The sequence below is a fragment of the Dysidea avara genome, chromosome 2 (assembly GCF_963678975.1).
Source record: "Dysidea avara chromosome 2, odDysAvar1.4, whole genome shotgun sequence".
NCBI lineage: Eukaryota > Metazoa > Porifera > Demospongiae > Dictyoceratida > Dysideidae > Dysidea > Dysidea avara.
In genome coordinates this window covers 40765850-40889517 of record NC_089273.1, presented here as the reverse complement: position 1 = coordinate 40889517, position 123668 = coordinate 40765850, and the positions used below count along the sequence as shown (strand labels likewise).

The window sequence follows — 123668 nt, the reverse complement described above, 5'->3', positions numbered from 1 at the left end:
AATATCTTTACTCAAGAGTTCAGTCTCCTGCACCATTGATGATGTCATCACCACATGTGCTGCCTTGACAAATTTAAGTGACTCGGTAGTACCATTCGATTAGGTACATTCAACCTTTTGACTAGTTATTATTATGTATAGTACAATTCATGCACATGATTTATTTCACATTTTGATTAAATTTAACTCATAAAGGTATACTTATCATGTAACGTTTTATTAAAGTTTAAACATACACTAATCAGTCAGTATTATTTCTTTTTGGTGCAACGAAATTTCCTTTTGGTTCTACTTACTAATATCACAACAAAGATTGATTCTAATTGGGTGTGTTTCAGGTTTAGGTGAGAACACTGCATGGTTGATAAGCCCTAATGAAGTTTTGTATCATCAGACATGCAAGGAATCACTCAAAGACACTATGCTCACATCAAGATGTGCACTCTATCGAATTAACTATTATAGATATTGATAAAGTTGTAATATTTTTGTTATTTCTTTAAGTATACATATACAACTATAGACAAAGAGATAAATACTGTGGTATACAGTGATAATGATAGATACAATGACAATATAGATGTTTGATTACAAGATAGGATAATGGCATGAAATGATGATACAGTGATAATGATATATATAATGACAATGATAGATGGTAAACGATAGATAACTAACAGATAAATAACAACAGCATATAGAGTTTAGTTTTCAGATGAACTACTCTGGTTGTCGATGGGAATGTACCTTCTGGCTGCCGATATAAGTCCATCCATGCCATTCAATCTTATGGCTTCGAAATCTCTATCTCTGCACAGAGGGCAGCTTGCTCCTTGAGTAGATGTCAATTGCTGGACACATGGTTGGCATCCTATAATCGAATGGCAACAAGTCGACATGAAAACAGGTGGCTGTATGGGTACAGCCTGACAAATACAGCATCGTAGTAAACCCCTCAACTCATCCCTTACAGGACTGGGGACAGTATTCTCAATAAGCTGCTTTATATCTCTTTTCATTTCTGACATTTTTGTTTTGAACTCATTTTGAAAGAGCTTCATCCTTTTAGCTGGAGCTCGAGGGGCTACGTCCCTTTCATCACCATCGCTGTCGTTATCCGTGTTTGCCAGGCTCTGAAAATCTTCCTCCTTTACAGCATACACTTTACGCTTTGGAGCTCTCCAAAAAGGCAATCCTGTAATGGCATAAATTTCATTATAGCTAACGATGAAAGAATGGAACAATAAATAATACCTTGGGTCCCAGGGCAATTTTCAACTTTTAACCCATCTGGGGTCACGAGCAGAAAATCTTCTGTCCATATTTGTCTGGCTATAGACCTGATAAAATCAGGGTTGGCTGTCGAGTCCACCAATTCTATGAAAGTCTGTGCCATATCCTGGAACTTCACCTTCCTGCCCCTCCTTGTCATCTTGGCCTGTACTAGCTTCAAAGTAAATGAAGCAGGAGCAGATACACGCCTTGCCAAAGGCCTATTTGTACTAAACAAATTAGTACTGTGACTAGGCGTGGAGGCTGGAGTATAGTGGTATGAGGTGGATTGACTGGTACCCGCAGCAACATTCAATCCTGAAGGAGCCGAGGTGCCTGTGTTCTGCAGCTGTCTGTTCCCATGCCCCACATTCCTGCCTTCCACCACTAATGTGGAAAAGGGCAACACTTGCTCTTCGATTAAATTGAAAGTCCCGTTATCACGGGGGAAATACATTGTCTGATCGACGCTGTCTTTCAAATACACCGATGCAGGATCGACCTGTGAAAGAAAGAATAGATTTCATAGCAACTTCAACAACACAAAACTAGCTAGTAATTAAATATATTAACTATAGCTATATATAAATTTAAAAAAACAAAAAAAAACTATAACTATTAAAGCAGTTGCTAAGCAGTTGTTACCTACGTAGCTAGCTAGTTTTGCACCTGGAATAAGCGACGAAGGTTCTCGACTGTGATCTGACGTAGAGCGACATCTGCATGCTGGTCTCCCCTCTCCAGTGTCACCTTGTCAGAGTGTTCCGCACGTATTGCCATCGTAGACAGGATTTGAAGACTTGACTGATACTCTGTTCACAGCTCGAGTCCTCTCTATTTATACCATGGAAGGCAGCCACTTTAGAAACCAAAACCAGACTTCGACTACAATAGACATTGCTATCACCTTTGTTGTTATCTGACAACAGCCTTTATGCAGGCTTTATAGCTATCCACCAGTAATTTTATATATTTTTTCAATTGGGAATAGCATGCCCGTGCGCATGCTCGGTAAAAAAATAATATATTACGTGATAACCCACGTGATAACCCACGTGATGACAGCCAGAAGCATATAAGAGCAGGAGGTGGGCGCTTATATCCTCTTGTAATGATTCATAACAGCGCTATACTTCCAATTACGTTAGAATCCGAAGTACGGTGAACAAATCAAGCCAGTACAATTGCAAGTGATACAGAATTTTGAAAAATAGCGGCAAAATTTCTTTGTAACCTGGAAAGAAAACTATGGAACTTGAGACAGTATAGCTAAAGGAAGCTACATTAGCTGGACTAAAGGATAGTTATATGTAAAAGAAACTAATCAGGTACTATTTGCATTATATCTACCATGGGTTATGTTTGAATCATATTACAGTTGTCTAGTATACAAGTTAAGTGTTTGGTACACATTATAGGATTATGATTAGCCAAAGTATAGTGGACACAAAGACAAAATACTAGAAACATGAAAAAAAACTTACATATAAATTAGAAATAAAATGATTGGATTTATCAAACCAATAAGTGTAGATAAGTTGTGTTCAGCTGGGGGACATTAATGTTACGCAATAGGATATACAGTGAAACCTCTCCAAGAAGGGAATTTATTTTTATGTCCTTTGTAACAAGGTGTGTACAAAGTTCTGTTTTGCCAGATCAGTGGAAGCGTTATCAGATCTCGAGTGGACCAATACAGCACATGCATCCAGCTTATCATGTTAGCTGGCATGGTATGCCCATGGCTACAGAAAAATTAACAGTAAAAGTGATAATCCTTGGGTAGCATTGAGCTGGTATCCAGGATGCCTCATAAATCCCAACCTCTGTTTTTTTGTTTTGTGTTATAAAAGACAATCAGACAATGGGCACACAATTGCAATGGATACTTTTTAAATTTAAAAAATCGACAATACAGGCATATACAAGATTGTTCCCACCACCTGATTGGGTACATCCTGGTGCTCAAATTGTTCAATCTTTATTCCAGTGTCTATACTTGTTATATAGTAATAACAGTACATTTTCCACATAATATAGCTACAAGCTCTAATTGTTAGGATACTTTCACATGCCAACAGTCACACACACACACAAGTGACTTGCACACACATCATTTGGTACGGGTCCAACAAACTATCATGTAGCCACATTGTGCAGTGTCCTGATGCAGTTGCAAACACATAATATTGTATATATTTTCCATATGATATCTGTAATCAGAAGACCTTTGTACACCCATAGACCAGAGTTTGTGATTTATGAGACCTTTCTCAGCCCATGTGCCATAAAACCTGAAACAACTGCTAGCTGGAAACCAAAAGTTTACTAGTTTAACATTTGGGCAATTCAATGCTACATAGCTAGCACATTCAAGATCATCACTTGCCATATGAGCGCTCGTAGCATTAAACTAATATTAAATATATAAATTGTACATGAAACACCTGCCTTTTTTATTATTGAATATATGAATACCTGTATACGACCTAATGATGATAATTGACCCTGTTTGTGCACATTTACATTACCATTTAGGAATCATGCCAGGAGTCACAGCTCACATGAAGGAGATGTTTGTCGCAAATCAGACTTATACAGTAGGCCCAAATTGGATTCAGTGGTCAAGACACATGTGGAATTAAAGGCTCTGTGGTACATGACAGATCGTAAATATATGTAACAATTAAATAGCTATAACTATACATACCAGAGATTATACTATATATTATAGCTATTAGCCAGTTATTTATTTGTTTAATATTTTTTGCATAATGCATGTATTCAATGTGTGTTATGTATCGTTTGGTTTTGACACCAGAGTGTTTTAAACTGGATGGCATTGGCTATACAGTTACAGATAGTACGCTTAACAATAATATGCGATGTGCAATGCATGTGTCTACAGTATACAAATCTCAAGTAGTAACTGGAGTATAGTAGCTATATGTTATAAGGCAGTTACCAGTACAATATGACAATGGGAGATACAGAATTTAAAAAAAAAAGGATTCCACTCTGATGCTAGTGAACAGAGACCAAAATATTTCAATATTTAGTGTGCTATTGACGATTACATAAAGAAATTTGCAGCTATTGGGTTGCATTCAGTGATACAGTTGACTGACTGCAGTGAATGGTGAATGCTCTATTAGGATTACATATATAGAGCTAAGCAGATATACGGGGATATACGTAGATATACAAATACGTAGATATACATATAACTTAACTCATGTACAGAGCTTTTATAGTAATACCCCTCTGATTAAGGATGTCAGGGAAGGATTTATTGTATGAGCATGAAGAATTCATCAGGGAGAAGATCGAAAAAGAACGATGGACGCACAAAAGACTTAGTCTGCACTTGCAGTACAAGTTTCCTGGCAAGAGAGGGCTGACCGTGGCCTCTTTGGACAGGTATGTAGCTACTTAGCCACTGCATGTAACTATGGCGAGCACTGGTACAGGCATGATCTGAGGTACAATTAAACCAGTACATACTGGCACGTAGCTATTGATGACACACCTAGCTAGGGGTAGTCACTATGACTCGCGTGTGGCCGCGGCAGCACACTGGATAGCAACCAGTACTGAAATAGCCATTACAAGGAATTTATTTTTATTACTCATTTTAAGTGGTAGCTAGTCTAATGAAGATCAGATGATGAAAGTCCCACTATTAAGACAGAAATAAATACAACTAGGTCAACAGGGGCATAAACACAAGACCGAGTAGCTAACTGCTATCTTTCGTACATAGTTACAAAATGGTCAGCACAAACAACTTTGCACAGACTTCATACATGTTTTCTTTTGTTTGTAATTACCTGGGTCAATTATCAGCTATGCTGTCTCGGCCCAGTATATAGTCATAAATCATTCATACACAAACAATTTTGTCAGATTGGGAAATAAGCTAAGTATAAAATCACAACAGATATAGCTAGATCAGCTAAACATGAAAACAGCAAGGGCCGAGTGACCTCAAGCAATACAACTGGTGCATACGTACTAAGAGAGAGGGTGGGAGGGTTTTGGAATTGGGGGTCAGACTCAGAAACTACTACTAATTTACCCACGGAGCTACATTCCGTTGTTTTGAATATAACATGAAATTCTTTAATTATTTATTTATTGTTACTGAACAGTCAGCCGCCCTACTGATGGGATGTGCTGGGTTTAAGGCTTTTCGTGGCTCTAGAAAAGGTAGCTATACCAAAATATATCATTTCAACTCATTGTACATAAATTCATGAATTAATGGTTACTTAGAAAGAAATGACCTGTACTTGTCACGGACAGCCGAAGCTTATCTGGTAGTGACCTATAGAGCTATGTGGCTTACCACATTATATACCTAAACATAATGTATTACGTGTAATGCAAAAAAATAAAAAAACAAACCTGTTATTTTTATTATTATTATTATTACCACGTCACATAAACCAAGTACATGTACCAAAGGGATAACCCATGTAATTGCAGCTGGAGCAAAAGTATTAGAGTAATTCACTGACTACTCTATTACAGTATATCGATTTTTTACTGACAGGTTTGTACTTGCACTATCCCAAGAAAGTAGAAGCCAATTTCCACCATTCTTAGATTCTACTTATTGAAAACAAGACCACACCAACAGTGTAGCTAACCTTAAACTGGCCTTCCTTAATTAAACGAGCGTGGTCCATAATGGGCGTTACATAGAATGTCGTATGGTCACCTTACCAGCACGAAATGGCGTAATTATTATACAGCTGAGTTGCCGTTCAACATGGATTATATTCCTGGTTAGTGCAAAGCGCTAGGCTTTGTAGTTTCCTCAAACATTATTTAATTATTTCATTATTTATTTATGACGTAATTTTAACCGCATTTTTCTATTATCTTTAGTACTTGGTTTATAATTACAGCTTATAACACTGTAAAGTTGGTTATTTGTTCTGCAGATTTTGTCGTGAAAGAAACATACATAAAACCAGCAGGCTCACTTCAACTGAACTGGATGAAGTTGTGACTACAACTGTCAGCGAGGTCATGATCAGCGGTAACATGTGACCCTATCTGACAATACCAGTCATATAAATCAAGAATTCACATGCTGGCGTACATCTTAATGATATAGGATAATTAATGATATAGGATAATTACAAGAAATTATTGTTTTATTAATCATTTTGAGTAGCACACTGTAGTTCAATCACACAAAAAAAGTCCATCAAAAACAATTTTACTGGCCATAACACTGATTTTGTCAGATAGGGTAATGTGTATGTTGGATATTTCTATCATGCCCATTTTGACATCCAGTGTCCAACCTTGGCAGAAGAAAACATTAAATAGAATCAAATAAAAATCATAACTCTTTACTATGACTAGACTAGGTACTGGGCTATTAGCTAATACACAAAGTGTAGGGTGTACAGATAACTAATACACAAAGTGTAGGGTGTACAGATAACGTGCCTATTGTATATGGACGGCTAGGGCCACTGTGATAAATATATATGAATATAAAATTTTAAACAGAGCAATAATAAAATACTTGAATACATGTAGCATTTTGACATTTCAGTACCAATTGTGTGTAATACCAGGTGGGCGCCGTGTACGGACGTCGGACACTGACTGGAGTGTTGGCATCCAAAGGTATCAAAGTCGGAGAGAGGAGAGTAGGTGACTCTTTAAGGATCGTCTCACCTGAATATTCCCAAGCCAGAAGAGGATCAGTTGCTCGGCTCACAAACCCTGGCATATACAGGGCAGATTATTTTGGTCAAAAATTGCACATTGACCAGAATGAAAAAATGTTATGTTTGGAATAACTCATGTATGTGCAGTGGACGGATTCAGCAGGAAAACTGTTGCATTTAGTACAATGCCCATTAAAAGCAACTACATTGTATACGAGACAGTGTACAGGTATTATAATTATTAGACATAGCTAAATACTAATGTACATACTACCAACTCACGATATACATACACATGAAATAACATGTTCAAGTGTGAATTTATTATTATCCAGACAGACCATATGCCAGTATGGAATGTGGGATCAACTCCGTGTAGACCAGGGGAAAGAATGGTATCTTATGCTGTATATGCAGGAATATCTGACAGAACACAGAAGGAATCCTCATGCGTCACCCTATTTGCAAACTACTTCAACCCAAGTGAGGTTTCATGGTGTGATTTCAATATTACCTTAACCTTCACTGCACATGATAGTAGAATAAATAGACTTAAAAACATCCATTCAAACACCTAAGTTATGTAGCCATTATAAGATTACAATCACAGGGAAATAGTTATACCATCCTGGCATCCTACATTTTTAATTTTGGAGAAATGATACAAGTTGGCTGAACACTGTCAGTGTATTACTGTAAACTCTGATTTCATAACTGTTTGTTAGCATTGATGATGTGTTCATTTTCATAATAACAGAACCATGTGGTGGAAAGGATGTGGGTCGAGATAAACACAAGGATAAACTATCCTATTAAAAGTGTATTAATAGAAATGGTAGAAAATCAAGAAATCAACATGGAAGATGGTGGTGTCAAATTTTGCGTGTCCTGGTATGGCATCCAAGTTAGCCAAGTAGGGACAGAAACATTTGTGGCTGGCTGGAACGAGCATAGGATCACAGGTAAATGACTAGCCATGCATTATGCGCACAACACCTTTGCACATTGCTATATGTAACTACATCACATGAGTTGTCATCATTTCTTTTGTACAGGGAGAGGGATTCCAAACATTTTGATGATGGAAAATAACCAAACAAAGTCCATAGACCACCACCTTGTCCCAGAGGCTGATGAAGCTGGCAGACTGTATGAAGAAAACGGAGGCCGATTGACTGTATTCAGTAACTTCGGACAAGATCCCCTGGAACAAAGGGAGGATTTGAAGAGTATTAGGATGGAGAGATTTAAGGAACAGTGGCCAAGCTTTGAAACTATATTTCATAGTTTAGTGAATGGCAATAAAGCCAATTTCCGTGATGGACTTTTGTGTTTTATTGATTTGACAATGCAGCTAATAACACAAATATCATGAAACTTGTTAATGTTTTTACTTTATTTGATTTATTTTATCTATTGAACATGTGCTATCACTGTGATATATTATTAAGTTACAATATAGATAGCACAAAGGATCACAGACATCAGTAACTATTTGATTTCGTACATATTCATTATTTCAATGATGATGTAAAATAAAAAAATGTAGTAATACAAAATAATGTATATATGCATACCATGCAATAGAAAGTTACAATAATAATTTATAGTCATAATCTGCAACACAGCCTGGATGCTTGATAGGTCCATCCAAGACTATAAAACGAACACAGTTTAATGTAAGCAGCGCAAAATGATTAGGTAAAGCATGGCTTGTACTAGTCATGTATGTAAACTCCGTAAGTATGTGTAATGTGTGTGTGTGTGTGTGTGTGTGTGTGTGTGTGTGTGTGTGTGTGTGTGTGTGTGTGTGTGTGTGTGTGTGTGTGTGTGTGTGTGTGTGTGTGTGTGTGTGTGTGTGTGTGTGTGTGTGTGTGGGTGGAGGAGTGCGTGTATGTGCAGGAGGGGAGAGAGGGTTGGCGTGTGCATGCGTGTGTGTATGTGATCTGTAGTGCTTGCCTTCTTGTTCGACTAAAGTGTATTGTCAGTTGTATGATCAGATGACAATACAAAAGTAGATTATCATTGAAAGATGACTGGCTTCAATGACTCAATGATATCTCTGTCCTGTCACTATACTAGATAGCAAAAATATACAAGTGTATCAACACATTTTACTAATTAACACACCAATAACCAATGGAAAGAAGGTTACAGGTACACCCATGTAAAGTCAGGATAACACTGATTATACTGTGGGGTCATGTGGTACGGTAAACAAACTATCTTCCTACCACATAGTAAGTGGACTGGAGTGGTTGGGTCAGGATTACTTAAAACAGTGCAATGTACAATGCATGCCGTAAAACTATTCTTACCATTAATTATCAGTTGCAAAAAGATAATTAACAATATGTTATACAGTAAACAAACATGACACTAATTAAAGACATGCATTGACCATCAGAAAATGATGACTGGAAATATCTGCTGCCTTGTACTGTAAGTGCTGCAGCTAAGTATTAGATGGTAGTCTACCAACCCAACTGTGGTGATGGATACCTGGTATATGCTATTCCCTGTGTATAATCTGCAGGCTGGTGTTAGCTGCAACAACAATAGCATAGATTTTATCCACCTTTTATGTATATCATTCATTTTTGATTGTATGCAATGCAGCACAATAACAATGAAACTGCTTCATCATGCCTGCAAGCGAAGAGGTATTTACTCGCCTTGTTGTGGTTGCATACATCTACACTTGCATATCTAGGGTGATTAGTGTCTTGGGTGTACCCCGGAGAAGCCACGGACAAAGGCCATGATGGCCACAAAATGGGGTGTCATAACAAATTTGATTATTGTAAAGTAAAGAAGGCAACAACCCAGGGGCGGATGTAGGATTTTTGAAAGGGGATTTCCAGAGGTGCAGACACATCTGGCCATGGAGTGCAGTGACCGGTCACGGTCCAAAATGTTGACATGGTTGTTAATTTACAATTCTTGAAATTTCAAAATGTGTGTACTGAGTTGAAAATTAACCTCACAAAACTGATTATCAGATAGATTTTGTAATCATCCCAAAATAATCTGTGTGGTGACTGTTTTATTAGAGGATTTTGATTTCATTGACTGTTCTATTAGAGTATCTTGATCTTTGAAAGGTTTGCTGGTTAGCTATGCTTGCTAACCAAGTTAGTTGGTTGCTATGCTTGCTTGGTTAGCTAGGTTTGCTGGTTATACTGATGAAATGGATTCCGCATGCTGCTGCTAACAAGTAAAGTATATTGTCATGAATTAACATCTACAGGCGGATAACAATAATTCACTACTGGTAAACAAACAAACAAATGTACAGTATCTTACTGTGCAATTCACCAGAATGTTGTCCTAGCTACTTCTAAGCTCAGTTGGTACCAATGACTAGGAAAAGTATCATAACCAGTATACAGTACAAGCTGCACTCTTCACCGTCTCCTGGCAACACACATAGCAAAATAGATAATAATCTGTACATGAAATGATCATTCTATAAACAACATTTGATAGGAGGGGTACTTCTTCTCAGATGATTTTCTTCTCAGATGATTCAGATTTTTAGCATACAAGTTTATTAAATTTAAACATCAATAAAGGCCTTGACAGGGGCCCGTGATATTTTTTATTCCTTTTGTTTTGTACTTTATGATGGTGTGATGAGAAAAGAGAGCGCTAAAAACAGCATTTACATTTTCCTGTTGAAAATAATATCTCGAAAATACTGAAATTTGTTGATCCATGGAAATACTTGCTCCAAACATTTGTGATTATGTGGTAACTCTGCTGCCATCAGTAACCAACGCATCATTTATGGTATGACAGAAGTGAATGAATTACAGCAAGCAGTACTAGTACTGAAAACTATAGTATAATTTTCTATCTTGATTATTCTATAGAGAGGAACGCAAGCCTTGTGGTGGTATATATATATATATATATAGTGGCAGCTCCAGTGCATTCAAATATAGGACATGTTAGGTGCATAAAATCCTATGGATAAGACTATCAACTGTACTTGTCCATTTGAATACTATGTGCATGTTGCTACTAGAAACTTTGATGCTGCCAAATTTTTAGTTCATAATGTGTCGGAAAGATATAAACTTTAAAAGGCTGGAAAATCATGTCTCTGTCTATGCATATATACAGCAAGGCCTTAGTACGTATGTTAATATAGCAGCTGCAGAGTAATGCACTGCACACACCACTGGTTCATGCAAACCATGCAGGTTACAGTGCAGGTAACTTTATCGACTAATATGGAATATGTGATTACTAAATTAGGCCACTCCAAATGTGGAGTGCAGGCAGTCTGGTAATTACCATTATCCATTATCACTGTTCAAGCTGTGTTGGCTGTGTACTACAGCTATATTACTTGTTCATGGAGTGTATATTATTTGGTTTGTCTTGAATGCTCTATTAGAGTGAAATTTATTTCTAGTATATCAATCTAATATTCATGCTTGATGTATAGGTCTAGCTACATGCCTCTGACACAGATTCAATCTTCCAATAAGCATGTCTTAGTACTATACGCAGTCTGTACAGTGTGGCAACCTTGATCACTGACCCTCCGCTCATTACACATTTAGCAAGCTATTTGAAGGCAAATAATGAACAAATGTGCATAAGGAGAAACAATATGTGAGGCAACAAAAGCACTTTTGCGTGTTTAAAATCAAAAGATAATTACATTGTCACCTTAAACATTTATTTTTTGATTGTAGCTAGTGGGCATGTTGTGGCCTCAATTGGGTACATGCTGTAGTACACATCAACATGGTGGACCAGCTCAAAGAGTGGAGTCACAAGTTAAAAATCCATGTTCTATTAGGAGAGTTGACTTCTCTATTACAGTGTCATTCACTTTACAAGAGCATAATCAGCAGAGCACACACACATTTAAGCACTATTCTAGGTAGGAATACAGATTTCAATGCTGGGGTTGGTTTGTTAAAAGAACAATTGTTAGCTACCACCATAAGACGTTAATGCATACAGCATCTCCAATGTCAGCCCCCAATGCACTCAGACTGTACAATGCGTACATAATGAGAGTGGGGCTGCATGAAAACTGAAAGAGTGCAAGTGGGCATTGTACAAATGTACGTGCTACTGCTATGTGTGCAAATCTTTCTGTTATTGGTTGATGATTTTGGGCTGGATGTGTTTCCTGGTAGTATTGACCACACAATTCCATAGGATGTGAGTCGCAACTCTATGAATATTTATTATGAAAAAGAAATCACTTTGAAGTGGTCACTGCTATACGGAGAAGAAGGTATGCTTGTTGCTTGCAGTGCTTATGTATATTGTACGCAGTCTATAATACATCCATCAAGTATACTCTATACTTTAGCTATGCTGGTCTCTTGCCAACGTGGGGAACTCGGTCAGTGGTTAGTGTATGGCTAAACTGTGAGTACTTAAGCAACACAAATACTAGTCTGTCGTCAGTCTGGGGTACTCAGGCAGTGGTAGAGGTGTGGCCAAACTGTGAGTACTTAAACCACACTAATACTAGAGTGTAGCCGTACCTGATGATTTACAAATGGCCAAACACTTTTTTTATACCACATAGCTACACTTGTATTGTAAATTGGAATCAGGGAAAGTTCAATTCAAGGTGCCAGTGTGTAAGTTTCACTGTATAATGTGATTACAGTTATTTGCAACAGGTCAACAGTTGCCTTAAATGGTATCGACCAGGTCATAAATTGTAACAACTTACTTCACCTGATAATCTACAACCTAATTATTGTAGCAAGGCATCATTGCAGTAAAGTAATAGTGGAGTATTTCATGCCATGTATGATTTATGGATTAGATCCTATGCATGCAAGGTGACTCCCCACCTTGTGCATAAAGTTGTTATGCTGAGTAGCATATATGTGACCCCTTATCTGAGAAAATGGTCCATGCAGCCTTATCAATAGCACGAATTTGGAAACCCATAACTGAAATGGTGCCACCATGAAATGTGGCCATGGTGTAGTCCTAACACACCACTGCGTTGTGGGGAGAATACATTGAAAGCAGGAAATGTTATGGTTAGTCAAAGTTGGGAATTCAGAGAGGCTATATGGCCCATTTTCACAGAGCCGGTCACATATAGCTAGCTACAAGGGAAGCCTAACAAAGAATTACAAGATGTCTTCAATTTGTTTCTTGGGTGGAGGAATATCATTATGTTTTAGAGAATCCTGTGTAATGATTAATGGCTTCAGTTAATATAGATCAATTAACACTGGGTGACCTCTAAAGCTTAGAAAACCAGTCATGGTAAATGGTGAAGCTTACAGTTAAACATTGGAAATTGGATTTGGTGAAATCCAATTTCCTAAAACTGCAAAGGCAACTACAAAGCAACTACAAAGCATAAAACTTTAGCACTTGGCGCGCGCAGCGCGCCAAGTGCTAAAGTTTTATGCTTTGTATATATAATAGGATGATGGAAAGGTACCTCTATCAACCAGTCCTGTGAAGATAGGGTATGTGGACACAAACTACATTTCATTACATAACAGACTATATCTCAGCAAAGGAATGGAATATGTGTATTCTGTAACTTGTATCATAAAAGCCAATTAAATGGATAGAACGTTTCATGGCCATAACATAATAGCTTCAAAAGTTATGAGCCATTAAAGCTTGAAAATTTAGGAAAGTTTTATGTGCTCACATACCCTATTTTCACAGGCCCAGTCACATAATGCTGAGGTCACCGTATAAACTTGTTGTGCACTTTGCACGCAACTACTTTTATTATCAGTGCCTTACACTTACTGTGTATAAAATTATTTCATTATTTACATTTCTATCATAGCCGATAGATACAATCAGGACACCTGGAGTAGCAGATTGACTGATTAATCATCATAACATGCTGTTTGCAACTAAACTGTTTTTTTTTTTCTGTAATACATGCCATTAGCACTATTACACACACATTGGCAGTTATTTACCAATACCTTCTGTATTGTTATTGCCTTTTGTTTTACAATATCAGTAGTAATAACATGATTATTAGTGCTGACCTCTCAACTCTCACTGTTCATTCACCTCTTCTCAAGGTCTCACAGTCAGGTGCTAATTTCTCAGGAAAATGCTCCAAATCTCAAGAATCTTCAATGTTTCATGTACAAAGTTGCAAACAAAACTCAAACTCACAATCAAAAACGTTTTGTCAAGCTTAGTTTAAGAAATGGTACTCACATGCTAAATATTAAAATTTTATGGTGCTCAAATCTATAAAAAGACTGTAGCCAACTCGTAATCCAATACAGCATGGTAAGATGACTTCTCATTTTTGTTTAGTAGTAAATATGTTATTTCTAGCACTAAATGGACTAAGCTACTAGAGTAGATGGCAGGAAATATGGTTATATTAGTACATTTCACTTCTGGGAGAAATTCCCCCACATTACCACAGCATAATTATGTTACAGTATGCTGTTGATGCTAGCAAACTATGTTGGGGACTCCACTTGGAATTTTTTCATCCTACTCACATCCTGAATTTCTCTTGGTAGCCCTGATACGCATGTTATATAACAGCTATATAATTTATTATCATTGCAAGAATAGTGGTTCATGATGTTCTGTGTCAGTAGAGCAATAGCATACAAAAACCTTGTGGAAAGCAAAACCACATGACTTTTGATATTCCACTCTCTGTGGAATTATTACCACTCCTTTCTGAGGTGTTATGTGATTCATTTTCAGGTTTTCGGATTGTCCATCATAATATACAAGGTTTACTTTCCACAACTACTGATGTGTGTGAATGGTTGGGGTCATGTGTTAACTCAGCTAATGTGTTTTGCTTTACTGAAACTTAGATCAAGCATGCATGGGATCCCAAATTGGCTGTACCTGGTTATCAGGTGTTTTACTTACCACCTGGTAACCATAATGGTGGTAAAACCTTTCTCCCAGAATCCTGTTTATTTGTACCTGACTTGTTAGTACCGCAACATCCTCCAGTTTGTGATGATATTGAGCAATCAACTTCTGTTCTGAATTTATCATGTTGTTTTATACAATGCCAGCATTTTAAAATGGTTGTAGCTTCTGTTGATCAATCTCCTTCAGTTGGCATCAAAAGATGTAAGACTTATTTGTTTTGCTCTCTCAGTTGTCTACTTATTCTCAGTATATTATCTTAGCTGGTGATTTGAATATTGATTTACTGCGCCAATCAAAACATCATACTGACTACATTGACTGTCTCACTGATTTTCATTTGGAACAGTTGATCACACAGCCATCCAGAGTAATAGTATGCCTCTTGTCTTCCACTCTAATTGATCACATTGCTTGCTCCTCAAAACTTTCTGTTTTTAGAGTATTACAGACAATTGGTGTCAGTGATCATCAGGTTCGGGTTGTTGAGTTAGATGTACCTGTTTTACGTCAAGTTCCTGAGCCTCACTTTGTAAGATCTTTTTGGAAATGTGACTGGGATAGTGTAAGAGCTTGCTTGTCCAATGCCCCCTGGCCAGATATGGAAGTGTTCGATGATATCAATGATATGTGGGAGTACTTCTATGCTATTCTTCATGGATGCTTAGACTATTATTCCATTAAAGTTAGTCTCTAATAAATACTCAAAGCGACCAACACCTTGGCTGAGTTCAGATCTCCTTAATGCCATTAAGGAAAAATATAGTGCTAAACGCCTTGCAGATCACACTCAGGATCCTGCTGGAATTTCTAAATATAAATCATTTAAGAACCGTTTGAAGTGTTTGGTTCGTTCTACTAAGTTGAACTATTTGCCTTCACTGTTAAAAGATGTTCGTCAGGCCCCTCAATTTTGTGGTCTGAGGTGAACAGTGTTATTGGTCATCAAAAAACTAAAGTATCTTCAACTGCTTCATTAGAGAGTAATAACAATATTTTTTTTCGGACAGTTGCTGTTACTGACGGTCACCAAACTGCTGACACATGTTCCTCCAACTCCTACAGACAGTAGTAGTAGTAGTGGTTCTATCACTGACTCGTTTCATTTCGATTGTATTGAACCCTCCATGGTAGTATCATTATTGAAGAAGTTGGATCTACTGGCCCTGTTGGACTATCGGCTGTATTTCTAAAACAGGTAGCAGAGGAAATAGCAATTCCATTAACACATCTATACAACAAATCTCCATCCACAGGAACATTTCCAGAAGGTTGGAAGAAATCTAATGTCACTCCTGTCCATAAAGGTGGAAGCACTGATGATCTTGGGAATTATTGTCCTATTTCTGTTGTTCCCATTTTAGCAAAAATTTTGGAAAATGTTATTGCTTCTCATTGTTCTCAAGTGGGTTTATACCTGGAAAGCCAAGCCATCAGTTACTGAACAGTGCTTTTAGGCATGGTAGGTCTGCTCTGTTATATGCAGTGGATACTATTATACAGGCAGCGGAATATGGTAAGCATGTTTGTGCTACTTTCCTTGATTTAAGAAAAGCTTTCGATTCCTTGGACCATCATTTTTTTACTGAGCCGTCTTTCTGGATTGGGAGTCTTTGGTGTTGTGGTTTGTCGATTATTTAAGTGATCACAAGCAGTGTGTGAAGAAGGGGACTCAATATTCAGATTGGGGTACTGTACTTGGGGGTACCCCTCAGCACAGTGCTCTTGGGCCCCTACTATTTTAAAATATTATTATGTGAATGATATGCCCTTGCAGGTGTCACATGGTTGTTTGCTCCAGTTTGTGATGATGTTGCTAAGATGCTTCAGGAGGATCTACGCGATTTGTTGCAATGGACTACCATCAGTTAAATGAAGCCTAATCTTAAAAAGTCTAGTGTAATGTGGTTCAGTATTAAGCAACCTTCTGTTCCTCAACCTCCAATTCTACATGAAGACACTCCTCTAACTGTCGTCGATGAACAGAAATACTTGGGAGTAACTTTTGACAGCAGGCTGAATTGTGACTGAATTTTGGAAAATCAACCACTTTGTCACTTGTGAAATAAATAGAATTTAGTACTTTACTGTGTTAGCACAGCAATACATATATAGTTATTTAAATATTTCAAAGGTTTTCTGGTAATTCAAGGTGCAGGCTAACAATCTACTCAATGTGAAATTGATTGTTGCATAGCAATGTTTTATTTCAACCGTAAAAGTAATATTTTAGATGTCAAATGTGACAAAGTGACTGATTTTCCAAAATCCGGTCACAATTGGTCCTCACATATTTCAAAGATTTGTGGGAGCATGTCAATACATATTATCTGATGCTAATCAACTCTCGTGTTAAGTATTTTCCTTCCACCATAGTGAAGATGTTAATAGAATCCTTAGTTTTATCATGTTAAACTTATGCTTTACCTGTGTGGGGACCTACTATTAGCAAAAACACTGTGTCTCGATTGCAACATATGCAAAATAGAGCTGTGCGTATAACTTGTGAGATATGGAAGTATGAACATGTGTCACAGTATAGAGCAAACCTTGAATGGCTTCCCGTGCCTGAGTTTGTACAGTACCGAACTAATCTCATGATGTTTGGTCAACATTACCTTGGTGACTTTGGTCGTAAACATTCCTATGAAACTAGAAGTTCGCCTAAAATTAGTTTGTAGACATTGTTCGATTTAAAACTGTTTTAATCAGTGTTCCTTTCGGCATCAGACTACAGTGTGGCGGAATTCACTGCCACCTAGCTTATTTAATGACATAGCTAATTTTTACAATGCTCTGCTCAAGTACTTACATGACTTGTCTTGAATGTTTGTTTGTTGTTTGTTTGTTTTATAATTTAATACGGTTGTAATAGTTTTTCTGCGCATTTTGTTGTGTGTAGTTTTGTTTGATGTGTATTTGCTTTGTAATTGTTTGGTGTGTATGTGTTGTATTATGTGTATTCCAGTATGGAAGAATACTGTGAGTTTAAATAATAAATCAATCAATCAATCCAAGGGCAGGGTGATCGAGAGAAAGCCCATTTCTCACCAGCAAGAGATACCTGAAGATTGAAAAACAGACTGAAAATATATGGACAATTTTGAAGTTTCTGACATTTGATGGATAGTGCCTCAAATGTGCTATTAATATTACTGAAAACTAATGCAATCAAAAGAATACATGCAGCTGGACACCCTAATGCTGCTCAAACTGTGTTTTTATCCTCACATTGACTCAGATTGGAGAAGTTTAGCTTTAATCTCTGGCTAGGGAGTCTTGTTGTATTTGATATTTGCAATCATCGCAGGGAACTACCATTTATTGGATTCGTTTGCATCTCCCCAAGCTTCAGCCTCAGATATAATAAGGAGTTCTCTCAGTTCTATTATGCTGTATATACACGTAGTTAAAATGTCTAGCAGGATGAGTCACGGCAGAATATGCAGTATGTGGCTGGCTTGAAGTGAATTAGCTAGCTGAATACTGTTCTGTGATACTTTCTTTTAAGTATTTAAGTTCTGGAGAACCTAAAGGAACCCCCACATAGGGAAGACCCTCAGTGTTGATAAAATGGAGGTAAGTGCCAACAAGCAGCATCATAGCAACCCTCTTGAATAAACCAAGACTCAAATAATACCCATAATGAGGACCAAAAGTATAGACAGCTGCTTCCAGCAAGTCAGCAAACAGTGAGAAATATAGCAGCACCATCATCTGCAAAACATACTTGAGCGGCTTTTCATTGTGAATTCTGTATTGTAGCTATCAGATGGACAGTAGAGAGCAAGCACACATTGCACTATACAGATCACCTTGACTTGTCCGCTCATTAGATAATATCAATTACTTTTTGTTTACTTGGCCATCAATATTATTATCCCAACTTTGGAAATGATATATTTTGTGATTGAAGGCTTCCACACACATCCGCTTTTTTGACTTTGAAGCACCATATCTCAATGAAGGAATATGCCATAATAATTAGATTCAAATTTTGACCTACTATTTTACTATATATCATATGCTATTCATGAATATACACACACCAAATGGTATGATACTGAGCTAGCTACCTGTCACAAGACAAGTAAAGACATGGAACTCTGACAAGCATAATTAAGTTAAAATAGTCAGTGGTTGTGCATTTATTATTTCTATTTCAGCCAAGACTGTACACAATAAGAAGAATTACATGCAGATTTTCCATGGGTGCATGGACTACATCATTGGCTCACTGGTGCACAGTAGCATAAAAGACAATATAATGCTACGTACAATATAGTTTGTGCAGCTAGAGTTTTGCAATTCATGTGAGTATTGTATCCATTGGGTATGCCACAGTGAAAACATCTATGTTGTGGATATGCATATGGCTTCCCACAAACCGTATTTGGCATCCACAAATAGATTGTTTCACACACCACATCATATACCTATACAGATAGCCTGTAGAGTAGCTAATCTGCATGCACACATCATTCAAAACAACAAAGTCAGGTATTGTGTAGCTGCAATGTCTATTGTAAACCATGGGTTATCAACAGCATGAAGCCATGTTGTTTACACATCATGGCACTCACGAATAGTTTTAATTTTAATTAACACTAATACTGACTCCACCCAACTTGAGGCTTTATGCGGAAAGGAAATGGTTTATAGAAACTATATTCAGAACAATGAATAGTCTCTGGTATCAGCGCTATCACTTCGTTATGTCTCGCTTGCAAATCGCAGTTGTGCACTCACAGGAAGAAGTAGACTATACTCGACGTTATGCGCGATCTAAGTCTAAGAAGTGCTGTTGAGTACTTGATTAATACTGTAACAAAACCCAAAGAAGCTCACACAACGGAATCCTGTAATTTTATTGTTATACGGCTTCTTTAGTATACGGAGCTGCTGCATGGCGAAGAGAACTTAGAAATTTTCAAGGTGTAGGGTAGTTAGCGATCTGTGGAATACGGGCTTATTAATAGGTTATGGACACGCGGAAGGACTCAGTAAGCATGGCTATATCAAGACACACGGTAGTGTGTCGTGCGGCCCAAGAAGCCGGCGTGCCACCCGTGAGTATATTAACAGGAAGAAAGAAAACGCAATTCTCACACCTATGTAGCTCTGTGATCCCATATCCGATTGGAACCAAATTTGCTAGAGAGGTGCCGGCCAGTAAGGGGAGTCAACACACCAAATTTGAAGAAAATCGCTCCAGCCATTTCCGAGATACGAGCGAACAAAATTTCGTTTTAATTTCTTCGTTTTTTTCTTCTTCTACTTCTTCATTTCTCACATTCGCAAAATCCGCCATAAAACACGAATGCGTGCTCGGATCGGGCTGAAATTTGGCACACTTAAAGGGCTCATTAAGGCGGATCTGTGTACCAACTTTGGTAGGAATCCGATGAACATTCACGGAGTTATGACCGATTATTTGCGTAAAATAAAGTCGAAGGTCTGTCACGCCTACAGGGTAAACTCCTTTGAGGAATCAGTTGAAAATTGATATGTAGGTGGAGCAACCATCGTAAGAGTGCCTTGTTGTGGTTTGAAAGGAATATGGATAAAGACCACGGAGATATGACACAAAACCCAACCTGTGTCAAAATTACGCAATCGATTTTTATGAATAAAAAACTATTAGTTTTCGTATCTACCAGGCAAACCGCTTAGAGCAATGAGCTGAAAATCAGTATGTAGCTGGAATAATCATCATAGAAAGTCCTTGCAGTAGTACAGAAGAATCGGATTACAAACCACTGAGTTATGATTCGAAAGGCAACTACGTGTAGCAAATGCAAGATCGAGATACTCTAATAGAACAGTCACCCTAATAAAGCATTCAGCTGCATTTATAATCTACTCAATTATATTACATTGCAAATTATTCTGTAGGGAATTCAGTTACAAACAAGTCACCCTGTAGTCAGATCAGCCAGAAGAAGGTACCTAATAGAGAGTTCAGCTACAAAGAAACCATCATGTAGAGAGTTCAGCTCAAACAAATTGCCCTGTAGAGAGATCAGCTAGAAGAAGTTACCTTGTAGAGAGTTCAGTTACAAAGAAACAATCATGCAAAGTGTTCAGCTACAAACAAATCACCCAGTAGAAAGTTCCGCTATGAACAGATCACACTGTAGAGAGTTCAGTTAGAAGCAAGTCATGCTGTAGAGAGATCAGCTAGAAGAAGTAACCTTAACAAACAAATCGCCCTGTAGAAAGATCAGCTAGAAGAAGTTACCTTGTAGGGATTTCAGCTACAAACAAATCACCCTGTAGAGAGTTCAGCTACAAAGAAATCATCATGTAGAGAGTTCAGCTGCAAACAAATCATCCTGTAGAGAGTTCAGCTATGAAAAGATCACACTGTAGAGAGTTCAGCTAGAAGAAGTAACTTTTTAGAGAGTTCAGCTACAAAGTAACCACCATGTAGAGAGTTGAGCTGCAAACACATCACCCTGTAGAGAATTCAGCTACAAACAAATCGCCCTGTAGAGAGACCAGCTAGAAACAAGTCACCGTGTAGACAGATCAGCTACAAGAAGTTACCTTGTAGAGAGTTCATCAGCTGCAAACAAATCACCCTGTAGAGAATTCAACTACAAACAGATAGCCCTGCAGAGAGTTCAGCTAGAGTCAAATCACCCTGTAGAGAGAATCCTGTAAAGAGTTCATCTACATACAAGCAGATCACCCTGTAGAGAGTTCAGCTACATATCAAGTCACCCAGTAGAGAAATCAGCTGCAAATTATCCTGTGGGGATTAATTGACATGTAATAATTATATGCTCTCTTTTTACATTATGAACTCTTGATATTATGCATTATATATATAATTTGTACATTTACTGATAAAATCAGAATGAGTTAAAGTATTTATAAAATCTGCTTCATCTTTTTCTTTTTCCTGTGGTAAAGAAAAATATATATAGGTTAAAAAGGCCCAAAGCTGGCCATAGGCGGGCTTTGGGGTATACAAATACAAAAAGAAGTGAAATCTAATCAAAAACAGCCAAGCTGTAAAAAAAGGAGTGCAGCCCTTGAAAAGGCTATGGTGAAAAAAGATGTGAAATCCAAGGTGGCGGCCAAGAAATGGCTGTGATGATAGGTTAATGGTAAAAATTTTAATAACGACAATTCAGGTGAATTTTGTGCCAATTGACCCCACCTTGGATTTCACATCTTTTTTCACCATAGCCTTTTCAAGGGCCGCACTCCTTTTTTACAGCTTGGCTGTTTTTGATTAGATAGCTTTTAGCGCGAAAAAGTGGATCACTTTTGCTGTACATGAGTGAAACAAAATAATATTATGAATAATAATAATAACTAGATGAATAAAAAATTGGAAATTTTTAAAATAGGAATAGGGACCACTGAAAAAAGCCACAAAACAAGAAGGGATCGCTGGGGTGGTAATGTAAACCACAAATCCCTATTTTGACTCTGTCATAAATCTTTACTTACATGCTCTGTCATTTTGAGGTGAGTCAAAATAGGGATTTGTGGTTTACATTACCACCCCAGCGATCCTTTCTTGTTTTGTGGCTTTTTCCAGCGATCCCTATTCCTATTTTTAAAAATTTCCAATTTTTTAATCATCTAGTTTGAGTACTTTTTATTAATTCAGTAATGGATTATGAAGAAGACTGTTGTGAATTGTGTAATTTTGCATTCTGCATAGTAACACCGTCAACATTTCAGTACACACATGAAACTGATCAAATTGCAATGTGCATAAAGACCGAGAGTCTCCTAATATGAGCTACAATGTACATTACTAGTGCTTTTAATAGCTGTCAAATTCAGTGCAAGGATTGTTGTTATACACTTGACTGCATTATTAGAGTATTTACATGACTGCTCTATTAGTTAGAGTATTTAATCTGGATAACCCGCCCACGTACAATAACCACGGAGCGAAAAAACCAATTTGCAACGACGTCATCAGCCCAAATTAACCTTCCTGGCCTATACTGAGTTTAATAAAGACAGGTTCTATTAGCCACAAGTAGCACACACCAAATCTCTTTTAACTCTGAGCGCGATCCTGTATGGCTTCTAGAGCGTAATGGCGTTTTGGCCGAGGTTTTGGCAAGAAGAAACGGCCCGGTTTGGGCTGTTTACATCCGAAAACGAAATCAAAAATAGGTCATGGACACGCATAATGATCCATTAAGCAAGCCTTGCTACTTTTTATCCCAGGATTCTCCTTGTAAACTTCGCAATGCCTGTGAAAGAAGAATAATAAGAATAATAATAATAACCTGTGCCCAAAACAGCCCAGCTGTAAAAAATAGTCGAGGCCAAGAATGCACAAGTACATGTTCATGGAGTAACCAAAAGACATGATATCAAAATCTGGCCAAGAAAGCATTTACAGTATAGGTAGGGTCCGCAACGCGAAAAATCGATATCCTCCAATCAACTACCTAACTATTGTCATGTGTTAGGCTAAGTGTAACTTGAATAACACCAGCGTGGCAGCCAAGTTTGTCACTTTCTTCTGGTAGAAAACGATACAAATGTCTTAAAATCACGTGATTTTTCGCTACAGCGGTTCGTAGGGTTCTACGTATGCCACGATATTCACTCTCAACATTGTTCAAGTAGTCTATCATCAACTCAAAGTATTGGTGGTTTGATTTTATTGGTCAGTTTCTGGTGGCAGCACGATCTGTGCAGCTTTTTGACGACAGACAAAATGTTTCTTCCTCTGGAGCACAGGACAAGCAGAGCAGCTGTTACAGTGATATATGTTTCCCCGGGTAACGTGTTTCCCGCACACATATCCCTAGGGATCCGTGTTTCCCCGCACACATATCACTAACTCGCTAGGGACCTACAAGTCACAGTGGTATGTGTTTCCCCGGGTAATATGTTTCCCCTTTATAAAGCATGTGCAACGTAGCTACGTAGTGTTAGCATAGGCGCGCATGCACTTTTAATAATCATAGCTAGCCATATAGCTACCTTTACAACTCAGTGGCGGATCTAGGATTTTTAAAAGGGGGTTTCTGAAAGTTAGTTTAGCTAAGTAAGGCAACTGATGACATTTCTCCAGAAAATTTTGAGATTTTAGATCGGATTTTAGGCTAATTTTAGTTAGCAATTACAATCAACTCAATGCTCTAAACTGTAAATACTATATTATATAGCTAACTACAGAGCAATTATGGTGCAAATATGGTGACTACAAGCTGTAGCTTTGATTGCTCTATTAGAGTATCTCGATCGTTTTTAATGCAGTGGGAGATGAAAAGTGAAGTGCTGCTATGGTTTAATAGCTATAAATGGAGTTAGTTAAGTGTAACTGCATGCATGCTACTGAAATACAGTGGTATATAGTTGTTTGCTATGACAAATTGTTAGTACAACAATGTTTATGTATTGATACTACCACTGAGCTAAATTTAAAAGGGGGTTTCTGTCGAAACCCCAGAAACCCATCTAGATCCGCCACTGCAACTGATACTATAATTATGCATGTTGATGAAGGAAATCAAGCCATTCACTGGCATTCAACTATAACTACTAAACTGTGCTGTGATTTAGCTATGTAGCTATAGCATCAGTTTAATAAAACAGTAGCTACAAGTACATGTATACAATAAAATACTATATCTCTAGCTATATAGAGAAAATCATGTGATTGCAGCTATGTATAACTAATCAATGTAGCTACAGCTTTGGCATGCAGTCAGTCATTATTTACCCCCTTGCCGGTTCTATCTGGGGTTCCCCAATGGAGTATTTTGGGACCCCTATACTCTTCATTATTTACATGAATGATTTACCATCTTGTGTTACCATCAGTAAAACTTTACTATTTATTGATGACACCAAGATTTATAATACTGTTTGTAGTCCTGGAGATATTTCACTATTTCAAAATGATTTAGACTCAGCAACTTTGTGGAGTATGAGATATAATATGTTCTTTAATCCAAAAAAGAGTGTCCACCTATATTAATGCAAAAGTCATCACTAATTACAAAAAAGCTGACACACAGGTTTTAACAAATATAGTTCACATAAAAATCTCGGTCTTATAATATCATCAGACCTATCTTGGGATCAACACTACAAAAACATAATCCCTATAAGACCTACAGAATACTAGGACTGCTCCATTGCAACTTTAGCAAGCATCAAACAGTGACAGCCAAGAGAACTCTGTATAATTTCCTTAGTGAGACCGCAAGTTATATACTGTTCAGTGATTTGGAAACCTATAACCATATCAAACAGGGGCGGATTCAGGGGGGAGCTTTGGGGCTGAAGCCACCCCCCCCCCCCCCCCCCCCCCCCTTCATAATTTATAGGCTTTACTTGATCAATATGATGCTGAGAATTATAATGAAATTTCGTCTTAGCATAATTATATGATCACCAATAATATAAAACCACCTTATTAACATCTTTCCAAGGTATTATCAGTGGATTTATATGCTAAAGTTTATGCAACAAGGACCTGGAGGTGTACAAGATCGAGATACTCTAATAGAGCAGTCAGCTAACTACTCTAATAGAACATTCACTGGAAGCATATAGTTGGTTCTGTTATAATCTAAAGGCAGTATATATAATAGAAAATATTATGCATTTTATGAGGGAATGTCTCCAATTGCAGTATTTTAACACCTATATTTTCAAAATTTCCTGGGGGGCATGCCCCCAGACCCCCTAGTTCCAGCATGCTCTCTACCCAAGAGATTAGCACCTTGAGTTAGCCCCCCCTTTTATAAATCCTAGATCCGCCCCTGTCAAGGGCGGATACACGGATCCCTGGTGATATATAGGTGCGGGGAAACACGAATCCCTAGGGATATGTGTGTGCGGTGAAATATTAAAAAAATCGCTACGGGAAACACATATCACTGACAGCTTTTGGTGGGAAACACGGATCCTAGTGATAGTGTGTGCGGGGAAACACGGATACCTAGGGATATGTGTGCGGGAAACACGTTACCCCGGGGAAACATATACCACTGTGACAGGCAGCAACTACGCCGTGGGTCAGCAATGACCAGTACTAGGTAAAGTACCTGCATGCGGAGTATGGTTATAATTGAAGCTTGTTAGCCATCTGGCTGAGCCATCTATATGCTGAAATACGGCCAAAATGACGCGATTTTTGCAAACAAATACCAGAAATGGTTGATACATCAGTGAGACAGTCTCCAACAGCAAGGATACGAAGCTTATAAACACCTAACAATACGGCTATCTCGCCCAGTAAACGCATAGAGCAATCCTGTGCATGAAATAGGCACTCACGTGATTGAAATTCAAATTGCGGAAATACCCATGAAATCGCTTTCATTTCTGAATAGGAACCATGCAATGTGCTCCTTTTGTAAATATTTGTGTTAATTGTTCACTCAGACGTGGTCTGGGCCAGTGCAGGTGTGTTTTGTACTATGATGGTATCGTAGGAAAAGTCTTAAACTGCTGGGCTAGTCGAGATGCTGAACCTAACGTACACAAACTGATTGTCACTTGATTCCTAGTGATTTTAAGGTCATTGGAATAGATTATAGTTGTATTCTCGGAGATTTGAATATCAATCACGTGAGTGCCTATTTCATGCATTGGACTGCTCTATGCGTTTACTGGGCGAGATAGCCGTATTGTTAGGTGTTTATAAGCTTCGTATCCTTGCTGTTGGAGACTGTCTCACTGATGTATCAACCATTCTGGTATTTGTTCGCAAAAATCGCGTCATTTTGGCCGAATTTCAGCATATAGATGGCTCAGCCAGATGGCTAACAAGCTTCAATTATAACCATACTCCGCATGCAGGTACTTTACCTAGTGCTGGTCATTGCTGACCCACGGCGCAGTTGCTGCTCTGCTTGTCCTGCGCTCCAGAGGAAGAAACACTTTTTCTGTCGTCAAAAAGCTGCACAGATCGTGCTGCCACCAGAAAATGACCAATAAAATCAAACCACCAATACTTTGAGTTGATGATAGACTACTTGAACAATGTTGAGAGTGAATATCGTGGCATACGAAGAACCCTACGAACCGCTGTATTGAAAAATCACGTGATTTTAAGACATTTGTATCGTTTTCTACCAGAAGAAAGTAACAAACTTGGCTGTCACGCTGGTGTTATTCAAGTTACACTTAACCTAGCACATGACAATAGTTAGGTAGTTGATTGGAGGATGTCGATTTTTCGCATTGCGGACCCTAGTATAGGTACTTTTGTGCATTCATTTTCTATATGCTTCACATTATCGCATCCAGCTAGCTGCACATGTGTGCTTGCACTATACACAATACTACTGAGATGATAAAAGATATTACACTGCATTGTTACCAAAATTTATTTAACTAAAAATTTACAATTGGTTTCTACTTGGCCATCTTTTTATTTTAATATACAGTGCAAAAAGATGGCCAAGTAGAAACCAATTGTAAATTTTTAGTTAAATTAATTTTGGTAACAATGCAGTGTAATATCTTTTATCATTTCAGTAGTATTGTGTATATTGCAAGCACACATGTACAGCTAGCTGGATGCGACAATGTGAAGCATATAGAAAATGAATGCACAAAAGTGCCTATACTGTAAATGCTTTCTTGGCCGGATTTTGATATCATGTCTTTTGGTTACTCCATGAACATGTACTTGTGCATTCTTGGCCTCGCCTTTTTTTACAGCTGGGCTGTTTTTGGCACAGGATATCACTACTTTTGTTGAATGGAGAACATACAGTTAGGTATTATATTACATAGGAGACACGCATGCATGCATGCATAATAACAGCTTCAGCAACAGATTAGCTAGCTAAATTAGTAGCAAAAGCTCCCAAGCTCAGTGTTCAGAAGCACTATTAAAAGTAACTTGCTAAGAGAAAATTCATTCAAACTGAAATAATGTTCAAATTTCCGTAAGGACTCACGTGATATCTCGAGTGATAAGAACCGGCAAAGTCGAGGCTACAGTCTTAACTGTTATTGCTGAAGCAGTGGGTTGGTGATATAACTAGTCTAGTCAAAATCTGTGCGTGACAAGTGGAGCTTAATCAGCTGCGAGTTGTTGCTGAATGTATGCCTCGGAATGGACATGAAGCCTGACGGCACTGAATGCATCACACTATTCTCCCAGCAAATTGCCGGGTAAGTTCATGTATAGCTAAGTCACTGTTGTAAACGGCTACATAACTACCGTCGTAATTTTAGACAGGAATCTCCCATGCCATAGTAGCTTCCCGGGATTATATACTATGCTTGTGTAGGCCAGAGCCTCGTAACTGGCTTCAGTGTTCTAGCTGTGTGGGTCAGACCGCTAACAAGTTGAGCTGAACCCTGAGAAAACAGCTAAAAATGAAAGAGGATATTTTCTCAAAGTTTCAACCAACCTGGTGATGACAACAAAGATGTCAGAGCAGACAAGTGCTTCCACCAACGGTTCAGGAAAGGTTAATAGGCTATATACTGTTATGGCTTCCTATAATGTATGGTGAAAACTTAGGTGATAAATAATGTGTCAGGCATTTGAATGATTAGCGGGTAAGTCAATACTACAAATGAGTTAATATTTTTGAGGGTTCAGCTCAATGCGTACATACAGTAGGCCATAATTACTATGCATCCATTGATTGATGTGATAATAATATAAGCAGATCTGAGACAATCATGGACCCTACTACTATATAGTAACTGGGCAGATATATAGAGTTATGTATACTCTGATATAATTGTTGCGTGTTGTAGTTTGCCAATGGTCAAAGCTAAATTAACTATTTTAGATAACTTTTTGTGATGTTGAAGGTGTCAGGAAAACTCCAGTTAGGGGCAGGCAATAAAAGATTATTTTTCAAAACAGGAGAGGAATATGGTTAGGCCCGCAAGGTACAGGCTTAATCTACTTACCCCAGTAGATGCACCATATTATACATAATGCACATATCAATGTATTGCCCTACTAACCCCCCTTTGGGCATATATAGGGCTATAGTGGGCACAACCGAATGTTAAATGCCCCATGGTAGGACAAACCTATTGTGTCAAATCCCCACCATTGGCTCCAGTTGCAACGTGGGGGATTTGACATAGCATAGAAAAAATACCGTATGACAACAAATTTTGGCGGTAAACTAAATTTGGCGAATTGGCGATTCGTTACCAAATCACCAAAATTAAATTTCACCAATATTATATTTATGCTATAACAAGCCAAGTTACCTCTCCGTGGTCAGTCGGTCCCTCTATCAGTGCCTTTTCTAAACTACAGCTCTGCACAGCTCAGCTGCACGTGCTGGACTCTAGCTTCTAATACTTTCGAATATTGAATAGCACGTGTTTGTTGGTTGGTCGCAATGGTGATGTTAAAATACGTCAAAATAGAGCCTCGCAAGAGCTGCAATTCATTGATTTTGTCCCAGAATGACATTGAAGCTGCTCAGAAGTCTATTGCTAAAGCTGTTAGCATCATAGCAGAGAAGCCCCAGAGTCGTGGAAAGTACAATTCATACTCAAAAGAACAGCGCGCTATGATTGGAAAGTATACTGCAGAGAATGGTCCCACCTGTGCAGCGAAACACTATTCTGCAGTTTGGGGAATTCCGATAAACGAATCCACAGCAAAAAGGCTGAAGGAAAAGTATCTAGATAAACTCAAACAAGCGGTTTCAGAACGGTGTAGAAAGCAAGCTGAAAATCGAGATGCTTCTGATGATGAGGAGCACAAAGAAGAACCTATCATTATTTCTGAACTGGAAACCAAGCCTCGAGGTAGGCCAGTACACCTGGGAGAACAGCTGGATTCATTGGTGAAGGAGTTCATAAGTTACCTGAGAGCAGCTGGTGGAGTAGTCAATACAACTGTCATTAGGGGGGCAGCTGAAGGAATTATTTCTTATCGTGATGTTTCCAAGCTTTCTTCACATGGTGATCACATCAACATTACAAAGAGCTGGGCACAGTCATTGTTGCGACGAATGGGATTTGTAAAAATAAAGTGTTCAACTTCAGGAAAAATCTCAATGGCACATTTTGATGAATGCAAAGAGATCTTCTTAGCTGATGTAGTAGCAGAGGTACTATTTAATAATATACCACAAAGTCTGATAATCAACTGGGATCAGACTGGCTTGACAATTGTTCCAACTGGAGATTGGACAATGGAAAAAGAAGGTGCACAAACTGTACCTATTTTCCATAGTGATGACAAAAGGCAGTTAACAGCAGTTTTAGCTGTGACTGCAGCTGGCGATTACTTACTTCCACAGTTGCTCTACCAAGGGAAGACACCAAAGTGTCACCCCCAAGTCACTTTTCCAGGTGGTTGGGATGTGTGGCACTCCAAGAATCATTGGTCCAATGAAATTACCATGAAGCGCTACATTGAGAAAATTATTGTGCCCTTTGTTACGGAGAATCGAAAAAAGCTGAAATTGGGTTCAATATCTCCTGCAGCAGCTATTTTTGATAATTTCCGTGGACAAACAACTGATGTGATTTTGTCACTTTTAAGAAGCCACAATATTGTCCTGATTCAGTTGCCAGCTAATTGCACAGATAAACTGCAGCCATTGGACATTTCCATAAATAAACCAATGAAAGATCATCTTAAGACCAGTTTCCAACAATGGTATGCTCAAGAAGTGAAGAAACAGTTAGAAACTGTTCCACTTGGCCAAGTCGAAGTTCATGTGGGATTACAAGTAATCAAAAGTCCCAGTGCTAATTGGATAATCTGTGGTTGGCAGACATTAGAGAAAAGACCTGAAGTGGCAATTAATGGATTTAGAAAAGCAGGGATCCTAGATGCCATTAACTTGTAGTCGTGTTTTGTTTTACTTTTGCTGTAATAGCCAAGTTTTTATAATTGTACAGCATAATTATTATAATCAAAAAAATTAATATTAATACACAATAATAGCTAACTGTCCAATTGACATGCAGTTATATACATGGAAATGCGGTGATGTTTATATCTTCAATAAATTTCACCAAATGCACCCTCATCTTCGGTTGGTCATAATTCACTGGTAGGCTTCTTTCAGCCAAACAAATGCAATTTGCAATAGCATATAGGCCACAATCCTTATCACCCACCTGCTATCAATCATTGTTCACAACCACTTCTGCTTAGGCCCAAATAGCTGCTTTAAAATACCAGTAGTGTTCCAATCAACAGAATCAAACAGGGAATCATATACGGTGACCTTCGGATAGCTAAGTATTGTGGAAGCAATGATCCAGTGATTTGTTCTGCAGTGAACAATTTGTAGAAAGTTCTTTGCACAACTCATGGGAACCCTCGTAGATTTATGAAGAGTCAGTGTTGATTTCAAGCCATACACATCCTTGAACTTATTGCCAATCAACTTCTGGACGAAGTTCATGTGTTTATCAGCCAATTGCTCACCTAAAAAAATATTCAATTATCCTGGGTCTAAACTACGTACCTTTTAAAATGATGCTTTTATCCACTGTTGTTAAATTGCACCTACCATAACAAACCCATGAATCTTCTTTAGCAAGGTCATGGGAAGATTGACTGCATTGATCCAAATCAATGACTTTGCTTGTCTTTATCTGTTTGCTTTTCTTAACTGGAGGCTCCTCTGGCTTTGCTTAAATTTCTCGCTTGGACACTGATACTACACTTTGTGCATGATGTTTCAATTCAAAGTCAATTGGTGAAGCTGATCTTACAAGCTTCTTTACTATTGATAGCAGATCTGCATCGTCACACTTGAATTCAAGCTTGCAGGGTATCTGCAAACCACCCTGTGATAAATCTGCAGAATACTGGCGGCGGCAATCGGTAATAATACAAGTGAGAGTACCTCCTCTCTGTACAAAAAGGGAGCACGCTGCAGAAATCTTATGGGGCACATGACCACTCACGTCTGCAACTCTTCTAATAGCTACAGCGTATGGATCAAATGAATTGCTGTCTTCCGCTTGGCATGAAAAGTGCTCTCCTGTAGCTGGGGTCCAAATGTCTTGATAGGCATGAAAGCCCGTACGCAACTTTCCACCACGTGTAACTCCATTATTTTCGTACGAAATGAATTCAGGGTTGCAAGAAATCGTAGCTATATAAACCAATCGAGATATCCATTGTAGCGAGACCGAGAGCACCGAGGAGAGCACAATGTAAGTGAAAGATAAAGCCGTGCAACTGTATCCATGATTCGCTATAGATAATTAATCTCAGTTGTATAGCTACTTTAGTTAAAATAATCGGCACTTCACTGCATATATCTGTCTGATATAGCTAGCCAGTAGCTAGTCGCCAAATTAAATTAAAACCAGCTTTCACCAAATTGAAATTTTGCCAACTGCTAAATTCGAACTAATTGCCAAATATTAGCTACGCCAATATTTGTTGTCATACAGTACTTGGGTGCTTAATGAATGATTGTCAAATGCCCCATAGTGAAGTAGCAGTTTCATGTCAGTTTGCCTTGTAAAGCCCCACTTACAGGCTTTACATCCAAGGATGGTGGTGGGGTAATACAATGGTAGGTGCATAATGCGTTTGCATCATAAACCTTGTGTTAAAATTTGCTTTTTCATGCTTATAGCAGCTAATGTGCTTATAACACAGTAAAAACAAACTAGTGAAGGTCACTACTAAATGTAGTGAATATTACTACTAATGTCTGCCACAATACTCACTATTTTACTGCAGTGACGTTCACTACTAAGTTTGTAGTGACCCTCACTACCATGTAGTGACGTTCACTACCATGTAGTGACGTTCACTACAAAAGAGTAGTGAAGGTCACTACACAAAAATAGTGAGTATTGTGGCAGAAATTAGTATAGAAATTCACTACTAATTTTTTACAGTGTATTCCCAAACAATCAGGACTGGAAAAACTACAAATTGTCTTCTACTTTTATCTATCAACTATCCAATCACTGCTAGTTTATTAAAATTTCCTTTGCTGTTGTGTAACTTGTTTACCATTATGCTATAACCATTAGTCCCTCCTAGTTTATATGTCTCCTAGCAACAAAAATTGTTATGTCAACAATGTAGGTGAGAGCCACAAAACAAGTTAAGTAATATATTCCAAAATTGGTCATCAACTGCTGCAGTATGCTGAATACATCTTGGGAATGGCTATGTGGGATGCTGCGCTTTAATAATCATAATAGTGGAAGTAAGTGTTTGTTGACATGTTAGTCTGACTGTGTGATTACATGTTTTTAGTTAGCTGTGCCTTACCATACTGTATCCCTTTCTGTATATGCAGGGTGGATACTGATGTTGTGACTGTTGGCGGGTGAGTTTATGGTTAATGGACAAATCACGCAAATGGTGAAGAAAAATCATGTGGTACCATGACCCCACTAATATACTCTTGGTGGTACTTCATAGCCAAGCACTAGTGTATTTGGCTTCTTGTGCTATTGTAGTCATTTTTTTTAATTTTATGGGATCATCATAAATGTAAATGTTTACTATTACAGTATATTCATGCTATCATTAAAGAGTTTCTATGATTGTGGGTTAAGTGCTGAAAGGTGATGCGCTGATACTGGCTTTTTAAGTGAACACTGAAGTTTCACAGGCACTGAAGGGCTGGGGCGGGATTAGAGACGTACACGGGTAATGTAGCAGTAAGTTACTTCAACTACATCACTACAGCGGGTATGAAACAGCTGGCTATAGCTATGTACGGCCCTGCATGGGCCGGAGTCACGCTATAACGAGTCAGTGGAGGCATACCGTGGCGAATTTAAAACAAATCAGTGACTGGACTCACAATTAAACCAATTAGAGTTGACAGCACAATGTCTATCAAATCAGCCAGCTCGCTATGGCTAATGACTTTGCCCACTTACACACTGCCGGTTTGGGTTTGGGAATTGAGGTGGGCGCCTCACAACTCGACGTCATGGCGGAAAGTTTGAATCTTCAAAGAGCACAAAAGCGATCTCATAAACTAACGAATAACTTTTAGCGAAATTAAATGTACAGATACATTAAATCCCCTGATAGCCGCAGCCTTTTTACAATACGACTTCATGGCTGAAAGCAAATCGCTCCAATGGGATGCGATGACGAAGAAAATGAAAAAAAGAACGATCCACATTTGATAAATAATTTAATTAATGCATTGTAAATGGGTGGGCGATGGAACAAACTACTCCAACAATTCGCCTGACTTTTCGTGTGGTAGTTACTCATTATACAAAGGTTACATGCCCCTGGTTTCGAGGCAGAATCTTTTAGTAAGGCTGAGATTTCGCCATGAGGATTTTAAAAGATTTCGTAATCGATCCCTTGTGTAAATGACTCACAGTAGTGGTCGCGTGTTTTATTATTATTGTGGGCGCGCGCTTTGTGCTTCTTGGCCTCACGACTCACTACCGTGGGTCTTGATATTATGAATCCCATCCAAAAACAGCTTGTAGCTGTAAAAAGTGCGCGTCCTAGTAATGCAGAATTAACTGTGACAAAAGCAATGATATCATAATGCGGCCATGTGCGAGGTGTCCAAGTTGTAAAATTAATATTAGCTAATGAGATAATACAATATTATTGTTAAAGTGTTAATGAGAACTATGTGATGCTGCTAGTTTTTAAGTGTGTGAGCATCTTCATAAATGCCACATAAATTTAATTCTCAATAAAGCAATGTGTATAGATTCTCTGATAGTAATAAATAGTTTGAGTTTGGCCACCTTTCCTTTGTTCGTAGCATTGCTGTATACAGGAAAGGCGGCCAAACTCAAACTATTTATTACTATCAGAGAATCTATACACATTGCTTTATTGAGAATTAAATTTATGTGGCATTTATGAAGATGCTCACACACTTAAAAACTAGCAGCATCACATAGTTCTCATTAACACTTTAACAATAACATTGTATTATCTGATTAGCTAATATTAATTTTACAACTTGCACACCTCGCACATGGCCGCATTATGATATGATTACTTTTTGTCGTAGTTAACTCTGCTTTACTTGGACGCGCACTTTTTTTACAGCTATAAGCTGTTTTTGGATGGGATTTCAATACTTTATGTTAGAATAAGCAATGTACTGTTGATAACAGTAGATGAGTTTCCATGGTTTTGACAGAAACCCCAGATTACAGTGATAGAATATTAAAATATAACTGTAATTTTAGTGGCCAAGGCCGCCCACATTGGGGGTAACTGGGGTATTTTGCCCCCTACCACAGCCCGAAAGGGGCCACTTGAATACCTGTTTAAAGAAAGATCGATATACTCTAATAGAGCAGTCAGGATCTAGACCCTTCCTTGCCCCTGGGCCCCTCTTTAACTCTTTTCCCTGGGCCCTCTAATTTCTCAGGGCGGCCCTGTTAGTGGCATGCAACTGCAGTCAACTAACACCCATTTTAACTATTAAACCCTTAACAACGCTTTGCCTTTCATCTTGTACTGCATTGAAACGATCAAAATACTCTATTAGAGCAGTCACAAAACAGCTGTAACACAGCAATCAATATTTAGCATAGTTACAACTTTTGCTTAGCATCGGATTGTATAGTTTAAATTACTAGCTACTTACAGACTTTACAATATAAAAATATGGCACTTGTAGAAATGTGACTGTTCTATTAGAGTATCTCGATCTACTTCAAGCATTGGCTAATTCAAGTGAAGAAGCTACGCCCCTGCCAAGAGATCTTGTGAAATGAAATGAGAATAGTAAAGAAAAGGCAAGTATGTACAGACAATAGAGGGGCGCGTAATTATGTCCTGTTGTAAATAAACGCCTTTAAAATTTATATTACTACTAAATAAACGCACCAGAATAGGCTTGTGTGGCTGTTGTCTCCAAGGTTGTCTCATTAGTTGTCTTTTCGTGTTGAAGGGATTTAGTCGCAATTGGTGAGTTTAACTATACATGTATTTGTGTTGTAAAACTTAATTGTAAAAAGGCGATTAGCACATATCATGATAAACATGTATTTGTCACAGTAGAGTCTCTCACGAAGTCGCGATTATTACGAGACATTGGACCAGGGTAAAAATTTACTGCTATATTTAGAGGTTGTAGCGTTTGTATATCATAGTATCTTAATAAATAATCCCCCATGATCACTAATCACTAATAGTAGTACAGTGAAAACTGGTCATTATTCAGGCCGTAGGGACAAAATTTTCTTACCTTGCCTTTTAAAGAGGTGGCTGCATTAAGCGGCCTTAAAAAAAGTTAAGAAGCATGCTGTTCTAACTGGCTATAGAGATGGATTTAGTGTATGACAGCGTATGAGACAGTGAGTGCTGGTAGCAAGGGGGCAGCCAATCTGTTAAGAGCACCAAAAGCACTGCTTCAGACATAGGCAGTTGACTGTCAGCCCCAAGTGTAAAAAGTTTCACTATTGGTCCTTATAAGCTCCTGATGAAGAAAGTGATGAAGTCATTATCCATAGGATATATTTTTCAGAGTATCCTTTTCAGTTCTACAATATAGTAGCCAAGCATAAGATGAACATAACACAGCATTCCAGTAGTTTAGTGGTGACCACAACACTGCCTGAGTAAACTGTGGTGAGATTTGAGACTACCAGAAGCCCTGGAATATCTTCAACACATGAAATACCAAATATCTAATGCCTGGCTTTCATCCACAGTGGACCTGTCTTGGTGGCCACTTGTACAGAAGGGAAACAGCTGCCACACAGTCTTGCGAGCGAAACAGCTAGTTGCCACACCCCTTAATTATCAATTTGTAAAATCTTTAGCAAAATTGTGTGTGCGAGCAAGTGCGATGTGGCAGTGCCGTGTATATGGTTGCTGCCTAGCAGTGACACATCACGAGTATTGAAGTCACAATGCATTACTGTATCATCCATCTAAATACAATCTCTGAATGTGTCATTTTGTGTAGAGAGCAATCTTCCACAAGAAGTGACCTGCAGGTTTCAGTGTATATTGTTAACCATTAATATTGTTCACAATATTGTGAACTATATGTACAGTGAAACCTCACTTAGTGGCCACCTCTTTAATAAGACCACCTCATTATATTGGCCACCTCTAGTAGGTCCCAAATATAGCTAAGCATTACTTATGACCTCATTAATAAGGCCACCTTGTTATTCAGGCCAAAGTTTTTGGTCCCACAGCCTGCCATATTAATGAGGTTTCATTGTACTTATGTGAATTTTTATTTTTCGAAACTTTTCTTCAGGTTTACTGATGGGCACTATGAAGCATTGTTGACTGGTACGTGTATAATGTGGTGACTTGAAATTCTAAAACAGTACGTAGCATGTCTTGTATGTACATGTAATGTGTTGTAATGTGTCCACACATCCACACATCTTAGAAATAAATATAATTGTATTCTCTATAAATAGTCAGTTCCATTGTGCCACTGGGTCATAAGTTGGTTGAGTATGGATCATCCAGGGCACTTGAGTCACATTTTGTCCTGGCCAAGTGGATCTCATCCACTGACAGAATATACAGGATCAGATCACGTGTATAAATTACGGTGGAACTTGTTTATTGCCACCTTCACTCATTCAGCAGGTAACAGTGTATAAATTCTCAATTGGAATTGGCTTTTCAAGAGTGGTTGTCTTTCTATACTAGTGGCCATTAAGACAGGTTGTACTGATAGATAGAGTGTACATACTAGAGATGCAACAATATCCTCCACTTAGTGTCGTTTGATAGTGATGCAATGGAGACTATGTATTATTGCATTTAAATACTATACTATTATATTGCAACTCTAGCACGTATTTATAACAGGAATGTTTGTTAACCGTTTAGACATGCTGGAGCCACACCCACTCATCTGGATTCTACAAATGAAGTCATACCAACTTGTTGTCATCATACTTGCACGTTACTCCCTTGGATGAATATACATGCCGTCATGTGAGACTTGCTACCATGGCGGGCCACTGGAAAACATTTGCATAGCAGTTATATTACAGTCATTATTGTACAATTCTTACATTATTGTTGTGAAAAGTGTTTGGTATTCATGTGTCTCCTCTGTATGTTGTAATTACATGTGTAATTTTGTGTGGGGGTGCTATAAAATGCAATAATGCATGGTGACAATTGTATTAGGCGATTTTGCACACTTCCTTTTTAAGCTAGCTACATGTGCTAATTACTCACAGCTTGTGTCAACAACTGGTAACCGCAGTTGTACTCTTGTGTCATTCTTTAAGCCGCGCCCTTAGAGGGACAAATTATGTGGGGGCGACTAATTTCAAAACGAAGGATGGTATGCAGCACCATAGATTATATCTATGGACTATAATCTATGGCAGCACACTTCTTGGTGGCTATATGTACTGATTAACTACATAGAGCGCCAGTTCATCAATACCCAGTGACCTCAGTTGTGCTCTGCGTCATTCTTTAAATTCCGAGTAAAATTCTTAGAGAGCAAATGACGTGGGGGCGACTAAATTCAAATTTCAAACTAGCCATTCTCGAAAACAAATGTTTCAATCTGAACGAAACTTTTAGAACAGTTCAAAGACACATTTCCCTACATGCCAAGCGAGTATTGCGGAAAACAACAATCTGGGATTTGTATTTGGCCTCTAGGTCGACTGAGGACGACTGAAACTTCGTTTGGTGCTGAAATCACGACTGTAGGGTAATCATGTATGGTGAAATCGATGATGTGAATCTTGAGGTGATTGAGTGAATACTGAAGCGATAACAGGGCGATCAATGTTCGGAATGCACAAAGGAACGCAAGGTATACACCTGCGGTTGCGTCTAACCGCATGCGATAAAAAAAATAAAAATAAAAATAAAAAATGAAACTTCACCTTTGATGTCGGCAACCACGATCACGAAACAATCGGCATGGATTTGCTTCACTGCTTGTGTGGTAGTTACTAGTGACACGATGAGTTCAACTCCAGAGTTTCAGAGAGATAGCGTAAGTGATGGGTGGATTACAGGAAGGCTGAATTTGACAACGTTCGTTCTTGTAAAATCCTCACGTAGTGGTCGCGTCATTTATTGTCTGCGGCGCGCGTTTCTGCTTTACTGGCCGCGCGACTTACTACCGTGAGTCTTGATAATAATAATAATAATATGAACAAACGGGCATATTTCAGTTTTGTCTGAAATACACATACTGTTTCCTTTTCACTTGATACTTACTACTGGACCTATACTCATTGCAAAGAACCACCAGAGGGTTGTTTTGAGTTGGAGGATGCTTTCTAAGGTGGTTTTTAGGCGTGCGTTCTATTAGAGTTTTTGCAAAAAGCATGGGCGAATCCTATTATGAACCCACTATCGTGGTTCATGATATGACGAGTTACATTTAAAAAGTAACAGTCCCAACACTGGTAGTTATAATAATCTATGTGTGTAGTTCAACACCATTTTAATACATATGCAGCTATTATACTGAGATATTGTCCTTACCAAAATCAGCTTTTACCAATTTGCTTGAAATTATATAAGTGGAGTTAAACCCTTTGGCTAGACAGCTGATGTATTGATTTGCTGTCATTCATGAATGCTGATGCGATAGCTATCATGAAATTGCTATAGATTCATAGCTATGTTCATAGAGAAATTTAGGTTCATAACAGTGTTATAGGTTCTTTATGTTACAGCTTTATGTATTTATACATTTACATCTCTTTTTGCAATAATTCAATATTGTGTAGATGCTAAAATTCTTGCACCACAACTTTGCCAGCAAAAAGGGATCTGACTTGATGGCCGTATGCATCCTACAACTTAAAGCATATACTGAAGGATTTACAGAACTGGAGTTTAACAAGGCAGTAGCAGAAGTTGGAGGGAACGTCAAGGCATCGCTGCCATTCTTAAAAGATGGATGGAGTTACATAATCAAACCAACTGAGAATTGGAAGCAAAAGAAACGTGTGACCATCCCCCACACAGTCCTTCCAGCACATTTAATTACAAAGTTTTGTGCAAGGGGTAAGTAGCACTATTTTATATTTAGTTTTGCACGATCCATGCTTTGTTTTTATCTATAGTACAAATGGCAGCAGATACCAGCGTGACACCAAGTACTCCATCTCACACATCTGCTGTTTCCACTTCTTCCAATGAGTCATCTCCTGATACATCTGATGTTTCCCTTGTATCTACTATTCCAGGGCGATCCTCATCTCCTGATTCCATTGTATCTACCAATCAACCTGATACATCAGATATTCCTCTTCCTCCTGTGAGACTACTATTGAAGCATTGACAGCACAAAAAGAAGGTACAGATTTATTGCTATTATATTCAAAGTTCATTGGTTAGATGATAAATCTGTTTAGCCCTCCAAGAGGCCTGCATCTTTTTTCTGACATGAATTTAAAATTTTCATGTCATAAAACAGCTATATACCATGTATAAAATAATGTGTCATCCAAAGCTACAATTGCCAAGCATTCCTGTGTTATTTGTGTGGGGGCTCCCATAAATACAATTATTATAAATTCTTGACTATAGCTAGATAGCTAACATCCTTATATCATGTACTGTTAAGTTGTAAATATTAAGGTCTTTGCTTTGAATGTGCCTTAAATTTGTTAAATAAAGAGCTCATTATGTATATGTTAAAGCATAGCCGCAAGTGGTATATGAAAAATAAAGCACGAGGTGCTTGGCCTCGATGCTAATAAAGCATGAGGCGAAGCCGAGTGCTTTATTAGCATCTCGGCCACGCGCCTCGTGCTTTATTTTTCATATAGCACGAGCAAGGCTATGCTTTAAATGATTTATGGAACTTTCTAGTCGTGTAGCTTCACTATACACTAGGACTCATAATTAACACACGTTGCACAAACTATTAGCAGTCTGAACGCACACAAACTAGTTTAACAAAGTAACTCATGCGTATTTCACCATAGTTTGGCATGGTAGACGTTCATCACGTATTTTGGCAGGTTTTGCTCACAACCCACAATCGATTCCATTGTGAGTCACATAGTGAAACATTTCTGTGATATCTCCAGGACTTGTCCGTTTACATTAACAAACGTAACAGCAACGTTACCTTCTCCCACCCATCATCGAAGCATTTAGGTATGTCTATAAAAGCTATCTAGTGGTAGAAGTCGTATTGGCTTGGGTGATTGATCACTCATCGCGGCGAGGCTATCAGCCTTCACCGGCGTGGGTGATTAGTCGTACTGGCGTGAGCCCCGCAGGCTATTAGCCTGCACTAGAGCACGTGGGCAACTGTGCTTTATTGCCCACAAAGAGTGCTTTATTGCACCGCAAAGAGTGCTTTATTCGTTGAATAAAGCACTCTTTGCGGTGCAATAAAGTACTCTTTGTGGTCGATGAAGCTGTTGGCCGGCTGAGAGTGTACTTTATGAAATTTAAAGTACACTTTTTCCTTTGATCTCTCCCACTCAAAATTCTATAAATATATATAGTGGTGAATGACTGCCATATTTGCATTATAGATTTATTATATGCTGCATGTTTCATAGACAATGTTTAAGGTTTGCTTCTACACTTTCACCTTTTGGGTGAAATTATGCCAAAACTTGTTTTATTGGATCCTGCTGCAGATGCAATCATTAAACCAATAAGGAAAATGGATAATAATTCCAAAAAAATGCTCGTAAGAAAGGATGGGTGTTGATATTAATGCATGTCCAAAAGAAGTGTACAAAATCAAGATAGATCGACCGAGAACATGGTGAATTGAATGTAATACCTGTAAACAGTGGTTCCACCAGAGATGTATAGGGATGAGCAAGAGAAAGGGATGAATTTACAATGAAAACTTTTTGTGCACCAGGTGCCGGTTGTGAAAAGGAAACAGATATTTAATTATGTGACATGCGTGGACTGTAGATCTATGTAATTGTATTTTGATCAATATAATTATGTACAATTGAACTTATTGCAATGCCTAATTTGAAGCAAAACTAAATAAATCTTATTACTTTCATATATGGCATGCAGTTTGATGCAATTTAGTAGGTGTTGCAAGATTTGGCACAAGAATTTTTTTTCATTGATCACTAATCGTTTTAAACAGTCCTAATAAATGAACAGAGTCCTACCATATGAATAGAAATTTTCCTGCTACACTAGCATTTAAGTAAGATAAGAGATCTGGTCCCTCAAATTACTGGCCAGTTTCTTCAGTGCCTAAATAACTGTTATTTAACACTGCATATAGCTTTAAGTCTGTGTGAAGGAACATTTGGGGGTGTACAGTTAGAGTCATTGCAGATATTTGGTTTCCAGGGCCTAGCTACATTATTGAGAGCTAGGTGGTGCTACTCAATGGTAGCGCTGTACATGTACATATGTATATATGAAGTACTATAGCCTGAAAACTTAGGGATATGCCTCCAGGGGAAATTGTATGAAAATTGTTTAAAATGACATTACAAAACTAAGGTTTATTAGAATTCTAGTTTGTAAGCTGGTAGTTAGTTGTAGTTACTAGATTGTTACATAGCACAATTGGTGGGATTCAGTATTTTAATTAGAGAGACTTATTCCCTTCTTTGTGGTCACTTCACATATGGACACTAATTATTGCTCAAAATGTGTGTGTGTGTGTGTGTAGTAATTAAATCATGCATGCATAGCTGTCATATGCAAGTGAGAGAATTAAAGGAATAGCCCTTCTTGAAGCTTAAAATCCTCAAAACCCTAAAACTCTATGCCAACTATGCTTGAAAACCCAAACACCATCTGTGGCTAGTGAGTTAATTGAAGCTTGAAAACTCCATAAAACTTCCAAAACCTCAAGCTCTACACTGTTAAAACGAGGTGTTACAGGTACACCCATCGTAAAGGTGTTCATGTACACCCATGGTATTTACAACACCCTAGGGGGGTATTGTAGCACTTGGGGTGTTGTTGAATACCACAAATGTCATTTTACTCCCCAATAATAGCTAAGCCACTGTAAGGGTGTTTGCCTACACCTAGGTATATTGAAACCCACAATTGGATGCTTCTATTGAAAATTAGGTTATAAGTACAGTTTGCTAACTTCTATAAGAGTGACTTGGATACAACTATGTGGTAAGTATAAGGTGTTGCAAATATATTATTGCGTACTGCTAATGTGCTTCGTTGTTGGTAGTCATTGAGTATAAATTGAAATCAACATGAAGGTTACTGGAATGCTATAGCAAGCCTACATTTCTTATCAACAAAATGCCACTATGGAGAGCACTAGAACATCTTTAAAGTGTACCGTGACACCTTTATAGCTATTCCTAGAACACCCTTAGGGAGTGTTGCAATGCCCTTGTAACACCTTTTAGTTGCTCCTAGAGCACCCCTGGGGAGTACTACAACTCCCTTCAAAGGAGTTTAATTTACACAGTAGTTAGAACTCCCCCAAAGGTGATTGGATTACACCCTATTTTTAACAGTGTATGCTATCTTGTTTTAATTTCCTGAGCTAGGTACCCCGTCAACCAGTCCTTCTTGCAGGTTAAAGCCCTCAAAGCCCTAAAACCTTATAATATATTTTGGCTATCCTTGAAAGCCAAAAACCCATTTGTGACTAGTCAGTTGAAGCTTGTTGCAGCCCTTCTTGAAGGTTAAAACCCTCAAAACCTTAGAACTCTATATATTATGTTGGCTATGCTTGAAAATCAAAGACCCAATTGTGGCTGGTCAGTTGAAGCTTTTTCAATTTCTAGTCCTGAGCTATAGATACCCCATTAACCAGCTAGGCCTTCTTGAAGGTTAAAACCCTCAAAATCCTAAAACCCTATATTATATGTTGGCTATGCTTAAAAATCAAAACCCAATTTTGTGGCTAGTCAGTTGAAGCTTAAAAATCCCACTAACCTTAAAACCCTATGTCACTTGAAAACCCAAACACTGTGAGTTGAAGTTTCAAAACTTCCAAAACCTCTATGTTATCTCAAAAACTGTCCATGGTTAGTCAGGTGTAGGCCTGCGCCGATTATGCCAGCATAATTTGGGGCATAATAGGTAGCCAAAAGCAATGGCATAATGCCAGCATAATAGGCACAATTTTTTTGCATTGATTATCAGATAGGCTGAAACTCTGCTTATTTTACATGATTCAGAACGAGATAGTGTGCAAACATGGTAAAAATCAGATTTACAGCTACGTTGTGAAGAAAAGATTAGTTAAGATCGATATACTGTAATAGAACAGTCACCGCATATTGAAATATCCTAATAGAGCAATCACAGATGTATTAAATACTCTAATAGAGCAGTCAAACACAATTTATGTGAGCATATTTGGAGCATAATGGGACACAACTGGGAATAATTGGAGCATAATAGGAGAAAATTTGGAGCAATGCTCAAAAGCATAATAGGCAATTTTAAAAGCATAATAGGCTCAGGCTTAGTCAGGTGAAGCTTGAAAACTGCACTAAACCCTGAAACCTTATGCTGAAAATCCAAAAACCATCTAGCTGCAGCTAGTGAGTTGAAGGTTGAAAAGTAATAAAAACCCAACAAAACTTTTAAAACTATGTGCTTGTTATCTTGTTTTCATTTCTATATTTCTGAGCTAGGTACAAGGTAGCTATAGCTAACTACTGTATGACTTGAAGAATTATCGGAGATGCCTAGCTATCCAAATTCTGCACCAGGGCTCTCCAACTGGTCAGCCTTGAATTTGGATGGTACAAAATGAATGTCAAGTCAGCTTCCATGGTGATTGCAGACTATAGTAAGTGAATGACCAACTGAGCAAGGAACAATTAGTGGGGCAAAATGATTTCAAGCCACATAGAGGTGAGGATTATGATATACCTATCTACATGATACCAAAAACCTAAAAACCTTTAAAATCTAGTTTTAATGACAGTTCAAAAACATTTTACCCCTAATATTAAGCCATAGATGATTTTCATTGGCCAAATCTCCAGTAGTGCAATTTACCCCACGTTAAAGAAATCATGCACATTTAATGTGATGCTTTGCCTATCTAGTTATGCTACATCCTTATTTGGTAATATTCATCCATATGGTATCACTGGTAGCTCTCTTATCGAGGCCAAAATCAAACAAAATGCCACTGTCACTATCTGTCACCAATTTAAAGAAGTTTTACAAATCAAGCATGCTGGTTTGCCTCTCTACATCTTTGCTGGACCCTTCAATTGCCTTCATCTGTATAGGCAGCTTTCTTCAGTCTCTTGGAAATGTCAAAGTTTGCCAATTGGGTGCAACCATCAATACCACTTACTGCATAATTTATTTCATTATTTACATGCAAATATGCCATAGGAAAACCAGCAGAAATGTAACAGAGCACAAATGGAGTTAGTCAAGCTCTAAATATTTCACTCTACATGTTTATGCAAATGAGTACCGAAATGCAAATGATTCACGAAATCCACAATCGAAATTTCCATTTGTGCAGAGTACCGAAGAGGATATTTAGAACTAAACTAACTCCATTTGGGCTATGTAATATTTGTGCTAGTTTTTCTTCATAATTTTTAATGGAATTAATGAAATAAAATAACAGTAAATGGTATAGATGGTTGCGCCCAATTGGCCTGTTCGGACATTTCCAAGAGACTGTCTACACAGACGAAGGCGATTGAAGGATTCAGCAAGAATGCAGAGAGACAAATCAACACATTTGACCTGTAAATAATTTGAGTTTGGCCGCCTTTCCTGTGTATGGCAATGCTATGAACAAAGGAAAGGCGGCCAAACTCAAACTATTTATTGCTATCAGAGAATCTATATACATTGCTTTATTGAGAACCAAATTTGTGTGGCATTTATGAAGATGCTCACACACTTAAAAACTAGCAGCATCACATAGTTCTCATTAACACTTTAACAATAATATTGTATTATCTCATTAGCTAATATTAATTTTACAACTTGGACACCTCGCACATGGCCGCATTATGATATCATTGCTTTTGTCACAGTTAATTCTGCATTACTAGGACGCGCACTTTTTACAGCTACAAGCTGTTTTTGGATGGGATTTCAATACTTTTTGTTAGAATAAGCATACACTAGAAATCCAGATTACAGTGATAGAATATTAAAATACTACTGTAATTTTGGTGGCATGCAATGGAGCCCTTACTTAGCAAAAGATATTGATCTCCTAGAGAAAGTACAGAGACGTGCCACCAAGCTATTACCTAGTTTATTTGATTTACCATACAAAACTCGTCTAGAGAGACTTGGTTTATATTCACTGTAGACATCAAAGGGGAGATCTAATTGAGACTTACAAGATATTGAATGGTTACTATGACATCAACCCTACCTCATTTTTCACTTTGAGTAATACGGATACCACCAGAGGTCACCACTGTAAACTCTTTAAATTTCGATCTCAGCTGCCAGTGAGGCATAATTTTTTCACCAACAGAGTAGTTAATTTGTGGAATTCTCTTCCGGCAGATGTTGTTTCTGCACCAACCGTGGCAGTTGTTTCTGCACCAACCGTGGCATTATTTAAGAAGAATCTTGATGATTTATGGAGAACAACAAGATATGGACACTCTCAAAGGCCTGCGGCCTAGCTTGACAGTCTTGTACTGCCAAGCAATTTTTGTCCATTAAAAATAATAATAGTAATAACTGCAGTCACTAACACCAATTTTAACTAGTAAACCCTTAGCAACACTTTGCACCTTTCATCTTGTACTGCATCAAGATACTCTAATAGAGCAGTCACAAAACAGCTGTAACACAGCAATCAGCATATTTACAACTTCTTCCTAACACTGGATTGTATAGTTTAAATTACTAGCTACTTACAGACTTTACAATATATATAGCACTTGTAGAAACGAGACTGTTCTATTAGAGTGATTGACTGCTTGATTAGAGTATCTCGATCTACTTCAAGCATTGACTAATTCAAACGGAGAAACCACCATATCAATAGGAACTCTTGTGAAATGAAATAAGAATAGTAGAGAAATGGCAAGTACGTACAGAGACAATAGAGGGGCGCGTAATTATGTCCTCATGTAAATAAACGCCGTTAAAATTTGGCTGTTGATATTTAGCCTGTCATTGCAAAAATCGTGACACAAAAAGGTTTAAGAAACGAAGAAAAAAAGGTAAGGCGTGCCCTAAACTCGAACCCACACATCCAGGTTTAGAGTACTGCCAACACTACCACCAGTGCTTACTGGTTATTGCTCTTGTTTTTGTACTATTTAAATGTTACAAATATAAAATACTATATGTGACCGGATTTCACATAACAAGGCTTCCACACACACAAAATCAAACTTACGTTTTTACCAGAAATGGATTGCTGGCCTAATACACTATCATATTCCACACTGTACTTCCTTCAGGACTGGCAAGTCTGGTTTCTGTAGCAGCTTTCTTCCGACCCTGTCAAAGCCACGAGTGGGAGATTGGCGCCATTGAATGGCCATGGCTTTGTGATAATGGTGTGTAGTAAGCTGGGACTTTACAGAGAGCTCGCCAATAGTGTTCTCAGTCAATTTGGAGTGATTTGAGGGCCATGGAGAGCCCAAACTTGGCCTCTGGATGCCAATCGTCTTCTTGCCTCATTTTATACCCCTATGTTACCACCCCCACCCTCCCACCCTATTACTACCACCTGTGATATTATAACCCGCTCGAGAAAAGCTGCCTAAAACAGGGCTAATTTTGGGTATCAGAAATGTATACACCCACTCAGTGATAGCTGGTAAATAGATGAATACTTGGTGCGAATTTTGTTTGCACAGCTGTAGGCACTGGGAAGTTATTACACAATGATTACTTAAAATCGCCGTATCTCCTAACGAAGCTTTGTGCGTCAAAGCCTGGTTTTGTCAAATTCAGTCACATATAGTCTAACCATACCAGTGAAGAAGAAACCAAAGCTGAACCCGACCCTAACCCTAACGCTAACCTGACGTTTGCCTGTTAAACGTAATGATGACTTTCACTGCCTATATGAAGGTAAGTTTTTGGGTGAGCTCGCCTTGAACTCACTCAAAAACTTACCTTCATACAACTAGTGTGTTTGATACTAGAGTTATAGGTGACACTTCCCAACAAACGACCAGTTAAATAAATATTTGCACCGTGACCGGTGACCGGCTAAATATCCACTTCGTTAAAATTTATATTACTGCTAAATAAGCGCACCAGAATAGGCTGTGATCATAGATCTTTCAAAGGCTGTTGTCTCATTGCTTGTCTTTTCGTGTAGAAGGGATTTAGTGCCACTGAGAGTCAGACACAATTGGTGAGACTAACTATACATGTATTTGTGTTGTAAAACAAAGGCGATTAGCGCATACCATGATAAAACATGTGTTTGTACCTCAGTTTGTACAGTAGAGTCTCTCATGATTATTAGAGATAGAGTGGTAACACGACTAACACCTAACGTCACAATCGTTACATAATCACTTCCGCGGGGCAGAAAATGTATGCATGGCATTGGGGCACGATTTTACTTTGCCAGAGGTTTGTTGAGACTGTTTTTCTAAATGAAACCACGCTGTCAGGAACAAGGAAGAGAGTAGTATAACAGATATTTAAGTAGTGCACATTAGTTTGATCCGTGCTGGGCGAGTTATGGCTGATAATTGCGTGGGCACAAAGATTTTGACACTTCTGAAAAGTATGATAGAAGATTCCCACAATGTTTATATTCGACAAATTGACACACAATGGTTCATTATTGTTCCTTCTTTCTTACTGAAGTGTTGTTTAGTGACAATGGCTTTCTCAAGTTGAGCCCAAAACAGCTGTTTTATCCTTTTAACCTGGTTAAAACCAACCTGACAATTCCTTCATCACAAGATTGGGCAGAGTTTTCCTCTGTGCCCACTGTTTGAGCATTTATTATTGATTTATATTATTATTATCAAAGCTACTAGCTACCTTTTAAACCAACCTGATGCCCAAGTGATGTTTTTCATCATGTTTCCCAACTTCTGATCTATGTCCTGAGTAAGTTTCATGCCGAATGGAGCACCAGAAGCCAAGTTGTAGCCTCTTGAATGTTCTCTGCCATTGAATCTGTCCCACTTTTTGCCCTGCGGAAGTTGCGGTTATGCATTTTAACATAATTTTGTGATGTAAAAATTATTGCTTTATTGGACCAGGGTAAAAATTTCACTGCTATATTTAGAGGTTGTAGCATTTGTATATCTTAATAAATAATCCTCCATGATCACATAGTACAGTGAAAACTGGTCATTATTCAGGTAAGTACAAAATTTTCTGACCTAGCTTATTAAGGAGGTGGCTACATTTTGCAGCCTTAAAATGGTAAGAAGCATGCTGTTCTAACTGGCTATAGAGATGGATTTAGTGTGAACAGTGTATGAGACAGTGAGTACCGGTAGCAAGGTGGCAGCCACTCTGTTAGAGCACCAAAGGCACTGCTTCAGACATAGGCAGTTGGCTGTCAGCCCAATGTGTAAAAATTTTCACTTTTGGTCCTTATAAGCGAAAGTGATGAAGCCACTATCCATAGGATATTATATTATATTTTTCAGAGTATCCCTTCAGTTCTACTATATATATGTGACCGGATTTGCGAAAAGGTACCTTTTTCACACACAGAATTTGACCCATTTTTTGGACTTCAAAGCTTCATAACTTCTTGATCATAGCATATAATTGCTTGAAATTTTCAATGAATGTAGCCACAGTATCTGGCTACATTTTGTTACTAAGAGCAAGTTAATTGGTATAAGGAGTCAAGTGTTACATTATTTTGTTTGCTGGTATGTCAAATGTGTGGAAAAGGTACCTTTTCGCAAATCCGGTCACATATATAGTAGCCAAGCATAAGATGAACATAACACAGCATTCCAGTGGTTTAGTGGTGACCACAATACTGCCTGAGTTAAACTGTGGTGAGATTTGAGACTACCAGAAGCCATGGAATGCCTTTAACACATGAAATACCAAATATCTAATGCCTGGCTTTCATCCACAGTGGACCTGTCTTTGTGGCCACTTATACAGAAGGGGAACAGCTGCCACACAGTCTTGCGAGTGAAACAGTTGCCATACCCCTTAATTATCAATTTTAAAAATTTTGAACAAAATTGTATGTGCAAACGAGTGTGATGTTGTGCTTCGGCGGTGCCGTGCATATGGTAGCCATATCAGTTACTGCCTAGCAGTGACACATCATGAGTATTTAAGTCATAATGCATTACTTTATCATCCATCTAAATACAATCCCTGAATGTGTCATTTTGTGTACAGAGCAATCTGCCACAAAAAGTGACCTGAGTAAGGTTTCAGCGTATATTGTTAACCATTAATATTGTTCACCATTGTTAACCGTATGTACAGTGAAACCTCACTTAGTGGCCACCTCTTTAATAAGACCACCTCATTATATTGGCCACCTATAGAAGGTTACAAATATAGATAAACAGTACTTTATGACCTCATTAATAAGGCCACTTGTTATTCAGGCCAAATTTTTTTGGTCCCAGAACTGGCCCTATATATGATGCTTCACTGTATTTATGTGCATTTTTATTTTTTGTAGCTTTTCTTCTTCAGGTTTACTGATGGGCACTATGAAGCATTGTTGACTGGTCCGTGCATAATGTGGTGACTTGAAATGCTAAAACGGTATGTAGCATGTCTTGTATGCATGTGTTGTAATATGTGTTGTAATGTGTCCACACATCTTAGAAATAATTATAACAGTATTCTCTATAATTACTCAGTTCCATTGTGCCACTGGGTCATAATTGGGTTGAGTATGGATCATCCAGTAGAATTTGGGTCACATTTTGTCCTGGCCAAATGGATCTCATCCACTGACAGAATATACAAGATCAGATCACTTACATGAATTACGGAGAACTTGTTTATTGCCACCTTCACTCAATAAGCAGGTAGCAGTGTATAAATTCTCAATTTGGAATTGGCTTTTCAAGAGAGGTTTTCTTTCTATACTGGTGGCCATTAAGACAGGTTGTACTGATGGAGTGTATATACTAGAGATGCAACAATATCCTCCACTTAGTGTTGTTTGATAGTGATACAATGGAGATTATGTATTGTTGTATTTAAATACACTATTATATTGCAACTCTAGCACATATTTATAACAGGAATGTTTGTTAACTGTTTAGACATACTGGAGCCACACCCACTCATCTGGATTCTACAAATGGAGTCATACCAACTTTTTGTGACTGTACTTATTCGTTACTACCATTGTGTTTGGATGAATATACATGCCAGCATGTGAGACTTGCTACCATGGCAGGCCACTGGAGAATATTTTCATAGTAGTTATATGACAGTTATTGTTGTACAATTCTTACATTATTGTTGTGAAAACTATTTGGTATTCATGTGTCCTCTGTATGTTGTAATTACATGTGTAATTTTGGGTGGGGGTGCTATAAAATGTATGGTGACAATTGTAAATTTTTAAGGTGGTTTTGCACACTTCCTTTTAGGCTAGCTACATGTGCTAATTACTCACAGCTTGTGTCAATAACTGGTAACCACAGTTGTACTCTGTGTCATTCTTTAAGCCGCGCCCTTAGAGAGCAAATTAAGTGGGGGCGACTAAATTCAGATTTTAAATCGGACGATGATATGCAGCACCATAAATTATAGACTATAATCTATGGCAGCACACTTCTTTGTGGCTACATGCACTGATTAACTACACACAGCACCAGTTCATCAATAACTAGTGACCGCAGTTGTGCTTTGCGTCATTCTTTAAATTCCGAGTTAAATTCTTACAGAGAGCAAATTACGTGGGGGCCACTAAATTCAAATTTCAAACTAGCCATTCTCGAAAACATATCTTTCAATCTCAACGAAATTTTTAGAACAGTTTAAAGACACATTGCCCTACGTGCCAAGCGAGTATTGGGAAAACAACAATATGGGGTTTGTATTTGGACTCTAGGTCGACTGAAACTTCGTTTGGTGCTGAAATTACTACTGTAAGTAGGCATTCCAGACCGATTTTTAAATTTTGGAAAAACGGGCTTTTTATATGCTCAATAGAGTATTGATTGTCGATCTCAGAAATATATAGTTTGTTGGGTTGGAATTAGCTACTTTGGCATGCACAGTGCTTAAAAACTGAAAAAAGGTACATTTTTTCTCCAGGGCTCCCCATACATTTTACAAGGAAAAATGGCACAATTGAATCAGGAAGCCATCTAGCAATTTTGACTATCTTGAAACTGCAGTTGCTCCTAGCTGCAAATTTGTACATGTAATGAGAGTAACTTCAGGTCTTATTGGATCTCAGCGATCTTTGTATGCTTTGTGGTGAGCAAATATGTTTCACCTACTGCACACTTCTCAATACAGTGGTGTATACCCACATAGGCAAGTGGCTATCTCAAGTTGGTAAAAACATCAAGTTAGCAACTAATAAAGTAAACAACTAAAGTGGAGGTGCCACAATGATGCAACAATACCTAAGGTGGAGTTGTGGTTTCAATTATGGCATTGTTATGCCGACTCTGAAGTGGTTTATACTTTTGAGCTGATGACACAGCCATCAGAAAATTGCTCTGGAGCTGAAAATCGCTAACCCGAGCGAAGTAACTACGCACTTTAAAGTAAGCACCAGTGACTACCTTCCACCCGACAGTACGTTTTTCAAAGTTTTAAAGTATTCTACATACATTACAAGGTTTGAAAAGATTACAAAACAACACAGAACTTACTTATATGTAACGCGCACGATAAAACTAAGATTTTCATGATGATCAGCGTGTGGACAACCCCCACAGCGATTTTCATCCTCATTGGAGCTCGGACGACGGAACAATCCCAAGTTAAACACGAGTTGTCATTTTGTGCCAGGGTTCTATTGGGGAATATACGGAGAATTCTTTTATTAAAAAATCTCGGATACTGGAATGCCTACTGTAAGGTAATGATGTATGATGAAATCAATGATGTGAATCTTGAGGCGATCGAGGTAGTACTGAAGCTATAGCAGAGCAATCAATGTTCGGAATTCACAAAGGAACGTAAGGCATGCACCTGCGGTTGCGTCTTACCTTATGCGGAAAAAAAACAAAAAAAAACGAAGCACTCCCTTTCATGTTGGCAATCTCGATCACGAAACATTCGGCATGTATTAGCTTCACTGCTTGTGTGGTAGTTACTAGTAAAACGATGAGTTTAACTCTAGAGTTTCAGAGCGATAGCGTAAATGACGGATGAGTTATAGAGAAGCCAAATTTGACAACGTTCGTTCCTGTTAAATCTTCACGTGTAGTGGTAGCGTCTTTTATTGTCTGCGACGCGCGTTTCTGCTTTACTGGCCGCGCGACTCACTACCGTGAGTCTTGATGTAATAATGTTTTTAATATTATTAATGTAACATGTCTTTTATAGGGCAATATCTTAAAGAAAACTACCGATGGCTCTTGAACTTTGATTTTAATGCTATGTGAACGAATTTAACCCTTTATTATCGAATGGCTAATATATTGCCATAACGAGTGCCCTTTATAAACGGAGCCATAACTCCTTTTTCGTAGGGGCTACGAAGCTGAAATTGCTACCAAACTGCTCAGAAGGACCGGGCGTTTCTAATGAAGTTTACCGTTTGGCGATAGGAAGAAGCATGGGCAAGTTATGGCACTTGGCAATATAAAATAGCGTATACAAAACAATAATACCTGTTTAAAACTCTATGTTCGCCTTCTCCCTGCTACTAGGAGGCTTTAGTTGGAATTACTCCATTCCCCACGTGATAAGGATTCTAAAAATAAATAGAGTGATGTCATCGTGTTGATTAGTAAGATGGCGGCGCCCATCTTTCAATGCCATGGCGATACGGAGAAGATACGCTTTCTTCGCTTCATAGCGCGTGAGTTGTGTGTGTGATCTGTAAGTATTCTAGCTGTGTTGGTAGAAGAGAGAGATGGCTATCAAACGATATATAGCTTGATGGGTTAATTAATGGGTGGGGTCCACTCGTATCGCCCACAGTTCACACAAGCCATAAAAGTTTTCACACTTGCGGTTTTGTAAAAAAAACTTCGGTAATAAAGGGTTAATATAATGATGTAATCACGTGATCTCACGTGATGTGAATAATAATGCTTTTTGTGGGTTGGAGAAAGGGCTGATTAAAGGGGGTGGCACAATGCACATATGGTACCGTTGCTCAACCAGCTGAAGATGCCGCTACATCTAGGGTACTCTGCTGATGAATGTCTGTACTTTCATCAGCGAATGATGAACACTTATAAAATCTTTTTTGTTGTTTTCTTTTTTTTCTAAAATGATTCGGGTTTCAGCTAACTAGTCTACCTCAACTTTTCTATCCAAAGAGTGCTGAATAGCTGTGTTTAGTTGGATTGAGGTCTAGAAGATTATCTGACATTTCCCGACTTCATCCTTATTAACAATCGTGGAAAGCAAAGTCCGTTCATAGATCCTGCATGATATTATTTACTGTCATCTTATCGAGAAGCCTTACAAGTGTCAGAAAAATGAAACAGACAAGCAAGAAGTCGATGCTAACAAGTATTCTTTCACGATGGTAAGTTGCATACAATCACGTGCTAGTGTATGTGTGCTGTGCGTGCGTGAGTGCGTGCGTGCGTGCGTGCGTGCGTGCGTGCGTGCGTGCGTGCGTGCGTGAGTCAGTGATTGAGTGAGTGAGTGGGTTAGTGAGTGAGTCAGTGAGTGAGTGAGTGAGTCAGTGGGTGAGTGAGTGAGTGAGTGGGTGTGTGAGTGAGTGAGTGAGAGAGAGGGAGGGTGAGTGAGTGAGTGAGTGAATGAGTGAGAGAGAGAGAGTGAGTGAGTGGGTCACACACACAATCATACAGTGCATAACATCACAGTATAGCTCAGCACAGAGCAGCAAGTATTGCAAAAGCAACACAGTTGTCAGCATACAAGTAAATAAATAGATTAATTAATTAATCAAATTCATGGCTAATTGTATATGCCATCACTACTTAAGGCACCAGGCATGACAATAATACCAGCAAAAATTAGAAAGAGACACACAGATGATGACTATGCCAAGGTATGCACTATAACATTATTAGAGTATTTTGTAAGCCTTTAGCCATGTCCCTTGTTGTACACCCAATGTTGGTAATGGCTACACATGTATGATCACACTATTGCTAGTATGACTAATGTGGTGTGCATACTACTCTTATAAGGATGTGCCAGTTTGGACAACAATATCACACCTGTGTTAGTGTGTTGTGATCATTACTGTATTTACAGTGTAAGATATAATTTTCATTAATTTTGTCAAACAATGTTTAGGAGTAATTTTTATTAGCTGGCTAACAAGTACTGTACAAGCTGCATTTGGCCAGTCCTTAGTCTGTGATTGCATGGAATCCCTTGTCAGCCTGCTTGGATTGAATCCCTTGGCTCGATCTACACTTAAAATTTATGCATAAAATTGAAATAACTTCATACAGACTGATATACTACAGAAAACATAATAATTATAGTTAGCTACCTATGTAGCTAGCTGACTTCATAAAAGTGTTAATAAACATGTGTTGCTAACTACAACTGTGCAATAGCTATACATGAAAAAATCCTAAAGCAACACTTGTTAATAGCTTGTGTCCAATGTACTGTTTATTTCTTTATGACATGTGTCACATCACAGTGTTCATGGACACTGTTGCAATCAGCAATCCTGCAAGCACTATCCACACTGGTCCAACGATCAGACTGAAACCTACAAATGAACAAGTATCAAGTAGTGGAAATATTTGCATTGGTTTTACACAAGTTCTATGTAATGCACAATAAAACTTCAAAAGGGATACATTAGTAAATGGTACCAGTATCAACTGTACATTTTATACTTTGTAAACTATTATAAAATATGTATCCTCCTGGATTATATAACTTGTAAGTACCATGGCTAGCATCAGTACTTGCTTCTATTCCAAGTTATGTATGCTGGAACCTCAGTTATCCAAGCCCATTGGATCAGGGATAGGCCCTTGCCTAATATGCCCAAAATTTTACCTATTATGCTTTTGAGCATTGCTAAAAAACTAAGCCTATTATGCTTTAAATTATTCTTTCAAAATCAAGATTATGCTCTTGAACTGGCAATTGTATTACATGTTTCCTGACTGTTGTACAGTATTAGAGTAAGTGACTGCTCTATCAGAGTATTTCGATCTTATTTCTGCAAAGTGTGAATAACCAGCAAAGAATGAAATGGTATAATAAGTTATATTATGTGATTTTAAATATGAAGTGCACTAATAATACTATTGGCAGTGATTATTTGCTGTCTTTCAGGCGTGTGTATTGTGCATTTAAAATAAATTTTCAAATATTGTCCCTGGAATTATGCTTGGTGCTTTTGGTTACCTATTATGCTTTAAATTATGCTGAAATAATCAGCAGGGGCCTAATCAGGGTTGGTCCATAAGTCTGAAAAGTCTGTATCTCTGAAACTGTGTATAAAAACTTAAAATAGCATAAAGAAAAAAAATTATTTTCAATATTTACAGCTACCCTAATAGAACAGTCACTACTCTAATGGAGCCGTCATTTCTGTTGTTTGGTTAATGAATCCAGATAAGTGGAGTCTGGATAACTGAGGCTCCACTATACATAGAACAATATCCCGTAGTTTGCATACTACGCCTCTTTTAACAATGAAGATAATGTTTAGAAATTGAAACACAGAATTCTATAGAATTTAGTAACCTGTGTTGTGGTAGCTGTACATATGTACATACATACACCCATCCCTCCCTCCCTCCCTCCCTACACACACACACACACACACACACACACACACACACACACACACACACACACACACACACACACACACACACACACACACACACACACACACACACACACACACACACACACTTGGAACCTAGGAACCAAGTACCATGAATAGCGGAGCAAATTGTACACATCACAGAAAAGACGATGTCTTGTCAGATCTCCTTGGTATTTGAAACGTCTTCCACAAAAATGTCTTTCCTGGGATGCTCTGTTGACAGCACAAGTGTTTCCTTCCCTACACTGTGCCACCTCATCAACAGCTATTGCACACAAGTTAGACAACCTTTCATGATCTTTACATACCACATACCAATCCTCAATACTAATAGCCCGAAAGTCATACATCACTTCTTGGCACCAGAAAATGTCCTTTTCTTCAATACATCTCCAAACAAATGTTACTTTGGCAATCTGTCACTAGTCATACGGCCCAGGTGACCAAGCCACCATAGCCTTTGATTCACAACAAAATCAGGTGTCGACCAATACAGACCAAATTTTCCAGATAATGGTTGGGTAGTAATGTGATTTTGCCATTGTTGGAATCTATAGACACACCCAAAATTGTTCATACACAACAGTTATGAAATGTGGTTAACCTTCCCACATCAGGAACCTTCAGAGTTCATGTCTCTGCTCCATATAGCAAAATAGAAATCACCACAGCCTTATAGACAGCTCTCTTAGTATTAATGGAGAGGGTGCGATTAAGGTAGATCAGTACCCTCAGGCAACCAAAGGCTTTAGAAGCCTTAGCAATTCTACAGCTACTCTCTGCAGTGATCTCACCATCACTAGACAACTTGGAACCTAAATAAGTAAAATCTCTCACCATATCCATCTCGCCACCTTTAACCACCACTGGGAAATCACCACCCTCACCAAATGTGGGTCCCACCACCAAACCTTTTGTCTTAGGCAAGCTAACAGTTAGACCATAAAAACTTGTCACTTGTACAAATCTCCTACAAATTGACTCAAATGTTATATAAGTTACAGTGTACAAAGCAAGGTCATCGGCAAACTGTGACTCAGTCACCTGCACTTTCGATAACCTAGACTTTGCAGATCGATCTCCCACCAGCTTTCTCCCATGTTTATGCAAAATAGGAATTCCAGCCTCTCCACTCTGACTACACAACCTGGTCACCATTGCATTAAAATAGATGTTGAATAAAGTCGGTGCCATGGTACAACCTTGCCTCAAGCCATTTCGAACCTCAAAACAATTGGTAACAACACAACTCCAGCCTGCATCCCTTCATGGAAGGACCTGATAATGCTCAGCATTGTAGCAGGCACACCACACTTAACCAAGACAGCCCACAGAGCATTCCTAGGTACAAATCATAAACTTTCTTCACATCCACAAACATCATAAATAGTGAGTCCTCATGTTCCCTAGTCTTCTCCTTCAACTTCTAGCCACAAAAATCATGTCCACGCAACCTCTTCCCCTCTGAAATCCACATTTGCGAGTCTGGTAACAACTCTTCAGTGATCACCTGAAGCCGTTCCTGAATAATTCTACCCATCACTTTCCCTACAACATCCAACAAGCTAATCCCTTACCAGTTGTCACAGGATTGGAGGTTGCCCTTTTGGGCACTGGTACATCACAGCGTCCTTCCAATCCTTAAACACTTCTCCTTCCCTCCACACAGCCTCCATCAAAGTAAGCAACCTGCTATGCAAAGCAGGACCACCACACAAAATCATCTCTGGAAGGATCCCTGATAGTCCACCTGCTTTCCTCACCTTCAGGCAAGACAAGGCAGTCTTCAGCTCCTCCATTATAGGGGGATTATCAAGATGTAACATTGGCTCAAGAGCAGGAATAACAGCAACTACTTCATTATCATAGATACTCTGGACATTAAGGACTTTCTTAAAATGTAACCAGACTTGACAAAACCAGGCTTCCATACACATCCAGATTTGTGACTTTAACGAACCATAACTCAATGCAGGAGTATGCTATTGCTTTCACATTTTGACCTGTGCTTGGTTAATCCAAAAAACCGATTGTGTAAAAATTGTAGCGTAATAGCATATATACTGAGTGGCGAAGTTGCAAGTGGTTAAACTCAAAGAATTGGATGTGTGTGGAAGCCTGGTTTCATCAAATCCAGTCACAAATGCTCAAATGTTGGTACCAACGATCAAGTACCTCCTCAGGTTCCTTAGTTAATTTACCATTATCCTTCAGAACTGGACTGGGCTTCACTGGCCTCCTGCACCATGAACTCGCTGTAACTTATAGATACAGTCCCATCTAGTTCTACCATCCTTCACAGCTTCCTCACCTTCTGCAGCAACTTTCAAAATCCACTCCCTTGTGGCATTAGAAACGGCCTTCTGCACCATATGTTGGAGCCTTCTAAAAGTTCATTTACAAGATGTTGTACCAACTTGTAAGTATCTTGAATGTGCCTGGTTCTTCTCCTCTATCAGTGGTTTCAGCACATTGACACTTTCATCAAACCACTCTGGGTTACAGCGGACTCATCTACCAATAGACTCTTCAGCATAGCTTGTTATACAAGATTGCAGATGATTCCAATGCTCTTCTGCTGTATTCTCACAGAGGCTCCAATCAGACAACTGCTCCTCCCTTGGCTGCACAGTACACAAGAGATGCATCTCAGGCACAGCAAACCTGTGCAAAGCAAATGGTAAGGGGCACTTATTAACACCTGCTGTCTGTGGAAGCATCATTCTCAGTCTGCCTCTTACCAAATAATAATCTGTCTAGCAGTTAGCTCCTCTTATCACCTCCACATCCAAACAGCATCTGCTTTGGTTGGTCTTCGTCACTATAAAATTGATCATATGGCAACACTTGGTTGCCAGGTGCACCCAAGTGCCATGATGCATTGTTTTCTTCTCAAAACAAGTATTCATCAAAGTGAGTTGATTTGATTCACCAAACTGAAGAAACTCTTCAAAAGCAAAGTTTCTTTCTACAATCCCATGTAGTTCCAAACCCACAAGCCATTGGCAGAATCAAACACACCCACCCAAACATTAAAATCTCCCAATATCACAAGGGTGTCACTCAGAGGGACATCATCCTACGTATGTATTCTACAATTGTTCCAAAAACTGGGCAAGAGGAGCCTTGGCAGTTGGTGCATAGGCACAGACAATAGTCACAAAAGTTTCATCTGATTCCTGCCAATGTTGTTGAGTCCATTTCAACCTAACCACAATCACCCTAGAGCTATTTGGCTTCCGTAGCTCACCGGCTTACCTCCATGCAGCTGTAGCTCTATTATTCAATACAATACCTACACCTTCCCTCCAAGCAACCATATCACCAGCACCAGGAGTAGACCTTCTGGTATCTGCAAACACTGCAAAACACTGCCCAGGGGTCACCACGAGGAGGCGCCAACAAACATAGTCTTGATAAAGACTGACACACACACAAACATACACAAAAACAATTGTGGCATTATGTTCTAACCTGATGGGGTTCTTTGCAGCTCTTTAATTAAAACAGCCATTCCTAGTGCATGGTGATGTATCACATGACAATGTAGAAGCCACCATCCTGGATTATCCACAACAAATCTAATTACAGTGTATCCTCCATATGGCACTATGATCGTATCCTTTCTTGGGTATTTTTTTCCTGTGCTGTACAAGCCATCAGTGACATTCCTCCACTTTATTTCTTGTATGAAGTTGTTTTCATCTCCAATTGTGACAAACCTAGTTGTACAAGAACTGTTGTCTGCATTTACAACACATTCAATATTCTCAGTAGACCTTACAAACAAGCCATTAGAGTCATAGGTAGGATAACCTATGTCAATAACATAAAAGTAATGACCATGAATATGTATTGGATGGGCAATACCGATATGCAGGTCTGGATTTGCCACCCTATTGGTAAAGACCATTTCAACTACACTGCCCTTTGGTAGATCATTAATGTCTATAACTTGAGTACAAGCACACTGATTAACAATAGATGTATCACAACCTCTTCTTGGGCAAATTGCGCCTGAATTTTCAAAGTCATTAAAGTGTGTCACTGGAGGATAAGCTGGAAATCGAAAGGTTACTCCATCAACAGCACTACCAAATGTTGTAGCCTCCCCTTGAAAGCCCCAATTAAGGAATATTGTCTTATTAGGATAATAAATAGCATCTGGAATGATGTCATCTTCGAGCTCTTCAATCACCTCAAAATTAATACAGTCATAGATGCTGCCATACACAGTGTATGGGCAATTGACAGCAATACATTTTGATAGATCATTACATTCCCAAGTTTCATTAATATTGGAAATATCCATAGTTTGAACATCTGTATAGTGCAGTATCGCTTCTGCTCTATGGTAATTAATCGGGTTAAAGAATACTTCATTGTTGCTGAGGTCTATGTCTTCTAATGTCTGTGCCCATATCCAAAAATTTCTCTGCTCTGTGTTGTTTGCATGGATAACCACGTCATACCTTTCACCACCATAAATTATGACATAATCTACATTTTCTATTGGCTTTATTGGATTGCCATCAGAAGTAATTACTGTCAACTTATGTCCTTCAACTGAGAACCTGAATGGATTAGACTCTTGTGCACCAATAAGCCTGAAGCGATATCTGCTACCACGAACAACATTAAAGTAGTTCAGACTTTGAGGCTTAATATTTGTCTGACCATTTTCATCAAAGTGCCTTCCTTTATCATTGATAATACCTGACCAAAATGGTATAACTCCAACAAATGAACCGTCTGTTGATCTGGTATGCCTATACATTGCATATGGTGGGTCATTTTCTTGTGACTCTTTAAACCAAAAGTGTTGAAGCCCATAAGTTAAATGATCAGTGAGAAATGATTGGCCATACCAGTCCATTAGTATGAGTGTATGTTGATCTGGAAGATCTTGATCATATGAATTTCCTGGAACTGTGTCCTTTACGATTAGCGCGCCATATAATCCATCAATTCTCTGAAGACCACTATGTGCATGGTACCAGTGTGTTCCTGATGGAGAAGCTTTGAATATGTAAGTAAAGTGATGTAGGGGTTCAATGGGAAGTTGTGATATAAAAGCAACTCCATCATTCCCTGTTGTACCAACCTGATGTATTCCATGCCAGTGAATGGTTATGCCTTCTCGACTTATTAGTTCATTATAAACAGTTACGTTGAGTGTTTGGTTTTCATGAGCAATGATAGTTGGTCCAGGCATTTGACCATTGACAGTTATGATTGGTCTGTAGGTTCCATCAGTTTGGATAGGTTTCATAGCTAATTTTGTGGTATCAGCGCCTGGTAAAAGTGTGATCAAAGTTCCACTGGAATCAAAAGCAGCCCGGTATCCTCTTAATTGTTTGAGTTCGGCAGTATTGTTATAGTAAGTCATGGAGGTAAGATATTCAATCTTCAGTGTAATATTACAGACACTTTCAGCAGATTTTCCTTCCGTACAGTCAATAACCTTTTCCTGTGGGTTATATCCTGATTCAATACAGTATCCAATGCTAGCAATACTTGCTAGCAATATCAATGTTGTTAACATCTAAATACATAAACCATTAATAAAATAATATTTGCATGTAATTACATACATTGAAACACATGGTAGAGCGAAAGAAATTACACCAGTGTGTGCAGGATAGTATTACAATTCCTCATTGTTACCTTTACAGTAGGCTTGTGCCAATTATGCCGGCATAATTTCAAGCATAAAAGGCTAGCAAAAGCATTAAGCATTATTCCAGCATAATAGGACGAATTTCAAGAATTTTAATTAAATATGCAACGCACACACCAAAAATACTGCACAGCATGAACACACTGCATACTATTACTACATTTCATTGCAAATAACCTTGCAGTGTTACTTTCTTGACTACACTTTATAGAAATATTATAGGTTTTCTAGAAGTAATCCCAGAACTAATTCATGCATAAGTTATAATCTAACAAAGGTAAAAATAGGCGTGGATGAAGGGATGCTGCACTCAGTGACCTGTTTCAGTATAGGGTCATTCCATGTCAAATTACAGAGAACGTTTTGGGGTCACCTCTTGGATTTTGACAAAACTTGGTGTGTTTGTAGTACCTATGGTGTTCATTATATTACCCATAACAATGTTTGTCTAGCCTCATAAACCACATGGTTTCTGATTTATGACCACAAATATTTTGAATATTTCATGAAAAATTGGTTTGTCTTGGGTTACAAAGTCAACTGTAGCTCATCAATGTGTTGATATTGTAAAATAAAATTTTCAGCGATTAAAGACTGTTAATTGATCTTTCAAGTAATCCATAAACTATGGGATATCAATGTAATTAAGGTTCAAAAAGGCTCCATTAAAAACTTTAATCCTTACTATTTCAGAAGGTGCTGCTTCGAAGTTTTTAGTGAATAAATGGTCTATTGTAGATAAAATTTTTGTGGTGGGGCCACAATGGGTTCAAGAGATATGATTAAATATCTTGTGGTATGTAGTGGAATTTGTAGTCTATTATTGATATATGAGAGTGTACACCTCTAATAATGACTCCTGATAAGGCCATGCCAACTTTGTTTTACACAATGAAGGTATCCAAGTAAAGTGCAACCTGTATTAGTGACCACCTGTATTGAAAGACCACCAGGTTTGTTCTGCAATTTATTTAGTTGTATAGTTTTCAAATGCAGCCAGCTTATATAGCTTGCAAAGGCTTTACAATGACCAGCTAATGACACCACATCAGTTGTTCAGTTGAGCATGTAGCAACATACCTGCTGCTTACTTTGGGTATTGTAACGAAGATTATTCGAGACAACAGGGACGTTGCTTTCAGCTCGTACGTGCAATCCATGGTATGAGAAAACTGCACTCTTTTGTGCTAATCTCAGATAGCAGAGTGTAAATAAAATTTTACTCATAATTTGATGTATTCAGGAAAGAAAGAATTGCTCTAGCAAAGAATGAAGCTTCACCAGAATCGATTGCTGGATTTATCACTTGTTTACATGAAGGGAATTGGTGGTTAACTTGTATGCATGAAGTTTGCAGTGACACTAAGGAAGTGAAGTTGATATTTCTGTATCCACACATTCCATCAAACTCGTTCAAGTACCCAGAGCTCCAGAATATCCACACTATACCAATGAATAACATTCTAACTCTCATAGACCCAAGGACAATAAATGATTGTGTGTACTCTGACAAAAAAGAAATGACTTTTGCTACCAAACAGCATCACACTGTATCAGCACAGTAACAAACTTGTATTACCGGCATGCCTTTGTCACAACCTGTCTATATATGCATACATTTAACTTGCAGTTGAATCAAAGAGTCTTGTGTGTCTGCAAATCTAAATCAACAGAATGGGATTCAAGATGTGCAATACTGCATGGGATATCTACTATAATACCGTGAACACCGCTATCTATCTATCTCTTAATCCCATAGAGACCCCACGCTGAACCTTTTGCAACTAATAGGTGAATGTCTGACAAGTATCCACAAAAATATTCTAATCAGAACATTTTGTTAGAGCAAAGGTTAGGGATGCGGCAATTATGCCAGCGTAATTTCAGGCATAATAGGTATGTGTGGGAATCAGAAATTATGCTAGCATTTTGAGGTGATAATTAAGCTTTAACAGTAGGAAAATCCAAAGATTGCACAATTCCGTTAAGAAAGATCAAGATACTCTAATAGAGCAGTCAGAAACTCTAATAGAACAGACACTGAATATTATATACTCTAATAAAGCAGTCACATCCGACTCACATTGAAATGAAATACTCTAATACAGCAACTAGGTAAAGAATTCAAGACTATTTGAAGCTTAAACATCAAAGAAAATGGTCTGATACAGCAATAAACTGGTATTATTAGCCAGTTATGGTGGCATGATTTTGGGAATAATGGGCAATTCTCAAAAGCATAATAGGTGATTTTTTGAGCACTGCTCAAAAGCATAATGCTCAATTTTTGGAGCATAATAGCCTCATGCCTAGCAAAGGTCAAGACATGGTTAATTATCAACTTCATCAAATTAAGCTGTTAAACATACCAAATGAAAGCTTTTTCTTTGAGTTTTAAAGTGGTGCAATTCATTTTAAAAACACCCAAGTTATGATGCTTTGAATGGTCACAAGTACAGCTAACATAGAATACTTAATAAGCCACTTCTGGGAAGTCATAAAAGCAATGTGTGAAGGGACACATATGACCACTTGGGATACCCACGCACCAATTTTGTCCAATTATGAGGGGGTCATGTGCAAAACTTTGGTGAACTGATATGGAATTACCCATACAGTAAATTCAACTAAATAAATTGCAGCACAAAGGTGGATTTTCAATACAATTGGTCACTAATACAGGTTGTACTGTACTTGGACACCTTCATTGTGTAAGACAAAGTTGGCATGGCCTTATCAGAAGTCGTTATTAGAGGTGTACACTCCCATATAACAATAATTGGCTACAAAATTTCACTACATAAATCCCAACATATTTAATTATATGTCTTTGAACCCATTGTGGCCCCACCACAAAAGTTTTGACAATAACCTAATTATTATTAAAAATTCAAAGAATTTGAAGCAGCATTTTTGAAATATTCAGGATTAAAGTTTTTAATGGAGCCTTTTTGAGCCTTAATTAAATTGATATCCTATAGTTCATGGATTACTAGAAAGATCAATTATCAGTCTTTAATCGCTGAAAATTTTATTTAAAATATTAACACAGTGATAAGCTACAGTTGATTTTGTAACTCAAGACAGACCAATTTTTCATGAACTATTTGTGGTCATAAATCAGAAACCATGTGGTGTGTGAAGCTAAAAATTGGTACGGATAATGAGCACCATAGGTACTACAAACACACCAAGTTTCGTCAAAATCCAAGAGGTGACCCTACATCTCGCTGATTTGACATGGAATGACCCTATAGCTAGCTAGCTAGCTAGCTAACATTGTTTACAAGTCAATCCACAACTTATCTGGCCTATCAATACCATTATACTCTTAGCCACACAATGTTCAACTAGACATCACTACCCTTACCACTTCATCCAGGTACGTAGCTACATGAACCGGCATTCCTTCTTTCCAAGAGCTGTCATCAACTGGAATAATTTTCCAACTTCAGTGATTGAGTCAGAAAGCATTAGCATATATAGCTACTACATACTTGTGCTGTAAAGTAAAAATGGTATAGGCATAGCCTTTACCGGTAGATATAATTAAGCAGTACTGTTGTTATCTTGTGTAATTTTTTTACTTGGAGCATTATATACTCATCCCTTGGCACATCGGCATGCCCAGTAATAATAACAAAGTAGCTGATGGTGATACATGTGATTAATTAAGTATATTGGAATTGGTTACTATTACATGGTTGCGTGTCATCCATGGGTCCACATGATTTCAGTTACACTTTTATCTACATAATCATCACTGAGTAATGATGGATTTTAAAACAGTATATTTGGCAGGTAGATAGACTTGGACTCAATCATTAATGATTAGGTAAGTGTTCTCAGCAAAATTTATGTGCTATACACTGTTAGGTCCAATGCATCCTGCGTTATCAGTTAATACAATGCAGACCAGTATACGCATTGCCAGCAATGAATAATTTATAACTGCAGAACTTATAAACCTTATACAGCACAATGATTGTATATTCACAAAACAGCTATTAGAAAGAAATAAGAATGCATACCTCATCTGATCAATATGTGACGTATTAAATCTGCATGCAATAGCCAAGCTGACTTATGCAGAAAGATAGCTACTTGTTTGTACTAGCTACCAGTTTGATAATACACAATAGATTAAATCACACCTGAAAGTTGACATGAACAATATCTCTGCTAACATCAGTAACACGCACATCCCTTCCTATTGAAAACTGGAATGGCTCTCTGGTAATAATTAAACCTGATCTAATTTCATTTTGACTAACAACCACAGTAGCAGGAAACACTTACATAAGTACACAGTTGACTGATCTGGATACATCCATGGTCTTCATTGTGTATGAGCTTAGCCTTCTTTTATATGAAATGTTTGCTTGCGAGTTGTACAAAGATGTTAAGTGGGTCAGCTAAACAAGCAGAATCATATTATGTGATCATGAGCGACTGTTTGAATAGTTAACATCCAGTAGCTAGTTACTAACCAGTACTGACATGCATGTATTCTCAGACAAGCGGCATATTTTTCCTAAAGCTAGCTAATGCTGGGATCTACTTTCTTTGCAAAAGTGCATGTGCTTATAGTTTGCAGCCCTTCTACATGTTTAACCCGTTTCATCATTAACCCATGCAGTCAGTCATGTACTGTCACTTGTGGCTCCGAGTAGAGCTTAATTGCTAGTTAAAACTGAAAAGATTCTCAGATCACTCGTGTGGCTCCAGTAATGAAAGCTTTTGATCATTAGTGGACCCAGCTTAGGTTGTAAAGTTCAAGAGATTGGCAGCCGAACCAGTGCCAGATCAAGTGACTCGGGACTTATATTAGATCACTTCTGTTAAGTTCAATTAATAATGTCACTTCATTCAATGTGTCAGAAATATACAGAATTTTACTATTTTTGTTTTCAAAAGTGTGATCTGATTTCTATTGAGTGTGTGATTTCATGTGATTTCTGATGAAGCGTACGAGATTTCAAGAGTGTCGGACCCCTCCCTCGCCAACAAGCTAATTAAATTGACAGGCAGCTAATAGCTTCGTGTATAAATCCCATTAACAGCTGAATTCCTGGAGGGAATTAAAAAAAAAACGCATGACTCAAGACAAGCCTCTTTTCTAAGCAAACAAACGGTTAAACCCCTTGGAAACCATATATCACTATGTTCCCCATGGACCAAGGAATACAACTATATGCAATTTGTTGCCATAGCAGCAACCACATATACATTACAATATTTTATAACTTCGTATTTTTATATGCAAACGGTAAAACCATACTTGACACAGTTATTCTAACTTTAGACAGCTAACAACAAACCTTACTTCATCACAACTGCGTTGTATACGCCGACGGGTGAAGCGCTTCATTTCCCTGAGAGCGGAAGGCGATGTTTCAGGTAAGCGTATTCAGCCATAGATTTTTGATACGATTGCCGTACGCGCATGCGTAAATACTCATGCAATAACAATGGCGTCGTCACGTTTCACAAATTCAGTGATTGTTATTGTTATTATTATCTACTTTACCAGTTAGGCACTGGAGGGTGTACACAGAAGGCAGAGCCTGTTCGAGGTGTTTACCCATAGCCTAGGAGCCTAAGCGAAAATCTTTGAGCTAAATATCCTAAAGTGAAACGGGACAAATACCTAGAAGGGGTGAAAAAAAGCCAACCCCATCGTGACTTGATCCGCAGGCCACCCAGATTCCGGCCAAGCGCCACGCTCGGAGCCAACTTTGGGGAGGCCACCTAAGTAGGGAAATGTTGTTGTTAGTGATGATAGAGGTCATAGCAGCAAAGGAACGATCGATGACGGAGCGATTTCTTAGGGGGAAGTATGAAACAAACGAGTCTATCGAAGCAGATCAATGGTATCGTGATGTTTACGTGAGTGAATGGACGTATTTGTATTGGTTATTGTTTACTGGCTAATATAGATTAGTATACAAGCAATTAGCATTTGTTACAAAACATTATATGCAAAACAATAAAGTGCTGCGTACTAGTTACTACAGTTGGGCTAGCTAGTGTTCCAGTATTCTACCTTTGTGTGATAAAGTTTGAAACATTCCCTATCGTCACTTACACATAAATGTACATTACAGTAAGAACATTTAAATCGAGTTTCATGCCTCAGTTCACTTCTAGAAAGATGTTGCTTGTTCCTTGTCATGTTGCACACTACACATTCAAGTTTCTTTGTCTGTTGTATAGGCCAGTGACCGAGATTCAAGTTCGGTCGTGTTTCACTATGCTCCCCACTCCGCTGACGACCAGCTCGTTGCCGGAAACGATAAGGTCCGATTAGCTGATTGGCTACTGCAATGCGGAAGCTAAGATAACTTCGCTTTCGTCAACTTGGATAACCAGCATACAGTGATGGATTGGAGTACCTCTCTAAGATGTAAGCATTGTAAAGAGCACATTCTATCAGGTGAGCAAAAACTCTTTTCCACCACTTGCGGGATCTTCTTCCCACGTTATAGTATCCTATATGCTGATCACTGCGATCCATCCCTCGCATGTACTGCTGATAATCAGGCAGCAGAGGCGGACAAGAAACATCACTTGATGTCCCATCAGGATTAGTACGTCGGACTGTCTCTCCATGTGATGCCCCTTCATGAAAGGTTGATAGAAAATAGACAAATTTTCGATCATACCATGCTGCTGCAAGGAGTGGACCATTTGATAGGTAATTATAGTATCCCCTATCTTCCCTTGTCCTTCTAATTATTGACTTAGGAAACCCTGTTCTGTTTGTTCGAGCTGTCCCACAAGCGTTGTTCTGATCTTCATACAGGGCCATGTACAGACGAGGGCTGGTATAATAATTGTCGGTGTAAACTTCATGCCCTTCAAGTCCATCCATAAGTTCCAGTACAACTCTTGAACAAAGCCCAATATGAAGGTTTGACTCCATGTTTTTGCCTGTGTATATTTGCATTCTGTATATATACCCATTTGTTGCATCACACAACACAAACACTTTTATCCCCCACTTTGTAGGCTTGTTCTTCATATATTGCTTGAAGTTGAGACGACCCTTGAAAGGAATCATAGCCTCATCTACAGTCACAGCCTGGTGAGGTGTGTAATTGGAAGCACATTGGGCAGTGACCAAGTTCAGCAAGTTTCTCACTTTGAAAAGTTTGTCATGTCGTGGATGCCCTGCTGGATGTTGCTGTCTATTATCAGCAAGATGAAGGAAACGGTAGATCTGGAGAAACTTGTCTCTACTCATTATTTCTGAGATACCAGGAGTACTCAGGATCTCTTCATCAACCTGCCAGTACATGTCAAGGTGTGGCAAGTGTAAGATCCCCATCATTATGAGCATTCCAATAAATGCCTTCATTTCTTCACAGGTGACATCTTTCCACGGTCTTGCATATTGCCGACAGGGAAACCGCAAAGCAGCATACCTATTGGTTTCAGTGACCAGCAAGTCCCAAACATCATCAGTAAAGTACAAATAAAATAAATCAACTGGCCTTGTGTTTGGTGGAAATCGTACATTTGGACCAGGAGTTGGTGAGTAGCTAAATTTAGTGGGTGTGGGCTCTATATTCTCCCACTCTCCAGGTAGAAAAGTTACTCCAGCTGCTCTTCCATCACCAGGTATGGTCCCATGTCCCCTACCAGCACCACGACCACGTCCTCTGCCACGACCACGTCCTCCACCAAGACTAGTTGTTCTACTCCGACTACGCTCCCTGCCACGACCACGTCCTCTGCTGTCACTGCGACGTACACCATGTCCACGCCTGGAACTGTCAGTAGGTCCTACACCACCACCACCTCTTGTTGTACCCCGTCCTCGTCGGTGTGCACGTGCTGCTCCTCGAGCTGCTGTAGTGGCACGGGTTGGTCGATCAGGTGATGTTGGTATGGAGTCACCATCGGAAGTGTCACTATCAGTAGGATCAAGTCGTCGTTGCTTGGGAGAACTTGGGTGTTCTGAACTGGATTGCTGCAAAGGAATACAAACAATTATTTGCATTATGTAGTGTCTCATAAATAATTTTACTTAGCCACAACTTGTATTTTTTTATCTATTGTCTGTATGTTTTCTATTTGTATGCTTGTATGTATTCTATCTCTTTTCACCAGTGCATATTTATCATCAACCATTATACCTTAGTTGTCACCTATTCATATCTGTGAAATCACGTACACTTTCATCTCTATCATTGTGATCACTAATACTTCCTGTCCTACTGATGGCTTCGCTTTGTTCGCTGGAAGCATCATCAAACTGTTCTTCATCAACCCTCTCTTCAGTAGTAGGATCGTTCATGTCTTCAGTAGAAGAATTGTCCCTGTCTTCAATATCATCTCTGTCCTCATTCAGATCGTCAGCAGCATCCCAAGCGTCTGCCACTGGTTCGAGTACAGCTTCAGCCTCCAATTCGCTTCGACGCTCGCCCAAGTAGGCATAATATCTCTTCTCCTTCATTATCGTCGCTCTCATCACTGCTGAATCCATCATCAAGAAGAGTATCGAGAACGTCTGCTACGGAAAGTCGGGATGCCATTATGTTATTTACGCGCAAAATGCGAATCGCTTTGCGGGAAGGACCATTTATCCTAGTAACCAAAGGGGTGTGGTCGTACAAATCTTAGCACACGTGCGTCGGCCCTTATGGAGCTGCTTTATGGTTAAACTAGCGTGCTTTGCCAAATCATGTGGATTTCTAAATCCATTCCGCCATATGGCGGCTACCGCCGTTAATGGGTGTATAACCAGCTTCAATTACTCTTTAGTGTCTCTATTATCCATGGCAAAAATATTCACTTTGTGATGAGCGGGTAGTTTCTTACAGTCAATGTAGTTATGACGAATTCTTGTGCAAACGCGACGAATTCTAATGCAAAGCGACGAAATCAATTGTAAAAGGGTGTGTCTATTTTACGGACTAGACTGTCGGACCGGAAGTTCATGTTTAGCAAGCCAAGTGTACGAATCGTGTGTGACTGTAGCTGCTGGGAAAATGGAAATTCAACCAGTCTCAATGATTGCCTGACAGTAACACCTCCATTTCTAAACAACTTGTGTTCTATATTGTTACGTTTTCGCAGCCATGCCTTTGCCCTTTCAACCGACATCGAAAAGGCTTTTCTTCATGTCCAGTTACATTCAGATGATAGGAATTTCACAAGATTTATTTGGCCATCAAGTACAGATGATTCCTTCCTCACATATCGCTTTGCTGTTGTTCCCTTTGGATCATCAAGTTTACCATTTATGCTCGCTGCAGTACTTGATCTACACCTCAGTAAGGTTGCCTCATCTGTTGCACTTTACATGAAAGACAATATTTACGTTGACAGCATCTTATCTGGCTGCAACACAGAAGAAGAGTTACTAACTTACTACAAACACTCTCGTGAACTAATGAGTCAAGCAAACTTCAACCTCCGGTCATGGTCATCTAACAGTCATCAGCTCCAGGCAGTCACAGCAAGAGAGAAAACCAGTGACCCTAAGCCAACTGTGGGGCTTCTAAGTCTTCAGTGGAATACAATTACAGACACTGTATCACTTGCTCCAAAGCAACTTCCACCCACTAACACTTCCTTTATCACAAAGAGAGATGTCCTACAGACCTCCTCACAGATATACGATCCGCTAGGATGGGTAACACCTGTGACTGTCAGAGCCAAAATTTTGCTTCAGCAAGTATGGCAGACTAAGCTGACATGGGACAAACCTCTTCCCAAAGAGATTACTGACACTTGGCTCACCATTCTACCAGATCTGATGAAACTGTCACAATTTACAGTTCCAAGAACATATTTCTCAACATCAGACACATCAACTTTCCACCTGTATGCCTTCGCTGATGCCAGCACTAAAGCCTACGGTGCTGTAGTTTACATTTGTCGAAACCAAGAGACGTCATTAGTCATGTCTAAGAGTCGAGTTGCGCCAATCAAGACCATCACTCTTCCTAAGCTAGAACTGATGGCAGCTGTCATGGTTACTAGATTGGTGCAATTTGTTGTATCTTCACTTCATTTCCAGTCTAATGATCAATCCAATCATATCCACCTGTGGACTGACAGCCAGATTGCTCTCCACTGGATATATAAGCAGCATAACCCCAAACCCTTTATCTCACACCGTGTAGCAGAGATTGTTAGAGCCTTTCCAGCCAACTCATGGTCATATGTACCATCTAGTGATAATCCTGCTGATTTGTTGACGAGAGGGATCTCCGCTGAACAGCTTTTCTCATCGCAGCTATGGCTACACGGACCCAGCTGGCTACAATGTAGTCAGGACTGGCCACAGCGGACTCCAACCAACACTTTTCTACAGTTAGCTGAAGAGGAAGATGAACATGGAAGCACACCACCAGCTACTCAGACCAGTGAAGTTGTTACAGGTATTCATACTGTCATTGACATTACTCGTTTTAGCACTATTGATAAGTTAGTAGCTGTCACTGCATACGTCCTTAGGTATGTTCACAATGCTTATACACAACAGCCACGAGTAATTGGACCACTAAGTGCAGTTGAACGGAATGCCGACGTGAAGGAATGGATATCCAGTAGTCAGACTTCCAGCTATCGAGTTGAATTGAATTATTTGCGGAAGAAGCAGAATTCATGCCCCAACCTTGTCAGGCAACTTAGACTGTACTTGGATGAGAAACAACTCCTGAGATGCAGTGGCAGAATCCACAATGCTCCGGTCAGTGATGCTACTAAATTTCCCGTGCTACTACCTTCCAAGCACCGCTTGACAGATCTAATCATTGAAGACACTCATAGGAAGCTCCACCATGGGGGTGTAGCTATCACTGTAACCGCCTTACGAGAAGTTTATTGGATCCCCTCTATCAGACAGCGAGTAAGAAGTGTCCTTAGAAGATGTGTCACATGTGCCAAGACATCGGGAAAAGCGTATAGAACTCCTGATCCACCACCATTACCCAAGATATGTGTTGGAGAACCAAGACCATTTGCTGTCACAGGGGTGGACTTCACTGGGGCACTCTATGTCAAGGAGTCCAATGGTGAGCAGAAAGCATACATCTGCCTTTTCATGTGCGCAAACACTAGGGCAATTCATTTGGAGATTGTGACAGATCTATCCACAGAAACATTTCTGTTAGCCTTTCGACGATTTGCCGGTCGCAGATCTATTCCTTCAGTCATGCTCTCAGATAACGCTTCCACTTATCTTGCCGCCGCGGAGGAATTGAAGATATTGTTCGAGTCTGATGTCATCAAAGAAGCATTGGGATGCCAAGGTGTTGATTGGCAATTCATACCAAAACGTGCTCCGTGGTATGGGGGATTTTGGGAGTGGTTGATAGGGTTGACAAAGCAGGCCATCAGAAAGACTCTTGGTAGAACATTCACCTCTCTTGATCAGCTACAAACTGTAGTGATAGAGATTGAGAATATGCTTGATGACAGACCCCTTACCTATGTGAACTCTGATCTACAAGATCCTCAGCCGTTGACACCCTCTCACTTGCTATATGGCAGAAGGATTCAACAAGTTCCTCATCCCCTCAATGATCCAGAAGAAATGACTGACCCGACGTTTATGTATGGTACAGACCTTAGGAACAGAGTGAACAAGCTCGCACAGTTAATGGAACACTTTTCATCACGTTGGAAGAGAGAATACTTGACTTCCTTGAAAGAATTTTACAAGACATCAAAACGAAGCAGTAAACAACTGATTAGAACAGGAGATGTTGTGATAGTTCATGAGGATAATAAGTCAAGACTTCATTGGAGATTAGCTGTAGTGGAAGACCTTATCAAGGGGAATGATGGTCAAGTACCTGCTGCATACATCAGAACAAGTAACCACAAGGCAACGCGACCTGTTGCCAAGTTATTCCCATTGGAAGTGCACAGTGAAGCTACTCCAGAAGAAGCTGATCAGTCTAGTACTAGTACTGAATCCCAGCAGAGTACAGCTGCTACTGAAACAGTTCGTGTGCGTACAATGAGAGCTGCTGCTGCAAGAGCACTCCAGAGAATGAAGGAGTGGAATGGAGCACTTGGCCCGCCCCCGGAGAATGTAGTGAACGACTGAGACATTTAATAGAATGTAACTTTAATTAGAGTGTTCTTAATGTAGTGTATGATCACGTGTATCAATTGTTGCAGTGTGTGTTGTAGCGTGTCCTTTATTATCCGATCAATCACACTGGTACAAGTGGTTCTTACCAGTTATCGAACCTCCAGTCCGTCGTCACGACATTCATAGTATAAAGTAGTAATATTGTATATTATAAACTCTTGCTAATACGCTCAAGTATATTTTACGGAGCAGACTAAAAATGGTTTGTGTGCCAGCCCACAAGCATTTTTCCAGCTCTGTCGTGCCTGGATGATTGTAGCTTCGCATTGGTCTGGTCACTCTTGTGTTGGGCGTACGTATCTAGCTATAGCCCAGCAAAAGCCACAGTAACTGTAGCTTACAGTAAATAGTATCTTCGATAGAGTCAACTATCAATTATCGGGCACCATGGTTTTCGAACAGCCACCATCGTTTCGGACACGATTTTTCTTTAAACCTGCAAAGAAACTTTCTGCTCTTGCTATGCCTTTGGAGAGGTCTAGGCCATAAACTCTTGCATGCAAAATTTCAGACCTGCAGCTTTCTTTGTCTGGCTGCAGAAGCTGCAAAAGTGACCTGTCCGAATGTTCTCAATTCTCAAACAAAAGTATGTATTATAGGTCGAGTGGCACTGCTCGTAATGCTTGAAGCTGATCAAGTCTTTCTGTACTTGATATATGAAAGAGAAACTCTTGTATTCTCCAAATATATGCAGATATTTGGCTTAGTCCTTATTGGTTACGAATTACAAAGCTCCAAAGTTTCCTCTGTCGTACAACCTTAAATTCGGCCACATGTGAAGCTCGTGCAAATCAAATAGTTACCTATATCGAATTCAAAGCTATTTTTATGAACATTGAGGGCATCAGCTACCGTTCAATAGTAAATAGATACATGCACGATGGCCGCACCTTGATTTTTGCCCGAATAGCTACATTGTATTTAGGCTTCTCTGACAGTAGCAGCCTAGCTACTGCATCCAACACACATATACACAATCCAAATCCACTTAAATGGAAATTTGACTATCCCCTGTCTTAAAAATGTCAAACGGTTCTCTTCAAAACGTCCAGGACATTAGCCAGATCGAAATACTTTAATAGAGCAGTCAATTACTCTAATAAAACTATCAGCCAATGTATTATTACATGTAATCAGTATTTAAGCGTTGTAATCAACGAAATTCACATATTAATAGTCTTATTGACTTATGAACTAGGAGTTAACCACAGGCGTAGGGCTATGTTTGAGGTAAGTTGTATGATTCGGAAGCCAACTCCGTGTATATAGCAAATGCGAGATCGAGATACTCTAATAGAACAGTCACCCTAATAGAGCATTCAGCTAGTTTATGACTTACTCTATTATAGAGTTCTATTACATTGCAAGTTATTCTGTAGGGAGTTCAGCTGCAAACAGTTACTCTTATAGACAGTTAGACTAGAAGCAAGTCACCCTGTGGAGAGATAAGCTACAAATATCACTGTAGAGATTCAGAACATTACAAGTTACACTGAAGAGAGTTCAGCTATAAACAAGTCATGCACCATGTAGAGAGTTAGGCTACAATTAAGTCACTCTCTAGAGAATTCAGCTACACACAAGTCACTGTGGAGAGAGTTCAGCTACAAACAAATTACCTGTAGAGAGATCAGCTACAAACAAAACACTTTGTAGAGAGTTCAGTTACAAACAAATCAACCTGTAGAGCGATCAGAAACAAAAAAATCAACTTGTAGAGAGATCAGCTAGAAACAAATCAACCTGCAAAGAGATCAGCTACAAATAAATCAACTTGTAATGAGATCAGTTACACATAAATCAACCTGTAGAGACATAATGTATATATATAAATATAAGCTAGAAACAAATCACCCTGTAGAAAGTTCAGCTACAAAAAAATCATTCTGTAGAGACATCAGCTAGAAACTAGACACAAGCTAAGGAGTTCAGCTACAAGCAAATCACCCTGTAGAGAGTTCAGCTAAAACAAATCAACCTGCAGAGAGATCAGCTACAAACAAATCACATTGTAGGGAGTTCAGCTACAAACAAATTACCCTGTAGAGAGATCGGCTACAAACAAATCAACCTGCAGAGAGATCAGCTACAAACAAATTACCTACTGTAGAGAGATCAGCTACAAACAAATTAACCTGTTGAGAGATCAACTAGAAGCTAATCACCATGTAGAGAGTTCAGCTACAAAAAATCACCCTGTGGAGAGATCAGCTAGAAACTAGACACAATGTAAAGAGTTCAGCTACAAGCAAATCACTCTTTAGAGAGTTCAGCTACAAACAAATCAACCTGCAGAGAGATCAGCTAGAAGGATCACCTCGTAGAGAGTTCAGTTACAAAAAAATCACCCTGCAGATAGTTCAGCTACAAACAAGTCATCCTGTAGAGTGATCAGCTGCAAACAAGTTATCTGATATAGGGAATAATTGACATGTAATAAATATATGTATTATATATATAATTTGTACATTTAGTGATGAAATCAGAATTAGTTAAGTATTTAAAATCTGCTTCATCTTTTTCTTCATCCTGTGGTAAAGAAAAAAAGATAGGTTAAGAAGCCCCAAAGCCGGCCATAGGCCGGCTTTGGGGTATACAAATACAAAAAGAAGTGAAATCTAATCCAAAACAGCCAAGCTGTAAAAAAGAGTGCGGCCCTCAAAAAGGCTATGGTGAAAAAAGATGTGAAATCCAAGGTGGTGGCCAAGAAATGGCTGTGATGGTAAGTTAATGGTAAAAGTTTTAATAACGACAATTCAGATGAATTTTGTGCCAAGACCAGGTGGCACCAAATTCACCTGAATTGTCGTTATTAAAATTTTACCATTAACCTACCATCACAGCCATTTCTTGGCCGCCACCTTGGATTTCACATCTCTTTTTTCCATAGCCTTTTGAGGGCTGCACTCTTTTTCTACAGCTTGGCTGTTTTGGATTAGATTGTACTATCATTTAGAATCGATTTAGTTCAAATCCCACCTCAACTGATGGTTCCTATCAAGAGATATAAGCAAAAGAAATTGATAGATTGGTGATTTTTGAATACGGCATTTTCAGGGATTTCCTGTACATCATGTGGCACCAAGTGCAATATCATGAGTGTTATAAAGTTGAATATGAAACTCCTAATGACATGAAATTTTCACCACAGAACCACTTAGTGTAGTAAAATTCATGAGCTAGGTAAAATCTCTCAAGAATGACCACTCCTCTGTAGAATGACCAAACATATTATGTTTGATTTTGCTAAGAAAACTGCATGTTCTGTGCAGAATTAATAATACACATGTTAATACCATACCTGTTTCACTGCCCATACAAAAGTCTCAATAGTAGCAGTGAAATTTATCCCGTATTTTACTGACAGCAGTGAAAAAGTTGTAATTGCAATTTCATTGGCTAGAATTTATGTTAACAATGTAGCGCCAATTAGTGTTGACGTGTGTTTAGTACATAGTGACAAATTGCGTAGATAGCAATGCTAATGCACAGCATGTGCATATGCAGCGAGTATGGTATTAACTGGGAATAGCATGTGTAGCAGTGAAATTTGGAATAAATACCACTCTTGATGTATTGGAAATGGTAAATTTCCAATACAACACTTGTGGTATTTATCCCAAATTTCACTGCTACCCATGCTATTACTAGTACATACTACATATATTTAGAGATAATACACAAGTGATATTGTATAATAGAGTGAACTTTGGCATCACAGGTCACAGCTAACAACTATTTTATAAAGCATGACAATCATATTGCAACATATGCAATCAGTAACATTCAATATTATTGCAAGGTTGCATTTTTTGGATACCACTTCCTTTATTTGCCACATAAAAGTATGGATAATGGTAATTGTCATATAATTATGATGATATCACTACATAATCAAGAGAATAATAAACTGTCTCTAACTAAAAATACAGTCATTGCAGCCACAATAAGTAGACAATAACAGGAGTAGGTACATCAGTATATCTCAACAGATGGTTGTAAAGCCTTACAAGGTTTGTATTACATGCTAAACACTGTTTTCTCCGACGTTATCCAGGGGCGGATCCAGAAGGGGGGGCTTTGGGGGCTGAAGCCCCCCCCCCCCCCTTCACTTTTACAGGCTTTACTTGATCAATATACTGAGTATTATAATGAAATTTTGTCTTAGCATAATTATATGATCACTAATAATACAAATACTCATAAAACCACCTTATAAACATCTTTCCAAGGTATTATCAGTGGATTTATGCTAAAGTTCATGCAACAAAGAACAAAGACTCGGATCAGTATTGGAGGCGTACAAGATCGAGATACTCTAATAGAGCAGTCAGCTAACTACTCTAATAAAACATTCACTGGAAGCATATAGTTACTTCTGTTATGGATTTTTTCCAAATCTGCCTGCACCTGCCTGCACCTATACATACACTGAAGTGCAGTGGTCTGTTTAAAGGGCTTCATTCATCTACTTGTGTAGTTAATATTAGGCATTCCAGTATCCAAGATTTTTTAATAAAAAAATTCTCCGTATATTCCCCAATAGAACCCTGGCACAAAATGACAACTCGTGTTTAACTTGGGATTGCTCCGTCATCTGAGCTCCAATGAAGATGAAAATCGCTGTGGGGTTTGTCCACACGCTGATCATCATGAAAATCTTAGTTTTATCGTGCGCGTTACATATAAGTACGTTTTGTGTTGTTTTGTAATCTTTTCAAGCCTTGTAATATATGTAGAATACTTTAAAACTTAAAAAAACGTACTGTCGGGTGGAAGGTAGTCACTGGTGCTTACTTAAAAGTGCGTAGTTACTTCACTCGGGTTAGCGATTTTCAGCTCCAGAGCAATTTTCTGATGGCTGAGTCATCAGCTCAAAGGTATGAACCACTTCAAAGTCGGCATAACAATGCCATAATTGAACCACAACTCCACCTTAGGTATTGTTGCATCATTGTGGCACCTCCACTTTAGTTGTTTACCTTTATAAGTTGTTAACTTGATGTTTTTACCAACTTGAGTTAGCCACTTGCCTATATGGGTATACACCATTGTATTGAGAAGTGTGCAATAGGTGAAGCATATTTGCTCACCACAAAGTACACAAAGATTGCTAAGATCCAATAAGACCTGAAGTTACTCTCATTACATGTACAAACTTGCAGCTAGAAGCAACTGCAGTTTCAAGATAGTCCAGATTGCTAGATGGCTTCCTGATTCAATTGTGCCATTTTTCCCTTTAAAATGTATGGGGAGCCCTGGAGAAAAAATGTACCTTTTATTAGTTTTTAAGCACTGTGCATGCCAAAGTAGCTAATTCCAACCCAACAAACTATATATTTCTGAGATCGGCAATCAATACTCCATCTATTGAGCATATAAAAAGCCTGTTTTTCCAAAATTTAAAAATCGGGCTGGAATGCCTATTAATATGTATGGAAATACTTAATTCAGATACACAATTTCCATTGAAAAGGCTCTCAGATTCAATCTTGTATTGTTCAAATTTTAAAATTTTCCACTTTCAGCATTATTATTCTAACATGCACCTATTCAGTGTTGTGCAATTGTGAGAGGGTGCATCATGTACTTGGTTCAGCGTTGAAACCGGGTCGGGTCATCCGGGTCATCCGGGTCACATTTTCTCCGGGTCTGACCCGGATTGGATCACGTGAGAAACGAAATTGTTCGTTTGACGACGTGGAAACTTATAAACGCTATCGCGTAGCTCTTTCGTGAGCCACGCCCACTTATCGCATAGGCTCAGCCACGCTCATTTGTTAGTAAGTGTAGCATGTAGCACGAAATTGAGGGTATCTATGGTGAGGGGAGCTATTGTCAGTAGGTGAAGACCTTTTTTTTTTTTTTTTTTTGGTCTTCAACCTACAGCTAGGCTGAAGTTGCAATATTTTATTATTATTATTATTTATTGGGCTTGTAGATGCCAAGGCAAGCTAACTTGCCAGGCTAGGCCGCAGGCCTTTGAAGGTGCCCATATCTAGATTGCTTCCAAAAATTATCCAAGCGCAGCTTGAAGGTTGCAACTGTACTGTTGGTGCTGAAATGATAAAGTCAGGTAAGGAGTTCCATAGATTGACTATTCTATTTGTAAAAAAGTTCTGCCTAACAAGTAATCTTGATCTTTCTTTTAAAAGCTTAAGAGAGTGGCCCCTGGTGGTAGCAGTATTTAAAGTAAAAATGTAGATGGGTCCAAGTCATAATGTCATTTAAGTATCTTATATGTTTCAATCATATCACTCCTTTGACGTCTGCAATACAGAGAATAGAGATCCAGAATTTCAAGACGGCTTTCATAAGTCAAGTGGGCTAATCCGCGAAGGTGTTTAGTTGCACGTCTCTGAACCTTTTCAAGGGTGTCGATGTCTCTGGCCAAGTACGGACTCCAAGATTGCACACAATATTCCAAATGCGGTCGAACATACATCTTATACAGAAATATAAACATATCAGTAGAGCCAATTCTAAAAGATCGCCTAATAAGACCAAGAACCTGTGTAGCCTTGACTGCAGCTTTTTGGCAGTGTAGAGATGGCTTGAGATCACTTGTGCACCACACTCCAAGGTCCTTCTCCTCGTTCACTAGTTCTAGGTCAGTAGATACATTTGTAGTGCCATTGTACATGGTGTATCATGCAGGAAGAGAGTTACCAATCTGCATTACTTTGTATTTGGCTGCGTTAAATCTAAGCAACCAAACACTTGACCATTGCATTAACTTGTTGATATCATGTTGTAGTTTAAGGCTGTCATGAAAAGATTTAATGACCGAGTATATCTTGGTGTCATCTGCAAACATCTTCAAATTACTCTCAATGAGGTCAGGCACATCGTTGACATACAGTATAAATAATAAGGGACCCAAGACTGAACCTTGAGGTACTCCACTCTGAACATTAACCCAATCTGACTGAGACCCATTAACCACTACTCTCTGAAAACGATTTGTGAGAAAATTGGATAACCACAGGGACAAGTTTCCACGCACACCGTATGCTTCAAGTTTAGAAATCAATCTACGATGTGGTACAGAGTCAAATGCCTTACTGTAATCCAGGTATACCACATCAACCCCATAACCCTGGTCCACCGCACTTTACCAGTCTTCAAAGGTTTCCAACAAATTAGTTAAACATGACTTGTTGCACACAAAACCATGTTGCTGATGGTTAAGAATGTTATTTTCTAAAAGAAAGTCAAATAACTCTGTACGAATAATAGATTCTAAAATTTTAACCACAGTAGATGTCAGACTGATTGGTCTGTAGTTGGTAGCCTTAAACTTAGAACCTTTCTTATATACTGGTATTACGTGGGCTTTCTTCCATTCGCAAGGGAGATCTCCACTAGTCAAGGACTGATGGAATAGCATGGTTAAAGGAGTGCAAAGTGTATGGGCACAAGCCTTGAGAACATAAGAATGGATGCTATCTGGACCAGGAGCCTTATTATCTTTCAGAGTACATATTTACTCAACACGAATCGAACGCTCAAAATGTAGACTCGTTCGCTCGCTTGAGACTAGCCGAAACACGTTTCGGCTTTAATTAATCCAGGTCACATCCGGGTCAAATCCGGGTCTGACTCGGATTGCTATCTGGGTCAGTGGGTCATCCGGGTCAGCAGTAGTGGGTGGGGACTATTCTACGGAACGGAATGATGGACTAAACCACGGAACGGAACGCTTTCTAAAATTGAAGCTTGCAACTTACCATTGCTGAAACTTCCCTTATAAGTTAGCAGTGGCATCTCCAGTGGGTGATTAAACATAAGATAAAAAGAATTAACGGATCGATTGTGGGTTTTTGTTGGTTGTCATTAGTAACGAAGTATTATTGTGGGATGAGCTGAGTCAGTGATGTTCATCCATACGGAAGGGAACTTTATGTGAGCTGTTTTTCTTATTTAGACTTTAGAAAACAGTCTGGGCCGGTCTTTCAAGTCATAAGTCAGTGTATAAATAAAGCAAGCAGGAAGATACTGGTAACAGGAAAGAGCCAGCTGAATTAAAACTTGAAGAATTTTGTGCAGTGTGTGAGGAGCAAATATTTTGGCAGACCGCAAGGAGGGTATATTCTGCAAACATCACTGAAGTGTATGCATGGAGTTATTTATATATTAACAGCTGGTGCAGTGGACTAATGCCGTATTCAATAGTGAGCTGATTTTATCTGTTGCACAATTCAAGGATGTGTCTGACTGCTAGCCTTGAATCAGGCTAAATGCCAAAACTCCAAGATCAGCCAAATCTCTATTATAAGCCGCATGTGAAACCATGCCCGTAGCCACCAGGCAAACGTGATTTGGACCAGGATATGTGTGTAATTTCAATGTATCTAGTCAGACCTGAAATGGAACACTCACATTAATTACATACCACCTAAGAATCCTAGGATTTCTTAAGTGTAACATTTCACATGCTTCACTTCAAACAAAACAGGTTAAATGTATTCGTCTATTTTCAAGTGATTCCCAGTCCAGCTGGTCCATGAAATTACAATGGGATCACATGTATTTGTTACAGTGCGGGCTGTCCTGTGTTGGATCTACTCTAGAGTTGAGATTTCAAGGTAGACTCACTGCCAATGTACTGACACTAGTACTGTTGTAGCATGTTTAAGTGGAGGACAAATGAAATAGTAATGCTAGATTATTTATGTATTTTTCATAATGAAATTGATATCCCATTTTGATTTGTACTTCCACTTTGCAACATATTCAAGAACAAGAAGCTACCACACTTAATCTCAACCACTGTCATTAATTAACCAAGATCTCACTAGTCTGTAATTCACCCTACTGTAGTGATTTTATTGATTCATCTGTATGTTTTCTTCATTTTCCTTTGAAGTTGTACCAAGAATTCATAATAAGGTGGAGTGTCTAACTTGAACGCATTCACCAAACACCCTGCTTAAAGTAACACCTCGGCCTTATTTCAGAACAAAGGCTTTACCTTCTTCAGCAACACTAATCAACAGATTTCTATCCCCCAGTAAAGGTGTTGATTTGATGAAAGGTGAACTTTACGCAGGGTGTTTGTACAGGCCATACTGAGAGTTAGACACTCTCTCCCATACAAATCAGTATTACGAACTCTTGGTTGTACAGTATAGGTAAACAAAGATAAGTTTCTCTCCCATCTTATTCTAGGATTTCTATTGACAAGGAAAATTCAATTATTTGTATACAGGCTCAAAATTGAGAAAATATAAAGAAAGTGAATTAATATTATACAGTCAGTTTGCTTTTGGATATTTAATGTCTCCAACCACAACAAAATTTCGATGAATCCATGCATCTTATCACTGGTCGTCTGAACATTCTGAAAGTGATACCATACTCAATCAACCATATAATCTGTTTATTAGACTGAATAAAGTCATGATTACCTAAACAATCAATTAATGTTTTATAATTATCCTATTCCATTTTCCTGGAGGTTCCACTGATAAAATGCAATTTCAGCTATGATAGCAGCTAGCCAAGCTGCAAGTTGATTCAGAAAGCATTCCATTCTGTAAAATAGACCCCATCCAGAATTCAACTCAGTACTCAGGCTGAGATATCTGACAATAGTTCACTACTCTGTTAATGAATCATTGATTTTCACACAATATAGCCTCCTTGAGGCATCTGAATGTTTGCTCCTCACACACTGCACACAATTCCTTTAGATTCTGCTTAGACTGAGTTGATTCAGCTTGTCACCATACTTGTTTCCTTTGTAGTGTAGCTATAGACTATGTGCGATCTAGGGCGTGGCACTTATTACATCATTAAAAAATCACGTGAAAAACGCATCCGCCATTTTTTGAGGGCAAAAAGGAACAAGTGATGCCGTCGAGTTGCTGTGCTGTTGAGTGCCGAAATCGTTGTAAAGCGGGAAAAGTTACATTGTACACCTTCCCTAAGAATCTGGTGCGAAGAAGACAGTGGATACAAGCTATTCACCGTGAAGCTTGGGAACCAACTCAGCATTCTCGGGTCTGTGGAAGGCATTTCATTTCAGGTAGACACGGGATGAAAGTGTGTAATAGTTATACTGTAAATAATCAGAATGCTGCTTGGTTAAGTGTAATATTTTGTGAATGCACTACAACCACTACTGAAGTTTTTCTGTATTTTACAGGAAGACCTTGCAGGTTGAAATGGGATCCTGACTATGTTCCATCAATATTCTCATTTAAAGAGAGAAATGAAGAAGCAGATAAAGATAAGTTGGCTAGAAGTCATAGATTGCAGAACAGGAGAAGGAGCTATGCATCAAGTACACGCTCGAGTACACGTAAGGCATGACGAAAGTGCAAATCAACTACTACTCGTGATCAGGTGCCACAAGTTGAAAATGCCGAGGAGTTGATGTCGACAGGAAATGATATAACTGATAGCACTGAAACAATGGATAATGAAATTTTAAGTAGTGCTGTTGAGACCATGGAGATTGACCATGAGCAGCATTGTGATGGTCCTGACGATTCTTCTGTGTTACATCAGCCCTGAACGCTTTCACATCTAGCAGAAGAATGTCTTAAGGGATACATACCTTCACTTGTAATGATCATTCATAAGCAGCAGCAGATTATTCAGCAACGACATCACGTTATTGATGCACTTAATGATAAAAAGGTGTCACTGGAAAAATGTCTAGATGAACAAAAAGAGTTAACTGAAATGGTGAAAGAAGAGCTGCAGACTGCATCTGTATTACTCAGCCCCTCTCTCCGAATGAAGGATGATGATAAACAAACTTATTTTTATTCTGGTTTGCCATCATATTCTGCATTTACCACACTACTTGCTTTGCTTTCTACTGTTTTACCTCCGTACGAGCACAGAGGAATAAGTCATAGTGACCAGCTTCTGATGGTCTTGATGAAACTGAGACGGGCAACAACGAATCAGGATCTAGCTTATCGATTCAGAATTGATGTAACCAGAGTGTCTAAAATTTTTCATCAGTGGATTGATACAATGGCCTTTCAGCTAAAGCCTCTAGTAAAATGGCCAGAAAGAGGAATGATCCGGACCACTATCCCTGACTGTTTTAAGCCAAAGTATGCCCGTACAACATGTATTATTGATTGTTCAGAAATCTTTATTCAACGCCCATCTTCATTAGCAGCAAGAGCCGAGACATATTCTAATTACAAAAGTCATAACACTGTGAAGTTTCTAATTGCTATTAGCCCCACGGGTGCAATTATCTTTGTTTCTAAGTGTTGGGGAGGACGTGCCAGTGACAAACACATTACTGCACACAGTGGGTTTTTGGACAAGCTGATGCACGGTGACTTGGTTTTAGCTGATAGAGGTTTTGATATAACCGAACCTTTAGCTCTTCGTGGTGCTTCACTAGCAATTCCTCCTTTCACAAAGGGAAAACCCCAACTCTCACAGAGGGAAGTGGAGACAGCTAGAGAATTGTCTAGGGTGAGGATCCATGTGGAACGAGCCATTGGGAGGCTCAAAAACTTCAGAATTTTACAGTCAACTCTACCAATCACCCTGGTGAAATCTGCTACTGATGAAGAATTTTGTACCATTGATAAGATCTTATTTGTATGTGCTGCATTATGTAACTTGCAACCACCTTTGGTTTAAAATTATGTGAAGAAATTATATACGCCACAACATTTTAGTTCATCAGTATGTTATAAAGAATTCACAAATCTAAAACTGAACTATGATGCAGAATATAAAATGGGATAGTACATAATCACATATTAAGAAAATCAAATATTACAGTTAGGACAGAACCAATCTCCTCTAGGGGCTCGCTTTATGCCAACACATTTGAAGTGAAACCATGAAATCTTACACTCAGAATTATCACAGCAAATCATCTTTCCATGCTCACCTTCTTGACAAAAACAGTATGTAACTTCTTCATTGCTGGTGGCTGCTACAGTGGTGGAGCTGGACAACTCACTTACATCTAATACATTGCGAGTTAGGATTTCTGGTAACATAATTTCTACATAAAACTTCGTTAGCTTTCTAATCAAACTTTCAGTGAAGTTAGAATTTACTTCCATTCGCTCTATTAGAATTCCCTCGGGTGTCCATACAACAAAATCACAGTACTGTTTGCAGCTAACTACAAGCTGTCCCTGTATCTGTGTATAATATTTGTGATTCTGACGAAGCCCAGTTTCATTTAAAAATAAGTTTTTCAATCTGTGAAGCTGTGATGGGTGAGTACCTTTACCCGAAAAAGGGCACTTAATCTCCACAATTCCTTGTCCACCACAGCAACTACATTCTACCAATGCATCTGGGCTTGCACCCAAAAAAGGATATTGGGGGTTAACAACCAACCCAGTCAATGTACACCGGAATCCTTGATGTAATGATGACATTTTGGCAATGTATTCTCTCCTTGCTGTGTCTTCTTTTTCAACTCCCCATTTAATGGCCGGAATGTGACTGATGTCCACATTACATAGCAACCTCTTTAAAAGACTATCAGGACTATTTTTTTCCTTGAAAGTGAAGACATCGTGGAACAAAGAAGCAGTAATACGACCTTGTCGTTGACTATACCAGTCACTGCTTAGCCTTTGGGTGCGCGTTGCTAATTCAATAGCCATAGCTTGCTCATCAGTAACAGACAAGCTTACAAACACTTCTTTTGACAACTGAAGCAACATTTCCTTACTCAGTTTTTTGTGTTTGGGATCAAATAATTCAAGCAAAGGCTTTGGGATATTGGGTACTACTTGTGTAGTCACCAAGGAAGAAATCGATGCATCAGCACTGGATGTTGTTGATTCCATCACGGGTGTTGTGACCATTGATGTATCAGGACTCACTGATGATTCCACCACGGGTGTTGTGACCATTGATGTATCAGGACTCGATGATGATTCCACCATGGGTGTAGTGGCCGTTGATGTATCAGGACTCACTGATGATTCCATCACGGGTGTTGTGACAATTGATGAATCAACACTTGAGGATATCATTCCTGAGTCAGTTACAGAAGCTACAATTGGTGTACCAACACTCGATGTCACTTTGGATAGCTGAGAATCGTCATCAGGTTTTGGAACAATAGTAAAGACAGAAGCATGGGGCAAACAATTATTGATTGCACTGTAGAGTGTTTCTGGTGGTATTTGTGACAAATTTCTTTGCTGCTTTTTAGCTGAAGAAGTAAACTCACTGCAAGTCTGTTTTCTTTTAGAACTGTGTTTAGGCTTTACAAAATTAATATTTCTGACTTCAGCAGGATTTATCTGTAGAAAGATAAAAATTTATAAACACTATTACCTAATTCGTAAATACAGCAATATGATAACTCACATTTTCTTTATACCAGTTGTTCCAATTACAGCTTGTGGAGGTGCACGATGGCTTAGTAAGACCCAATCGAACAGCAGTTTCAACCTTGAAAAGTATTGCCGCTATGTGACTGCACACTTCACCCAGGCTACATATTAAACCAAGAATGACAATATATCTGTACTACCATGTAGAACTTACCCGGCTTTGCAAGTACAATGTGCTGTTATAACTTCAGCATCAGCCTTCTGCAATATGACCCAGGCCTTATGGGCTTGATCTGGAGTCTTTTGACTGGGGTTCACCAAAGCTTTTAGGATGACATGATTCCCATGCCCATAGCAGTAGACAGTGCGGACATGACCGTTGCAAAAATAGTTGTACGCGTCCAGAGACTTGTGGGCTTTCAACTTTTCCTTGGTATAAGGCCCTTTGGTTTCGATTAAATATGAATATAAATCACCATACACCAGATCTGGCCACTGTGTCATATCATCCGTCCACGATTCCTCGCCAATAGAGAATGGATCAGGTAGTACTTCATCACGTATTGTGAGCTTTTCAACATAGCGTCTTTGTGCTAAATAATCTAACGATTTAAAATACTCAGAAGTCATAATTTCAACATTCGCTTTTGCCCTCAAAAAATGGCGGATGCGTTTTTCACGTGATTTTTTAATGATGTAATAAGTACCACGCCCTAGATCGCACATAGTCTATACACATACTGATTTATGCCGATTAGAAAGGCTGGGCCTCAGACTGTACATTCTAAAGTCAAGTAAGTAAAAATAACTCACATACTAGTAAAAACAAGTCATGCATTAGTTCCCTACTTGATATATCCGAAGATGAACACACTGAGTCAGCTATTCCCACAATTAGTACTTCGTTACTAATGACAACCAACAAGAACCCACAATCGATACTTAAATTCGTTTTATCTTTCTTGGGGTAACGTTTGATTACCTACTGGAAGTGCCACTGATAACTTTTACAGCAATGGTAAGCTGCGAGCTTCAATCTGAGAAAGCATTCCGTTCCGCAGTTTAGTCCATCATTCCGTTCCGTTCCGTTCCGTTCCGTTCCGTTCCGTTCCGTAGAATAGTCCCCACCGCAGTAGTGACCCGGTTTCAACGTTGTCTTGGTTGTCTGTACCTACCCAAACTTTTCCATTAACAAAATGCTTCAGAGAGCCATACCTATAATCTAAAGGCAGTATATAAAATATCTACAGGCAGAAAATATTATGAATTTTATGTGGAAATGTCTCCAAATTGCAGTATTTTAGCATCTATTTTTCAAAAATTTCCTGGGGGGCATGCCCCCAGACCCCCCTAGTTCCAGCATGCTTCGCATGTTGGGAAGCTTTGCACACCTCTACCCAAGAGATTAGTACCTTGAGTTAGCCCCCCCCCCCTTTTATAAATCCTAGATCCGCCCCTGTTATCCATGACCTTGCATGCTATCAAGCAATTCCGCACAACACAACACATTGCTCACTTTCGAACTACACTTGAATTGATGCTGATGGATGTCTTGAATTCCAGGGTGGTTGTTACGCAGGATTCTGAACACTTCTACGTGGTAGTATAGACCTTTTAGGGCGTGGCACTTTTATTTTACGAAAGGATCACATGAACGCGATTTTTGTTGGACAAAAGAAGGGGTAGTGAGGGAAATGAGTGATTATGTACGAGAGATAGATCATGAAGTAAGCTATAACATTATTGTTTGAAGCTACATATTCAGTGTTGATGATGGTTTTCGTGCTGGTACAACCATAGATTATATATTCCTTACCGGGATTGGAAACCAAGGCAATTTACACCAATCAACAGTTTCACTCATCGTTGTAGTGTAGTATAACGGAATCTCGTTTCACTCATATACTGTGTTCTTTACACGATAAGATGCCACAAGTGATGGCAGGCCAAAAGGAGTGAAAAGAAGAGTACTAAAGACGCTACGAAAGATACAGATGAAAAGAGCCCAATTGTTGAATATAACAATGTCATATGGGGACCTTCTTACACACTTGACAATCAAAAACTTGAAAGAATGCAGCGTAAAGCAACCAGAATGATTCCATCTATCAACCATTTATCATACTACGACAGATTAAGACATCTAAACATACCATCTTTACAACACCGTAGACGAAGGGGTGATTTGATATATTTGTACCAAATTCTCAAAGGCAGTTATGATATAGAAAATCATTTATTTACCCCATCCACTTCTACTGTAACAAGAGGTCACACAAGGAAATTATTCAAACATCACACTAATTCGTATACAAGATCTAATTTTTATAGTAACAGAGTAATCAATGACTGGAATTCATTACCCCAATCTATTGTTGATTCTCCCTCTGTCAATGATTTTAAAACACTGCTGGACAGACACTATAGTAATTGCTTATTTGATTTTGTATAGTAATTAGAATAGCTAAGTACATAATAATTATTAATTTTGTTTATGGATGTACAGGCAGAAGCCTTTATCCTTAAAATACAAATACAAATACAAGAGTAAGTTTCGTATATAAGGATCCTCGAAATTTCGTATTGAGCTATTGTCCCATCATATAAAGGGAAAGGAAAGGCTAGATACATTCATAGCGGCCATTAGAAACGTCCTGGAAGATAGTTCATTTGAAATAAAGTCTCCGGTTGCAGCTGAGGCTAGAAAGGTTGCAGTGAATTTGCTAGCCTGGTGTTCAAACGGAGTCAATGTGGATAATTGTTATTTGTTCACCACAACACTATTAAAGGAAGTAAACCAATCTATCCTTTCTAGTAAAAAACAGTACTTCAACAGAGAAAAATTGTGAAGGAATACTTTTTGCTACAGTCAGCATCAGAAAAGTTTATAGCTCAATAGGTCACATTTTTAAAGCTGGCGGATTTATCTCCAATGCCAATCCTGTGCCAACATCTCACTGACATTTTATTTCGGAAACTTTTAGATGGTCACTGCACAGCCTCCTCCCACAGTGAATCATTATCTTCTGCAATTATGCAGCGTGAAGGAAATGCCATACAGTATGCTGCTGGTTACATATGTGAGAAGCTTCGGGAAAATAAATACATGACTACAAAGAAGAAATGGTATTGTGCTTTATGGAATTGGTTAAAGATAAGGATAGCACCTGTGACAATTCTAAAGAGTGGACTGTGAAGGTGAATAGAGGGGGATTATGTCACATCAAGGCTATTGAGGAAGAATTGAAGGAGTGTCTTCACATGCTCACTGGGATGCCAAAAAGGTTCAAAGGGTCACTCTACAAATAATGATGACATTGAATTCTATTGGCTTAAAGCTACAGCTGATTTTGAAGTTGATGAAAGAGAAGTGCATCAAGAACTCTAAGCAAGATAGTAGAACTATATGTGTACAAGGTTTTTCTTTTGCCAGTGCATGGCTTGAAAAATACAAACAGAAAACCAAAAGAGTACACAGCAATCCAAGAATCTTTGTAGAGATTTATACAACAGCAGTATGTAGATTTATTAAGTAACAAGATTGTTCAATTACATAATTGTACATTTATTATTGTAATCTATTATTATGTTCTTCAAAATAATTTATATGATTAAGGTAATAGCTTCCGTGAAGGAGCTCAAGTTCTTCCTTGCAGTTAAGGATAGCAAAACTACACAGCCATATTCAGAGGAACCCAATTTGTAGATTATAATTTGATCATTATGATTTGATTCAATCCAACCTGCAGTCACATGAAGAGCTAATACAAATGTTTCATATTAATATGCATACCTGTAGGTACAGCAGCACACTCCTTCAATCTACTGTGTAGTGCTTCTAAGCTTTCGACTGGTGCATCACGGTAGCTATGCTGACAACGGTAGCTTGACATTGAATGACGGGCAAATACTTTCAGGACTGAAACTTCACTCAATGGGATTGATACCCATCAGACGTAGGCTTAAAATGCTTTCTACTAGCGAACCTGGGCGGTCTTTTCCTTCTCCTGTTATTGTGTAGTAAACATACAAGCAAATTAAGTAATTATGATACACATACAACACATCAGATTTTTAAAAATAAATATTTCAGAGCAATGCCTACTGACAGCAGCCATAAAAAACCGTCAGAACATCTTCTGTAAGACTGAATTCTTGGAAATACACAGCAAACCTGATAACAGCTCAAGCAATGCTCTAAAACCTCCAAACTTTGACATTTGAAACCGTGATGGAAAGCGATTTTCCTTGTAATTTCCCTTAAAAACCAACTGGATGAGAGTGATAACCAGGCCAGAACGGCGTAAGAATCATTTGTCTGTTACTTGGAATTGTTCTCAGGGAGTTTGCATGGACACTTCCATAGAGCAACAGAACCTATGGATGTATCCAGATCAGTCAACTGTGTCACTTTTAGTGTTTCTGGTTGCTAGTCAAGATGACATGAGATCAGGTTAACAGATAGCCAAACTTCAGTTTCCAAAATTCCAATACCATTATGAAGGAAGGGATGTGTATGTTACTGATTTTAATGGAGATATTGTTCATGTCAACTTAGTGAGCTTACAGGTGTGATTGAATCTGTTGTGATAGATATGATGTACTGTATTAAATCTACTTGCAATAACCAAGCTGATTTTATGCAGAAAGATAGCTACTTGTATATGTATGTAGCTACCAGTTTGATAACTATCGTTAAAATTGATATTTTACTAATAGCTATTATAATATGTGACTGAATTTGACAAAACAAGGCTTCGACGCACAAAGCTTTGTTAGGAGATATGGCGATTTTAAGGAATCATTGTGTAATAACTTCCCAGTGCCTACAGCTGTGCAAACAAAATTTGCACCAACTGTTCATCTGTTCACTAGCTATCACTGAGTGGGTGTATACATTTCTGATACCCAAAATTTGCCCTGTTTTGAGCAGCTGTTTTCGAGCGGGTAATAATATCACAGATGGTAGTAATAGGGTGGGAGGGTGGGAGGGTGGGGGTGGGCGAGCTCTCTGTGAAGTCCCAGCTCTCTACACACCATTATCACAAAGCCATGGCCATTTAATGGTGCCAATCTCACACTCGTGGCTTTGACAGGGTCGGAAGAAAGCTGCTACAGAAACCAGACTTGCCAGTGCTGAAGGAAGTACAGTGTGAAATATGATAGTGTATTAGACCAGCAATCCATTTCTGGTAAAATCGTAAGTTTGATTTTGTGTGCGTGGAAGCCTTGTTATATGAAATGCGGTCACATACGGGTATAAAATGGAGTAAGAAGACGATTGGAGTCCAGAGGCCAAGTTTGGGCTCTCCATGGCCCTCCATGGCCCTCAAATTACTCCAAATTGACTGAGAACACTATTGGCGAGCTCTCTGTGAAGTCCCAGCTCACTACACACCATTATCACAAAGCCATGGCCATTTAATGGTGCCAATCTCACACTCGTGGCTTTGACAGGGTCGGAAGAAAGCTGCTACAGAAACCAGACTTGCCAGTGCTGAAGGAAGTACAGTGTGAAATATGATAGTGTATTAGACCAGCAATCCATTTCTGGTAAAATCGTAAGTTTGATTTTGTGTGCGTGGAAGCCTTGTTATATGAAATCCGGTCACATATATTGTTTTGTATAAGGTTTATAAGTTCTGCAATTGTATTAAATCTTGCTAGTGCATTCATTGCTGGCATTGCATGTGCTGGTTTACACTATAATATACAGAACTGATAATGCAGCATACATTGGAGTTACCAGCATATAGCACAAGCCTTCTGTTACACTGGACAGCCACAGAATAAACGATATTGTCCAGAGGGCCATCTTCATGCATGCAGACAAGAAAATCAATGACACACATAGCTGTACATATACTTTGATTACCTATGTACTAGTGTTGTTTTAGTAAAGAGTTTTAGTTTTAGGTATAGTCATTATAGCTTGTTTCTTCAATAATTTTAGTTTTAGTTTTAGTAATCCTTCTTAGTTATAGATTTGGTTATGGTTATATTCTCTGTGTTGTTTTATTTTTAGTATATAGTTTTAGTTAAAAACATGAAAACCTTTTAGTTATAGTTTTAGTTGTGCATAAGAAAATCTTTTGGTTTTAGTTATAGTTTTAGCTATCTTTCTTAATTCTTTTTAATTTTAGATTTGGTTTTAGTAAATTATTCTGCTGTTTTTTAGTTATAGATTTAGTTTTAGTTATAATAATTATGGATTTGCTTTTAGTTATAATTTTAGTTAACTAGCTAATACATATTTTCCTTACTAAAAGTAGTTTTAGTTATAGTTAACTAAAACAACGCTACTATGTACATATATACATGCAAAACTTTATATACCTACACAATAAATCAATCGTTCCTTACTCAATTACTTGGTGAGTAAGTAGTTCCAAGCATTTAATTGTTCTATGAAAATCACTAAATGTTTTTACAATGTGTTGAGAATTGTAGGAGTGATAAATTCAAGCTGATTGTATACTTGACTGCTTAAGTATAATCTTGTACTCTCTATCCAGATGCATGTGCACTAGCTATAGTCTGCTTTACACAATCAATAACTTTGATTTCAGTCTAGAATGACTGTCATCACAATGAGTATGGTTGCCACCGAAAATAATTTGGATCAGACAACTAATATAATTCACACCAATTTGTTAATTACACTGATATTTTTGCATCACAAAATACTGATGCCTTTGACAAGATAATGGTCCCATTTATATGATAAAACTCTAACAATATGATTATAGGTCCGACAAGATGAATATATCATGCACTTGTACATACTTTATACTCAGCAGATAAAGTTATAACTACAGTATTGTAGCTATTTATATATAACTAGGCTGGAATCTGTTTTTACGTACACATGAAAATGATGATGACTGTGTAGTCATCTGGATACTACATAATTCCCTCCAAATTATTACTTGACATCTGGAAAATAATGACATAACAACAAAGTGCTATGGCCTATGGGTAGGTGCAAAGTACTCATATATCCACTGTATGCATAGTAATAGCTAGATGATTACTTCTTTACAAAATTGTACGATTTTGTTGAGAACATTTACCTAATAACTATACTCAAGTCTACCTACCTGCCAAAGATATATTGTTTACAATTCAGTGATGTTTGTAGATAAAAATGTAATTGAAAACATGTGGATCCATGGATGACATGCAACCATCTAAATAGTAACCAATTCCAATATGCTGAATTAATCACATGTATCACCATCAGCTCCTTTATTAATATTACTGGGCAGACAGCATGCCGAAGTGCCAAGGGGCAAGTAACACCCCAAGGAAAAAAGTTACACAAAATAAACATTACAACAATACTGCTTAATTATAAGTTACATGTCCAGTAATTGATTAGTATAAGTAATTTCCCGTAAGGCAATGCCAGTGCAAGTGCTTTCTGACTCAATCACGGAAGTTGGCAAATTATTCCAGTCAATGACAACTCTTGGAAAGAAGGAATACATATAGCTGGTTCATGTACCTGGATGAAGTGGTAAGGGTGGTGGTGTCTAGTTGAACATTGTGTGGTTAAGAAGCATAATAGTATTGATAGACCAGTGAATTGCTTTGTAAAAAGGCCGAGTGCACTGATTCCTTTGTCCTTATTTATACCTTTATTCAACTAGTATATGCATAAAGTTCTTGGACAGCTGCTAACAAACTGAATCCTATTTTAGACAGCCTCTTACACTGGATGATATACTGTTAGCTTGCCTGTTAATCATGTCACCACTGAATGACAACCTGAACCGTCAACACTACTGGTGCCTGGATCCAAGCCTGGATCTCAGCCAGCCGGCTATGGCCCCGGAATCTGCCCTTCTCAACTTTTCCAAATAGTGATTTAACTTTATCCAGTTTGCTGAAAAGTGATTATGAGGTTTCTGGAATTTTGAGAATCAACCATGATGAAATCACAGAAATCACGAAATCAAAATTGAAATCACGAAATAACATTTGAAATCATGAAATCACGAATGAAACCATTGATTTCAGAGATATTACTGTGATTTTGAAATCTCGTACACGCTTTGAATAGTGGCGGACCCCTCATTATGTAGCTAGCTAACTTCAGGGTGGCCAAAAGCTAGTTGTAAATGACTTTTGGCTAGTTGAAAATGGTGATTTGGCTAGTTGTAAAAGTCAGACTAAATAGCAAGCTGCACCACAGAAAAGAATAAAGTCAACAATTACATACAAATTCTGTGCATGTTTACAGGGATTTGACTAAAAGTACCTCCAGATCCAGTCTTGAGATTGCCATTTTCAATATTTTCCCCTTGTGGTCCACTAAAATTGCATCTTGTAGTTATGGTCATTTTCACAGTCCACTATTATTATAAAATAATTGCCTTAAAATCTGATCTAAATTGGCTTGTACATCACTAAGTTTGTTTGCTATTTCCTAGTTCCAGGTCTTAGTCAATTATCTCAAATTGCTTCCAGTTTTGACCTTGCCACGATTATGTTTCAACTAGGTAAATATACTCCCACACTCCCCTGAAATCCCTTCAACCATTCCATCCACCAACATTTTGCCACACTACTATCATGACAATATAACACAAGGAAAATTTTGTTTATATGTACTACTACCCTAAATCTTCTATGTGTAACTTATTTCAGGAATTATGCATCACTACCAACACAAATAATGTCTATGTAACTATACCTATTGTTCAACTCTGTTCCAGGAGAGTTTAGCTTCCTTTTCATCAAGAGTTCTTCAAGAAAAGGTTTTGGTTGTGGGTTGCATCTTTAGTTACAAAAGCTTAATTGTGGGTTTTGTTTTATTCAGGTAATTAGCAATGTTTTCCACTATGGCTATCAGAGGTGATTAGTGTGGTTTTATATTTTAAAACGAATTTATTATATAATTCAAAAAGTGTTAGTTGGTTTAAGGTTACGGAATAGTTTTAAATGCGTGGGCGGAACAAATTACAAAACCTGCTTTAAACCAAGCAGGAATAAATAATTTCAACAACTGTGTTGTGTTAGCAATACAACTAATTGTGCTTGTTTGTTTTTACTACAGAACAACGACTTTTCTTGGGTGTGTGGTCTACAATAGAACGATGTTTTATAAAAACGCGCCGCCAAAAACCAGACTAACAGATTACTGAATCCTTATAATTTCGAAACAAGTGGCTAAACAAATAAAATATCTACGTCCTGTGGAAGCGATTTTTTAAGTTACTGGTTGTATAGGCCTTTTATTAAACTTTTAGTAGTTTTTTCGAGTGAAACAAGCTCTTTGAAGGCTTGTATCTGAGTCACTGGGAAGAAACACGCCAAAAACGCTTCCAAAGGACCTAATAAATTTAATATACAGTATCACTATGCCCCAGAAAAGCCAATAGAGCCTACAGCTTTTGCTGTATTTGGCGGCGGAAAAACATGGTAGTGACAGCTGGAGCTGAGCGGTGTACGGGCTGGCTTACTTGTGTTACTACAACAAATTGTAGTGTTCCACCTGCCTCAAACTACACTGTAGCTACATAAAAACATTAAATATGAAGGGCTTCACCTTCATTTAAAACTTTTCACGCTGCTAGACTGGTTTTATGGGCTACTCCAAAAGTATTGATAGGCATTCAAATTTTGAATGATTGCCCGTGACTATACCGTAACCTTAATTGGTAAGAGTCATCAGCTTTAGTAGCTATAATATGTAGCTACCAACTCTCTTGCTAGTTTAGAAGGAAGCTATAGCACTTTTGTCTATGAATGTAAATTGGTATCAGTTACCTTCTGATATGACCCCATGCTGTGGGTTATGGTGCTGGTATTTGTAGCTAGCTATAGATCAGTCTTCGTAACCCGGCAGATCTAGAAATAAGTTGACTATCACAACAGCAAATTCAGAAACCCCATAAATGTAAATATAGTTGCAATTTGCTAAGAATTTCCAGTGGACTAGCTAATAGCTACTAGTACCCTTCACTACATTCTGCTTTTCCATACACTTTTATTGGTGCTAAGACTAACAAAGTGTTACTAGGCTAAGGAGCATGCATACTAATAATTGTGACATTCAACATCACTACTACTTAGCTATACAAGTTTCTGCCTCTGTTTAGCTATACATGCTTCTTCCATACATTATCCCACAAAGGCTTCCCCTGTTATCTGGCTCTATTTGATCATGGGGGTAATTGTGTGGGGGACCGACTTGTGTAGTTGACTCATAGTCACCCAATGTTGATGAATCCCAGATGGTCTTTATATTAGAAAGTGATAGTCTAGTGTTCTATAAAGAGAGTCTGCCTTGAATCTGTTGATGTTGAGGCTGGGGTAAGTATTTTCCACAATTATTCCTATTTCATGACTTGTGAAACAACCCACCCCCAACCTTCCAGTGGAATCCAACATCATTTTTTATCAGTAAGAAAGACAGTTGAGGCTGTTGAAGAGGAGCTGATGCATTATGGTATATACTAGCTATATCTAAATGCTTGGTAGCTACAAATGAAAAGATTATCATGTATGCATGATAAGTTGATAACTACTCAATGCATATTGCAAGCAGTCTTGATTTAATGGAAAACTGTTTTGATAAACTGAAATTCCATTGTTTTCAACTGAAAAACTGCTAAAAATACTCAGATTCACCTTCAGAGGGACTAATTTTCAAAAATTTCCTGGGGATCATGCTTCGCATGCTAGTGTGCTTTGCGCACTAATTCCAAATAGCTAAATTGAACATGGATACTACACGAATCTTACCACTAGGGCCTTGTAAGAATGCTTGGTATCTTCTAATGTCTGGCTAGCTATACTTATGTCCCTGTCCAGCTTAGCCCCCCCTTTCAAAAAATCCTAGATCTGCCCTGCTTCCCTCTCATGTTTGGGCTAGTTGTAAAAAAATAGTTTTTTTTATCCACTGGCTAACTTCATAAAAAGTGCTAATAAACATGTGCTGCTAACTACAACTGTGCAACAGCTATACATGAAAGCATTCTAAACCAACACTTGTTAATAGCTTGTGTCCAATGTGCTTTATTTCTTTATAACGTGTGTCACATCACAGTGTTCATGGACACCATTGCAATCAGCAATCCTGCAAACACCATCCACACTGGTCCAACAATCAGACTGGAACCTACAAATGAACAAGTATCAAGTAGTGGAAATATTTGATTTGGTTTTACACAAGTTCTATGTAATGCACAATAAAATTTCAGAAGGGATACATTAGTAAATGGTACTTGTATCAACTGTACATTTTATACTTGTAATTGTCATATAATAGGAAGCAATTACGTATATATGTTATCTCCTGGATTATACAACCTGTAACTACCATGGCTAGCATCAGTACTTGCTTGTATTCCAAGTTGTGTATGCTGGAACCTCAGTTATCTAAGCCCCTTGGGATCAGGGATAGGCCCTGGCCTAATATGCCCAAAAGTTTTGCCTATTATGCTTTTGAGCATTGCTCAAAAACTAAGCCTATTATGCTCTAAATTATTCTTTCAAAATCAAGATTATGCTCTAGAACTGGTTATTGTATTAGAGTACATTAGTGTTCCCTGACTGCTGAATTAGAGTAAATGACTGCTCTATCACAGTATTTCTATCTTATTTCTACAAAGTGTGAATAACCAGCAAAGAATGAAATGTTATAATAAGTTATATTACATGATTTTAAATATGAAGTGCACTAATATTTGGCACTTGCATTGTGCATTTTAATAAAATTTTCAAATGTTGTCCCTGGCATTATACTTGGTACTTTTGGTCACCCATTATGCTTTAAATTATGCTGGAATAATCAGCAGGGGCCTAATCAGGGTTGGTCCACATAAGTCTGAAAAGTATGTATCTCTGAAACTGATTTAAAAACTTAAAATAGCATGAAGAAAAAATAAATAATTTTTCAGTATTTACAGCTACCAGTAACTACTCTAATAGAGCCATCATTTCTGTAGTTTGGTTAATGAATCCAGATAAGTGGGGTCCGAGGCTCCTCTGTACATAGAACGATATCCCATAGTTTGCACACCACTCCTCTTTTAACAATGAAGATAATTTTTAGAAATTGAAACACAGGTTTCGATAGAATTTAGTAACCTGTGTTGTGATAGCTGTACATATGTATGTACATACACCCATCCATCCATCCATCCATCCATACATACATACATACATACATACATACATACATACATACATACATACATACATACATACATACACACATACATACGTACAAACAAACATACACACACACACACACACATGCGCGCACACACACACACACACACACAAATACACACACATACCCACAGACCTTGGAACCTTGGAAGCCACCCACAGCAACAAGTACCATGATTAGCGGAGCCTCAGGATGAATCCTGGACTAGTAACAAATTGTACAACCATCACAGAAATGATGATGTCTTGTCAGATCTCCTTGGCATTTGAAATGTCTTACACAAATACAAGGAAAATTTCTTTCCTGGGATGCTCTGTTGGCAGCACAAATATTTCCTTCCCTACACTGCACCACCTCATCAACAGCTATTGCACACACGTTAGACCACCTTTCACAATCTAGGCATGCCACATACCAATCCTCAACACTAATTAATAGCCCGTAAGTCAGACATTATTTCATCCCTCCATCGCTTCATGGCACCATAAAATCACATTACCAACTATTTAATGCTTAAAAACGAAAGACTGTTCTATTAGAAGGTTTTAAAATGGCTTTGTCATAAATCACAAATAGCAGTACCGAGAGCTAATTGACATGTGCAGACAGCTATATTGATCAACCAGTAGCTTATCTAACTAATGAAATCCATACAATTGCAAATTGTATTCATATGGTTATAAGTGTCTGGATTATGTCTCCACCATTATCTTAAACAAGATTCATAATTGCAATGAATTCATTAGTCCATACAGTACTGCTAATAATACTCTAAACGTCAAAACCTATAATTACTCTTTGAAGGATTGCTGTGCGCTGTAACAAAAATAAATCTAAAAATAGGTGACTGCTGTATTAGAGTAGCTCAAAATAATTGTGCTCATATCACTAGTAGTTATATACCTGCAATCATTTGTGACCGGATCTTTGAAAACCTACCTTTTGGGCACAAGCTAACTTTTTGGGAAAACTCACATGAAAATTTCAACAATATTTTTTAAGATTAATTTTTTTTCACATTTGGATAAAGCAACTATTAAACCTTCTTGCTGTGAAGTTTCACACCCATAGCTTCTTTTTCCTAGGAGATATGGATGATTATATCAGACCATGTAGTAATTTCACATGCATGGGACAACAAGTAACTTACAAATTGGGTGATTTGTTCAGGTGCTGGAATGGCTAAAACTTAGTCTTAGACAATGATACATGGCTTTTAATTGTAGAAAAGTACCAAGAATACTTCATTAATCTACCAGAAATGTCTTTTAAAGTATTTTAGATGGTGAGAATGGAATTATTAGTAAACAAAGTGATTTGTCACCATTTGTCACCCTTAATCACCCACAGAACTCAATACATTACCATAAAAGTTAGTTTGTAATGTACAGGACAGAAAATCGGCCATATCTCAGGAATGCTTAAAAATATTTAGCTGAAATTTTAACACAAGATAGATGAGCACCTAGTACCTCATTTAAGCTATAAAACAAAAAATTGACGCATGTGCCAAAAAGGTAGGTTTTCCAAGATCAGGTCACATTTTATTTATTTTGACATTTTGAGTGGTTAGATGGCTGTTTATCTAGCTAATAAAATCATACAATTGTGAACTATATTCACACTGCTACTGGCAACTCATCTGACATGTTCAACTTCTATAATGTGATTCATTATTAAAGGATGTTTAATAGTCCCTATGGTGTATATAGCACTGTGCTAAGCATTTCTGCTTAAAAGAATTCTTGAAATGCTCTGTATAGTACCAAAATCCATTATGAGTGCATTCACTAACTCTAATAGAGCATTCACCAAATTCGCAAAATTGTTATGTTATGCATGGCCTTTTCTTCAATAGCTCTCCAAATATAAGCACCACTCATATGGCCCAGGTGAACAAGCCACTGTAGCCTTTGATTAAAACTCAGCTATCGACCAATATGGACCAAATTGTCCAGACAACTTTTGGGTAGTAATATGATTTTGGAATCTAGACACATCCAGAATTGTTCGTACACAGCGGTTATGAAATGCGATTAGCCTTCTCACATCAGGAGCCTTCAGAGTCCATGCTGGTCTCTGCTCCATATAGCAAATTATAAATCACCACAGCCTTATAGACAGCTCTCTTGATATTAATGGACACAGTGTGATTAAGGAAGACTGGTACCCTCAGGCAACCAAAGGCTTTGGAAGCCTTAGAAATTCTACAGCTAACTCCTGCAGTGATCTCGCCATCACTAGACAACGTGGAACCTAAATAAGTAAAATCTCCCACCATTTCCAGCTCGCCACCTTCAACCACCACTGAGGAATCATCACCGTCACCAACTGAGGCTCCACTGCCAAACCGTTTGTCTTAGGCAAGCTAACAGACCATAAAAACTTGCCACTTGGACAAATCTCCTACAAAATGACTCAAAGGCTGTACAAGTTACAGTGTACAAAGCAAGGTCATCAGTGAACTGCGACTCAGTCACCTGCACTTTCAATAACCTAGACTTTGCAGTTTGATCTCCCACCAGCTTTCTATATACCATGTTTATACAAAATAGGCACTCCAGTCTCCCCACTCTGACTGCACAACCTGGTCACCATTGCATTAAAATAGATGTTGAATGAAGTTGGTGCCATGGTGCAACCTTGCCTCAAACCATTTCAAACCTCAAAACAATTGGTAACAGCACTCCCCACCCTAACTCCAGCCTGTATTCCTTCATGGAAGGACTTGATAATGCTCAGCATTGTATAGGAGACACACCACACTTAGCCAAGACAGCCCACAAGGCATTCCTAGGTACAGAATCATAAGCTTTCTTCAGATCCATAAACATCTTAAATAGTGAGTCCCCATGTTCTCCTGTCTTCTCCATCAACTGTCTAGCTACAAAAATCATGTCCACACAAACTCTTCCTCTCTGAAATCCACATTGCAAGTCTGGTAACAACTCTTCAACAATCATCTGAAGCCATTCCTGAATAATTCTACCCATCACTTCCCTACAACATCCAACAAGCTAATCCTTAGCCAGTTGTCACAGGATTGGAGATTGCCCTTCTTGGGCACTGGTACATCACAGTGTCCTTCTAATCCTTAAAACCTTCTCGTTCCCTCCACACAGTCTCAAACAAAGTAAGCAGCCTGCTATCAAAAGCAGGACCACCACACAAAATCATCTCTGGAAGGATCCCTGATAGTCCACCTGGTTTCCTTGCCTTCGGTCTAGACAGGGCAGTCTTCAGCTCCTTCATCATAGGGGGATCATCAAGATGTAACATTGGCTCAAGAGCAGGCATAGCAGCAACCACTTTATCATCATAGATACTCTGGACATTAAATGCTTTCTTAAAATGTTGTTAACGATGATTAAGTACCTCTTCAGGTCCCTTAGTTAATTGACCATCATCCTTCAGAACTGCAGTGGGCCTCACTTGCCTTCTGTCACCATGAACTCACTGTAACTTACAGATACAGTCCCATCTAGTTCTACCATCCTTCACAGATTCCTCACCTTCTGCAGCAACTTTCAAAATCTACTCCCTTTTGGCTTCTGCACCATACATTGGAGCCTTCTAAAAGTTCGTTTACGAGGTCTCGTACCAACTTGCAAGTATCTTGAATGTGCTTGGTTCTTCTCCTCTATGAGTGGTTTCAGCACATTTACACTCTCCTCAAACCACTCTGAGTTAGAGCGGACTCCTCTACCAATAGACTCTTCAGCATAGCTTGTTGTACATGATCGCAGATGGTTCCAATACTCTTCTGCTGTATTCTCACAGAGGCTCCAATCAGACAACTTCTCCTACAATGGCTGCACGTAAGAGTCACACATCTCAGGCGCTATGCACAGAAACTGGTAAGGGGCACTTATTAACACCTGCTGTCTGTGGAAGCATCATTCTCAGTCTGCCTCTTACCAAATAATAATCTGTCCAGCAGTTAGCTCCTCTTATCACCTCCACATCCAAACAGCATCTCCTTTGGTTGGTCTTCGTCACTATAAAATTGATCATATGGCAACACTTGGTTGCCAGGTGCACCCAAGTCAACGTTGAAACCGGGTCACTACTGCTGACCCGGATGACCCACTGACCCGGATAGCAATCCGGGTCAGACCCGGATTTGACCCGGATGTGACCCGGATTAATTAAAGCCGAGACGTGTTTCGGCTAGTCTCGAGCGAGCGAACTAGTCTACATTTTGAGCGTTCGATTCGTGTTGAGTAAATATTGCAACTTCAGCCTATCTGTAGGTTGAAGACCAAAAAAAAGGGTCTTCACCTACTGACAATAGCTACCCTCGCGTATGTTGGTAATGCGATAAGTGGGCGTGGCTCACGAAAGAGCTACGCGATAGCGTTTAGAAGTTTCCACGTCGTCAAACGAACAATTTCGTTTCTCACGTGATCCAATCTGGGTCAGACCCGGATAAATTGTAAACCGGGTCAGACCCGGATGACCCGGAGAAAATGTGACCCGGATGACCCGACCCGGTTTCAACGCTGACCCAAGTGCCATGATGCATTGTTTTCTTCTCAAAACAAGTATTCATCACAGTGAGTTGATTTGATTCACCAAACTGAAGAAACTCTTCAAAAGCAAAGTTTCTTTCTACAATCCCATGTAGTTCCAAACCCACAAGCCATTGGCAGAATCAAACACACCCACCCTAACATTAAAATCTCCCAATATCACAAGGGTGTCACTCAGAGGGACATCATCCTACGTATGTATTCTACAATTGTTCCAAAAACTGGGCAAGAGGAGCCTTGGCAGTTGGTGCATAGGCACAGGCAATAGTCACAAAAGTTTCATCTGATTCCTGCCAATGTTGTTGAGTCCATTTCAACCTAACCACAATCACCCTAGAACTATCTGGCTTCCATAGCTCACCAGCTTACCTCCATGCAGCTGTAGCTCTCTTATCCAATACAATACCTACACCTTCCCTCCAAGCAACCATATCACCAGCACCAGGAGTAGACCTTCTGGTATCTGCAAACACTGCAAAACACTGCCCAGGGGTCACCACGAGGAGGTGCCAACAAACATAGTCTTGCTAAAGACTGACACACACACAAAAACAATTGTGGCATTATGTTCTAACCTGATGGGGTTCTTTGCAGCTCTTTAATTAAAACAGTCATTCCTTTTGCATGGTGATGTGTCACATGACAATGTAGAAGCCACCATCCTGGATCAGTGGCGTAGCTAGAGATTTAGCCATGCCCGGGCATTGGGTGGGCAGACCCCAAAGCATGCAAAACACATACACATTTTCATATGGACATCAATATAATTATCAACAAAAAAAACACCTAGCTACGATGACTATCTGCATGATCTAACTATCCTTGCGTGCAGGAAACTACGATGACTATCTGTACGATCCAGATATCCTATATCTGTGTGTAGGAAGCTACAGCCTTACTAATCATAAACGCTAAAATATTGGTTGCCTTCGCTACCTTGTACAGTACTGACCACACCTTGTCAGACCTGGTTGTATAGCACAGGGCGCTTACTATCACGTGGCAGTGCCGTAAAACCACCTGGCACCTGCAACAGATCAGAACAAATAACCTGTTCAAATAAGACGTTATTCCATACCGTCATTAAAATGTCTAAGCATTGAACTCAATATTTCCAATGGGTGACTTGGGTGTTCTCGCTAACATTTAATCGTTTCACAAACTACAGCTGTCAGATTACCAGCCAGCCTCCATTCCGCGCGTTCCCTTGCTGCACTACGATGAGGGCACAATCACATCTTCTATATTGATCACACATACATCCAACACCAGAAATTTAAAACTCTTCGTGATGTCTCAGCCCCCGGCCTGCGGTTTACGATCACGCGATCTTCATCATTCTATTTATTGCCTTACGTGGTGCACCTCGTGGTTCTGGAATCTGTACAGGACAACAGAGACCTCAAACCAGCAATGCATAGTCAGAGTAAGTAAAGTTAATTATTGCAAATAGCATCAAACGACTGAGTACATATAAAATTACATGATTGGCTACAAAAGTTATATTAAATGCAAACAGCACAGCTGTTATACTGAAAGTGAAAAATCAATGATGTTCTATTAATTACAAAGAAAAGTTGTGCATGTATGAAGTGGGTAGACAGTAATAGTGTCATCAGTACAAGTTTTACGATAATTTTATTTTTCTGTTTTTATCTTTCCCAGCAAACTTCTGGATAACTTCATCCATTGAAATATTTGCTGACAGGTCCCGTTTGATGGACAAGATAGCCAAGTTATTCAACCGCTCCTCAGACATTGTGGATCGCAAGAAGCTCTTAGTACGCTTAAGGCATGAAAATGACCTTTCACACTCTGCAGTGCTTCCACTATAGTGAGAGAAATTTGAAGAAGTTTAACCATGGTAGGGAATGCAACCTTTAACGGATAGATTTCTTTGAGCACATCACTAATGGAGGTGAGGTCTTTTTCATCGAATGTACGTTTAGCTACTAAACATTCTGCTGTGAGCAAATCTTCACTAAGATTATATCCTTCAATTAAAGGTGCCAGGTGGTCTATATCAAGAAAGTGTACTGACTCTGGACTGCAACACTGGATTGCTTTCATCAGTGCCAGATTGTTACCCTCAAACCTTTTGTGAAGCTCAGACATTATGGCATCAATAACTGGATAATATAAGGAAATCTTATACTCTTCATGACTCTCTACTGGCTGTCTTGATCCTACAGATTGCAGGATAACACCATGTTCAAGCCGTTTTGGCAATCACTGGCTACGTTGGGGCCGACTATTTAGTGGGGAAACTTCAATGTTAAGTGAGGAAGCCACATCACTGACATATTTATACAACTTTCTCCGCTCTCCATCACTTCTAAACTGTTGAAGAGTTTTCATGGTTCCCTCTACCAATTCAGCTGCTTTGGCCATGTCAGTTTGTGAACTCTGGAGCTGATCAGATAGTTGTTTTGTGGGAAACAGCAATCGACTGAATGTGACAAGAGTTGTCAGGAACTTAAAGCAATGTACTTGGAGCAAAATTCCTTTGGCTTCAACTACTTTCTGCAGTGTTGCAAGGATAGCCCGAAATGTACTACAGACTGCATCAACAGCAAGAAACCTACAGGCCCAACAAGTATCTGACAACTTTTGTAATTGACGAGGTGGTTTGTTGGGATATAAATGATGTTGCTGCTCTATGTACAATGTATGTACCTTATTTGTGGACATGAAAACATACAATGTTTCCATTAAGGCAATAAATTCTGAGGCCCAGGATCTTCTGTGGCTTTTGCCTGCTTCGCAGTGCACTTTTGCTTGACAAAATTAAACAATGATAGCTGCTTCACAGCACTCATATTAATCGCTAGACGAACAGCTGGAACTCTGAAAATACTGTCACAACGAGGCCTATGCACGTGTTTAATTATATCACGTGTAACAGCGCAATTACCTGCCTGCAAATACAGAAGGAAACCCTTGGGAAAACCCCTAAAATAACCCTCGGGACGAGAGCTGGACACAACCTCGGACACAACTTGCAATACATGTGAAATCTCAAAGATCTATTTAGAAGTTGGTGTACTTCGTGTGTGTATTCTAGAACAGTCTTTTGGTGTACGGCGAGTCCGGTGTTCTTAAGCTCACGTGCTTAATAACTGGAAAAGCTGATGGTAGGGCAGAATATCTTGATGCCCGGGCTTGCCCGGGTCTGGCTACGCCACTGAAGTCAGCCTCTGAGACTAAATTACGACAACTGCAAGAAAAGTGTCTAACATGTCAGGAAACCCGTTTACTTACGGGTTGTCAGGTTGATACTGGCTTCTCAGTCCCTCAGGTTTCCTTCCTTCCTTCGGACGTTCCACTGAGCTCGAGTAACTGAAATAGCGAAGGTACCACTTTCCCAAAGGTACTCTGCAGTCACTTCAGGCTCTACCGCTGTTTTGAACGAAGGTTGAAAGAGCGTAAAAAGCTACAACTTCACCGAAACAGCGCCAAATATTGTATCACCAAGGTAACTACAATTTTTGCATCGACTACCAGTCCAGGTTGTATTTTTTAGCGACAGCCAAGCCTGCAGGAGGAACCTGAAAAATGCATCGTAAGGTGAGATTTTGCTACAGACTATGCTAATTTATGGTGCTATAATAGTTGGCTTCGCGGAACTGACTTTCGCCAGGAGACAAGTGTATTCAGTGACACGTAGGCACGTTCACGTGAGTTGTGTATAAACTTACGTTGAGTCATAGATCAAAGGATCTATGGTTGAGTCAAGTTTTCTGAACCCTGTAACGGATCATTTGCTAATGATAGCGGACCTTGTCCTTCAGATTTTGTCCGTGAGTGCAATTGGTTTACTAATGTGCACTCCAGTATTTTGATATTTGCTCATAGCTTGAACCCAACCATAAGAGTAATGCACTTGTCAATTTCATGCCCCACACTCCCGAATACAGGGGATTTGACAGATCGTGGTGTCAAATTCCCCACTACTGGGGCAAAATCGGCTGTCAAATCCCCACTATGTCCCCACCCCAATAGAAGGGATTTGACAACACCTCAAGGATGACTAAGCGTATATTTCATGCATGCGACTAATAATAAACCTGCCCTGTAGCTAGTAAAATTATAGCAAGTGCGATTTTATTGTTTAGAAATGCAACTACCAAAAATTGGTCAGTGAATTGGACAACTGTCAATTGCCCCAGGGGTGGGGACAAGAAGCAATGTCAAATCCCCACCTGGGGTGTGGGGACGCCCGGGGGTGGGGCATGAAATTGACAAGTGCATAATCATGATGCACCTATGAATGTAACCCCGACTACCACAGATACGGGCTGAGGTGGGGAAAGGTGGAGATTTGTATCACTGAAAGCTACTATTCCTCACCTACTGGGGGAGGATTGGCGATACAAACCCCAACAAATTCTCCACTGGCATACCCTGGGGGATAGAGGGGCTAGGTTGGGTTTTGTACGGTCGAGTGGCATGGATCTATAGGCAAATCAGTTCAAGTGGGCCCTAGTACTAATGTAGTAGCTAGAAATGCTTCTAAAGGCACACACTTCTGCATTGGTAAATGTCTTTGGTGAAGACAAATCCCCTACTTCAGTGAATTTAGCAATCAGTTCTCCCACCATCCCCGACCTTCCCCCACCCTTAATCCGTATCCGTAGTACTCAGGCATTACATTGATAGGCGTATTAAGCCGGATGCACTGCTTGAAGTATCTTAGTTTACTACAGTGGTATATCCCCAGTATATGGAACAGTTAATTGTTTGTTATTTTAGTAGTTTTTCAGTAAACCTGCATTCACTGATGTTTTACTGAGAGTTTAAAACTTAGTAAAATAATTATGTTCCATATACTTACGTTTACTGACACTTTACTATCAGTACAACTACAGTAAGGCATCTTAACAAATTAGTAAACTAAGAACCTTCAAGCAGTGATGTATGCAAGGATGTATGCAAGGATGTATGCTTAATCTCAGCTCCTATAGACAGTCTTACAGCTGTATGATTAATACTCTTACAATAAAATGTAATATTGATTTTTTAATAGAAATAATGGTTTAAAGTTACTTCTTTCAATTTAGCCATATGCAATGTGACAAAACTGCCGATGTTTTGCACACAAGGGGTTGCCAATGTCCACATGGGTATGTTGTACACTTTCTATTTAAAACCCTGAAATTTGAAATAACATACAAAATTTGGTCTATCCATTTACAAGACTTGACATTGAATTAGTACTAGCTAGGCAACTGGTTGTACATCAACATGTTTTTTGCTAAAGTGGTATAGACAGCCGCATGATTACTATGGAGTGCACTAATTAACTTTGTAATAGCCTATTATGCTTTTGAGCAGTGCTCAAAAAAGTGCTCAAAAAGCCAGCCTATTATGCTCAAATTATGCTTTCAAATCAAGGTAAGCTCTAGAGTTGGCTGTTTTGTTAGGGTATATCAGTCTTTTCTGACTGCTGTATTAGAGTATATCGATCTTATTTCCATGAAGCATTAATAATCAGCCAAGAAACAATGAAAATAATAACATTGCACATTTTCTTAATATGAATGCAGTATTAAGGTGTAGTGTGTTCACGTTTTACTATATTTTTACATGCGCTTACAAATTTAATTAAAAACCTTGGAAATCATCCTATTATGCTGGCGTAATTATTGATGTTTTTGCCAGCCTATTATGCTCAAAATTATGCCGGCGTAATGGCGCAAGCCCACTCACCTTGTAGAATAATTCTATGCTTTCTATTTTACTGTTAACAATTTGGAAAGTGCGCAGCTGTGGACTACAACATTGGCTGACAATTTCATCAAGTCCGAATCACAAAAATTTGAAGTAATGCATACCCAATGTCCACACCAAATTTTGATGGTCTGTAGTGCATAATTTTGAAGTTATTTAGTGAGAAAAGAGACCGTGTGGCTAGTCAGGGCACACTCTGTATAACAGTAATCACGTGATGGCAGCTGGTGCCGTTTGCCAGGGAATTAACCAGAGTTGTGACAAGCTGATAGCTTTAATGGATGAAAAACATTAGTTGTATCAACAACAGTAGCTGGGTAGTCTGACAGAGCTTGTTCTGTTAGTCCATAATTGAGACGCTTTGCTGTGGTCTATGAATTTCTGTGTTTGTTCATGAATTACCACAAACATGCTGTCCAATTAACTTTGTGCAGCTGCCCTTAATCCATTCGCCACCTTAATATACTAGTTTATAGTTTTTGTTATAGCACACAGCTACTTTATACACATGTGACTGTTATCATTCATGACTGTTGTACAGGGTGACTAGCTGACTGCTGTATTAGAGTATCTCGACTGTGCCTCTCTCGCTTATGTGATATCTCAAGGCTTATTTTTACCATGCAATTATTATAAATGCACACACACACATACACAGACAGACACAACACACATACAAAACCCTAACAGAGTTTACATGTAGCTGGTAATTTTCGAAGCGGTTTTCCATGTCTGGTGGTTCTTCAAAAATAAATTCCCGCTAATAAAAGTAACTTGCTTTCCATATCAAAAGAATTTTAAGCAAAGTAGAGTGGTGCTGCACCGCTATACTGCTCTTTAGGGAAGACCCTGTTTGTGTGTGTGCACACATGCACATACATGCATGCAAGCACACACACTACACTACGCATACACATGTGTGCTGTGCACACTACTTGCACACGCAACACACATGCAGAAATTCACACCATTTTATATGCAACTTTGTACTTTCTAAAGGTTAGGAGTACTAAAGAGGAAGCCAGTGTTCTCAAGAAGATAAAAAAAAAAACAGATGATGCTTTTATAATTATGTTTATTACAGACAAGAACTAAAAGTACACACAATACAGTGAATGTACAAACGTGAACATGGGATACATACTGTAGTTAAGCTCTGTCAGAGATACAGTACTCTAATAGAGTAATCATGTAAAATAAATTTGTGACCAGATTGAAAACCTGTGCATTTTCGAATTCACAAACATCAAATTACTTACACTGTAATGTATGATTCTGGCAAATGTATGTTTGGCAACACTTTTTGTTCAGGTCATTTTTGTGTGAGACTGTAGTTTCTGTGGTGTCATATCTCTTTTGGCGATCGTCCATTTTGTACAGGTCATGTTGTTTGAAACTGTTGTTGTTGTGGTGTCATATCTCATTCTGGCAATCACACATTTTGTGCAGGTCATGTTGTTTGAGACTGTTTGTTGTTGTGGTGCTGTAAATCTCATTCTAATGACAATGTTTTCTGCTTGTCCTGTCAAACGAAACTGTAGTTGTCATTGCTGTCATATTTGTTTTTCGGTGATCCTTATGTCATAATGAAGTGTGTCTTTCAGAGAACCATTTGTTGAAACAGAACAGAAAACGGAATATGAAAAAGACAAGCTGTAAAAGAAGCATGCCATGTGAAAAACTTATTGTCGGATTGGTGATCATACTACTTGTCCTCCTTGCCATACATGTAAGAGTGAATTTTACCATTAATTTTGTATTTTAATTTATTGTGATTATTAAGAGACTTCACACTATCATCCTACATAGTGTCCTTGGCAGAGGATTTTTCATAAAGTCATTGAAATCGTGCAACTTGACCCTAGGCCTTTTAAACTTACATGTAAGAGTGAATTGTATCTTGTATTCTAATTAGCTATTTGTGATTGTTAGGAGACTTCAAATTCACAGTATCATGGTACTTGGTCTCCTTGCAAAGTGTATTATTGGATTTACTACTTCATGCATGTAGGAGTGAATTACATTTGTGACCGGGCCTGCGAAAATAGGGCATGTGGGCACATGATTTTTGCCTACTTTTTCAAAGTTTCATCTTTCATAACCTTTTTTACCATTATGCTATGGCATTGCAATTTTCAGCTCTTAGTAGGCATTTAATTGGCATCATGCTACAAGTTGCAGAATGGACTTCCAATATACTGAGATATGACCTGGAGAGTGACAGGGTGTAGTTTGTACCCACATGCCCTGTTTTCACAGGCCCGGTCACATTTATATTCTATTTTATTTGTGATTGTTAGGAGGCTTTGCACTTTCTTTCTACTCGACGTCCTTGTGGGAATATTTTAAAATAACTTTTTGGATTTCTACTTAGCCTCGTTCATGTAAGATTAACTCACTTTTTGTATTCTAATTTTTTGTGATTGTTCCAGAAGTGTAATAAATGGATTTAGTTACATCAGACTGTCATACTCTATCTACTTGACCACAACATAATTGTTACAAGGTGTAATTCTTTGATCTGGGAACTTAAGACTTGTGGACATTGGCAGCATGAAGTAAGTATGAACTGTATTTTTGTATCCTATTTTTATAGTGGTTGTTACAGGAGTGCAAAAACTGTGATTGAGGAAATGGAGTTTAGAATGCCGTACATCTTACAGTAAGAGTGAAGCGTATTTTGTATTTTTATTTTGTGATTGCTACAGGGGTGTGATAATTGTGATTGTAGACATTGAAGACATACACCATGGGTCACCTTGGCAGTAAGAAGTGAGAGTAAAGTGTTCCGTATTCTATTGTATTGGTAATTTTTTTTTACAGCTGTGTTATTTTTGGATTTGGGGAGTTACACATCTTGAGTCTCCTTGGCAGCATGAAGTAAATGTGAAGTGTATTTTTATATTCTACTGACTGTTACAGGGACTTGATAACTGTGGTTGTTAAAGTGGGTACGTACACTGTTGTACATCTTGCTTTGGCGGTAAGACTGAATTATATTATTCTGCATTCTATTTTATTTGTGATTTTTGCAGAGGAGTAATTTTTGGATTTGGAGAGTAGACTGTCACACAACTTGAGTCTCCTTAGCAAGATGAAGTATGTGTTAGTAGTATTTTTGTATTCTATTTTATTAGTGATTGTTACAAGGGTGATGTACTTGTGATTGTTGAAATACAGACGGCAGTGTATTTTAAAACTTATTGATGGATTGGAGATCATGCTACTTGGCCTCTTTACTGTACCATGTAAGGATGAATTACTGTTTGTATTTTAATTTATTATGATCAGTAGGAGACTTCACAGTATCATCCTACGTAGTGTCCTTGGCAGAGTTTTTGATAAAGTCATTGCTGAATTGGAGATAATACAACTTGACTCTTTAAACGTAGACGTAAGAGTGAATTGCATTTTGTATTCTAATATATTTGTGATTGTTAGGAGACTTAATATTGTTGGGTTTAACACTTGGCCTCTGTAACATACATGTAAGCGTAAATTACATTTTGTATTCTAAATTATTTGTGACTGTTGTGAGGCTTTGTACTTTCTTCTTTGTAACCTTGTGGGAGTATATTTGAGTAAATTGTTGGATTTTTCTAGTTGGCCTCCCAGTATTAAGCAAGTATAAACTATATTTTTTTATTCTATTTTCATAGTGATTGTTATTTAGTAGTGATTGTCACAGGGGTGTGAAAACTGTGATTAAGGAATTGGAGATTTGTAATGCGGTAAGAGTTAAGCATATTTTGTATAGTATTTTATTTTGTGATTGCTACAAGGATGTGATGATGTGATTGTCAACATGGAAGACATACACCATTGTACGTCTTGGGTCACCTTGGCAGTAAGAAGTGAGAGTAAAATGTATTCTATATTCTACTTTAATGGTAATTTTTACAGGGGTGTAATTTTTGAATTTGGAGAGTTAAACTATTGCACATCTTGAGTCTCCTCTGTAGCATGAAGTAAAAGTTAAGTGTGTTTTTATATCTGTTTGTTATAAGGACTTGTTAGCTAACTGTGTTTGTTAAAGTGGACACGTACACTGCTTTGCCTTGGCAGCATGAAGTATAAGAGTGAAGTGTACTCTATTCTATTTGTGATTTTTGCAGAGCAGTATTTTTGGTTTGGAGAGCATCTTGAGTCTCCTTGGCAGTATGAAGTATGTGTTAGCAGCATTTTTGTGTTCTATTTTATTAGTGATTGTTACAAGGGCGAGGTAACCGTTGAAGTTGGAGACGGCAGTGTATTTAAAAAAAAACAACAACTTATTGATGGATTGGAGATCATACATGCTACTTGGGCCTCTTTAATGTACATGTAAGGATGAATTACCATTTGTATTTTAATTTGTATTTTAATTTATTATGATTAGTAGGAGACTTCACAGTATCATCCTACGTAGTGTCATTGGCTTTGATAAAGTCATTGCTGGATTGAAGATCACTATTGTCCTTTAATGTACAAGTAAGAATGGATTCCATTTTGTATTCTAGTCATTTGTGTCTTTTAGGAGACTTCACGGTATCGTACTACTTGGTGTCTTTGTCAGAGAATTTTTTAGTAACTCGTTGGATTTTCTACTTGGCCTCCTTTGTCAATTAAGAGTGAATCCGATTTTGTATTCACAATTATTAGAAGACTGCTACTGTGTTACCTGGTCTGTTGGCCTTTTCCAGAACACTTAGCTTGAGTAAACAATAATCATTACGAATTATATAATGCTTGTACGGCTGCTCTATTTGACAGTTTTAAAATGGTTCTGTCATAAATCATGTAATGGTACTACTGATAAGTCAGTTGATGTATCTTTATTGGTCAAGCAGTGGCCTATCTAACTAATGTAGTCCATACAATTGCAAATTATATTCATATGGTAATTACATGTCATTTAGCCAAGCCTATGTTGCTACCATTATTTTAATCAAGATTCATAATTCATTAATTAAATAACTCATACACAACAGCTAATAATGTTGAACGTCAGTGTGGTGTAACAAAAATGGGCGACTGCTTTATTAGAGTACTTCAAAGTAATTGTGCAACTGTTACAGTATTATCTCGGATAGTGACCTGGACGTTTATTTCTTTTGAGCAACTTTCACCCAGACCTAGTGGCCTGGGTGAAAAGCTACTTCAGTGAAATAAACATGTAAGCAACTTTATACCCAGGCTATTATTTGAGACCAGGCCACTATTCAAGGCAATACAGTAACTACATTCACACCGTTACTGGTGACAGGCATGACACTCCTGACTTCTAAAATGTGATTTGTTATGAAAGTAAGTTACGGTGTATATGTCACTGTGCTAAGTATTTCTGCTAACCAGTGTTTTGTATTACAGTACTGAAATGCACTCACTCTAATAGAGCATTCACCAAATTGTTATGTAATTAATTTTGCTTGTCTTTAGCAAGAATTTTCCTACAATGTACTATCTATCTGGTAAACTCTGTGCAGTTATGCTCTGGTGACATGTTGGTATCATTGCTGAAAGGAACTAGCTTAAACATGGCAGCCACAACATTGCACGGCTAATTTTCGCTGGTTTTATGCTTTGTCGCTGAAGTATTAATTTCAATATCTTTGTATTGAGCACCTGAATGTCCTGAATCAAAAGCTTATTAGTTCATGTCCACTTGTTATATAATATAATTTTTATGTGCATTTACTTTCAATACACTTTTAACAAAACAGTATTTTACACAAACTAGTTTTTGCTCATGCAGCCAGTCGCAGTGTGAAGCTCTGAACAAGAGACAACCCAAACTGAAACACTTTAGCTAACCTGGGATTATATGGATGGGATATGACAGTAGTACATTTCAGCTTTGTATGAAATTTGCTGCATGGTAAATATTCATGCATGATTTTAGAGGTAATCGGTCTTGTACTATATACAATGGTGGTCGCTACTCAGTCCATGCCTCAGGTTGCTGTACACACATCTCACTGGCAGGATGCATATATGGTAACAGTCTTTTTCTCTTATCATGGGCAAACTCCTTCACGTTCACCCATGTGATATACTGTACATGAAGCTAAATTTAACTTTTTTTCAGTTTCATTGATTTCACATGAACATATGGCCATTTATAGCACCACAGACAATGTATGCATTCCTAATAGATTGGAAAAGCCCATATTATTTACATAGTGACGTCATGGGCCTCGGTGCACGTAAACTTTATGGCCTCAACAGGTGGAAGACTTCGCTGTTCTTGTAACCAGCAAATTAGTGTTTGTTGTTTACAACTGGATTAGTTACCAAGGCTGGACTGGGTAGGGATGCTGGAGAGTAGTAAACAACAGTGTAAGAAAATTCAGGTTCAAAGGTGAAGTATGGTGTTTTAAAACGGTTGTACAAATTCCTGAAGAAACAGAAAGTGCAGCGTTGTATCTTTGCTGCTGTTTACACCACTTGTAACAGGTAGGCTAGCTAGATATTCACTGCTTCACTGTACATTTCCACTGTTTCGATAAAACTTCAGAATACAGGCACTACTTTGTCAATTGTTTAGCTCAAGCTGAGCAGTACTGTAGCATAAAATCTATTTCAATATATCACACATTTCTTTGGTTGTGTAAATGCAGCAACAAGAAGATGGCTAATAGTACTGTTGCTGAATTATTAGCTGGTGAGTACCTGCCATTGTCACTTGTCGCAAACAATATTTCTCCCAATGTCCACAAACATGCTGTGTTCTTGTTTAGTACACAACACAATAAACAATGTAAAAGGAATATCCATGCCTTCAAACTGGTCTTGAGAGAAAGTCAAACAACCACTCTGTACATTTCCTAATGTACTGGCACACTGAAACTAGGATATTCATAGGAAAACAATTTAACGTGCGTTTCCAATCCATTAGGAATGCATACATTATCTATGATAGCACATCTACATGGACAAATTTCATGTTAAATTTCCCTGTTGCTACCTTTGAGTTGGACACATCAACATGATACAATGCAAAGTACCAATGAATCATGGATGGTGTGTTTCAGTAGATACTAATTTGTTACGTACACACAATAAGTTGCTAGTATTAAATGCGTTTGATATACAAATTCTATTTAATGAACATCACGGATATACTTTTAAAAATTCCTAAACAACATAAAGCTACTTTTAGGTATCTAAGTGGCCACTATTAGACTCACATAGACAGTAGTGTGACGGAAGTATCAGCGTGTAAACTCATGGCACCCACAACCGGGCCCACAGCACGCCCCGAGAACTGCGCTCACAATGAATTCTATACAACTCACCCTTTTGCTCTCAGGTGAAACAGCCCTATTAAGGCACTGGCAGACTGGTATCTTTCAACTGTCTGGTCACACAATTGTCACACGAGCTTTGTGTAAATATAACACGCGTTTTGTGTAAATATGACACAATACGCATGTTAGTATAACACAACTGCCAGGCGTGTGAGCCCACCAACTACGTGTGAACATGCGTTGTGTGGTATTCACACAGCTGGCGTGTAGTATACACACGGCTGTTTTTACAGTGAATTGTTTGCACTTCATGGACTTTAGCTGGAGAAAGAGTGTATTAACTGAGCTTTACCACACCAGCAAAACCAAAAAGAAGCAAATCATTATCACCGAGACACTTGATTCTATCATGATGATTCAAAAACATTTAACAGGAAAAGGCCAGAATTAAATTTCCTACCAGAAAACTGTGCTTGTTCTCTCAAGTCTAAAAGTAATGGTAACCATTATAGTATAGCCTAAACTGAAACAAACATTTTTAAAATAAGCAAACTAAAGAAATTCAAGATAGCAAATGTGATTGGGCCTATGAATATAGGGCATGTGAGTACATTAAATTTGCACACTTTTCGAAATTTAATCACCCATAACTTTATGTACCAATGTGCTATAGCTTTGAAAATTTAAGCAGGTATTGGCTTTATAATACAAGTAGCAGAATGCGAATATTTTACTCTAGTACTGAGATACGTCCTGTTGTGTGACAGGGTGTGGTTTGTGTCTGCAAGGCCTATGACAGTTATTGAGACGTACGTAACTACGGTATGCATAATGATGCCTTCAGGGGTTTATGGGACTATTTAATTATTCAGTGTTTTTCTGACATACCTCAGATTTGTTAAATGGTCAGATTATCAAACAATTTTGGGTGAAACTGAAACCCACAGAAGCTATTTTGTGAAATGTTTATGGTTGCTATGTAGCTAATTAAACTTTGGTTGCTATGGTGAAATTCTGAAGGCTGACAACTGTCCGGCAGGTGGAATATTGTTTTGGGTATATACAGGACAATCCAAAAGTGCATTAAAATAAACTATAGACCATTTTGCAAACTTCACACTGCTGTCTGCCAGACTACTAATAGTATGCTACACATGGTATGTATACAAATGTGATATGTTGTACATCCTGTGGCTTATGTGATGTGTAGGAGATGATAGTTCACATTTGCCTCAATAAATAACAAATGTGAGCTATCATCTCCTACACATCATAATACCCATCTAAGTACATTGTATGCATATCACGTTTAGAGCTCATCACATTTAGAGCTCACCATATATGCCTTTTCCTCATACTTCAGTAAACTCAGAAGTATGAAATTCATACTAATGGTATGCTACCTGACTTAGTACGAGGTACATATTTCAGAAGTATGTACATAACACTAAGTCACTGCAGGTAGCATAATATGCTGTATAAAAATTAGTAGTGAATTTCTTTGCTAATTTCTGCCAAAATACTTACTATTTTTAAGTACTGGTGTTCACTACTTTTGTAGTGACCTTCATTACACACTTTTGTAGTGAATGTCGCTACATAGTAGAACATCACTGATGCTAGTTTTGTTCATTACTAAAAGTAAGTTAGTAGTGAACGTCACTACATAAAAATTGTGAGTATTGTGGCTAGTTGTGACCTTCACTACATATTTTACTGTAGTAGTGATGTTCACTGCTTTGTTTTTACTGTGTGCCATTGGTAATTTATTCATGAACTTCATACTTCCTGAATTTACTGAAGTATGGGGGCATAAAATGTACTTCAGGGTGGTATGTGATGTGTAGGAGATGATAGTTCACATTTACTAAGGCAAATCTGAACTATCATCTCCTACATGTCACATAGCCACATACACCACAGGAGTGTATGCTATACATATGTAAAGCATTATCACATTATTTTTTTGATACACATTTTACTGTGTATTATAGTGTTAATAAACCAAACTGTTCTTATGTATTATGACATATGACTATAATGTAGTTCTTTCATTCAAGAGTGCTTGTGAATGAAGATGTCATCAGGATTGCAAGGGCCATTGATAAAGCTCATCACTTTGATGTACAGGGATTTGATAGGTGGATGGGGACAAGATAAAGGGATGGAGAAGGAATAGATGTGTACTGTTATGTCACATGACTGAAAATAGAAACCTTACATTGCAAGATATCCAGTCAAAAAAAGAATTCTTGATATGGTAACACCTTAAAAATGCCATGGTTGATGTGTAGATAATGAAGTAGTACAAGCATTTTGGGAGCAGCTACCAAGTACATGTAGAATAGGTAGGTCACAATGCTCAGAAACATATTGACATAATTACCATTGCCAAAACTGTAAAAAAACATATTTTGCTCTTCTCTGTTTCAAAACTATACTATAATTAGGTTGATTTACAGTTTGCCTCTGAGTCAGCAGTCCGGGTCTTACAATTGTCAATGCTTATAAACAAGACTAAGAAAGTTTTAGGGACACTGAACATAGCTATATACCAATGTGAGAATACTAACATACGAAAACATAATAATTGTGAGTACTGTAAGACAGCAAGCATCCCTATTAATCAACTTATATATAATTGAATTAATCACTATATAATATGCTAACCCATGGATACAATAAGAGCATCCTGCAGTCAGATTAGAACTCATTTTCCTATAGAAAATATGCGGAAAAGGCGATGGTTTATAGCACCTCTGTATTGCTAAGTATAGATTAGCACACAAATCCAGGCTATTTTAGAGACCTGAGGAATGGCATTCCGAAGGTCCAAAGATATACCCTGGATTTGGGCGATAACCGATTTAGACTATGGCTTGTACCGTACGGCTCTGGTCACTGCCAATAATAGCGGCTTCCTGATCAAATTAGTGCTTAAATAATTCACTTGTAGGCTTCCTGGATGAATACAATTATAACTCGAGTATCAAACACACTAGTTGTATGAAGGTAAGTTTTGGGTGAGTTCGAGGCGAGCTAGGGTTGGAGCGAGGCCAACCTTAAAACTTAAAAACTTACCTTCATACAACGGGGTGGGGTAAAACCGGGACGGGGACGGGGACAACAGGGGTAAAACCGGGACGGGGAAGGGGAAAATAACGGTAAAACCAGAACGGGAACGGTAACGGCCAACAGGAGTAAAACCGGGACGGGGACAGCAAGTAACACAAAAGTTATATCCCTAGCTGCTGATCATAAATACTGGCGATGTTTAATTAGAAAGAAGAGCCTATATATTAGTCTTCAAGCTGGACAGCAAAGTTGGCATGGAATTCTGCTGTAGTATAAACATATCGCGATCAAATTTAATTTGAAGTCAATGAAGTTGGTATGTTAGCTATATATAGCTGTAATTTTTAGTTTTATATTTAGTGTGTTTGCTTTCCTTGCCATACCCACAGCTTGGTCAGATATGCATCTGGTCATGTTCACTGAGGGTCCATACACATGAATTTTCAAGTAGCTCATACAGTATGTGTAGCTATTATTTTGCTTATTGATTTTGTGCACATTGCATTTATATCTATACTCACTTTCTAAGTTTCTATTTAATTTTTATTTATTTAATTTTATTTATTTATTTAATGCAATTGTATAAATATGTGACTGAATTTGACAAAACCAGGCTTCGACGCACAAAGCTTTGTTAGGAGATATGGCGATTTTAAGTAAGCATTGTGTAATAACTTCCCAGTGCCTGCAGCTGTGCAACAAAATCTGCACCAATTATTACTAGCTATCACTGAGTGGGTGTATACATTTCTGATACCCAAAATTTGCCCTGTTTGGGGCAGTTTTTTCGAGCGGGTAATAATATCACGGGTGGTAGTAATAGGTGGGAGGGTGGGCTTCATATAGGGTATAAAATGAAGTAAGAAGACGATTGGAATCCAGAGGCCACGTTTGGGCTCTCCATGGCCCTCAAATCACTCCAAATTGACTGAGAACACTATTGGCGAGCTCTCTGTGCCGAAAGTCCCAGCTCACTACACACCACCATCAAAGCCATGGCCATTTAATGGCGCCAATCTCCCACTCGTGGCTTTGACAGGGTCGGATGAAAGCTGCTACAGAAACCAGACTTGCCAGTCCTGAAGGAAGTACAGTGCGGAATATGATAGTGTATTAGACCAGCAATCCATTTCTGGTTAAAACGTAAGTTCGATTTTGTGTGTGTTGAAGCCCGCTTGTTATATCAAACCCGGTCACACACACACACACACACACACATATATATACTTAATTTCATTTGTTTATCATATTTATGATGATTTTTAAATTAAATATGGCTCAGTGGCCAGGGCGGCTGATATACTTCCAGCATGTAGGAGCTATTATAGTATACTTAGTAATATAAGATTGCCACTAGCTATAGCTATACTGATAAGACAATGTGACATGATAAACACTGAAAGTATAGGATTAGCTATACAAGACACCAAAATCATGAATTAAAAATGCAGCTCAGTACCTACAGTATAATAAAACAAATGCTAAGAAAAATCATAGATGTAGCTGCATAGCAATGTGTGGCATGCAAAACATAGAGTTATTCTCTACAAAAGGTAATTAGCATATGAACCAGTTGAAATTTTCAACTTTGTGGCCATGTTAGAGGAATATTTGACAAATCACAGTTGTTTTGTTGACTGCATACTATCATAATAGTAGGGACATCCATGCCACAATTATCTTGATAGAGACACAATGTCCTCCGGTATTGATAGTGCACCACCAAGCCAATAACACCGATCATAATGATAAGTGACAATGACAAGTTATTGATTTCTTTGAGGCTGTGCTGATCAGAATTACCCATGGAGTTTTATTGGTAAATAGGCATGACAAAACTTTTTCGCATTCATAAATCTGATCCCTTACACTGTTTGCTGTACAGGCAGTAGCACCAATTCAATCAGTGATGGCAATGGCGGATCCAGGATGGGGCATTTGGGGCAAATCCCCCCCTTGGAAGAACCATACTTCTGATTAAAATACTAAATATTATATGTGCCAGGGCTAGATCAATTAACGCATGAAAATGATATGCACATTTTAGTAGCATTTATTACAAATTCACCTGAAATCAAAGCAAACCATTCAAACTAGCTGTGAAATTGTCCCCAGCACCTTTGTGCGTATTAAGCGCCTCTAAAAACAATTACTGTGTTGCTGTTGTGTAAGAGATTCATAGCCTTTTACACAGCTTTTAAGACTCCACAACTATCTGCAAAAGCCAAACTGTCAAAAATCAACAGTGAGACTCTACTTAGTAGCGATTATTTGCTGCTTCAAAAATGCAGCAACTAACAAGAGAATCTGGCTTTCCCCAACCACCTACAACTCAGCCCGTTTGTGCCCCTCCTCTTGCCAGCTCCTGGATCCGCCCCTGGATGGTATATTGTGCCTTTTGAGGTGGAGTGCTGGGAAATTCAGTTCCGCAATAACCCATGACATGGCCTGGGATGAGAAATATGACCCATCAATCCAAGGAGTCAAGCAAAAACAATGAAGTTTATAACTTCATCCATCTCAGACTGATAAAGATCCTCCGAGGAGGAAGAAATATCCAACATTTTGTCATTGGCTTCTTTCAAAGAAAGGAAATCATATGCGGCATTTTTGTAGCAGCTTCATTGTCCAATTCAATATTGGCCAGGTCTAGGTGTTCATCCATACAAGCTACAATTAGCAGCACTGCCGTAATAATGTCTACATTATCAGTGTTAAAGCACTGGACTGATGTGTGATAAGCAAGAGCTAACTGAGCTAATGTGTGGGCAGCAATTCCAGCATTATAGTTCAGTTCCATCCTGGCAGGCTCATTGTATGCTGGAAATACCTGTGGATATAAACAGAAAACTACGTCCACTGGTGATAGAGAACTGTTGAATAGTGTTAATTGGTGCTGATAAGGTCAAGTCTTTATTCTTTGAACAGACTCAGGTATAACTTGACACAGTGCGTTCCATGGAAGTATTTCAGTTAGACACTCTCCCCCACTACTATCATTATATGAACTCTTGTCTATACATCAGCAATATACAAGCACATTATGAGTAAACTAATTTTCAGCATGCACTTTTAGCTAAATAATAATATTAGCTTCTATTCTTAACTTCCCACTGTGCTTCATCTAAGCCTAGATCATAAAGAAACACTGTCCCTCCTTTAGGTTGGATGGGAGGATTAGCATCCAAATTGTTGATGTACTCCTTCTACGTTGTGTCAGCATTCTCCAAGTAGTTAATCTACAACTTGGCTATAGCCCAGAGCTACATTCAAATCGCTAGAAAGTTAATTT

The 123668-nt window shown here is 38.5% G+C and overlaps 4 protein-coding genes and 4 long non-coding RNA genes across 25 annotated transcripts; 5 read left to right on the top strand and 3 right to left on the bottom strand.

Moving 5' to 3' along the window:
- Positions 1-35602: 35602 nt before the first annotated feature.
- On the top strand, positions 35603-38545 carry LOC136247329 (uncharacterized). Its single transcript, XR_010697403.1, has 3 exons — positions 35603-35697; positions 37004-37075; positions 37594-38545. It is a non-coding gene; the product is annotated as an uncharacterized lncRNA (long non-coding RNA).
- A 16604-nt stretch (positions 38546-55149) lies between these two features.
- Positions 55150-89265, bottom strand: LOC136247333 (uncharacterized). 3 transcript variants are annotated; one of them, XM_066038959.1, is made up of 4 exons: positions 89143-89244; positions 87841-88410; positions 87661-87787; positions 86005-87593 (listed from the first exon to the last, which is right to left on the bottom strand). In XM_066038959.1, exons 2-4 carry the CDS (start codon positions 88350-88352, stop codon positions 86088-86090), a joined length of 2145 nt encoding a protein of 714 aa, XP_065895031.1. In that variant the 5' UTR covers positions 88353-88410; positions 89143-89244; the 3' UTR covers positions 86005-86087. The 3 variants fall into 3 exon arrangements, with proteins under 3 accessions (XP_065895030.1, XP_065895028.1, XP_065895031.1); XM_066038958.1 differs by lacking the exons at positions 86005-87593; positions 87661-87787; positions 87841-88410 and adding exons at positions 55150-55456; positions 60011-62081 and having other exon boundaries at positions 89143-89265; XM_066038956.1 differs by lacking the exons at positions 86005-87593; positions 87661-87787; positions 87841-88410; positions 89143-89244 and adding exons at positions 55150-55456; positions 60011-62081; positions 67543-67978.
- LOC136247335 (piggyBac transposable element-derived protein 4-like) lies at positions 68034-70806 on the bottom strand. Of its 2 annotated transcripts, none has more exons than XM_066038961.1 (2): positions 70396-70806; positions 68034-70191 (listed from the first exon to the last, which is right to left on the bottom strand). In XM_066038961.1, exons 1-2 carry the CDS (start codon positions 70708-70710, stop codon positions 68572-68574), a joined length of 1935 nt encoding a protein of 644 aa, XP_065895033.1. In that variant the 5' UTR covers positions 70711-70806; the 3' UTR covers positions 68034-68571. The 2 variants fall into 2 exon arrangements, with proteins under 2 accessions (XP_065895033.1, XP_065895034.1); XM_066038962.1 differs by having other exon boundaries at positions 68034-70168; positions 70396-70617.
- LOC136248100 (uncharacterized) lies at positions 71161-74286 on the top strand. Its single transcript, XM_066039914.1, has one exon. It carries the CDS (start codon positions 71161-71163, stop codon positions 74284-74286), a length of 3126 nt encoding a protein of 1041 aa, XP_065895986.1.
- Positions 84122-85993, top strand: LOC136247336 (uncharacterized). Its single transcript, XM_066038963.1, has 2 exons — positions 84122-84364; positions 84485-85993. The coding sequence occupies exon 2, from the start codon at positions 84910-84912 to the stop codon at positions 85954-85956; it is 1047 nt and encodes a 348-aa protein (XP_065895035.1). The 5' UTR covers positions 84122-84364; positions 84485-84909; the 3' UTR covers positions 85957-85993.
- Positions 89127-89869, top strand: LOC136247338 (uncharacterized). The gene is made up of 2 exons (XR_010697405.1): positions 89127-89353; positions 89427-89869. It is a non-coding gene; the product is annotated as an uncharacterized lncRNA (long non-coding RNA).
- Positions 89870-98538: 8669 nt separating this feature from the next.
- LOC136247328 (uncharacterized) lies at positions 98539-105671 on the bottom strand. The gene is made up of 3 exons (XR_010697402.1): positions 105421-105671; positions 104918-105369; positions 98539-98754 (listed from the first exon to the last, which is right to left on the bottom strand). It is a non-coding gene; the product is annotated as an uncharacterized lncRNA (long non-coding RNA).
- Positions 105672-111176: 5505 nt separating this feature from the next.
- On the top strand, positions 111177-114973 carry LOC136247327 (uncharacterized). 15 transcript variants are annotated; one of them, XR_010697398.1, is made up of 19 exons: positions 111177-111801; positions 111882-111954; positions 112005-112079; positions 112373-112456; positions 112508-112630; positions 112681-112734; positions 112781-112844; positions 112896-113055; positions 113108-113171; positions 113223-113320; positions 113367-113466; positions 113761-113803; positions 113855-113926; positions 113976-114040; positions 114090-114143; positions 114188-114237; positions 114289-114395; positions 114451-114542; positions 114589-114972. It is a non-coding gene; the product is annotated as an uncharacterized lncRNA (long non-coding RNA). The 15 variants fall into 15 exon arrangements; XR_010697401.1 differs by having other exon boundaries at positions 112896-113023; positions 113976-114143; positions 114589-114973; XR_010697399.1 differs by having other exon boundaries at positions 113976-114143; positions 114454-114542.
- Positions 114974-123668: the final 8695 nt, after the last annotated feature.

Bases quoted from the DNA above. Each gene is read 5' to 3' on its own strand.
- LOC136247333 (XM_066038956.1), bottom strand. From the start codon at position 67,587: ATGAAGCGCTTCACCCGTCGGCGTATACAACGCAGTTGTGATGAA. The intron at 62,082-67,542 runs GTAAGGTTTGTT...TTATGTATTTAG, and splicing joins TACAACGCAGTTGTGATGAA to ATGTTAACAACATTGATATT. The intron at 55,457-60,010 runs GTTAGAACATAA...GTTCATTTGTAG, and splicing joins GCTGCAAAGAACCCCATCAG to GTTTCAGTCTGATCGTTGGA.
- LOC136247335 (XM_066038961.1), bottom strand. From the start codon at position 70,710: ATGATGGATTCAGCAGTGATGAGAGCGACGATAATGAAGGAGAAGAGA. The intron at 70,192-70,395 runs GTACGTGATTTC...ATTCCTTTGCAG, and splicing joins ACAATGATAGAGATGAAAGT to CAATCCAGTTCAGAACACCC.
- LOC136248100 (XM_066039914.1), top strand. From the start codon at position 71,161: ATGTTTAGCAAGCCAAGTGTACGAATCGTGTGTGACTGTAGCTGCTGG.
- LOC136247336 (XM_066038963.1), top strand. From the start codon at position 84,910: ATGATCATTCATAAGCAGCAGCAGATTATTCAGCAACGACATCACGTT.